Source organism: Mobula hypostoma, chromosome 20 (genome assembly GCF_963921235.1).
Source record: "Mobula hypostoma chromosome 20, sMobHyp1.1, whole genome shotgun sequence".
NCBI classification, from domain to species: Eukaryota; Metazoa; Chordata; class Chondrichthyes; order Myliobatiformes; family Myliobatidae; genus Mobula; species Mobula hypostoma.
Genome location: NC_086116.1, coordinates 58625805 through 58769983, shown reverse-complemented (window position 1 = coordinate 58769983; position 144179 = coordinate 58625805). Strand labels below are relative to the sequence as shown.

General features: G+C 40.8%; 1 protein-coding gene and 1 long non-coding RNA gene across 2 annotated transcripts; both read left to right on the top strand.

Annotated features, from left to right (window-relative positions):
- The first annotated feature begins 73698 nt into the window (after positions 1-73698).
- Positions 73699-124931, top strand: LOC134359238 (uncharacterized). Its single transcript, XR_010021070.1, has 3 exons — positions 73699-73919; positions 121210-121292; positions 124850-124931. It is a non-coding gene; the product is annotated as an uncharacterized LOC134359238 (long non-coding RNA).
- Positions 124932-130015: 5084 nt separating this feature from the next.
- ucn3l (urocortin 3, like) lies at positions 130016-130390 on the top strand. Its single transcript, XM_063072220.1, has one exon. The coding sequence runs from the start codon at positions 130016-130018 to the stop codon at positions 130388-130390; it is 375 nt and encodes a 124-aa protein (XP_062928290.1).
- The last annotated feature ends 13789 nt before the right edge of the window (positions 130391-144179 follow it).

Below are 144179 nucleotides of genomic sequence, written 5' to 3'. Positions count from 1 at the left end.
AAGGAAGTCAAAGCTAATGTAAAAGCAAAAGAGAGGGCAGAAAACCACGCAAAAATTAGTGGGGAATGAACGTAAGCTAACAAATAATATCAAAGTGGATAGTAAAAGCTTTTCAAGTATGTAAAAAATAAAAGAGAGATGAGAGTGGATATAGGATCACTAGAAAATGAGGCCAGAGAAATAGTAACGGGGACAAGCTGGTGGCAGATCAACTAAATGAGTATTTTACATCAGTCTTCACTGTGCAAGACACCAGCAGTATTCCAGATGTTAAAGGGTATGAGGGAAGGGAAGTGAGTGCAGTGACTATTACAAGGGAGAAGGTGCTCAAAGAGCTGAAAGACCTAAGGGTACATAAGTCATCCAGACCAGATGAACTGCACCTTAGATTTCTGAAAGAGGTAGTGGTAGAGATTGTGGAGGCATTAGAAATGATCTGTCGAAAATCTTTTGACCATGGCATAGTATAACCATATAACGATATAACAATTACAGCACGGAAACAGGCCATCTCGGCCCTTCTAATCCGTGCCGAACTCTTACTCTCACCTAGTCCCACAGACCTGCACTCAGACTATAACCCTCCATTCCTTTCCTGTCCATATAGCTGTCCAATTTAACTTTAAACAACAACATCAAACCAGCTTCAACCACTTCTGCTGGAAGCTCGTTTCACACAGCTACCACTCTCTAAGTAAAGAAGTTCCCCCTCATGTTACCTCTAAACTTTTGCCCTTTAACTCTCAACTCATGTCCTCTTGTTTGAATCTCCCCCACTCTCAATGGAAAAAGCTTATCCACGTCAACTCTATCTATCCCCTTCACAATTTTAAATACCTCTATCAAGTCCTCCCTCAACCTTCTATGTTCCAAAGAATAAAGACCCAACTTGTTCAAACTTTCTCTGTAACTTAGGTGATGAAACCCAGGTAACATTCTAGTAAATCTTCTCTGTACTCTCTCTATTTTGTTGATATCTTTCCTATAATTCGGTGACCAAAACTGTACACACTACTCCAAATTTGGCCTCACCAATGCCTTGTACAATTTCAACATTACATCCCAACTCCTATACCCAATGCTCTGATTTATAAAGGCCAGCATACCAAAAGCTTTCTTCACCACCCTTTACACATGAGATTCCACCTTCAGAGAACTATGCACCATTATTCCTAGATCTCTCTGTTCTCCTGCATTCTTCAATGCCCTACCAGTTACCATGTATGTCCTATTTTGATTAGTCCTACCAAGATGTAGCACCTCACACTTAACAGCATTAAACTCCATCTGCCATCTTTCAGCCCACTCTTCTAACTGGCCTAAATCTCTTTGCAAGCTTTGAAAACCTACTTCATTATCCACAACTCCACCTATCTTAGTATCATCTGCATACTTACTCATCCAATTTACCACCCCATCATCCAGATCATTAATGTATATGACAAACAACCTTGGACCCAGTACAGATCCCTGAGGCACACCACTAGTCACCGGCCTCCAATCCAACAAACAGTTATCCACCACCACTCTCTGGCGTCTCCCATCCAGCCACTGCTGAATCCATTTTACTACTTCGATACTAATACCCAACGATTGAACCTTCCGAACCAACCTTCCACATGGGACCTTGTCAAAGGCCTTACTGAAGTCCATATAGACAACACCCACTGCTTTGCCCTCGTCAACTTTCCTAGTAACCTCTTCAAAAAATTCAATAGGATTCATCAAACATGACCTTCCACGCACAGATCCATGTTGACTGTTCCTAATCAGACCCTGTCTATCCAGATAATTATATATACAATCTCTAAGAATACTTTACATCAACTTACCCACCACTGATGTCAAACTCACAGGCTGATAATTGCTAGGTTTACTCTTAGAACCCTTTTTAAACAATGGAACAACATGAGCAATACACCAATCTTCTGGCACCATCCCTGTTTCTAATGACATTTGAAATATTTCTGTCAGAGCCCCTGCTATTTCCACACTAACTTCCCTCAAGGTCCTAGGGAATATCCTGTCAGGACCTGGAGACTTATCCACTTTTATATTCCTTAACAGCTCCACTACCTCCTCTTCTTTAATCATCATAGTTTCCATAACTTCCCTACCTGTTTCCCTTATCTTACACAATTCAATATCCTTCTCCTTAGTGAATACTGAAGAAAAGAAATTGTTCAGAATCTCCCCCATCTCTTTTGGCTCTACACCTAGCTATCCACTCTGATTCTCTAAGGGACCAATTTTATCTCTCACTATCCTTTTGCTATTTATATAATGGTAGAAACCCTTGGGATTTATTTTCACCTTACTTGCCAAAGCCACCTCACATCTTTTAGCTTTTCTAATTCCTTTTTTAAGATTCTTTTTACATTCTTTATATTCCTTGAGCACCTCATTTACTCCATGCTGCCTATATTTATTGTAGATATCTCTCTTTTTTCGAACTAAGTTTCCAACACCCCTTGAAAACCATGGCTCTCTCAAATTTTTAACCTTTCCTTTCAACCTAACAGGAACATCAAGATTCTGTACTCTCAAAATTTCACCTTTAAATGACCTCCATCTCTCTGTTACATTCTTCCCATAAAACAAATTGTCCCAATCCATTCCTTCTAAATCCTTTCGCATCTCCTCAAAGTTAGCCTTTCTCCAATCAAAAATCTCAACTCTGGGTCCAGTCCTGTCCTTCTCCATAATTATATTGAAACTAATGCCATTGTGATCACTGGACTCGAAGTGCTCCCCAACACAAACCTCTGTCACCTGACCTATCTCATTCCCTAACAGGAGATCCAACACTGCCCCTTCTCTAGTTGGTACCTCTATGTATTGCTGCAAAAAACTATCCTGCACACATTTTACAAACTCCAAACCATCCAGCCTTTTTACAGTATGGTCTTCCCAGTCTATGTGTGGAAAATTAAATCTCCCACAATGACAACCTTGTGTTTACTACAAATATCTGCTATCTCCTTACAAATTTGCTCCTCCAACTCTTGCTCCCCATTTGGTGGTCTATAATACACCCCCATAAGTGTTACTACACCTTTTCCATTCCTCAGTTCCACCCAAATAGCCTCCCTAGACGAGCCCTCTAATCTATCCTGCCAGAGCACTGCTGTAATATTTTCTCTGACAAGCAATGCAACACCTCCCCCTCTTGTCCCTCTGATTCTATCACACCTGAAGCAATTAAATCCAGGAATATTTAGTTGCCAATCACACCCCTCCTGTAACCATGTTTCACTGATAGCTACCACATCATACTTCCAGGTATCAATCCATGCTTTAAGCTCATCCACCTTTCTTATAATGCTCCTAGCATTAAAATAAATGCATTTAAAACTTTTTCTTATGGTGTCAGAGGACTAGAAAATTGCAAATGTCACTCCACTCTTTAACAAAGGAGGAAGGTAGCAGAAGGAATTATAGACTAATTAGCCTGACCTTAGTAATTAGGAAGATGTTGGAGTCAATTATTAAGGGTGAGGGTATGGAGTACTTGATGACACAGGATAAGATACGACAAAGTCAGCATGGTTTCCTTAAGGGAAAATCTCGCCTGACGAACCTGTTGGAATTCTTTGAGAAGATTACAACTAGGATAGATAAAGGGGATGCAGTGGATGTTGTATATTTGGACTTTCAGAAGGCCTTTGACAAGGTACCACACATGAGGCTGCTTACCAAGTTAAGAGCCCATGGTATTACAGGAAAGTTACTGGCATGGTTAGAGCATTGGCTGACTGGTAGAAGGCAGCAAGTGGGAATAAAAGGATCCTTTTCTGGTTGGCTGTCAGTTACTAGTCATGTTCCGTATGGGTCTGTGTTGGGTCCACTTCTTTTTATACTCTATATCAACGATTTAGATGATGGAATAGATAGCTTTGTTGCCAAGTTTGCAGGATGATATGAAGATTAGTGGGGCAGGAGGGGAAGTGGTAGGTAGTGTTGAGGAAATAGGTAGGCTGCAAAAGGACAGACAGTTTAGGAGAATGGGCAAGAAAGTGGCAAATGAAATACAATTTTGGAAAATGCATGGTCATGCACTTTGGTAGAAGAAATAAATGTGCAGACTATTTTCTAAACGGGGAAAAAAATCCAAAAATCTGAGATGCAAAGGGACTTGGGAGTCCTTGTGCAGAACACCCTGAAAGTTAACTGTAGGTTGAGTCAGTGGTGAGGAAGGCAAATGCAATGTTAGCATTCACTTCAAGAGATCTAGAATGCAAGAGCAGGGATGTGATGCTGAGGCTTTATAAGGCACTGGGGAGGCCTCACATTGAGTATTGTGAACAGTTTTGGGCTCCTCATCTAAGAAAAGATGTGCGGGCATTGAAGAGGGTTCAGAGGTGGTTCACAAGGATGATTCCGAAATGAAAGGATTTGATAACTCTGGGTCTGTACTCGCTGGAATTTAGAAGGATGGGGGGGGGGGATCTCATCGAAACTTTTTGAATGTTGAAGGCTTAGACAGAGTAGATGAGAAAAGGATGTTTCCCATGATGGAGGAGACTAGGAATAGAGGGTGCAGATTCCAGATAGAGGAGTGTCCATTTAAAACAGAAATGTGGAGAAATTTCTTCAGCCAGAGGATGGTGAATTTGTGGAATTTTTTAGCACAGGCAGCTGTGGAGGCCAGGTTGATGGGTGTATTTAAGGTAGAGCTAGATAGGTTTGTGTTGAGTACGTGGCCAAGTGGTTAAGGCGTTTGTCTAGTTATTTGAAGGTCACTAGTTCGAGCCTCAGCTGTGGCAGTGTGTTTGTGCCCTTGAGCAAGGCACTTAACCACACATTGCTCTAGTCTGTGCGAGGAGTGGCGCCCCACACAGACTTCCAATCTGCGCCTTGTAAGGCATGAAAATGCCCGATGCAGGCCTCTCATGGTCTGAGTCGACGTTCCCTCCCTTGATAGGTTCTTGATTGGACACAGCATCAAACATTATGGGAGAAGGCCAGCGAGTGGCGCTGAGGAGAAAAAAAAGATCAGCCATGATTAAATGGCAGAGCAGACTTGACGGGATAAATGGCCTAATGCTACTCCCGCACCTTACAGTCTATGGTCTTATGGACTTTATAAAGCACTGGTGAGGCCTCACTTGGAATATCGTGAGCAGGTTTGGGCCCCTTATCTTAGGAAGTAGGTGCTGAAACTGGAGAAAGTTCAAAGGAGGTTCACGAAAATAATTCCAGGATTAAATGGCTTGTCATATGAAGAGTGTTCAATAGCTCTGCGCCTGTAATCACTAGAATTCAGAAGAATGAGGGGTAACCTCATTAAAAGCTATTGATCTTGATAGAGTGGATGTTTTCTATGGTGGGGGATTCTGAGAATGGAGGACACAGCCTCAGAATAGAAGGGCATTCTTTTAGTATGGAGATAAGGAGGGATTTCTTTAGCTAGGGTGTTGTGAATCTGTGGAATTCTTTGCCACAGACATCTGTGGTGGCCAAAGTCTGTTATGTATATTTAAGGAAGAGGTTGATAGATTCTTGTTTGGTCAGGACATGAAGGGATACGGGAAGAAGGCAGGAGATTGGGGCTGAGAGAAAAATTGGATCAGCCATGATAAAATGATGGAGCAGACTTGATGGGCCAAATGGACTGATTCTGCTCCTATACCTTATGGTGTGATGATGAGGTCTCCTTGGCAGAACATTAAAAAGAAAATAATTAAATGGTAATAGGAGTAATTGAGTAAGCCTTTGCCACCTGGAGAAATTAGCTAAATAACTCATCAAAAAATTTCATTGTTCCACCAGCTATTATTCTCAATTCAAGTTCTTTCAGTGGCCATAGTAGGTACTGATAATTAATTTGGTCCTTAGATCCAGTGTTGCATTTAGAATATGTAAAAAAAAATTCTGTACTTTGCAAAAAAGAAATGAGTTAACATCAAATCTGTAAAGTTAACAATAGCTAGTTGAACTGTCAAATTTTCAGATCCCCTTTGTTCCAGAAAACCACATTTAAACTCCAAAATGATGCATAAGCTATGAACTGATTTTTTGTTTTCTGATGAAAATGAGGATGCATGATGTCTGTTTCTTGGTTGTAAAATAAAAAACAAAAACATGCAAATTGGTTTCAGGTGTACCTGAAATGGTCTTAGTAGTTTTTCACCGCTTGAAGTGTGGGGTCTTACCAGGTCATCCTCAGAAAAAACTGCATGCTGCACTGGACACAAATTTTTTCAAAAATATTGCTTCCTCAGAATCTTTCCTTGTTTATGACAGACTGCTTGAAGATGAACAGAAATATAATTTCAGACTACTTGTATCACGCAGGAATTTGGAGAAACAACAAATTAACTTTTATTGAATATAATGTGTTTAATTGCATAATGGTGCTGATGCTTTGCAATAATTCAACTAAGTTAAAAATATTTTGTTAATGATTTTCATTTGTACTCAGTGTCTAAGGCTTCTTGCTTAAGTGTCCAGCAATAATTTGCCAGCATTGATGGATTGCAGTTGCCGTGGTATTTTTTCTCCATGACTGCAATGTCCTGGTGAAACCTTTCACCATGCTCATCACTAGCAGCACCAAGATTTGCAGGGAAGAAGTCTAAATGGGAATGCAGAAAATGAATCTTTAGTGACATGTTGCATTCCATGGTTTTATATGCTTGAAGCATGATTTCAACCAGCTGCATGTAGTTTGGTGCTCCATAGATGCCGAGAACAATTTCAACAACTTCCTTGAATGCCTTCCATGTGATTTTCTCCAGTCCTACTAGAAGTTCTTCAAATTGCCTGTCGTTGATGACCTGTTTGACTTGTAGACCAACAAAAATGCTTTCCTTAATCTTGGCATCAGTTATTCTGGGAAGCATCTGTCTCAAATATCAAAATCCTTCATAGAAATGTTTGTGCCTGGTGATAGCAAATTCCATCCTTACAGTCCTGAACCCAGTAATTATTACTAAAACCTGTCCTGCCATGCAGCAGCCATGCCACCTAAGCATGCCCAAGCATGCCTGGACAAGATAGGAAACTTTCCAGCTACATTGTAGGTAACATTTTAATTGAGTTGAATTATGAATTGAAATAATAAACAGAAATTTATTTTAAAAATGGTGCGTGATAGGGAAATTTCATGGTGATTTTCATGATCGGTAGCCCAAAATTCATAAGATACACCTAAAGGTATTCAGGAAGCAAAATCTTTGTTGTTCAGTGTTATATCGTACAGAAAATGCTGGAAGTACACAGTATATATGTTGTGAGAGTTTTCAGTTTTTTTTTTTAGCTTTTATCTTGAATTTCCAATAACTGCACTGGTTTTTTAAAATTTCCAACTGAGGAAACATCTTCCACAGTGTGTCAAAGTAATAGGATTAAAAAAAAACATTTAGCTATGGAGATGTCCATTTTAAGGAGTACGTGGTACATAATATGTAAGATACTTTTTAAAACTGGCATGAATAATATGGTATGACTAGTACATGTATTGTACCTTGACATGCAGTGTATTTGAGAGTAGCTGCCTTCAATAAGATATTCTATTCTGTTTGTTTATTTATGCAAGTAGCAATGCAAATGAACGTACAGACTCTACCAGTGGAACCCTCGGAGATCAGAATCAGGTTTATTAGTACTGTCTTAGATTATGTGAAGTATGTTGTTTTATAAAGTTATAAAGTACCACAGCATAAAAACAGGCTTGTTGGCCTATCTAGTCTATGACATCCTAATATTCTGCCAAGTCCAATCTACTGTACTTGCACCAGGACCAAAGCTCTCCTTGTCCCTTTCATCCATATACATATCCAAAATTTACTTAAATGTTACAATTTAAGCAAAGTTTGGATAGCATTTACCACTTTCACTGGTATCTAATTTCACAATCGCACTACTCTCTGAATGAAGAGGTTTCCCCTCTGATTCCCCTTAAATATTTCACCTTTCATTCAAACTCTATGACCTCCAACCTGGGGGGAAAAAAGCCTACATGCATTCACCCTATCTATATTCCTCAATAAGACATTCAGAGATACTTTCTGATACTCTCTGTTTTAAACCTGTATGATTCCTGTATGCCCTATTGTTCCCTTATAGATTCTGCAAAGAACCTGCTGTGGTTGTTTGCAATGACTGTGGCATAAAATTGAAACTGGCTGCAGAACAAACTTGAGCATCTTCAGGACGATGTTAAAAATAAAGCCTTTTCAAATGTATTTATAGAAATATTATAAAGGAGTGATGTTTGGGAGAGAATGGAAAGTAATAAACAAGTCCTCTGGATGGTGCTATTTGGAATTGATTGAAAGGCTATCTGCTTCGATATTACTGCTGTTAATACATTCTTGATGTTTTCTTTTCAATTGTGTAAAACCTCACCTGTATATTCCATGATCCTTTTAAAATGTACTCGACTTTTCCTGATAATAAGAAGTTGAACACGGCAATTAAGTTTTATGAAAAGATCTCATTTTAAGTAAAGCAGGGAACAAATAAGAGTATATTTGTTTAAATACTTTGAAAATTAAACCATTGCTTACAAAATAGATGTAAACAGCAATTAATCTATGCTACATGTATTGGAGTTATACAATATATTAGAAATTTAAATATGCTGGAATTAAGAAATGCTCATATCCTATACATAGTGGTAGCTATTCAGCCAACACGGTCAATGATCCAAACTGATTACAATACCCACACTAACACTCTTCCCTTTCTCTTACAAAGATATCAAAGGTGGTGGGTACTGCAGATGGCATAGGCTCAAATGTTCTTGAGATGGTACGTGGCCAGAGAATCTGTAACCAATGGCAGTACATAACTGAAGATAACTGTATCTTTGTAACCAATCTAGTGAAGAAGCTACACAACATGAGCACTCCTGCGAAAGTTCAGATTTTAGACATAGTTCCATGTAGCTCAAACTGCTGCCAGTGTGGCTAGATTTCATTGTTTAATGAGGCCTGTGAAGTGGCAAAGGCAGAAGGAAGAATAAATCTACTTTCTTTCACGATGGCATGATCTGTAATTGAAACACTGGCTCTCCACCAGGGATGCAGATATTGCAAGATGGAAAGAACAAAGCAAAGACATCCAAGACCAGATCTGTTTGAGTTTCTGTTTCTCAGTCTTCTGCAATCTCCTCCACTAAAACACTAGCCAGCTAAGAGCTTACTACAGAATTTACTACAGGAGCACTATGGAGAGGTAGTGGAACAGGCAGAAGATTGTGACATAAGATTGTGGGCATGAATGGTTTGCACAGCTGAAAGATTTATTATTACATGATTTGCCATGTTGATTTAGATGAATTGTAATCATGATCAAACCCAAATCTGATGATAAGGTGATAAGCAACAACATCATAATAAAATAGCAGTAACACAGAAACTGTTTCCGTAGCTGTTCAGCTTCCCATAGGTTCATTCACATTGGGAACATGAGCATCCTTGGCAAGACAGTGTTTGATCATCATTCCTTTTGACTACATAATGATGAATCACTTCCTTGAGAATGCTTTGAAACTCTGATTAGACCACATTTGGAGTATTCTGTTCAGTTCTGGTTGCCTCATTATAGGAATGATGTAGAAGCTTTAGAAAGAGTGCAGGGAAGATTTACCAGGATACTGCCTGGATTGGAGAGAATGTTTTATAAGGATAGATTGAGTGAGCTAGGGATTTTCTCTTTGGAGTGAAGGAGGATGAGAGGTGACTTGATTGAGCTGTACAAGATGATAAGGGGCAGCCTGATACATTCCACCACCCCCCCCCCCACCCCCGCAAGTCAGAAATGGCAAATATGAGAGGGCATAATTTTAAGGTGATTTTAGGAGGGGATATCAGGGTTTTTAAATACAAAGTGGTAGGTAAATGGAATACGCTACCAGGGTGGGTAATAGAGGCAGATACATTTTAAGAGACTTTTAGTTAGGCACATGGATGAAAGGAAAATGGAGGGCTATGTGGAAGGGTTAGATTGATATTAAAATAGGTTAAAAGGTCAACATCATGAGGCGAAGGCCTGTATTATGCTGTGCAGTTCTATGTAAGACAGACAGAAGCAATGTAGAGACCAAAGCAAAAGCTGGAAAAGGGAAAAGTCAGATGCAAAGGACACTAAGGTTATTAGATTTCTAGAAGGACAATGGGTGTAAGGACACTTTATCTGAATGCCCATAGCATTTGAAACAAGGTCGGTGAACTTGTGGCACAAATCAGTACAAAGATGATTTAGTAGCCATGACAGAAATGTGGTAGCAGGGTGGAGATGATGGGAATTAAATATCTAAGTATATCAAAGAATAAATAGGAAGGTAAGAGAGGTGGGGTAGCTCTTTTAGTTTTCCATCTGGGCAGAGGTTAGGGATAGTAAAGTGGAAAAAAAAACATTGGTGGGAATTGTTTATAGGCCACTGAATAATAACGTTACAGTGGTACAGGCAATAAACCAAGAAACATCTGATGCATGTAAAGATGGAACAACATTTGCCATGGGTGACTCTAACGCACATAGATTGGGCAAATCACAGTCTTGAAGAGAACTTCATAGAATGCATCCATGATAGCGTTCTTGAACAGCATGTTATTGAACCTACAAGGGAAAATGCTGTCTTAGATCTGGTGCTGTGCAATGACACAGCTAAAATTAACAACCTTATAGTTAGGGATCATCTTGGAAAGAATAATCACAGTATGATTGAATTTCTCAAACAAATGAAGGATGCATTAGTTCAATCTAAAACCAGTGTGTTATGCCTAAATAAGGGAAACTACAACAGGATGATAGAGGAGCTGGCTAGATTTTTCACAGCATTCCAGTTAAAAGTAAGAACACTAAGGATGGAGAGAGTCAGCCTTGGATAACTAAAGAAATATAAGAAAACATCAAACTGAAAGCTCATGCATACAAAGGTGTCAAGAATAGTGGAAAACTGGAAGATTAGGAAAAATTTAAAAAGCAATGAAGAACCACTAAGTAAGCAATAAGGAAAGAGAAGAAAAATGGAAGTAAAGCGCAAAATATAAAAACAGACAGTAAAAGTTTTTATAATTATGTAAAGTGGAAAATGGTGACTAAAGTGAACGTAGGTCCCTTGGAAGATTAGAAGGGGAATTAACATTGGGTAATGTGTAAATGGCCAAAGCCTCAAATGACTATTTTGTGTTAGTCTTCATGGTGGGGTACATGTCCAATGTGCCAAGGAGAAATGTTATGGATGTGATGGGAGGTGAGGACCTCAATACAATTGTTGTCACTAAAGAGATAGTGAATAGAAAATTAGTGGGCCTAAAGTTAATCAAGTCCCCTGGTCCTGATGGGATGTATCCCAGGGTACTGAAAGAAATGGCAGAAGTTATAGAAGTTGCATTTGTGATCATTTACCAAATTTTTCTGAACTTGCGGCAGGTCAAATCAGATTGGAAGACAATAAATGTCACACCACTGTTTAAAAAAGGATGTAGGCAAAAGGAAGGTAACTATCAGCCAGTTAGCTTAACATCTGTAGTCAGGAAAATGCTTGAAGTTATTAAGGAAGAAATAGAAAGACATCTGGATAATATGGTTCCATCAGGTAGACACAGCATGGATTCATGAAGGGCAGACCTGTTTGACAAACTTACTCAAATTCGTTGAGGATATATGTACTGGGCTGTGGAAAGAGAGAAATAGGTTGATGTTGTCTAGCTGGATTTCTAAAAAAGCCTAAGATAGGTGCTGTATAAAAGTCTCATCCGGTCTCATCCGTAAGATAGGGATGCATGGAGTTGGGTGGAATGTATCAGCACGGATAAAGGATTGGTTTACCAACAGAAGGCAGGGAGTTGGATAACTGGGTGCTTCTCTGATTGACAGTCAGTGCTGAGCTGAGTACTGCAGGGGTGAATAGAGCCCACCTCTATTCACAGGATACATTAATGATTCAGAAGAGGGGACTGAGCGTAGCATATCTGAATTTGCTGATAACACTATATTGCATGGAAAAGCAAATTGTGCAGAGGATGTGGAGTCTGCAGCGAGATATAGACAGGCTAACTGAATGGTCACTGTGTGGTAGGTGGAGTACAATACTGGTAAATGCAAGGTCATCAACTTTGGAAGTGAAAATAGAAGATTAGATTATTATTAAATGATGAAAGATTGCAGCATCTGTAGTGTAGAGGCACTTGGGAATGCCTGTACATGAATTGCAAAAGGTTGGTTTGCAGGTGCAACAGGTTATCAAGAAAACAAATGGAACGTTGGCCTTCGAGGGACTGAATGTACGAGCAGGGTGATTATACTGTAACTGTACAGGATACTAGTGAGGCCGCACTTGGAATACTGCATGCAGTTCTGACATAATGAACAGCTGTGTGAATATCGGAGCTCCTGGAATTATAGATAGATCTTGTCAAATATGCCTAAAATGTTGAAGTAGAATCTAATTCTCTGATAGACCTTTCCTAATGAGTTGCAGCTTTTACATGAAGTACTATTGTGTAAAATCATGGGCCTGACATTTCAAACATTTTCATAAACAGAGCACTAATCAGAATGTGATCTTTAACAATTATGCTCTGCAACCAGAAGGCTTCATCAATAACTATTACTGCGGTAGTTCTACCTCATCCTATCTGAAGTAGAGCCTCCTCCCTCTTCCTAGTTCCAAAGGTGACTTTAAACTGAAACGTTAACTGTTTATTCTGTCCACTGACACTGTTGAGTGTTTTTTTTATATTTCAGCATTTGCAATTTTTTGGTATTCATTCTCTGCCAAGAGACTAAGAAAACTGAAAGATTAGAGAAACAGTGCAGAATATGAAACTCCTCTAAGTTACTGATACTGCTCTGCCAGAGTTGAGGCAGAAATCAAAAAAGCAGATAACATGCTTCTTTTAGGGGAGTTTATTGGGGTTTATATCAACTACACAATTTCAAAGTTGCCAGTTTTGGTATTTCAGTACCATAGTCTATAAGATTATTAATAATATTTGTTTTACTTGTAGAAAACAAACATGAATGGGATTTTAAAAAGCCAACGAACTAATTTTGAAGTTGATAATATTTTATTTATCCCCTCTGCCTAGACCAGTAAAATCTACCATGGGCACTGATCTTACATACCCACTTTAAAATTCAATATGCTGAGAATGGACTTGGTGAATGAGGATGTGCAGATGAATGCCATTGGAAATAAAATTAAATGTGTACTTTCAATATATGGAAAGAAGAAAAATACAGAGTAAGAATAAAATTATCAGGTAGGGAGGAGCAGCAAAATTGACTACCTAAGAGCTTTGGAAGCCATGCATTAGGGAGAGGAGTCTAATTCAAGGCTGATAACATTCTGATTATAATGCACTGTTTATTTTCTGGCTGTATAGTAAGATAAATAAATAAACATGAAACACATCGCATGACTGGCAGGCTCCAAGGACCTCTGATTTTGATTGCTTACGCCTAAAGAAACTGTCTGATCACATATAGTAGTCAATCACTAACAAATTTCATAAAGTAAATTAAAATGGTCTCTACATCCCATTTTAATATGGCAAGTACTAAACGTCAGGCAGAGAAAACTGTACATATTTCATCTACCCTAGATATCCATTTTATTCTATAAAACAAGAATGACCAGATTTGACTTATAAGTTGCTAAATCTAATAAATAAAGGGTAAAAGAATTTGAAGAAAAGCGTTATAGGTATATTGCCTATGGCGGGCAGTAGAGAACACAGTCTTCATCCTTAGTGGCACAGATTGGTAAGGTAAGATCTTTGATCTTAATAGCAAAAAAGAAAATCTTTAATAAAATCACTAGGATAAATTATGCATAAATATCAGGCTTATCTATAAATTATGCATATATATTATAGGAAAATTATGCACCTACAGTATATAGTTAATAAATTAAACTCTGTTTGACATTTCTAATAAACTAAGTCAAAACTGTCTGACATTTAATTTCTTTTTATGAACCAGGGGACCCTTTAATGGAAATAAAGGAAGCAATTATATTTCTGATCGATGCAACAACCAATTGTACTGTGATATTTATCAAATTTAACTAAAATACTTATTACCTTTTGAAATATACCTGACATGGCAGTGCCAATTGTTGAAATAAAATCTAATTCAATATGTATCCATCATGATTTCCTTAAATATGTCTTCAACAATTTATGTTGAATGCTTAAGACTTAATAGGCACATCCTTTAAAAAGCAGCTGCTCTTAAAACCTATTACAGCAGAAATCCTTGGATTAAAGTCTTTAAAATCAGGTCGCATGCAAAGTAATCAGTACTTCTGTGTCAAATGAATGGTATGATTCCTTAAGCAGGAATCATTAAGGTCCCTTCAGACTATTGATTCAGCACTCTAAAGACTTGTCACTTATAAATATTTTGATCCATCTTAGGTTCTGAGGTTACACAACAAATATTCCCAGCAACTCAGTTCACACAGTTAACTCAGTTAACTGCCAGAGGTTGTGGTACATATTGGCACCAATGACATAGGTAGGACAAGGGAGGAGGTCCTAAAAACAGACTACAGGGAGTTAGGTAGGAAGTTGAGAACCAGGTCCTCAAAGGTAGTAATCTCAGGACAGGCGTGACCTGTACAAAAAGGACGGGTTACTCTTGAATCTGAGAAGGATCAATATCCTGGCAGGGAGGTTTGCTAAGGCTATTGGGGAGAGTTTAAACTTAGAGCGTGGATCAGTACTTGGAGCTATGATATTGTGGTCATTACAGAGACGGGCAGGAATGGCTATTAAGAGTGCCAGGCTTTAGATGTTTCAGAAAGGACAGGGAGGAGGGCAAAAGAGGTGGGGGCGTGGCACTGCTGATTAGACATAGTGTCATGGCTGCAGAAAAGGAGGAAGACATGGAAGGATTGTCTACTGAGTCTCTGTGGGTGGAACAGGAAAGGGTCAATAACTCTACTGACCACCTCGCAGGTCGGCAGTGGTTATTTACAAAGGGAGCTTGGAGAGCATTTCCATTGCACGTGGCCTATCAGCGGCTATAACCGGAGCACCATTCGTGAGTTAGATTGCGGAGAAGGTTTAGGCATAAAAGGGAGACATTGCCTAGCAGAGCAGTCATCAACCTAGTGATCTGAGGCAGAGTGGTAGGGCTTTGGCTCATTCAGGCTTCAACAATAACAGGTCAGGACGAGGCATGCTACCCGTGAGGAATAGAAACAGGAAGTATGTCTGTGAGGCCGGTGTTCTATACTGGGTGTCATATGTGGGAAGTCCGAGAGACTCCCAGCCTCCCTGTTGGCCACACTTGCACCAGGTGCGTCGAGCTGCAGCTCCTTAGGGACCGGGTTAGGGAACTGGAGATGCAGCTCCATGACCTTCGTCTGGTTGGGGAAAGAGAGGAGGTGATAGAGAGGAGCTATAGGCAGGTAGTCACACAGGGGCCTCGAGATACAGATAAGTGGGTAACAGTCAAGAGAGGGAAGGGCAAGAGTCAGACACTAGGGAGTACCCCTGTGGCTGTCCCCCTTCACAATAAGTACTCCTGTTTGAGCACTGTTGGGGGCGACGGCCTACTTGGGGGCAGCAACAGCAGCCGCACCTCTAGCACAGAGTCTGGCCCTGTGGCTCAGAAGGGTAGGGAAAAGAAGGCGGCAGCAGTGATAGGGGACTCTATAGTTAAGGGGTCAGAGAGGCGATTCTGTGGACGCAGGAAAGAAACACGGATGGTAGTTTGCCTCCCATGTGTCAGGGTCCGGGATGTTTCTGATCGCGTCCACGATATCCTGAAATGGGAAGGTGAACAGCCAGAGGTCGTGGTACATATTGGTACCAATGACATAGGTAGGAAAAGGGAGGAGGTCCTGAAAACAAACTACAGGGAGTTGGGAAGGAAGTTGAGAACCAGGACTACAAAGGTAGTAATCTCGGGATTACTGCCTGTACCACGCAACAGTGAGTATAGGAATAGAGTGAGGTGGAGGATAAATGCGTGGCTGAAGGATTGGAGCAGGGGGCAGGGATTCAGATTTCTGGATCATTGGGACCTCTTTTAGGGCAGGCGTGACCTGTACAAAAAGGACGGGTTGCACTTGAATCTGAGGGGAACCAATATCCTGGCAGAGAGGTTTGCTAAGTATTGGGGAGAGTTTAAATTAGAATTGCTGGGGGGCTGGGAACCAAACTGAAGAGATGGAGGAAGGGGCGGTTGGCTTACAAACAGAGGAAGCTTGGAGACATTGTGAGAGGGAGGATAGGCAGGTGATAGAGAAGGGATGCACTCCAATCGATGGTTTGAGATGTGTCTATTTTAATGCAAGAAGCATCATGAACAGAGTGGATGAGCTAAGAGCATGGATCAGTACTTGGAGCTGTGATGTTGTGGCCATTACAGAGACCTGGATGGCTCAGGGGCAGGAATGGCTACTTAGACTGCCAGGCTTTAGATGTTTCAGAAAGGACAGGGAGGGAAACAAAAGAGGTGAAGGTGTGGCACTGCTGATCAGAGATAGTGTCACAGCTGCAGAAAAGGAGGAAGACATGAAGGGATTGTCTGCTGAGTCTCTGTGGGTGGAACAGGAAGGGGTCAATAACTCTAGTGGGTGTTTTTTTATAGACCACCCAATAGTAACAGGAACATCGAGGAATAGATAAGGAGACAGTTTCTGGAACGATGCAGTAATGTGGTGGGAGATTTTAATTTCCCCAATATTGATTGGTATCTCCCTAGAGCAAGGGGTTTAAATGGGGTGGAGTTTGTTAGGTGTGTTCAGGAAGGTTTCCTGATACAATATGTAGATAAGCCTACAAAAGGAGAGCTGTACTTGATCTGGTTTTGGGAAATGAAGCTGGTCAGGTGTCAGGTTTCTCAGCGGGAGAGCATTTTGGAGAGAGTGATCACAATTCTATCTCCTTTACCATAGCATTGAACAGGGATAGGAACAGACAAGTTAGGAAAGCGTTTAATTGGAGAAAGAGGAAATATGAAGTTATCAGGCAGGAACTTGGAAGCATAAATTGGGAACAGATGTTCTCAGGTAAATGTAAGGCAGAAATGTGGCAAATGGTCAGGGGATATTTGTGTGGTGTTCTGCACAGGTACGTTCCAATGAGACAGGGAAAGGATGGTAGCGTTCAGGAACCATGGTGTACAAAGGCTGTTGAAAATCTAGTCAAGAAGAAAAGAAAAGCTTACAGAAGGTTCAAAAAACTAGGTAATGATAGAGATCTAGAAAATTATAAGGCTAGCAGGAAGGAGCTTACGAATGAAATTAGGAGAGCCCAAGGCATTCTACAAGTATGTGGAGAGCAAGGGGATAAGATGTGAGAGAATAGGACCAATCACGTGTGACAGTGAAAAAGTCTGTATGGAACCGGAGGAGACAGCAGAGATACTTAGTGAATACTTTGCTTCGGTATTCACTACGGAAAAGGACCTTGGCAATTGTAAGGATGACTTACAGCAGATTGAAAAGCTTGAGCATGTAGACATTAAGAAAGAGGATGTACTGGAGCTTTTGGGAAGCATCAAGATGTATAAGTTTCAGGACTGGATGAGATGTACCTCAGCTACTGTGGGAGGCAAAGGAGGAAATGGCTGAGCCTCTGGAAATGATCTTTGCATCATCAATAGGGACAGGAGAGGTTCCGAAGGATTAGAGGGTTGCAGATGTTGTTCCCTTATTCAAGAAAGGGAGTAGGGATAGGAAATTATAGACCAGTGAGTCTTACTTCAGTGGTTGGTAAGTTGATGGAGAAGATCCTGAGAGGCAGGATTTATGAATATTTGGAGAGGCATAATATGATTAGGAATAATCAGCATGGCTTTGTCAAAGGCAGGTCATGCCTTACTAGCCTGATTGAATTTTTTGAGGATGTGACTAAACACGTTGATGGAGGTAGAGCAATAGATATAGTGAATATGGATTTCAGCAAGGCATTTGATAAGGTACCCCATGCAAGGCTTATTGAGAAAGTAAGGAGGCATGGAATCCAAAGGGACCTTGCTTTGTGGATCCAGAATTGGCTTGCCAACAGAAGGCAAAGAATGGTTGTAGATGGGTCATATTCTGCATGGAGGTTGGTGAACAGTGGTGTGCCTCAGGGATCTGTTCTGGGACCTCTTCTTTTCGTGATTTTTATAAATGAATTGGATGAGGAAGTGGAGAGATGGGTTAGTAAATTTGCTGATGACACAAAGGTTGGCTTGGGGGTGTTGTAGATAGTGTGGATGGCTGTCAGAGGTTACAGCGGGACACTGATAGGATGCAAAACTGGGCTGAGAAGTGGCAGATGGAGTTCAACCCAGATAAGTGTGAGGTAGTTCATTTTGGCTGATAAAATATGATAGCAGAATATAATATTAATGGCAGTGTGGAGGATCAGAGGGATCTTGGGGTCTGAGTCCATAGGACACTCAAAGCTGCTGCGCAGGTTGACTGTGTGGTTAAGTAGGCATACGGTGCATTGGCCTTCATCAATCGTCGGATTGAGTTCAAGATCTGAGAGGTAATGTTACTGCTGTATAGAACCATGGTCAGACCCCACTTGGAGTACTGTGCTCAGTTCTGGTCACCTCACTACAGGAAGGATGTGGAAACTATAGAAAGGGTGCAGAGGAGATTTATAAGGATGTTGCCTGTATTGGGGAGCATGCATTATGAGAATAGGTTGCGTGAACTTGCCCTTTTCTCCCTAGAGTGGCAGAGGATGAGAGGTGACCTGATAGAGGTGTATAAGATGATGAGAGGCATTGATCGTGTGGATAGTCAGAGGCTTTTTCCCTAGAGCTGAAATGGCTAGCACGAAAGGGCACAGTTTTTAGGTGCTTGGACGTAGGTTCAGAGGAGATGTCAGGGGTACGCTTTTTATGCAGAGAGTGTTGAGCGCGTGGACCGGGCTGCCGGCAACTGTGATGGTGACGGATACAATAGAGTCTTTTAAGACTCCTCGATTAATACATGGAGCTTAGAAAAATAGAGGGCTATGGGTAACCCTAGGTAATTTCTAAAGTAAGTACATGTTCGGCACTGTGGGCCGAAGGGCCTGTATTGTGCTGTAGGTATTCTATGTTTCTACACCTTCATTGGTGCTACTCCATAGATGAGGTCTTTCTTTTGGCCATTTAGTAGGAGAAAGTTAGTATTTCAGGTTAAAGAAAGTGTCTCTATTTTCTGCCCTCCCTTACTTGATACATAAATACTGCAATGTTGAATCCCACATGAACCACTTAGCACAGCAAGGAGACAGAATTAATTCTTTAGTTAGACAGAGGATTTGAAATCTATCATCAGCAGTATCACAACTAAGTGAGCTGCTGAGTCAGGAAAGACTTAATCCCCAGGTTGGAGCTGCAGCAAGTAGTGAGAGAACGAGCAAAAGAGAAATATCCACCTGATCCTCATCAATGCAATCCCTGCCAATGTCCCAAATGGATTGGTAACAGCAATCACCATAAGGTTCACATTATGGCTCACTGTCTACCACAGGGCATCCAGTAGGCATTCCATTAACTAATACTGGAAACTTTAGAGTCCTTTCACATTTGGTTGTGAGTAGTAATTGATCATTACAGAACTCAATACCAATTATTGCTCTGCCAATGATGCCTTGACTAGTGTTGACTTGAAAATGCTGAGGGAATACAGCATTTGAGAATGCATTTATTTACTTGGTCACTAGTGATATTATCTAATTTCTTGTAGCACTGCATTGACAAAGCTGCTTTCTGTTAATTTTTTTGAAGTGTATATGTGAAGGTCTCCTAGGCTTCAACAGAGAGAGGATCTCTGCACTTCTTCCACTAGGACCCCAGTAAATGTTGGAAAACTGGAGAAACCGTCCTTTACAGAACAGTGATATTTCACGATGTCTCAAGTATCAAGATTAGCTTCATAATAAATGCCAACATCCAATGCTACTACAATGCTCCTCTTTTGTAAGAGATAGCAACTGGCCTGAAATGAAACAAACCATCTTTGCCATCGAGGAACTAATTGAGCACTGTGAAGCCAGTAACGATCCTATTTAACCAATTTTCTCTCTATGTAAAAACTAATGTACATGCTGCAGAGGGTACTCTTTTTAAAAAAAAATCCTGTCTATAAGTAACATATTGACTTATCTCACAAAAAAATGGCATGGAGAAGAGTGGAATTTCCCTACTAACGAAGTATATGAACTACTCTTAGAATGATACTATATAGATCTTCCAATAAACATTATGATACAAGTATTCATAAGAAAGCTGTTGGGGGAGGGGATATGTATCAGTATTGATCTAAATGTGTCAATTACTTAAGTAATCAAGTGGTATCAGTTTATAGTTCTAGTCCTGACAAAACACAAGGCATTTTGAAAATCATTCACAGACGACGGCTACCAAGTAACCAAACTTAAATTTTATTTTTGACATCTCATAAGAGCAAAGTGCTTTGCAGCGACCTGAGATGAGATCAACCTGATTCAAAGTTTGCCTTTCTGTCTTTATATGTAAATAGTTTCCTGTGACCAGCCAATGGATGAAGGCTCCTGCTCAGAGTATGAACTACTGTGGTATTATTCTCCTGAAGTTAATGAATGCAGACCGTTTGTGTATAGCGGTTGTGGTGGAAATAGCAATCGTTTTTCTTCAAAACAAGGATGCATACGTCGATGTATGGAAGGTAAAAATGCTGATTTTACTTTAGGACTTGCTGAAAGGATTTTATTGCAGAGACAGTTAACTGACTTTTTAAAAAAAATCATACTGTGCAACATTTAAGCTTATAGAAATTGATCAAGGAACTAATCTATAAAATCTGCAATTTCCCTTGCAATTTCTTTGCATTTTTGACGTACTAACATATGAGTCAAAGTCTGTCCCGAGCCTTTGTGGCCCATCAGGCCAGTGCTTAGGCCAGTTTCTGTGGTGTGAAGCGACTGAGAGTACGAGACTCCCCCTCCCCCGGATAGAACGCCAATCTATCGCAAGGTTAACCCCCAGCATTTGCCGGTACCCATTTTCAGCTGGGTGGACTGTGTGTGGTTAAGTGCCTTGCTCAAAGACACAACACACTGTCCTGTCTGAGACTCGAACCCACGACCTTCAGATCATGAGCCCAATGCCCTAACCACCTGGCCACACACCACACACTTACGTATGAAGGTGCCCAGATATGCCCAGTGGCATCCACCGGCAAGCCCAGGAAGCATTCGTGCACATGTGAGGCTAACTTCAGTGTCCTTTAAAGGGAACTTGCCCAATCTTGTCTCAAATCCTGTACCGGGTGTCAAATTCAGATTAATAACATAGCGCTCATAATAGCTTTTCCACAAGCCACCACTTCCTTCGCACCACTTCAAATGCATCATGAGCTCAACTTCTACTCCAAATGCAGCATCTCTTTTTCCTGCCAAATCAACAAACTTCTCCCAAACCATGTTTCTCCCCAGTCCTCAAAATCTTGATTGCACCTTTCTCCCAGTACTGGGACTTTAATCTTATCAATCTACACTTGTACAGTTCCAAATGGTTTTGTTTCAATTGGAGTTCATGTAAATGTCTTTCTGATCTAGTATAAAACACAAAGTTTTGTAACTTGGAGGCTTGAAGGGGATGGAGAGTTACATGGGAACCACAATAAATAACATTTGGCTTAGCAAAATTCAAGTTTTTAGTTTTTACTTATTTCAATGAATATAATGTTTATTTTAATTTTTGCAGATTACAAACAGGAGTTGTAACACTGTTCATTATGATAGAAGTAGCTGTCTTCTGTCACTAACCCAATTTTTGAATATATTGAATAAGTCAATTTTTTCCTAAAAACCATTGAATAACAAAATGTATTTCTGTTTTAATGTACAGGATTAAAATAGGAGGATGAATGATATCATATTATTTATATATCTTAAGCCAATAAAGAATTGACGAGTCATTCAATGTGCATCTTCACTCAAGAAAGAAAACAGGAAAGCTGACAGATCCCTGTTCATTAATGTCAAATGGAGGAAAACTAATTGCAGAGCTATTAATTTATAAGTGTTTCAGAGAAATGGCTTTGCAACTTTGATTGCTGTGAGTCAGTATGCCAATAACCTGTGTGTTTGAATGTTTTTATTTGGATTTCTCAAAACTCGATCGATATTTGACTTTCTATAAGTTAGAAAAAATAATGATTTTCATTTGCTATTTAATATGGTATGAGGGCATGCTTCATTTTCTTCCACTGTTTTATTTAGAGAAACAAAACAAGAGTTGAAATAAGATAAACCAGCAAATGCTTGATAACTAATGGTTGTACTGACATATACACTTTTTTATTGGAAGAAAAGTTTTGTTTAAAAAACACACAAAAAAATAAACATTTTTTCACATCTAATTGACATGACACCACTTTAAGAGCTGACTTAATTGTAAATTAAGTTAACCTGTTTTGGACAATGGATTAATTCAAGTTGGGGAACAATGCATTCAAAAAGGGGCATATATACAGAACAAATATTAGACGTGCAGTGCAACAGTGACATTGATCGTTGTTATAATTATTTTTGCAATGGGCACTCACTAAAAATGCAAAGCAACGGATGCAAGACAACATGTCCTAACTGAAGGATACAAGGTCATTTTTCTTTATCATACTAATATCTTTATGAGTAATCTGTTTTCTAAGTGACTATCAGCTTCAACAAAGGACTGCATTTCTGATTATTATTCAGGTGAAATCAGTTGCTTATTTCTTTTGGGAGAAGAAGGGAGTACACTTTGATGGCCCAATCTTCTCTTTGGGTATCTTGCTCTGTAACTATATTCTCCAAGTGAAGCATGATATCCACTCCTTTGTCTATGTTTGCACTCTTCACAGCAGATTACCAATACATCTCCAACCTCCTTCGATGGTTGCAGTTGTGAGCAAGCAACTTGAAAGCTCCAGCCGTAACAGTGCATAGTGAAAGTCAGGTCAAGTTTGTAGTCACAGAGTAGATAAATACAGCACAAAGCAGGGCATTCAGCCCAGAACCCTCCAAGCCCCACCCCTCTATGTACCTATCCAAATGTCTCTTAAATGTTATAATTGTACCTGTAAATCTCCAAGAGGTCATTCCTCATTCTCCTGCATTCCAGGGCATAAAGATCCAACATGGCCAGCCTTTTCCTATAACTCAAGCCATTTAGTCCACATCCTCATAAATCGCTTTACACCCTCTCCATCCTGACAATGTTTTTCTTGTGACATAGTAACCAAGACTATACAACAATACTCCAAGTGTGGCCTCACCAATAACTTGCAACATAATGTCTCTACACTTCGAGAATGTTAGGCCATTGTGTGTGGCCTATCAGCGGCTATAACCAGAGCACCAATCGTGAGTCAAATAGCAGGGAAGGTTCAGGCATAAAAGGGAGACACTGCCTAGCGGTGTGTTCATCAAAGGAGCTGTCATCGACGGAGTGATCTGAGGCAGAGTGGTAGGGCCTTGGCTCATTCAGGCTTCGACAATAACGGGCTCGAAGCGAAGTGAGTTACCTGTGAGGAATAGAAACAGGAAGTATGTCTGTGAGGTCAGTGTTATGTACTGGGCGTCAGATGTGGGAAGTCGGGGAGACTCCCAGCCTCCCGGACGACCACGTCTGCACCAGGTGCATCAAGCTGCAGCTCCTTAGGGACCGGGTTAGAGAACTGGAGATGCAGCTCGATGACCTTCGTCTGGTTGGGGAAAGTGAGGAGGTGATAGAGAGGAGCTATGGGCAAGTAGTCACACCGGGGTCTCGGGAGACAGATAAGTGGGTAACAGTCAGGAGAGGAAAGGGCAGGAGTCAGATACCAGAGAGTACCCCTGTGGCTGTCCCCCTTAACAATAAGTACTCCTGTTTGAGCACTGTTGTGGGGGACGGCCTACCTGGGGGAAGCAACAGTGGCCACGCTTCTGGCACAGAGTCTGGCCCTGTGGCTCAGAAGAGTAGGGAAAGGAAGAAGGCAGCAGTAATAGGGAACTCTATAGTTAGGGGGTCAGACAGGCGATTCTGTGGACTCAGGAAAGAAACGCGGATAGTAGTTTGCCTCCCAGGTTCCAGGGTCTGGGATGTTTCTGATCGCGTCCTCGATATCCTGAAGTGGGAAAGTGAACAGCCAGAGGTTGTGGTACATATTGATACCATTGACATAGGTAGGAAAAGGGAGGAGGTCCTGAAAACTCCTACAGGGAGTTAGGAAGGAAGTTGAGAAGCAGGACCTCAAAGGTAGTAATCTCGGGATTACCACCAGTCAGTATAGGAATAGAATAAGGTGGAGGATAAATGTGTGGCTGAGGCGGCAGGGATTCAGATTTCTGGATCATTGGGACCTCTTTTGGGATAGGCGTGACCTGTACAAAAAGGACGGGTTGCACCTGAATCCGAGGGGGACCAATATACTGGCAGGGTGGTTTGCTAAGGCTATTGGGGAGAGTTTAAACTAGAATTGCTGGGGCGATGGGAACCAAACTGAAGAGACGGGGGGGGGGGAAGGGGCGGTTGGCTCACAAATGGAGAAAACTTGGAGACAGTGAGAGAAGGAAAATAGGCAGGTGATAGAGAAGGGATACACTCAGACCGATGGTTTGAGATGTGCCTATTTTAATGCAAAAAGCATCATGAACAAAGCAGATGAGCTTAGAGCGTGGATCAGTACTTGGAGCTATGATGTTGTGGCTATTACAGAGACTTGGATGGCTCAGGGACAGGAATGACTACAAAGATGCCAGGCTTTAGATGTTTCAGAGAGGACAGGGTTGGTAAGAAGATGGAAAAGATCCTGAGAGGCAGGAGTTATGAACATTTAGAGAGGCATAATATGATTAGGAATAGTCAGCATGGCTTTGTCAAATGGAGATCGTGCCTTACGAGCCTGATTAAGTTTTTTGAGGATGTGACTAAACACATTGATGAAGGTAGAGCAGTAGATGTAGTGTATATGGAATTCAGCAAGGCATTTGATAAGGTACCCAATTTCAAGGCTTTTTGACAAAGTAAGGAGACATGGGATTTGAGGGGACCTTGCTTTGTGGGTCCAGAATTGGCTTGCTCACAGAAGGCAAAGAGTGGTTGTAGATAGGTCATATTCTGCATGGAGGTCGGTGACCAGTGGCGCACCTCAGGGATCTGTTCTGGGACTCCTACTCTTCGTGATTTTTATAAATGACCTGGATGAGGAAATGGAGGGATGGGTTAGTAAATTTGCTGATGATACAAAGGTTGGGGGTGTTGTGGACAGTGTGGAATGCTGTCAGAGGTTACAGCGGGTCATCGATAGGATGCAAAACTGGGCTGAGAAGTGGCAGATGGAGTTCAACCCAGGTAAGTGTGAGGTGGTTCATTTTGGTAGTTCAAATATGATGGCACAATATAGTATTAACGATAAGACTCTTGGCAGTGTAGAGAATCAGAGAGATCTTGGGGTCTGAGTCAACAGGACATTCAAAGCTGCTGTGCAGGTTGACTGTGTGGTTAAGAAGGTATATAGTGTATTGGTCTTAATCAACCGTGGGATTGAGTTCAAGAGCCGAGAGGCAATGTTACAGCTGTATACGATGCTGGTCAGACCCCACTTGGAGTACTGTGCTCAGTTCTGGTCACCTCACTACAGGAAGGATGTGGAAACTATAAAAAGGATACAGAGGAGATTTACAAGGATGTTGCCTGGATTGGGGAGCATGCCTTATGAGAATAGGTTGAGTGAACACGGCCTTTTCTCCTTGGAGTGGCAGAGGATGAGAGGTGACCTGATAGATGATGAGAGACATTGATCATGTGGATAGTCAGAGGCTTTTTCCCAGGGCTGAAATAGCTAGCACAAGAGTGTACAGTTTTAAGGTGTTTGGAAGCAGGTACAGAGATGTCAGGGTTAAGTTTTTTCACAGAGTGGTGAGTGCGTGGAATGGGCTGCCGGCAACGGTGGTTGAGGCGGATACAATAGGATCTTTTTAGAGACTTCTGGATAGGTACATGGAGCTTAGAAAAATAGAGGGCAATAAGTAATCCTAGGTAATTTCTAAAGTAAGTACATGTTCAGCACAGCATTGTGGGCCGAAGGGCCTGTATTGTGCTGTAGGTTTTCTATGTTTCTATGTATCAATTTGCCACTAAAATCTGTCCCTTGTGTCTAACTACCAACTGAAAGTACTAATTTCCTCTCTAACGTAGAGGTACAGAATTATTGTTAGCTCTCCATATGCAGAAGGAAATTAAATTAGTATTATTTGATGGTCTGCCACATTTGGTGTACGGCGTTCAGTTCTGTTTGCCTCATTATAGGTAGAATATTGGCCCCTTAAATAGCATTGTTTCAGTGGATGCAAAATTAATTAAATCATTATTTTACGAGTAGGCATGTGGGCTATTGTGTACAGTTCTGGTTATTATGTCATTAATCAACCTGACGAACATTTCCTGCACTCTCTATTCCTCCTAATGTAGAGAGATCAAAGCAGGACACCATAGCCCAGTTTACACATTATTACCAGGATCTATACAATTCCAGTCCAGTTATCTCTCTTCCCCCACTGTCTTTGATATTATTGGAGTGTTTCATAGTACACCTGACAAATAACGCTTTTTTAAAATTTTTTGCTGTGAAGACAGTTACAAAATATATATCCTATGATGGTACTACTCAGATAACCCACAGAAACTTTCCTTATGCACAGTGACAATGTTGCAGTCTCTCATGTCTTGCGGCACGGCTCCCTCTATCCAGCACTGGCACAGTAGTTCGTGCAGGTGGTTTAGCAGGACGCCTTTTGCGCATTTGATGGCCTCTGGTGGAATGCCATCCAGTCCTGGTGCCTTCCCAGAGGGCAGGCTGTCGATAGCTTTACTCAGCTCTTCGGCAGTCGGCAATGCATCAAGTTCCTCCATGACACATGCTGGTGATAATAAATCTGAAAAAGGTTGGGATCCTGTGATTTAGACCATAAGACATAGGAGCAGAACTCGGTCATTCAACCCTTCAAGTCTGTTCTGCCATTTGGTCTTGTCTAACCTATATCTCGTCTCAACCCCATTTTTCTGCTTTCTCTCCCAAACCTTTGATTAGTAAGTTTTCTCCCCCAAACTTACTAATCAAGAACCTAACGATCCAAAACAGTGCACGTTATTGTCACTGAGCACAAGGAAAGTTTCTGTGGGTTATCTGGGTGGCACCATCATAGGACCATTAGTTTCAACTAAGTGATTAAAAATTATACTTTCATCCACAAGACCATATGCAACAATTTCAATAAGACAGTGCCTATAAAAATATATATAGCCACCCTCAGACTAAACACAAAAGAGAACTGACCCCTAAGCCTTGTCTGTATCTTGTTTTACAGCGGTTGGCATCTAGCTTAATGGTGCATTACCGCCACCCTCTGCTCCAGAATGTGCACTAGACATACATTCTAAATCCCTTCACCCAATCACACACACACACACACACACATATATATATACAAACCTACACTTCACCCTCCCATCTTTGACCATCCTAGTATCCTATTCCTGTTTATTCGTCATATTCTATAAAAAAACCCTGTACCCCTTAAAAACGCTAAAAATACCCGGACTTGTGCTTTCTCACCCATGCCCAGCAACCCTTTTAATGTGAATTCCTGCATCTCTCTCTGTATCCCATACTTCCTGCAACTCAGAACTACATGTTCTACTGACTCCTCTTCCTGACATTCCTCACACAATCCTGTCTGGTGTTTCCCTACCATTTTCAATGTTTTGTTTAATGCACAATGCCCCGGCCTTAACCTAGTCCACACAATTTCCTCTCTTCTGTTTCCATTACCTACCCTAGTAACTGCAACACTCTTTTGTATTTGATATAAATGCCTCCCTTTCCCCTCCCTGTCCCATCTTTCTTGCCACATTCGGTTGACTTTTTCCCAGATTACACACTTAACCTCTGCTTTACTGATACTAATGTGCATTTCCACATTTTCTTTCTTTAACGCCCTCTTTGCCAACTCATCCACCCTCTCATTCCCCTTCACCCCTACATGTGCTGGAACCCATAGAAATTTTACCTGACCTCCCTGATTTGCAATTCTTATAACTAACTGAAGGACTTCATAAAGTACATCTTGCCGACTGTTTGTGTGAAAAGACCTTAAACTTGCTAGAACTGAGGATGAATCTGAACATATCAATGCTTTGGCTTGTCTGGCTTTCTGCACCCATTGCAACACAACCAACACTGCCAGCATCTCCACTGTAAACACACCTAACTTATTAGATGTTCTTCTGCTGATTCCAATTTCTTTTGCTGGTATTACCACCCCAAACCCTGTCACTCCTGTTTCAGGTTTCTTCGCACCATCCGTATAAATGTGAGTATAATCACTATACTTTTCCATCACATGACAGTTAAATGCATTTACCAAATCTGTTTTATATCTTTCTTTCCTTTTTACCTCTAACAAATGCCAGTCTATGTCAGGCCATACAAGCTTCCATGGAGCTACAACCGGATAAACTACTGAAGGACTTATCCTCAGATCAAACACTCCACATTCTTTCGCGATATCATTCCCTACCCGACTAAAGGTATCCCTCTGAAACCTCCCATTTTCCCAGCACTCCTGCAACACTCCTTTAGTAGGGTGAGAATCATTGTGCAGGTTGCTGCTGCCTCTATATGAGACAGTTCCATGCAGCAGCTCTGTTTCAGCCCCAGTCACTATTACTGCTGGGGATGAGTGTTTTACCGAGTGCGCCATGTGCCATCCGTAGTTAGTGACGGGCCTTCGTCACACAATGCATCCACCTTTCTTTTCCAGCTATTAATTTTTGGGTCATATCCTCTAAAAGACTAATGTTTACCTTGGCTATTCTCTTTTTATCCAAAAGATGCAACACTATCAGAAAAAAAAGAGGCTATAATGGAGAAAAAGGAGACAGGACTGTTTTCTCACTAAAGCACAGAGGTTTGTGCTTATCTAAAGACATTCTGTTTAGAGGGATTGCAAAGAGTAAATATAGCACATAGTTCCCTTGTTCAGGACAATATTGATGAAGGATCACAAATGTAATAATTATGAAAGGAAGGAAATGGAAAATAAAACAGAGATGACAAGCACCTGAGATCACGATCATATAGCTGTTAAGATAGAATCCTTCTTTATCATGCACTTTGTTTTGTCTACATTTCCAACTCAATATTTTGTTCAATTGTCACAATTTTGTTGCAACTTCTTGGCTCTCTGAGGTGTCTCACAGTGCATAACCATTTTGTGGTTATTTACACTATAAATTAAATATTAAATGCTGAGTTTCAGAGCTCTCTCAGCAAGATTATTTAATCATACTTGCTACAAAATGACTTCTAGAATATGAAACAAAACGGAATATCAGCAGGTCAGACAATATCATCAGAGAATATTTCAAGTGTGTTTCAAGTTGCAGAGGATGGAGCATGGGATCAAGAAAACAAAGGGAATATTTGATGATAGGGTTGACAAGCTTGTCCAGATAACATATTGTCTTTGGAACAATTGAGTTAACAGCTGAATTAATTCAGTTAGAAAGACAAAAAAGAAAAAATATCCGGTGACTTCTTAAGCATAAACCGCTGAAAGCAGCTCATCAGAAATGCTCTGGACCAGTATTTCAAGTCCAGATGTAGCCCATCTACATCTTCAAGGTGAAGATCCTTCCTCTCCCAGGGATGAGGTCTTTGGAGCTTCTGTCGACATTTCTTTAGGTGTATTTTTTTTTTACAGGATGGGGTTGGTGGTCCCATGCCCAACCCTCCTCCCTGCAGCCAGGCTTGAGACTGTCCATGGCAGAGTTATCCTCTGACTATGAGGTGTAGAAAAGACCAGTTGCTGGTTATCAGAAACTAAACTTGTATTTATTCAGCAAATCAGATCACTTCATAGAATGCATTAGTGTCAGTAAGAGGACCCAATAACATTCATATGCCATGGAGATGGCAGTCCTCAAATGACATCAACACGATGCTTCATTTTAGCTCTGCTAATGAGTAAGGATGTTATGGATCCGGCCTGAACACTGGGTCAAAGGGCCTTTGCTGGTAGCTCTGGATCACGACAGTCTTTAATTTCTGTTTTCTCTCACCTGGCCATGTGGGTCCTGGCCCAGCCCCTTTCCTTTTTGGACTTCCTCCAATTACCTGCTTGTCTCCTCATTTGCACCCACCTGTTTCTAATTTTCACTCATTACCCTGCCCATTTAAACCCTGCCTTGAGTAGTATTCTCTGCCAGTTCGTCCCAGTTCTGACCTGTGTCGTTCTAGCCCGTCATTGTGACTTCTGCCAACCAATTTTGCTTGATTCTGTGTTTTGGATTTTGCCTGTTCCTGGACCTGATTTTTGCCTGTGTGCTCTGGATTGTCTGCCCTCGCCTGACTGCCTTTCCTGGTTAAGACCTCTGCCTGCCATTTCAGATTCATGCCTGCCTTCTGTTTTTGAAAGACTGTTGCCTTTGTACTCCCTAATAAACACTGGTGAAAAAGTATTCGTTGGTCTGCACTTGAGTCCCAGTGAAACCTGACAAAGGATTGCAACCAAGATATGGAGCTTCCTTCATAAATATGGAAAAAAAGTGAATAGCAAGACAAGCTGGATTTTACACCAGCAGACAGTTGAAGGAAACTCAAAAAGAAGCCAAGGATAGTAGATACCAATGTGAAGGGGGAAATAATTATCCTTTAACTCTACAAAAATATATCCACAATATACAAGGCTACAGAGAATGGGGGGAAGAAAAACATACCCAATATGGCTCTCATTTGTGTGTGCCTGCACTAAGCTGTGCATAGAACCAAAGTATGCAAACACTAAGTGTTACTACATGCTGAGGTTACACCAGTCTCTGGTGTAGCAAAGGATGGACCAGAGAAGCCGGGGATTTTGAGGCCTTCCCTCCGGAAGATTTTCGATCGCGCAGTAACAACAGCAGCGAACCTGCGTTTCAGAAATTTCTCCAGATGTTCCTCTGTGCTTTCACGTCTGTCTCCATCAAATCAGAATTGTCCACGGCCCCTATTTAACGGATACGATATCACTTCACCAGAGAGCTGTGCACACGCTGCAATCTCCTCTTCCTCTGCTTTAAAGATTTGTTAGCACCCTTAACTTGTTTCTAGTCTAATAATGCATTGTGGAATGACAGAGTGCATCTTGGAACTTGTTATAACTATTAACTCCTGTAGCTTAATCAGCCTGGTGGAGTTGTATTTAACGGTTTGGAATTCAAAGAGCTGACACTTTAGCAATATCTCCTGATGTAACTAAAACAGAATTTGTTTTAAAAACTCCTAAAAACCAAGTTAAAAACTATACCGAATCTGGTTTGAACAAAACTGTATTTTTATCACTTCAAAGTTCTGCTTTGAGATGATAAAAACATTTTATAATGGGTGTTTCCTTATCATTTATGCACAACATTCCAAACAAAGAATATTTTTAACCATATAACAATTACAGCATGGAAACAGGCCATCTCGGCCCTTCTTGTCCGTGCCGAACTCTTACTCTCACCTAGTCCCACTGACCTGCACTCAGCTCATAACCCTCCATTCCTTTCCTGTCCACCTATCTATCCAATTTAACTTTAAACGACAACATCGTACCTGCCTCAACCACTTCTGCTGGAAGCTCATTCCACACAGCTACCACTCTGAGTAAAGAAGTTCCCCCTCATGTTACCCCTAAACTTTTATCCTTTAACTCTCAACTCATGTCCTCTTGTTTGAATCTTCCCCACTCTCAATGGAAAAAGCCTATCCACGTCAACTCCATCAATCCCCCTCAATTTTAAACATTTCTATCAAGTCCCCCCTCAACCTTCTACACTCCAAAGAATAAAGACCTAACTTGTTCAACCTTTCTCTGTGACTTAGGAGATGAAACCCAGGCAACATTTTAGTAAACCTCCTCTGTACTCTCTCAATTTTATTGACATCTTTCCTATAATTCGGTGACCAGAACTGTACACAATACTCCAAATTTGGCCTTACCAATGCCTTATACAATTTCAACATTACATCCCAACTCCTATATTCAATGCTCTGATTTATAAAGGCCAGCATACCAAAAGCTTTCTTCACCATCCTATCCACATGAGATCCCACCTTCAGGGAACTATGCACCAATATTCCTAGATCCCTCTGTTCTACAGCATTCTTCAATGCCCTACCATTTACCATGTATATCCTATTTTGATTAGTCCTACCAAAATGTAGCACCTCACATTTTTTAGCATTAAACTCCATCTGCCATCTTTCAGCCCACTCTTCTAACTGGCCTAAATCTCTCTGCAAGCTTTGAAAACCTACTTCATCATCCACAACGCCACCTATCTTAGTATCATCTGCATACTTACTGCAATTTACTCATCTGCAATTTACCACCCCATCATCCAGATCATTAATGTACATGACAAACAACCTTGGACCCAGTACAGATCCCTGAGGCACACCACTACATACTGTCCTCCAATCTGACAAACAGGTGGCCACCACTACTCTCTGGCGTCTCCCATCTAGACACTGCTGAATCCATTTTACTACTTCCATATTAATGCCTAATGATTGGACCTTCCTAACTAACCTTCCGTGTGGAACCTTGTCAAAGGCCTTACTGAAGTCCATATAGACAACATCCACCACTTTACCCTCGTCAACTTTCTTAGTAACCTCATCAAAAAATTCAATAAGATTTGTCAAACATGACCTTCCATGCACGAATCCATGTTGACTGTTCCTAATCAGACCCTGTCTATCCAGATACTTATATATACCATCTCTAAGAATACGTTCCATCAATTTACCCACCACTGACGTCAAACTCACAGGCCGATAATTGCCAGGTTTACTCTTAGAACCCTTTTTAAACAATGGAACCACATGAGCAATACACCAATCCTCTGGCACCATCCCCGTTTCTAATGACATTTGAAGTATTTCTGTCAGAGCCCCTGTTATTTCTACACTAACTTCTCTCAAGGTCCTAGGGAATATCTTGCTGGACCCGGAGACTTAACCACTTTTATATTCCTTAAAAGTGCCAGTACTTCCTCTTCTTTAATTGTCATACTTTCCATAACTACCCTTCTTGTTTCCTTTACCTTACACAATTCAATATCCTTCTCCTTAGTGAATACCAAAGAAATTGTTCAAAATCTCCCCCATCTCTTTTGGCTTTGCACATAGCTGTCCACTCTGATTCTCCAAGGGACCAATTTTATCCCTCACTATTCTTTTGCCACTAACATAACTGTAGAAACCCTTTGGATTTATTTTCACCTTACTTGCCAAAGCAGCCTCGTATTTTCTTTTAGCTTTTCTAATTTCTTTCTTAAGATTCCTTTTACATCCTTTATATTCCTTGAGTACCTCATTAACTCCAAGCTGCCTATAGTTATTGAAGATCCCTCTCTTTTTCCAAACCAAGTTTCCAATATCTCTTGAAAACCATGGCTCTCTCAAACTTTTAACCTTTCCTTTCAACCTAACAGGAACATAAAGATCCTGTACCCTCAAAATTTCACCTTTAAATGACCTCCATCTCTCTGTTACATCCTTCCCATAAAACAAATTGTCCCAAGCCACTCCTTCTAAATCCTTTCGCATCTCCTCAAAGTTAGCCTTTCTCCAATCAAAAATCTCAATCCTAGTCCTATCCTTCTCCATAATTACACTGAAACTAATGGTATTGTGATCACTGGCCCCGAAGTGCTCCCCAACACATACCTCCGTCACCTGACCTATCTCATTCCCTAACAGGAGGTCCAACACTGCCCCTTCTTTAGTTGGTACCTCTATGTATTGCAGCAAAAAACTATCTTGCACACATTTGACAAACTCCAAACCATCCAGCCCTTTTACAGAATGGGCTTCCCAGTCTATGTGTGGAAAATTAAAATCTCCCACAATCACAACCTTGTGCTTACTACAAATATCTGCTATCTCCTTACAAATTTGCTCCTCCAGTTCTCGGTCCCCATTAGGTGGTCTATAATACAGCCCTATAAGCGTCACAACACCTTTCCTATTCCTCAATTCCACCCAAATAGCCTCTAGACAAGTCCACTAATCTATCCTGCCAGAGCACTGCTGTTATATATTCTCTGATAAGCAATGCAACACCTCCCCCTCTTGCCCTTCCTATTCTATCACACCTGAAGCAACGAAATCCTGGAATGTTTAGTTGCCAGTCACACCCCTCCTGCAACCACGTTTTGCTAATAGCTACAACATCATATTTCCATTAATCAATCCATGCTCTAAGCTCATCCACCTTTCTTACAATGCCCCTAGCATTAAAATAGATGCATTTAAGAAACTTTCCTTCTCCCACTCTTTGTTTATCCTTAATGGAGCAAACAACTTTGTTATCTTTTTCTTCCTTTTCCCCTACATCAACCCCTCCTCTCCTAGTCTCCTTAATTTGATTCCCTCCCCCCAACCATTCTAGTTTAAAGTCACCTCAGTAGCCCTCGCAAATCTGCCTGCCAGGATATTGTTCCCCTTAGGATTCAAGTGCAACCCGTCCCATTTGTACAGGTCACGCCTGCGCCAATAGTGGTCCCAATGATCCAAAAACCCGAATCCCTGCCCCCTGCTCCAATCCCTCAGCCACGCATTTATCCTACATCTCATTGCATTCCTACTCTCACTGTCGCGTAACACAGGCATTAATCCCGAGATTACTACCTTTGCAGTCCTTTTTCTCAACTCCCTTCCTAACTCCCTATATCCTTCTTTCAGGACCTCTCCCTTTTTCCAACCTATGTCATTGGTACCTATATATACCATGACCTCTGGCTCCTCTCCCTCCCCCTTCAGGATCTCTTGGACGTGATCAGAAACATCCCAGACCCTGGCACCAAGAAGGCAAACTACCATCCGGGTCTCCCGACTTCATCCACAGAATTGTCTATCTGACCCCCTAACTATTTTTCTTCCCTTCTTAGGCTTTCTTGACTACATTCTTTTCATTTACAAACATCTACAGTTCTTCTTGGAGGATTAGCAATTAGATTTTAAAAATCCATCCATGAATGGATAGTTTTGCTTAGAGTGAACTTGTTAACCATGAAGAAGGACTAAAATAAATGGTGAAGAGCTAGAAGCAGTAGCATTCCAAAGAAACTTTGGTATCCATGTACACATGTCATTAAATGTCATAGTTAGCTACAGAAAATAGTTTAAAAGGTTAAAAAATACTTCATTTATATAAAGTGAACTGTAGAAAAATGAAGAGAATCAGTTATGCTACAGCTAGGTCAAATCTGGAGAACTGTGAACTGCTTTGGGTTCCATACTATATCCTGCGAAGCTGTATTGGCCTTGTAGAGAGTACAGTATATGATTGCTAAAATCTTAACTGAATACCAAGAGTTAAATTAAAAAGAGAATATATATAAATACATAAAGAAACAGAGTTTCGTGGAAGTTGGAACGTACTGAACACCTCCCCTCTACGCACTCAGTTTTGACAATGGATCTTGACCCGAAATGTCAACCATCTCTGACTCCACAGATGATACTTCACTCAGTGAATTCCTTTGGCTGTTTTTGTTTGCTCCAGATTACAGCATCTACAGTCGCTTCAGGAACTCAGCCTGATAGGTACAGGGGACAAGGTCCTCTCTGGCTAATGGTTGCTGAATGAAAGTAATGGATAAGTCCATTTAGATTTTCAGACAAATATGGTTAACCTTTAAAGTTTTCTGTCCCGGAGAGATAGAAACTCTGTCATTGACTGCATTAAAAGCTGAAGTTTGTCTGCAGATTTCTGGACATTAGAGTAATGAAAGGATACAGGAATACTGTACCCCAGGGAAATGTTGAAATAGATCAGCCATGGTTGGTGGAGAAGACCCAAAGCTCTGAATGACCTCCTCCTGTTGATATGTTCTTGTTTTTAAATATCCTTGTTCTCTGTTTCCTGCTTCTCACTCAATTTTCTATTCTAGCATGATTTGCCTTTAATACCATAAAAAAGTTTAAAGTAAACAAAATATATAAATGTCACCATATACAACCCTGAGATTCATTCTCTTGCAAGCATACACAATAAAGCCATAATAGATAATAACCGTAAAAGAATCAATGAAAGACAACACTATTTAATTTAAGCAAATAATCTCTTGTATTTAAGAGGGAGTTAGATATTGCCCTTGTGGCTAAAGGGACCAGGGGGTATGGAGAGAAGGCAGGTACAGGGTTCTGAGTTGGATGATCAGCCATGATCATACTGAATGGCGGTGCAGGCTCGAAGGGTCGAATGGCCTACTCCTGCACCTATCTTCTATGTTTTTTTTCCTTAGGAAGAGGTTTTATCAAACAACCTATATGCACTAACTCAATCAACTTTTCAAACATATTATTCAGATTTGTCAGACATGATCAATCTTTTATAAATCAATGCCTGTTCTGAACAATGAAAAAAAATTCCAATTTTACCGACACTTTTAAATAATGACTTCGTAATCACTTCAACAATAGAAAAGTGTAAAGTTCTATAGTTTCTATAACCTTGTTGCCCTGCTTATATTAATTTTACTCAGACTCTAGACCTAATTCAATGTTTTCCCTAGAATATCCATGATATCCTGTATTCTGTTGTAAATATTTCTGCAAAGTATTTCCTTAATATGCAATAACCAGCACCTTTGGTTTTCAAGGTGTCCAGCTCAACCAAATTCAGTCACTTTTTCAGAAAATATTAGTGATTTTTTTTCTGGGTTGAACTTGATATTCCTTTAAAACTTCTCATCATACTCTCATTTGGTAATGCTTACAATTTATTTATCTATTTGTTATCTTCTTTTTTTCCCTTTGGAGTTTTTCCCCAATTTGCAGGGTAATTAATGGTTTTGACCTTATGTATGCTTTTTTTCTTTTTTTTGTTACTTCTTACTTCCTGAGTTGATTTTTTTTTTGTTTATAGACTTGGAATATGGGATATGTAATTCAACTCTCTTGGTAAACTGTTTGCAAAGTTGCATTCTGGAACTAATCATGTTTGCACAGTCTGTGCTTTTCCTTCCAGGTCCTCCATCCTGGACATTTCATTTGATGTTCAACGGCACACAGTAAGCAAGCACGTGTCTGGATGTCAACTTTGCGATTGCCATTTACACGTGTGCAGCCTCCAGATGGCGCTGGCTACTTATCCAGAAACCCAGGTCAATCTAGCATACTTCAAAGTAACTTCGGCCATCTGTCTGTGCAAGTCTAGCACTGTGAAAATGGGCTTCATGTACTTCTGCTCATACTTAAGTACTCGCCATCTGCGGCAGCTCCTTCACCCTTTCAACATCGCTCAATATCCACTAATTCTTACACCCATTTCAAAATCTTTTCAAAATCTTGCCACCCTCCCATCCTCTCTAGCAGCCAATCATAATACTGAAACCTCCGTACCACCCTTACTGGGCCTCCATTGTTTGGGACACACCATGGATGTTGCATCCTAGCTATCTACATGATACACAAGCTAGCACACAAGCCAGGGCAGTATGATAAAGATAGCAAGCTGTTGCCCATGCAGCTGATAAATTCAAATATATGACAGAAACTAATACAGATTGGCACCAGAGGCATTGCAGGAGTTGCCAGTCAGCGTTGAACTCAACATCAGACACCAGCTCTGGATTTTTCCTCAGGGATTACTCCAAAGCCTTCCCCATGAGTGGACATAGCCACAAAGCGACAGAGGTTTTCCAAGCAGGGAGAAAATCAAAAAAATCTGATATGCAAAGAGACCTGGGAGTCCTTGTGCGGAATGCCTTAAAGGTTAACTTGCAGGTTAATCAGTGGTGAGGAAGGCAAATGCAATGTTATCATTCTTTTCAAGAGGTCTAGAATACAAGAGCAGTGATTTAATGCTGAGGCTTTATAAGGCACTGGTAAGGCCTCACCTTGAGTATTGTAAACAGTTTTGGGCTCCTCATCTAAGAAAAAATGGGTTGACAGTGGAGAGGGTTCAGAGGAGGTTCACAAGGATGATTCCGGGACTGAAAGGGTTATAAAATGAGGCATATTTGATGGCTCTGGGTCTGTACTTGCTGGAATTTAGAAGGATGGGGGGGGATCTCATTGAAACCTTTTGAATGTTGAAAGACCTAGACAGAGTAGATGAGTAAAGGATGTTTTCCATGGTGAGGGTGGTCTAGGACAAGAGGGAACAGCATTCGGATAGAGGGGCGTCTATTTAAAACAGAGATGCAGAGAACTTTCTTTGGCCAGATGGTGATGAATTTGTGGAATTTATTACCACAGGCAGCTGTGAAGGCCGGTTTGTTGGGTGTATTTAAGGCATAGTTTGATAGATTCTTGACTGGCCATGGCATCAAAGGTTATGAGGAGGAGGCCAGGAAGTGGGGCTGAGGGGGGAAAACAGGATCAGCCATGATTGAATAGCAAAGCAGATTCGATGGGCCAGATGGCTTAATTCTGCTCCTAAGTCTTATGGTCTCATAGCATAACGTGAGATCTAAGAGAGTCTTGAGAGGCAACTTCTTCACATTGAAAGTGATGCATATATGGGATGAGCTGCCAGACAATGTATTTGAGGCAGGTACAATGTCAATAGTTAAAAGACATTTGAATAAGTACATTGATAGGAGACATTTAGAGTGATATGGATCAGACATGGGCAAATGGGATTGACTCGCTGAACATCATGGTCAGCATGGAACAGCTGGGCTGAAGGGTTAGTTTCTATACCACATAATTAAATGGTCCTATGGTTTCTTTAATGACATGATAACCGAAAGTAGCCTGTTCAGCATAATTTCTCTATTTTTAATTTTATTCCTTCTGGAAGTAAATTATGTGCTTGGTTTGTTTTATTTAATGGCCTTATTAAACTTTTATAGCAATTGTATATTCTTAAACTCCAATCTCTGCACTTCAATCCCCTTTAGACATCTTTCCAAGTAATATGTGGCCTTCTTTCTACATTGATAATCCTCAATGTTTAATTCATTTGCAAACAATAAGCCCATCCTGCAAGCCTATAACTGTAATTCATTCCAGTATGGACTACTGCCATATCTACCCAACCAGAAAATTCTTTGTTGTCATGCTCAATTCTGAAATTTCTTTAGTCTATTCCAAAGTTTAAGTCATAATCCAACAGTAATCATTGTGAGACCCCACGTCCCATTTTCTGTCATTTAAATTAGCTCCCCTTTATCTCAATTCACTCTTTTACATTTGGAACCAGCCAGATATCATCTGATACTTTGTCTTTTTCAAAAGAATTAAATTAATGCAGTCATCTTCCTGCCTTTCCTTGCTTTGCGCCCTAAACTCCTAGTGGAGTCGTCGGGGTGCCATCATGGCAAGCTTTGCACCAGTCTGTTCCATCTGTTGCGGTCATGTGCCAGAGCCTGGGTCACCCGCAAGTGTTTTCCCTGTCCATTCTTTAATGTTGTCCATCCATCTTTTCCCCTCCACAGTTCCTTGTAGAATGGTCTTTGCAAGGCCACTGGATCTTGTTACATGGCTGTCCCATCTCAGCTTTCTTTTCTTCACTGTTGTGAGAAGGTCTTCATGGGGGCCATTGTGGTGCTGGATGGTCTTACGGAGCTGCTCATTTGTGATGTGGTCCAAGTATGAGATGCCCAAGGTGTTGCGATAGCATCTCATTTCCAATGCCTGTATCTTCCTCTGTAGCTTTGCTGTGAGGGTCCATGTCTCACATGTGTACAGGAAGATGGAGAATACCAGTGCACGCAGGAGTCTGATCTTGTACTTCATGGTGATGGTTGCTGTCCCTCCATATTGTCTTGAGTTTGGATAGTGCAGTCATTGTCTGTGCGGTTCTTGCCAGGACTTCTGGTCTTGATCCTTCATCACTGATGATTGCCCCCAGGTATTTGAACTGCTGCACTGTCTCAAGTTTCTGACCATGGACTGAGATGTCTGTTGTGATGGCACCAGTGGCACTTGCCATGAGCTTGGTTTTCTCGGCACTTATTTCCATTCCAAACTTTGTGGAGGCTCTGTCAAGATGGCTGACCAGTTTGGCCAGTCCGTCCTCTTTTCCTGCAAGTCCATCAATGTCGTCAGCAAATCTTAGGTTTGTGATGTTCCTCCCTCCGATGCTGACTGTGCCCACATGATCTTCAAGGGCAACACTCATGATTTGTTCCAGGAAGACGCCAAAGAGAGTGGGGGAGAGGAGGCAGCCCTGACGGACTCCTACAGAGGTATGGAACCATTCCCCGATGGTGCCCTGAGCGAGCACTGCACTGGTTGCCTTGGCGTAAAGCTGATGGATTGTATGTATCAGCTTCTGCCCCATGTTGAATTTCTTCATGGTGGCCCATAAGGGCATCATGCCAGACTCTGTCAAATGCCTTCTTTCAGTCTATGAAGACGTGGTAGAACTCTCTCTGGTGCTGAAGGTGTTCCTCACAGAGGGTGCAGATCTGCTCAGTGGTGCTTCTGCCCTTATGGAAGCCTGCTTATTCCTCAGCAATGTCTTCTGCCTGAGGTCTCAATCTGTTCAAGATGATTCTGAGCATTACCTTGCTGACATGGCTGATCAAACCGATGGTACGGTTATCTCCCTGCAATCTTTTAAAATGCAGCAATGGTTTTCTTCTCATCCCTTGAAGCAACCTGTCTACTCTATTGTCCCCTAATTAGAAACCCCTATATGTGACCATTTGATTTTTTGCCATCGTCCCCCACCATTACCTCTGTTGTGTATTTAATATTTCAGTAATATTTGAGTAATATTGTAAATATATTGCTTGATTAAACATTCTTGTTTGTTTACCTGATTCTTTATAGGTTATATGTAAAGGTATGTGAATGGCATACATCATTATGACACCACTTCAAAAGTACACACCTTGCTAAAGTAAAAACAAAGTAGACATGCTATTCACAGCTCCACGATTTTCTTTCAATTAGTTTTATGTTTTGGAGTTACAAACCAAAACAGTGTAGACAAGTAAGTATTAAAACGAACCCAAGATGACTACCTACGTGTTGAAGTGCAGCACGTTCATTCTTCACAAGAGGGAGAGAGAAACATTCGAGTGTTTAAAAAGCACAGCACTTTTTTTCAGAAATATAACAAGACATACAAGTTTTTTTTAGAAAGGAGAAAACAGACAAAATTCAAGGATTCATCAACATTGATATTAATAATATTTTTAAAAATCAGCAATGGCTGGCTACATTGGAAAGTTAGTGACTATAAAAAGTATTCACACCCCTTGGAAGTTCTCATGTTTTATTGTTTTACAACGTTGTAACCAGTGGGATTTAATTTGGCTTTTATGACACTGATCAACAGAAAAAGACTCTTTTGTGTCAAAGTGAAAACAGATCTCTACAAAATAATCTAAATTAATTACAACTATGAAACACAAAATAATTGATTGCATAAGTATTCACCCCCCCCTTTAATATGACACCCCAAATCATCAATGGTGCAACCAATTTGTTTTAGAAGTCACATACTTAATTAAATGGAGATCTGTTTTTAGAGACCTGTGTGCAGTCAAGGTGTTTCAAATGACATAATACCTAGGATACATTGATAGGGAGGGTTCAGCCTTTGAAACTTTCAAAAGATATGATAGAAATACAGAAAACCTAGAGCACAATACAGGCCTTTCGGCCCACAAAACTATGCCGAACATGTCCTTACCTTAGAACTACCTAGGCTGACCCATAGTCCTCTATTTTTCTAAGCTCCATGTATCCATCCAGGAGTCTGTTAAAAGATCCTGTCGTTTCCGCCTCCACCACCGTTACCGTCAGCCCATTCCACGCACTCACCACTCTCTGCGTAAAAAAACTTACCCCTGACATCTCCTCTGTACCTACTTCCAATCACCTTAAAACTATGCCCTCTCGTGCTTGCCATTTCAGCCCTGGGAAAAAGCCTCTGACTATCCACACGATCAATGCCTCTCATTATCTTGTACACCTCTATCAGGTCACCTCTCATCCTCCGTCACTCCAAGGAGAAACGGCCGAGTTCACTCAATTTATTCTGATTAGGCATGCTCCCCAATCCAGGCAACATCCTTGTCAATCTCCTCTGCACCCTTTCTATGGTTTCCACGTCCTTCCTGTAGTGAGGTGACCAGAACTGAGCACAGTACTCCAAGTGGGGTCTCACCAGGGTCCTATATAGCTGCAACATTACCTCTCGGCTCTTAAACTCAATATCTCACAAGAGTAACAAATATTCCACAGCGATTAAATCTTTAGACCTGAAAGTGGCAATTTAAAATTTACTATGCTATGGAGGTCAATTTAGTAGTTGTATTATGTAGTATACTGTACATATGATGATGAGAGAGCATTACATATTGAGTTGAGTTGCATTCTCTATTGAATTGGAGTTTATAGCTAAGCTGGGAGGAATGTTGTGTATTTAATATTTCAGTAAGATTTGAGTAATATTGTAAATACATTGTTTGATTAAGCATTGTTTGTTTACATAATTCATTACGTGTCATATGTAAAAGTATATGAACGGCATACATCATTGCACCATCTTGTCAAAGGTGTGCACCTTGCTAAAACAAGAATGAAGTAGACAGGATATTCTCAGCTCTGGTTGTTCTTTCAATTAGTTTATTTTTTTGGAGTTACAAAACATAACAACCACCATTGTGATCTTCACTGCCCACTTTGGAAGGAGATCATGGAAGAAAGGCTTCTGTGCCTTTCTGCAAATTTATTTCAATAAGGCCTACTCTGTCTTGAGCCTATTGCATAGCAGAATATCACAGCCTTTGGGCCTCACACAGAACTGGTACAGAGTTTCTGGGCAGTGCTACATTCACACGGTGTCTCAGGAAAGTTACAATTCCTTGGATGATAAATCTTAGCCTGAATACTGGTAAACAACTCATCTACAGGGAGGTTTAGAAGTGGAAAATGAACACCAGAACTGCTGCTATTCCAATACTGCTTTCACCCAGAGTTTAATCAATAACTGAATTCTCAAATAATACAGTTGAAGTCAGAAGTTTACATACACCTTAGTCAAATACATTTAAACTCAGTTTTTCACAATTCCTGACATTTAATCCTAGAAAATATTCCCTGTCTTAGGTCAGTTAGGATCACTACTTTATTTTAAGAATGCGAAATGTCAGAATAATAGTAGAGAGAATGATTTATTTCAGCTTTTATTTCTTTCATCACTTTCCCAGTGGGTCAGAAGTTTACATACACTTTGTTAGTATTTGGTAGCATTGCCTTTAAATTGTTTAACTTGGGTGAAACGTTTTGGGTAAGCTTCCTCAAGCTTCTCACAGAAAGTTGCTGGAATTTTGTTCCATTCCTCCAGACAGAACTGGTGTAACTGAGTCAGGTTTGTAGGCCTCCTTGCTCGCACACACTTTTTCAGTTCTGCCCACAAACTTTCTGTCGGATTGAGGTCAGGGCTTTGTGATGGCCACTCCAATACCTTGACTTTGTTGTCCTTAAGCAACTTTGCCACAACTTTAGAGGTATGCTTGGGGTCATTGTCCATTTGGAAGACCCATTTATGACTGAGCTTTAACTTCCTGGCTGATGTCTTGAGACGTTGCTTCAATATATCCACATAATTTTCCTTCCTCATGATGCTATCTATTTTGTGAAGTGCAGCAGTCCTTCCTGTAGCAGAGCACCACCCTGTAGCAAAGCATGATGCTGCCACCCCCATGCTTCACAGTTGGGATGGTGTTCTTCGGCTTGCAAGCCTCACCCTTTTTCCTCCAAACATAACGATGGTCATTATGGCCAAACAGCTCAATTTTTGTTTCATCAGACCAGAGGACATTTCTCCAAAAAGTAAGATCTTTGTCCCTGTGTACACTTGCAAACTGTAGTCTGGCTTTTTTATGGCGGTTTTGGAGCAGTGGCTTCTTCCTTGCTGAGCAGCCTTTCAGGTTATGTCGATATAGGACTCGTTTTACTGTGGATATAGATACTTGTCTACCTGTTTCCTCCAGCATCTTCACAAGGTCCTTTGCTGTTGTTCTGGGAATGATTTGCGCTTTTTGCGCCAAAGTACGTTCACCTCTAGGAGACAGAATGTGTCTCCTGCCTGAGTGGTATGACGGCTGCGTGGTCCCATGGTGTTTATACTTGCATACTATTGTTTGTACAGATGAACGTGGTACCTTCAGCCGTTTGGAAATTGTTCCCAAGGATGAACCAGACTTGACATCATTTTCTGACCTCAATCCGATAGAAAATTTGTGGGCAGAACTGAAAAAGTGTGTGCAAGCAAGGAGGCCTACAAACCTGACTCAGTTACACCAGTTCTGTCTGGAGGAATGGAACAAAATTCCAGCAACTTTCTGTGAGAAACTCATGGAAGCCTACCCAAGATGTTTGACCCAAGTTAAACAATTTAAAGGGAATGTTACCAAATACTAACAAAGTGTATGTAAACTTCTGACCCACTGGAAAAGTGATGAAAGAAATAAAAGCTGAAATAAATCATTTTCTCTACTGACATTTCACATTCTTAAAATAAAGTAGTGATCTTAACTGACCTAAGACAGGGAATGTTTTCTAGGATTAAATGTCAGGAATTGTGAAAAACTGAGTTTAAATGCATTTGGCTAAGGTGTATGTAAACTTCTGACTTCAACTGTAGATAGTTTACAAGTATACTTCACAGAACTTCTAAATGTACATTCCCCAGGGTTACTAGTTGTCACTGCAGTGAAAAGATGCAAGCAAGTGACAGGAACATACAAACTCTGCACTCTCAAAATTTCCCCTTTGAAGGCTTCCCACCTGTCAATCACATCTTTGCCAGAGAACAACCTGTCCCAATCCACGCTTTTTAGATCCTTTCTCATTTCTTCAAATTTGGCCTTTTTCCAGTTCAGAACCTCAACCCTAGGACCAGATCTATCCTCGTCCATGATCAAATTGAAACTAATGGCGTTATGATCACTGGAACCAAAGTGCTCCCCTACACAGACTTCCGTCACTTGCCCTAATTCGTTTCCTAACAGGAGATCCAATATTGCATCCCCTCTAGTTGGTCCCTCTATATACTGATTTAGAAAACTTTCCTGAACACATTTTACAAAATTAAACCATCTAATATACAGCTACTTTGATTTTCTCACTCTGCTCCCCCCGATGTAAAAAATTGAGATAGCTGCTACAATGACTTGAGATGCTAATTCTGCGGAAACATGGAACCAAAAAAGTGATAATCCTCTGAAATGTTACCTGAGCCACTTGCTAAAATGGCACAGTGTTAATAACATCAAAGAGCTAAATACTTGACTCAAAGTTTAGTGTGGGAGAAGTCGGTTTGAATTTGTGGGACATTGGCACCAGTATTAGGGAAGGGGAGAGCTGTTCTGATAGGACGGACTCCACCTGAACCATGCTGGAATAAGGGACATGGGTTCCGGTAAATCACATAACTAAGGCTGTGGGTATGGCTTTAAACTAAATAGCAGGGGACTGGATTCAACATCATGGAAAAGTATGGATAAACTAGAAGGGAAGGAAAGTGAAGGAGGTGTTACTGGTCTCCAGAATAAAGAATAAGACAGAAGCTTTAAGGAATAAGAATTTAAACATGGAGACAAAATTGAAAAGGGTGGTGAATGCAGGACTGAAGGCTTTATATATGAATGCACACAATATATGAAATAAGGCAGATTATCTTGAAACACAGTTAGAAGCCGGCAGGTATGACTTTGTGGGCATCACTGAGTCGTGACTGAATGAAGATCACAGCTGAGAGCTCAACATCCAAAGACACACATTGTATCAAAAAGACAGTGAGGTGGGAAGAGGAGCTGGAGTAGTTCTCTTGGTAAAAGCTGAAATCAAATCCTTATAAAGAAGTGACATAGAATCATGTGTAAAATCCTTGCGGGTAGAGTTAAGAAACTGCAACGATACAAAAACCCTGATGGGAATTATATACAGTAGCAGTAGTCGGGATGTAGGGATATAAATTACAACAGGAGATAGAAGAGGCATATAAAAAGGCAATGTGACAATGGTCAGTGGAGATTTCAAAATGCAGATATATTGAGAAAATCAGATTAGTGCTGGATCCCAAGAGAGGGATTTTGTAGAGTGCCTATGAGATGGCATTTTAAAGCAACTTCTGGTTGAGCCCAATTGGGAAAGACAATTCTGTATTGCATGTTGTGTAATGAACCAGATTTGGTTACAGAGCTTAATGTAAAGGAATCCTTAGAAGGAAGTGATCATAATATGATACAATTCACTCTGCAGTTTGAGAGAGAGAAGCTAAAATTGGATGCATCAGTATTATAGCGAAGTAAAGGAAACTACAGAAGTATAAGAGAGGAGTTGGCCAAAATTGATTGGAAGGGAAACTAGCAGGTATGACAGAGGAGCATTAATGACTGAAGTTTCTGGGAGTAATTCAAAAGACACAAGATGTGTTCATCCCAAAGAAAAGTAAACATTTAAGAGGGAGAGTGAGGGGAAGTTTGGAAAATCTATGGCTGTGTGCCCGGAGACCTGAGATCTTTGAGATCTTTGGGCACAGAGCTTGAAAAAAGTGATGTAATGGACTTTTAACATTGTAAACCAGCGAGTTGCTTGTATGTCTCCCCGATCGCTGGGAAAATGGAGACACCTCTTTCTCCCTTATTAGGGAGAGAGAGAGCCTTTGGTATATTGTATACTGGGTGAAACTCAAAGTCTTTGGGGTAACTGCAAGTCGGTGTCTTTGCTATTGCTTTGCTCACGCTTGAGTGCTCAGTTGCGGGTGCCAATGCTTTTGTTTTGCCAGTGGGGGATGGGAGGATTGTTGTTTGTTGCTGCTGCTTATGCGCGGGGGGGAGGGAAGCTGGAGGGAACTTCGGGGTTCTAACATTTAACTATCGTTCATTCTTTGGGGCACTCCTCTGTTTTCATGGATGGTTGCAAAGAAAAAGCATTTCAGGAAGTATATTGTAAACATTTCTCTGATGTTAAATTGGACCTTTGAAACTTCAAAAAAATTGCAGTAGGTTTGTCAGGCAGGATTTTCCTTTCAGGAAACTATGCTGGCTTTGGCCTATCTTCTCATGTGCCTCCAGGTACTCCGTAATCTTATCCCTAACCATCAATTCCAACAACTTTCCAACCACTGATGTCAGGCTAACAGGTCTATAGTTTCCTTTCTGCTGCCTCCCACCCTTCTTAAATAGCAGACTAACATTTACAATTTTCCAGTTATCCGATAAAATGCTAGAATCTATCAATTCTTGAAAGATCATCGTTAATGCCTCTGCAATCTCTCCAGCTACTTCCTTCAGAACCCAAGGGTGCACTCCATCAGGTCCAGGAGATTTATCCACCCCCAGAATATTAAGCTTCTAGAGCACCTTCTCAGTCGTAATTTTCACTGCACATACTTCACTTCCCTGACACTCTTTAATGTCCAGTATACTGCAGATGTCTTCCACTTTGGGGACTGATGCAAAATACGCATTCAGATCCTCTGCCATCTCTGCATCTCTCATTACAATATCTCCAGCGTCATTTTCTATTAGTCCTATATCTACCCTCAATGCTGTTTTCCTCTTTATATACTTAAAAAAGCTTTTTGTATCTTCTTTGATATGAGTCACTAGCTTCCTTTCATAAAGTTCCTCAACCTTCAGCTCTCTTACCACCTCCAGATCATTGAACAACACTCAATCCAGCACAGCCGATCCTCTAGTGGGCTCAACAACAAGCTGTTCTAAAAAGCCATCCCTTAGACATTCTACAAACTCTCTCTTAAAGTCCAGTACTGGCCTGGTTTTAAGCACACGAGGCTGCTTAACAAGATTTGAGGCCATGGTATTACAGTAAACATACTAGCATGGATAGATTGGCAGGAGGTAAAGAGTGGGAATAAAATAAGCCATTTTTAGCTGGCTTTCAGTAGCTAGTGGTGTTCCACAGAGGTTTCTGTTGGGACTGCTTCTTTTTATGCTAGATGTCAATGACTTGGATGACGGAATTGACAGCTTTGTGGCCAAGTTTGCAGACGATACAAGGATAGGTGAGGGGCCATAGGTTTATGGAAGCAGAGAGGCAATAGAAGGACTTGTATGGTAATGTTGAGGCTTTATAAAGCACTGGTGAGACCTCACAGAGTACTGTATTGTAAGCAGTTTTTGGCTCCTTATCTTGGAAAGAATGTGCTGACCTTGGAGAGGGTTCAAAGGAGGTTCACAAAAATGATGGAGCCAAGAGCTGGACAGGTGATAGGCAAAAGGGGATATGAGAGGATCATGGGACAGGAGGTCCGGGAAGAAAGACAAGGGGGGGGGACCCAGAGGATGGGCAAGAGGTATATTCAGAGGGACAGAGGGAGAAAAAAGAGAGTGAGAGAAAGAATGTGTGCATAAAAATAAGTAACAGATCGGGTACGAGGGGGAGGTGGGGCCTTAGCGGAAGTTAGAGAAGTCGATGTTCATGCCATCAGGTTGGAGGCTACCCAGACGGAATATAAGGTGTTGTTCCTCCAACCTGAGTGTGGCTTCATCTTTACAGTAGAGGAGGCCGTGGATAGACATGTCGGAATGGGATGTGGAATTAAAATGTGTGGCCACTGGGCGATCCTGCTTTCTCTGGTCTCGGCCTGAAACGTCGACTGCACCTCTTCCTACAGATGCTGCCTGACCTGCTGCGTTCACCAGCAACTTTGATGTGTGTTGTTTGAATTTCCAGCATCTGCAGAATTCCTGTTGTTCACAAAAATGATTTTGGAATTGAAAGGTGTATCATACAAGGAGCTTTTGAAGATTTTGAGCATGTACTTACTGGTATTGAGAATAATAGGGGGGGCTCTCTTCGAAACCCATCAAATGATGAAAGACTTTGATATATTGTACGTGGAGAGGATGCTTCCAATGTTGGGGATTCTAAAACCAGAGGACACCGCCTCAGAATAGAGGGATGTCCATTTAGAACAGAGATGAGGAGGAGTTTCTTTAGCCAGAGAGTGGTGAATCCATGGATTCATTTCCACAGATGACAATAGAGGTCAAGTCATTGGGTATATTCAAGGCAGAGGTTGATAGATTCTTGATTCGTCAGAACATGAAGGGATAAGGGCCTTAACTGTAATTCTGCTCCTATAACGTATGATCTTGATGATGACGTTCATAGTGACATGGCGGCCAAAAACGGGGAAAGTTCACAATGATAGATGGGGGTTGCAACCAAAATAGATTTTCTTTTTAACCTGGATGAGCATTTATTGTAAATCACAAGGTCAAGAATTGTGAAATGGAAAATGGGACTACGTCAGGGTAGACTTGATGTGCTGTACAAGTTGCTTTTGTGCCATAAATTTATGTGAGGCCACAATCTCATTGTTATTGGAGCATTACTCATAGAGGCTGGTGCAGAATATACCATGACACTCCTGGCTTGGGTATTGTAGAGAGTCTGTCACTATAGGAGATGCAGCTTCTAAATTCCTTTTATATCCACCAGCTATTATACTCCAACTCAGTGAGGAAATTGGTAAATGTAAATACCATTCAATGTGACAATAGTGGCATCTTCCCTGAAGATGGAAACAATCATTATTTGATAGCCAAGGGACAAGAATGTTACTTGCCATTTATTAATCCAAATAGCTGAGCCACTGATTAGGATACCCTGGTTTACATTATAATATTCTAGATAACAGAATGGCACTTGTTATTGCAGCATTCCTCCTCGGTGCACTGGATTGAATTGGTATGAGGAACTAAGGATATGGTACATGTCTCTTGCTTCCACAAGAACCACTGCAGCCTCACCATTGGCAAAAAATTACAGGACATGGTTGCAAAGTGAATGAAACAGCTCTCCATGTGTTTTCTATTTCCATTACTTCCTAAAACAGTTCTGTTAAAATTGAGAATAGCTACTGATTTTCGAGCACAAGCTTAGAAAAACTTGAAAACATTGAAGTCAATTGTCAACGTGATAGTCACTGCCTCTGGTGAAACATCTCTATAGCTAATGTTGTAGCAGCATCAAGTTACAGTTCTCTGCGAATTCCTTCTTTGCAAAGTTAATTCTTATTATATATTACATAGCAGATACACTGATGAACTGTTCCGGAAAGACCATTTTGCACAAGGTCTCTCGCCAAGATCTATGTTTCATTTCTCTTTTTCTTGGTTGATAATCCTGCTCTTGGGCCAGTTTGTCCTCCATCCAATCTCTGTGGACCAGTGGGAATAATCGTGAAAAAAAATTATTGTCAGACAGCCATAGGTGCTTGCCGAAATGTAAATCTGCCTTCAACGACAACGTTTTCTTCAGAACCCTAAAACTGCCCTCGAGTCTGAAGTAATGGATGACACTTTTAAGTAGCACTTCTGGGGTATTTTTCCTACTACTAAACACTGGATTTTTTTCTATGAGTTTGATAGATAGCTCACTGGACAACAAATTTTTTCAAATGTTTTGCTTCCTGAAAAAAATTAGAGATTATGATAGACAATGTTAAACTGAACACAAAAATAATTTCAGATTTGCTGTATCACGTAGGAATTTAGAAAAACATTAAAATAACTTTTATTGAATTTAACGTGTTCTGAGCTTAAAATGTTTTGCAGCTGATTTTCATTTGTACTCAGCAGCTGGTGCCTCTCGTGTCAGTGTCCAACAATTCTGCCAGCATTGACGGATTCCAGTTGCCCTGATACCACTTTTCCATGTTCGCAATGTCCTGGTGAAACCTTCCACCATGTTCGTCACTGACTGCACCAAGATCAGCAGGGAAGAAGTCCAAGTGTGAATGCAGAAAATGAGTTTTCAATGACATGTTGCACTTCATGGTTTTGTATGCTTTAAGCATGTTGTCAAGCAGCTCAATGTAGTTTGGTACCTGGTAACAGCAAACCCCATCCTTGCAATCTTGAACCAAGTAGATCTGCTTTAGCTTTTGACAAATCTAAGTCCCTAACCAGGTCATTTAATTCTGGCTGTGTTATCAGATGAGGATAACCAGGCATAAAGGGTTCAACATCTGGATCAGTGTCGTTTTCCACATCCGGTTCATGCGTAGTGGCATCTTCATCTGCCTCATCTAGGCTCCATGTCTCTGGTAGCTTCGGTACTGGCAGACTGTCATCATGTGGCAGCCATTCTCATGGCTGAAGGCAGATTGGGGTATTCAATAGATTCCTGATTTTTAGTAGAGAAGCCAGATACATTGGTCAGACAGAAGTAACAGTCCGTCACGAGGAGCTAGGGATTTACTCTTTGGAGAGAAGGAGGATGAGAGGAGACATGATACAGGTATACAAGATATTCAGAGGAATACAGAGTGGACAGCCAGTGCCTGTTCCCCACTGCTCAATACAAGAGGACATGGCTTTAAGGTAAAGGGTGGGAAGTTCAAGGGGGATATTAGAGGAAGGTTTTTTTTCACTCAGAAAGTGGTTGGTGCGTGGAATGCACTACCTGAGTCAGTGGTGGAGGCAGATACACTAGTGAAATTTGAGAGACTACTAGACAGGTATATGGAGGAATTTAAGTTGGGGGGGGTTATATGGGAGACAGGGTTTAAGGGTCGGCTGTGCTGTACTATTCTATGTTCTATGATAACCATATAACAATTACAGCATGGAAACAGGCCATCTGGGCCCTTCTAGTCTGTGCCAAGTGCTTACCACCACCTAGTCCCACCAACCTGCACTCAGCCCATAACCCTCCATTCCTTTCCTGTCTATATAGCTATCTAATTTTACTTTAAATGACAACATCAAAGTTTCCTCTACCACTTCTGCTGGAAGCTCGTTCCACACAGCTACCACTCTCTGAGTAAAGAAGTTCCCCCTCATAGAAACATAGAAAATAGGTGCAGGAGTAGGCCATTCGGCCCTTCGAGCCTGCACCGCCATTTATTATGATCATGGCTGATCATCCAACTCAGAACCCCGCCCCAGCCTTCCCTCCATACCCCCTGACCCCCGTAGCCACTCCTAAACTTTTGCCCCCCAACTCTCAACTCATGTGCTCTTGTTTGAATCTCCCTTACTCTCAGTGGAAAAAGCCTATCCACGTCAACTCTATCTATCCCCCTCATAATTTTAAATACTTCTGTTAAGTCCTCCCTCAACCTTCTACACTCCAAAGAATAAAGACCTAACTTGTTCAACCTTCTCTGTAACTTAGGTGATGAAATCCAGGTAACATTCTAGTAAATCTTCTCTGCACTCTCTCTATTTTGTTGACATCTTTCCTATAATTCGGTGACCAAAACTGTACACAATACTCCAAATTTTGCCTTACCAATGCCTTGTACAATTTTAACATTACATCCCAACTTCTATACTCAATGCTCTGATTTATAAAGGCCAGCAAACCAAAAGCTTTTTTCACCACCCTAGCCACATGAGATTCCACCTTCAGGGAACTATGCACCATTATTCCTAGATCCCTCTGTTCTACTGCATTCTTCAATACCCTACCATTTACCATGAATGTCCTATTTTGATTAGTCCTACCAAAATGTAGCACCTCACATTTATCAGCATTAAACTCCATCTGCCATCTTTCAGCCTACACAATCCGTCTGTTCTCGCCATATCACTGGGACTGCAAATGGCATTGACTTCCGAGTACCTCTGAGCCAAGCTCTCAGGTTGACTGCACATGTTGCACAACAAATGTGAGGAGCCCAGAGTTTGCCTTGGTCATCAATTTTACATCCGAAGTAGAGCTCAGAGGCTTTCTTAATAAGTGCAGTCATGGTGCGTCTTTGAGCCTTAAGCGTATATTCACCACAGATGTAACAGAATGTATCACAGCTGTTGCAACATTGATGAGACATTTCTGCTGTATTAAATCTTCCTGAGGACAATAAATCCTACTGTTAAGTATACTCACTATGCTATTGCCTGAAGAACATGTACATCAACATGCATCCAAACAGCATCTGTAAATGTGAGCAGCTTTTATAGCTTGACTGCCAGCATCTAACCTGACTAAACATGCCGGGCATGCCTAAGACAATATTTGCATAGCACCCACACTGAGTGCATGCCCAGGCATGCTTGGACTGACCAAAACAGCTTGCTTTGTGGGTAATATACTAGTAGACTTAAAATATGACGGGAAATCATAAAAATAGGTTATATCTACAAAACAGTATGTGATAGGAAAATTTTAAGGTGATTTTCGTGATCAGCAGCCCAAAATCCAAAAATTACTCCCAAAAGTGTTCAGGAAGCAAAATCTTCGTTGTCCAGTGTTTGAAGATCTGTTCAGGTGCAGTGCCATCCTATCAGTGTTTCATGTGAACTTACATCAATTATTGCCCTTTGTTGATCAATTATGCATTCTTAAAGCCAAATGTGATCGATGCATTCACAACTGCCCTTCTAAACCTGGTAGATGACATGAGTTGCTTTCAAGATGTGCATGAGTGAATCAGATACAAACCAAGTTAAAATGATAATCAGTGATCCATACAATGATAGTGCAATGTCAAAAATGCATTCTTAATGATCTAAGACTTCATTACATTCTGCTATTATTTCCAAGAGATTTTAATATATTTTGTTCAAGCTAAAGGCTAAGGAATTCTACTGTGAAACACTGCATGTTTATGTGCTAACTTTCGAATTCAACAAAACTTAATACTCTGCACAAGTAGCATATTTCTAGGTTTTTGATATAGCACCATGTAACTATGACATATACATTAATGTAGTAATGCTAAAGTTCATATAATGCTTGATTGACCCCAACATCTGCAGAGTATTTTGTGTTGGTTAGAATGGTTATCATTAGAATGACTAGTTTAGCATGCAAATAATTTTCATTAGATTTTACTTCTCTTGTAATTATTAATCAATACTGAAAGGTTATAATCTGTTGGAAACCCATTCAACATTCCTTGCCCTTAATCACTTTCTCCCTCAAGAAAAATGTCCAATGCAGTACAATCATGGAAGTTCCCAGTTTCTATAGTGAGCAAAACAAGATGAAGTTTAGTGGTCTGGCTGATATATCAAAGGTATGATAAAATTTCCATATTAATGAGTGAAACAAAGCTAACAAGTGTGATAAATGGGGAGAATGAAAATAATACGCTTCAAGATGCTGCAGACAGAGTGGCAGAATGAAGCACAGAGTATCACATGAGGGAAAATAGGCCAGACCCATTTAACATACCAGTTAGTCCACAATAGGAGGGTTGTGTCCAATTCTGATCACCTCCTTTAAGGAACAACAGGCCCTAGAGAAAGTGCAGAAAAGATTTCCTGAATGGATCAAGAATGAAAGATTTCAGATATAAAGTTACACTGTAGAACTGAAGTTTTGTTCACTTTTGTGTAAACAAACTTGAGAAAAGATTTGAAAGAGGTTTACTGGATATCTGGTTTAGAAAAGGGAAATAAGTTAAGCTTTCTCCATTAATGTATAGTTTAAGTACAGGAGACAAATTTAAAATTTGTGAAAAAAAGATGCACAGGTAGTGCAAATAAAGAAAGTTATGCAGGAGGTAGATTAAATCTGGAACATAGTGCTAGCAAGAATGGAAGAAACAGAATAAAAGCTTGCAATATCCATCATTGCACATCTGGAGAAGATGGCTGCTTATGAGCGAACGCTGTTCTTGGACAACAGTTCAGCATTCAACACCATAATTCCATCCAGGCTTAACAAGAAGCTCAGAGACCTCACCCTTGACCCTGCCTTATGCAGCTGGATCCTGGACTTCCTGTCAGATCGCCAGCAGGTTGTAAGAGTGGGCTCCCTCACCTCCAACCCTCTGACTCTCAATACAGGAGCCCCTCAGGGCTCTGTACTAAGTCCCCTCCTTTAGTCCCTGTATATCCATGACTGTATTGCCACCCACAGCTCTAAACTGCTAATTAAATTTGCCAATGACACTACATTGATTGGCCTTATCCCAAACAATAACGAGGTGGCCAACAGGGAAGAAGTCATCTCTCTGACACAGTGATGTCAAGAAAACAACCTCTCTCTCAATGTCGCAAAAACAAAGGAACTGGTTGTGAATTACAGGAGGAATGGAGACAGGCTCACCCCTATTGACATCAATGGATCTGGGGTTGAAAGTGTAAACAGCTTCAGGTTCCTCGGCATCTACATCACCGAGGACCTCACATGGTCTGTACACACCAGCTATGTGGTGAAAAAGGCACAACAGAGACTCTTTCACCTCAGACGGTTGAGGAAGTTTGGTATGGGCCCCCAAATCCTCAGAACTTTCTACAGGAGCACAATTTAGAGCATCCTGACTGGCTGCATTACTGCCTGGTACAGTAACTATACCTCCCTTAATCACAGGACTCTGCAGAGAGTGGTGCGGACAGCCCAGCGCATCTGCAGTTGTGAACTTCTCATGGTTCAGGACATTTACAAGGACAGGTGTGCAAAAAGGGCCTGTAGGATCATTGTGGACCCAAATCACACCAACCACAATCTTTTCAAGCTGCTACCATCCAGGAAATGGTACCGCAGCATAAAAGCCAGGACCAAAAGGCTCCAGGACAGCTTCTTCCACCAGGCCATCAGACTGATTAACTCACGCTGATTTGAGTGTACTCTACATTACATTGACTGTTCTATTTATTATAAATTATTACAAATTACTATGATTGCACATTGCACGTTTAGCCAGAGACGTAATGTAAAGATTTTTACTCCTCCTCCATGTGAAGGATGTAAGAAATAAAGTCAATTCATTCAATAGGGGGAATAATTTGTCAGCTATGGAGAAAGAAGAAAAATGGGACTGACTGGTTTATTCCACAAGAAGCTAGCATAGACTTAATGGGCTAAATGGCTTCCTTCTATGCTACAACAATTTATTGATTCACTTTTGTTGCCAGCATTAAAATGGCAGAATTGATTCCCAGACTTTGATGAAAACTTCCCATAAAAGTTTAATAATTAATATGACATACGACGAAGGGTCTCGGCCTGAAACGTCGACTGCGCCTCTTCCTATAGATGCTGCCTGGCCTGCTGCGTTCACCAGCAACTTTGATGTGTGTTGCTTGAATTTCCAGCATCTGCAGAATTCCTGTTGTTTAGGTTTTCCTTTCTTTCTTTCTCTGGAATAATTTGCTCAGCTGTAATTATGGTTCAGTACAGTACTAAAAGCTTGCATCACGTAACAAAAATTTCTAAATATGAGAATATTAATATTTTCATTAATTTCCCTCAATTGTAAAAGAGTGCAGATTCAGAATAATGCTGAACGGAGAGCAAAATAACATAGTCGGTGTTTCCACACTAAACTATGTACTTGTCTACAAATCAATGTAATAACATCATGATGTTGGTAGATTGCTGCCAAAAAACCAGGGTTCTATTATAAATTGCTGTCCATTTACCACCAAAACAGGTGCAGAAATGCAAAAGCTAGAGGAGAGTAATTTTGTATCTGAAAATAATATCCATTATTCACAGGTGAAACATTGGCATGTGGATTAGCAAATAACCACAACCATAAGTTAAATCCCAGGAATAAAATTATGCTTGAAGGAGGTAATAATTGAATGCAGAAAAAGGAAGGGGGGGGGGATGTAATAAGAACAGGAAATAGAAGAATAGTGATATGGCCTCTATTACATTATGGTTTAAGTTTGCATGTTCCTTATAATCCTCAATTTCTTTATACACCAAAGATCTATCCATCTTAGCCTTGAATATATGCAATAATTTGGTCTCCACAGTTCTTTGGGAAAGTGAGTCTATAGGTTGTGGAATCCGTTCAGTGTTGAGTTGAGTGAAGTTATCCACACTGGCTCAGAAGTCTGATGATTGAAGGGTAATTACTGTTTCTGACTTGATGGTATGAGACCCAAGGCTCCTGTACCTCTTTCCTCATGGCAGCAGCAAGAAAAATTGAGGAGAGGTTCTCTTTGCCTTAATTTGAAACTATGCCTTCATGTTTTAGAATCCCCAGGCATATTTGTGACTCAAAATTATTAACTTAGATGATTTTATAATGTATTTTTTATCGTATATAGTCAGTTTCTGCAATCAGCAAATTAGCCACCACATTTCTCTTTATAATACACATAAAACATAATGTATTAACTTTAAAGAACTTATAACCCTCTTGGAATTGGGAAGAAATATATATCAATGCATTCCATTCTATTTCATTTCCTAAATTCAGAAACTCAATAATTCCATTCCTTCTTTCATCCTAAGTACAATCTGTTCTAGCATGAATTCCTGTCCACAAGTTTAATCACTTAAAAAAAAAGAGATCTGTTTTAAACCTCTTGTTACCTACAACCAATTGTGCTAAATTGCTAAAATATTCATTCATTCTCATATTCATTCCATTCTACACTGGCCTATTGCCCATGCTCCAGTCCCAAACTTTTATATGCCAGCTTTTCTAGCTATCTTTGCCACCTGCTTGTTATCACTGGGCACCTTCCAAAACCACTATCAATGAAATGAGATACCATCTGCTACCTTCAATAAATGAGTGTATGGCACAGAAACAATACCGGTAAGCTGCTTTGTAATAAACCAATCAACAAACCTCTTCTCACCTTCACACTTATTTTTAAAGAAATGCTTAGCATGGTATGCATTCCATTCACTCCATAAGCTCAGAACAATTTCAGAGAAATAATAATGATATTTACAGAACAAAAACTTATTACAAACCCCAAACTGACTCATTCAATCTTGATACATGCAATGCATATTGCAGAATGAGTCATGGAACTGTAAAAATATCAGAATGAAATATAATCCACTTTGGCAATTCTTCTCATTATTTATTTGATTATATGCCAATTATAAAGCTTTAAAGTATTTTATTATTTTTTTATTTTTTCTAAAAGACATTTATTCATTTGCAATCATGACAACAGGCTAATAATGAACATATAATTGAAATCTATGTTCAACAGTTTTAATATAATTTCATTAATTCACTGACATTGTCCCCTTAGGTTTTACATTAGTATATTAATATATAAATAGCTCAACCTAAAGGGATGACGTCAAGGAATTAATACATAATTATATCAACTTAAAGAAACAATGTTAAAGAGTCAGGAGAGAAGTGGGATAATGGGGAAGAGCAATGTGATATTTATAAAATGCAGCAAACACATTAATTCCCTGCTTTCAATTACAGCAAACAGGAATACAAAGTAAGAATTGTGATCAGATTCATTTTATCCAGTTTGACTTTGTAAAATATAAAATAGTAAAACAATGATCTAGAAATTCATTAATATCCTTAGAGTTCAATAATCCATTGTCAAACATCCTTCCATCTTAATTGCTTGCTTAAAAAACCATGGGTCCCATCGAACAACAATTAAACATGACACCCTTCTATTATACCAGTACTGGGTATATAAAAGTAAGCAGTAGAGAAGTTTGGGCGAGCCAGGTATTTGTGGGGTGGGGGCTTCATTAGGAGCCATGTAGCCAAGTTTGTGGATAATACAATGATAGGTGAATGGTCAGGTAGAGCTGAGAAAGCAGGAAATCTGCAGAAGTACTTGGACAGATGAGAACAAGTGATCCCAACCTGCCGTCCATGGACTCCTCAGTTAATGGAAGGGTCCATGGTACTTATAAAAAAGGCTGGGAACCCCTGGATTAGGGGAATGGGCAAAGTAGTGGCAGATGGAATACAGTGAAGGGAACTGTATGGTTATACATTTTGGTAGAAGGAATAAAGTCATATACAATTTTCTAAAAGGCAAGAGAATTCAGAAATTGGAGATGTAAAGGGACTTGGAAATCGCACTACAAGATTCCCTAAAGGTTAATTTGCAGGTTGAATCAGTAGTAAAGAAGAGAAATGCAATGTTAGTATTCATTTCGCGAAGACTAGAATATAAAAGCAAGGATGTAATGCTGAGGCTTAATAAGGCATTGGTCAGACTACATTTAAAGTATTATGAGCAGTTTTGGATCTTATATCTAAGAAAGGATGTGCTGGCATTGGAGAGGGGCTCTTAGAGGAGGTTTACAAAAATAATCCTCCTAATGCAAGGTTTAATGTATGAAATGTTTGATGGCTCTGGAGTTTAGAAAAATTGCGGGGGGGGGGGGAGGAATCGTATCGAAACTTAGTAAATATTGAACGCCCTCAATAAGAGTGGGTATAGAAAGCCTAGGACCAGACAATACAGCCTCAGAAAACAAGGACAACTCTTTAGAACAGAGATGAGGAGGAATTTCTTTAGCTAGAGTGTAGTGAATCTGTGGAACTCATTGCCACAGATGGTTGTGAAAGCCAAGTCATTGGGTATATTTAAAGTGGTAGCTGATAATTCTTGATTAGCAAGGGCATCAAAAATTATGGGGAGAAGGCAGGAAAATGTGGTTGAGAGGTAAAATAAATCAGCCATGATTGAACGGCAAAGCAGACTCGATGGGCCGAATGTCCTGCTTCTTCACCTGGGTCTTATGTTTCAGGGGAGGGGGGCTTGGAAGCCACATCATCTAATCATAGTGTGTTGACATAATCGGGATCTTGTATTAAAATCAGAAAGGCAAGATTGGTTGTGGATTGAAGCCTGGATCAAAAGGTTTAAAGCATTGTTGATGGAGTGTTAAGAAGGCATACAGTGTGCTGGCCCTTAAGAGTTCAAAAGCTGCAAGGAAATTTTGCAGTTCTATAAAAGTCTGGTCAGACCACACTTGGGAGTGCTGTGCTCAGTTTTGGTTACCTGATTATCGGAATCATGTGGAAACTTTAGAGAAGGTGCAGAGGAGAATTACCAGGATGATGCCTGGATTGGAGAATCTGTATTATAAGGAAAGATTGAGTACGCTGAGGCATTTCTCTTTGGAGCGAAGGAGGATGCGAGGTGATTGATAGAGGTTTATCCATTAGGTGAGTGGAAAAAAGTTTAGGGGCTATTTCAAAAATAGATTTTTTTGTTTAAACATAGAGTGATAGGTGCCTGGACGGCACTGCCAGGAGTGGTAGTAGAGGCTGATACTCTGATTTAAGAGACTCTTAGATAGGAATATAGATGTAAGAAAAATAGAGTGTTATGGGCTGTGTAGGAGGGAAGGGCTAGACTGATCATAGATTAGATTTGTATAGGTCAACACAATACTGTGCCATACTGTTCAATGATCTACATTCACACCATCCTAAATATTCATGTACAGCTGCAGCAGTGTGCACTATAATTGTTTCCACTTGTTCATCCCAAATCATTGACTTCTCCTAAGGACAAGGACAGAAGGCACGTGGAAGCATACCATCAGGGCTTGAAAATATATCAGCAGGCCTTCGTAACTAAAACATTCATCAACAGTGCCTTTGATGAAAAATTATATATTCCCTTTACTTTATAGTGCAGAGGTGTCAATTGGATATATTAGCATCTGTGGGTAGATTTTCGTTATTTTTCTTTTCTAATGATCATGTGAGCCAATCTTAATAGTCAGCCCAGAGGATGTTTCTTCCATACTTTTGGAATGCAGTACACCTTCATTTGCCTCTGCCTACTAGCTTTTAATTATATGTTAGGTCTTTTATAGTATGTGGTATTCCTTCTTATACAGTGAGCCTCTGCAAGATTAGTGCAGAGACTAAATCCTTTATAGCATAAAAAGGATAGCATTCACCAAATAGCATTCTCTGCTGAAAATGTCATGAGTCCCATTCCTGGGTCTTGATCCAAAACTTCAACAATTCCTCTCCTCCTACAGATGTTGCTCATCCCTGCTGAGTTACTCCAACAGATTGTTTTGTTGTATTAAAGATTGGATATTTTTCTTATTTAAAATAGATTAGCTAGTGCTTAAGTACAACGCACACAGAAATATTTTGTGTGCTTAGTGATTATTCACTTTTCATTGACTGGATTTCTAATGAGCAGTTCAGTGCTATTTATCTCCTTTCCTTTTTGTATTAACTAACTTGGATGGCTTCCTAATGACATAAATTGCATGTAGTTAGTTATAAGGAAATTAATGCCCGTCTTATTGATATTGTTTGTCATGAATATATAAGATCATTTGTTTTGCAAAAATGAAATTACTAATGCTGATATTAACAGACTAAAGCTTAAGCCCTTGAACAGCAATTTTCATGAACAGAAAAATTTATCCATTTAATATAAACAGCTGGATGCCCCTGTTTAAAAAGCTGATAAAGTTCCAAGGGTGTTCAGAGAATTCATATCATTCATTCATTAACACTACAATATTTTTGTCTTATGTTTGCATCCCCCTCTCTGGGCTTGAATGGAAACTTGACTCATTGCCAGCCCTGCTAATGATCATGGGACTCAGGAGTGATAAGGTCACCTTTCATAAACAATAGGCACATGCGATATGATTTGGGGCTCAACCAAACGGGAATGTGGTGATGTTCCGATTAACGAAACCTCTATTTGAGCAAAGGCTGCATTAATACTGCCCATACACAATTGTTGGTCAGCAAGAAGTAACAGATCATACACCACATAACACCGTGGGAGAGGTTTCACTGCTAACGTAATGGTCTTTCTGTAGAAGTAGTGTTTGGGTTATGGTTAGAGATAACAGATATTGAATGTGAGCCATCCAATGAAGGGAGTGTGTCTTCGTGCCGTGTATCTGACACCAGGGTGATCTGGGTATTTGGCTCAGCGGGAGATGAAGAGAGAAGTTGCCGGAGTGGAGCCATGACCCGAAGAAAGCCGGTGTGATCGAAGGAGGATCGGCCAAGGGGAAACCATGAGCTACAACTTGTGCACAATAGACTGTTTCAATAAAATGGGCCCATTTCTTTTTTTGATTTTTCTTCACTGTAGTCAAATTAAGAATTACAAAGCTAAATTGTTTAATTGTATGTGGTGTACTGTGTGTTATTTTGTGATACTGATTGTAACGGGGTAACAAATCACACAGCATCCACACAAACAGGAGGTTTCGGGGTGGACTCGCATCGCCATCTCACCCGTTTGGCAGGGCCAGAGATTGTCTTCCCGCGATTTACACAGCCAACAGAACCTGGGGATTACATAAAATTATAAAAGTATACAGTATTCACAAATTTCAGCTTTATTGTAGTTAGTAGGAAAAAGAAAAAGTGAAAAATAAAAGCATGCACATGGGAGCCGGTTTTAACGGGTGTAATCTCATTGCAATGAGAGAGAGAACAATGCACAGGTCAATGGGCATGCACAGACAACAGATTAATATGTAGTGTTAAAGGGGGAGTCACTGCTCTAAAAGAAGTAAATCCATACATTACACTTCTTCTCCTGTTAGATTAATGCAACATCAAACAGTATACAAAACATTCAATTTCCCTTTTCACAACCTATATTCCAAATAAACATGCTTTCACAATCACAGCCTATCACTAACTTCACAGTTCTGAAGATTCAGTCTTTAGGGTGGCACTGTTTCTTTCAGGATACTGTTTCTGGACCTGCAGAGTGGCATCAGGTTTGGCAGGTGTCTTGTCTAAGACAATGTTCTTGGTTTCTGGTGTCACATTGTTGTCAGTGACATCATCACTGAGAGGCAAGTCTGGAGATTGCAATGTGTCCGTCTTTTTAGATACAATTGAATCAGGTGTGTTCTCAGGTTGAGCATCCACTATCTAGTCCACATGACATCTCCATGTCTGATCTCCAACATCCACTGTGCACATCAATGTTCCAGTCTTTGTAGCTACCCTACCGGGTGTCCACTTGTCTTCTCAGTAATCACTCTCTTGGACTTCCATTCCAATCTCGAAGCTCCTTGCTGCTTCACTTAGCAAGTGGCTGAACTGTTTATTCTGCGTTTCTCTCCATAGACCTGGTTTCAGGAGTCTATGGGAGATCTCAGATTTCTGTTCATGAACAGCTTTGCAGGTGTTTGATCGGTCATTACATGAACAGAGTTCCAATACACAAGGAAATTGTCCACCTTGTTCTGTAGGGAAATATCCTCCTTGTCCACCACTTTAATGCACTTCCTGAAGGGTTGGATAAACCTTTCAGCTAACCCATTCGCTGCTGGGTGGTGAGGTGCTGACTTGAAATGTCTGATGCCATTTTTCGTCATGAACAGTCTGAATTCTTCAGTCCATTATCACTTAGAATTTGTTCTGGTAAGCCGTTTCTTGCGAAGAGAATCCTCAGGGCGGAGACAGTCTTTGCTGAGGTGGTTAACTTCATTGGTATAACCTCCAGCCACCTCAAATGAACATCCACAGCAATCAGAAACATGGAGTTCATGAATAGAACAGCAAAATCAATATGTACTTTTTACTATGGTGAAACTGGCCACTCCCATGGGTGTAACAGTGGCTGCAGGGGTACATTTTGAACTTTTTGGTATCCTGAAACGCTTTTGGCCAAGTCTTCAATCTGTTTACCTATTCCTGGCCACCATACATAGCACTGAACAAGACTCTTTGGCTTGACTGTATCAAGATGTTCTTCATGCAGATTCTCTAACACTCTGGTGCACAGTTTAGTGGGGACCACAACACGAGATCCACACATTAGCATTCTTTGACATACCAACAATTGGTCTCGTCTCACTGAGAACTCTGGAAACATAGGGTCACCATGAGCTGGCCATAGCATTGGTGGACCAGTTGCCAGTAATAACTTGTGAAATACAAAAGGAAACCAGAAATGCAGACATCCCACCTCTCCCAGAAGTTCCAGGAGTTTCCTGCATATTGATAGTAGCTCCCTGATGCCCAGAAATTATATACAATATCCAGAAATCGATTTTTTTGAGATGGAGAGGGAGAGCGAGAGCGAGCATCCTGATTGGTCTCTCTTTGTGCTAAGTAGATCTATCAGTTTTCTCTGTCGGCGGGCTTTACAGTCAGAATCAAAAATAATGACAGTGTTGCTCACTGCACTGTTTGCAACAGTGACTTTTCTATTGCCCATGGTGGGTTAAGACTGTAAAAGACATGTCGAGGTGAGTTTAACAGGTGTCATTCATTCATTAGTGTAGCTAACATTATTTAAACTAGCTGGCTAGCTGCGAAGAAGCTACTCTATTGATGTCCTACGTGATGAGGCCAAAATCCCTGTAGACTTGCTTAAAGTTGTAATAGAATAAACATGATAATATAATAGAAAATACAAGTACATATTTTAATGTCATATTTTCTGCATATACCCAACTTGGTTTACAGATTAGACAAAATTACTAAGTATTACATACACCCTTGGAGGTCAACCTGGCAGTAGGGGGCGGGGGGTGGGGAGGAAGAGGGGATGCTACCTCCCTGAAATGAGTTTTTGCAGGGTGGGATGTCTGGAACTGACCTGACATTGTCAAAAGTCTATGAAATCACGATGCCCTACACCAGACACATCTATTGTGATCCATATGATTCTGTCATCTGATTCAGTAATACTATGCAGTTCTAGGCATGGAAGTTCACCTTTGTTAGACTCTGTTATTTGATTCTGTTTTACATTTGGTAACTTTATGCATTTACTTAGTTTTGCATTTGAGACTTTTCACTCGGGTGGGGAAGGGTGGGGAACACAATGTGCATGCATAAACAACAGGGCAATATGCACATGCAGACAATAAATTAATACGTAGTGCTAAGGGGGCATGTTATTGTTCAAAAAGAAATGGATTCATACATCACACCATTCATCTGCAAAAAACGTTGTGTAACAGATTCTCCTTCCGATGGCGTTCCCAGCCATCTTCCCTCCTGTCCTCTCTACAGATCCCGCCAAAAAAACCATGAACCCATTACAAATCTCTCTCTGCCCAGCCTTCTCTAGAACCTTCTCCCAATTCTATCATCCTGATTGGCTGACAAAACATTCTCAAGTCGAACATCATAGCCCCTTATCTTTCCTGAAACCCAAACAAGCTATCAGCAGGACAACGGCTTCTGTAGAAAGCTGCTAAATGAAATACCCTACAGCATGAGCGGTAAAAATATTAACTAGGGCATTACATGTTAAATATCCTCTAAACATTTTACAAAAGTTCTTTCAAAACAAATTCATGGTTTTTCAAGAAAATTAGAATCATGAAATCTCCAATTTCCTTTGCCATATGCTAGTTAAACTTGAGTACATTGATTAGCAAACTGAGAAAACGGTAGGAAAGTAATTTATTAAAGTATAGTCATAAGATAATTTCCACAAAAGCTCAATTGTTAAATTCACTCCGTTAGCAAGATTTAACTTTATAGACCAAATCTCCCATTAACCTCAATCTGTGTTCTCTAATCTCATCTACCTCTAAAATGAGAAAGGTTTCCTGCAATCGACTCTATCTGATCCTGACAAGGGAGTTGCATAGGGAGTGATCCCTGTGGAAAGCAGAAAGTGGGGTGGGGGTGGGGGGGGGAGGGAAAGATGTGCTTGGTGATAGGATCCCACTAGAGATGGCGGAAGTTACGGCGAATTATGTGCTAGACGCGGAGGCTGGTGGGGTGGTAATTGAGGACAAGAGAAAACGTATCCCTGGCGGGGTGGCGGGAGGATAGGGTGAGGGTAGATGTGTGCGAAATGGAAGAGATGTGGTTGAGGGCAGCATTGATGCAGAAGGAAGGGAAGCCCCTTTCTTTGAAGGAGGAGGATATCTACTTAGTTCTGGAATGAAAAGCCTTTTCCTGAGAGCAGATGTGGCAGACATAGGAATTGAGAGAAGGGGATGGCGTTTTTATAAGTAACTGGGTGAAAGAGGTATAGTTCAGGTAGCTGTGAGAGTCATTGGATTTATAATAGACATCAGCTGATAAACTGTCTCCAGAGACAGAGATAGACAGATGGAGAAAGGGGAGAGAGATGTTGGAAATGGACCCGGTAAATTTGAGGGCAGGGCCAAAGTGGAAGACAAAGTTGATGAAGACAATGAGCTTCGTGTGTGTGCAGGAAGAAGCATTAATACAGTCGTCAATGTAGCACAAGAAAGGTTGGGTAGTGATACCAGTGTAGGCTTAAAACATTGACTGTTCCACGTTGCCAACAAACAGACAGTTAAACTGGAACCCATGCAAGTGCCCATGGCTACACCTTTTGTCTGAAGGAAGAGGGACGAGCCAAAGAAGAAATTATTGAGAATGAGGACAAGTTCCACTAGATGGAGGAGAGTGGTAGTGGGGGGCGGGGTGGGGGGGGGAAAACCAGTTGGGCCTGGTGTCCAGAAAGAAACAGAGAACTGTGAGGCCTTCCTAGCGGGGGGTGGAGGTGTATAGGGACTGGACATCCATAGCAAAAGTAAGATGATCAGGGCCAGGGTACTTGAAATCAATGAAAAGATCACGAACTTAGGAAGTGTCACAGATGTAGGTAGGAAGAGATTGAACCAGGAGGGGATAAAACTGAGTTGAGGTATGCAGATACAAGTTCAGTGGGGCAGGAACAAGCAGAAACAATGGGTCTACCTGGACAGGCAGGTTTGTGGATCTTGGGTAGGAGGTAGAAATGGGAGGTGTGGGTGAGAGAACTATGAGGTTGGTGGCAGACGATGGGAGATCCCCAGAGTTAATAAAATTGGGGATAGTGTGGGAGACAATGGCCTGGTGCTTCTCAGTGGGGTCCTGTTTGAGGGATAAGTAAGAGGTGTCAGACAGTTATCGCCAGGCCTCAGCAAGGTAAAGGTCAGTCCACCAGACTACTACCGCAGCCCCCTTATCTGCGGGTTTGATGGTGAGGTTAGATTAGTACAGAGAGAGTGGAGAGCAATGCATTTGGGAGGAGTGAGGTTGGAAGTGGAGAAAGGAGTGGTGAAGTCAGGACGGTTGATGTCCTCGAAATGAAAAGATCCAGAGCAAGCAGATGACCAGAAAGAGGAGGAGGGTTGAATATGGGCGAAGTGGAGAGTACTTGCCAAAGATGTAGGCACAGGGAAGGAGGTGGTGGAAGAAGAGCTCAGCATCATGGCAGGTGTGGAACTCACTGAGGTGTGGGCACAGGGGAACAAAGGTGAGGTCCTTACTGAGGACATAGCGGTCTGCTTCAGAGAAGGGAAGGCTGGAGGAGATGGTGAAGACCTGGCACAGATGAGAGCTAGGATCAGAGGAGGGAGCGGTATTGGTAATGTCAGAGGAGAGGGGAGGGTGGTGGTGTTCAGAGAAGGTGAAGTGGGAGAAAGATGGAGTCTCTGAGGAGATGGAGCCTCCAAGGGACCCAAGAAACAAGGGATTGCAGAGTGGTGGTGGGGCAAGAGGGGACAGGGGTTCCAGTGGCAGCACAAAGTCCCAGCCCAGATGTGCTGTTGATCAAGGCTGGAGTCGGAGTTGGAGGTTGCGCTATCAGCACTTTGAAGGTGTCCAAGGTGATTGGAATCTGCATTGATGGCAGTGGAGTCTGGGTTCTGAATCTTCTTGGGATCGTTAGAACTGATGAGGTTAGCCGCAGGGATCGCTGTCAGGAGATATTCGTGTCTGCCAGTGTTGGAGACGGCAGGTTTTGTAGTCTGTAGGTGGGCAATCTTCTGATTCTTGCAGGACTGAGAAAGTCTAAGAACTAACAACTGAAAGCATGGATCCAGCTGAGGATAAAGTAGCAGACAAGCCCACTGCAGGCTGCAGAGAGAGGATCCTGGAGTTGTGGAAGTGACTCGGATAGGGACACCAGATACTTCCTCATGGTGGAAAGCGTGGTACATAGAACGCAGTGGGAGAAGCAGTCAATTGAATGTGAGTATCTGAGGTCTACAGAGGGTCCAAATCGAGAGGCTTGAAAACGGATCTAGAAGCTATGTGGATTAAGCTGGTGGCGAAGGCAAGTTCCCAGGAAGGACACGTGGTTGTGGCAGCGGGTCTGGGTGAGCACATTGTCAGAGTCGGAGGGCAGCAGACTGGAGTGGAGGTCATGTATCACTGGATAGTTTTTACAGAAGGGAAATAACCTACTTCCTGAGCTGTGCCTGTGTTGTACAAAGGCTTTTAGTACTTACATCTAACACTAACCATGAAACTTCTCTCACTGATTCTCGAGCTTGCTTCCCTTCCATCTATAGCTTCTCTATCTTATACATGACTGAAATGATTTAGCATCTTTGCCTTGGCACAGCTCAGGAATTAACACCACTGCCCCAGTTCAAAACTACCAAAGTATACTTAAGATAAACACATACTTTATTCGAGTAATTAATGAATTGTTGAAAATATTGTCAATCATGAACAATGTTAAAATCATTAAAAAGAGTTTTGAGTGGGCAAAAATATGAAGACGGAAAATGGAACAGAATGTGGAGAAAGATGCAATTACCCACTTTGATAGAAAATCTGTGAAGTCACAAGAGACAAGAAGATGCCTGTATCATTGAAATCTTACTGCCCTTGTTCATGGATCAGGGATCAATATGCAGTACAGTTAGATTAGATTAGATCCAACTTTATTGTCATTGTTCCCGAGTAGAGACACAAAGCCAATGAAATGCAGTTAGCAATCTGACTAGAAATGCAAAGAATACTGTTATTTACAAAATAACTGCAAATAAAAAGTAAGTGCAACAGCACACAAATATTAAAGTACTGAGACAGTACAATATGGGTGCAATACTGCTTAGCGCTGTGATGTGAGATTCAGCAGGGTCACAGCCTCAGGGAAGAAGCTTTTCCTGTGCCTGCTGGTGCGGGAGCGGAGGCTCCTGTAGCGCCTACTGGATGGGAGTAGAGCAAAAAGTCCATGGTTAGGGTGAGATGCATCCTTGATAATGCGTTTCGCCCTGCCCAGGCAGTGTTTATGGTAGATGTTCTCAATGGTGGGCAATTGGGTGCCGATAATCCACTGGGTAGTTTTCACCACACGGGAGTGCTTTGTGGTCCAATACTGGACAATTGCCATACCACACTGAGATGCAGTTGGTGAGTATGCTCTCAATGGTACAGCGGTAAAAGTCTGTCAGTATCCTGGGACAGAGGTGAGCTTTCTTGATGCTCCGCAGGAAATAAAGCCGCTGTTGCGCTTTTTTGATCAGGATGGAGGAGCTCAGGGACCAGGTGAGATCCTCGGAAATGTGGACACCAAGGAATTTGAAGCTTGATACACGCTCCACTTCAGCTCCGTTGATGTAGATGGGGACGTGAGTGTGGCTCCTAGCATGCCTGAAGTCCACAATGATCTCCTTGGTCTTCTGGGTGTTAAGGGCCAGGTTGTTGTCAGCACACCATGTGGCCAGGTGCTGGACTTTGTCCCTCAGCCATCAGGAAAGTAAAAGCAAATACTTTTGAAACCACATCAAACAAAGGTACCACATCCTATCATGAACAGTCATGGACAATTAAACAGCTAGCAGGAGGACAAGGTTCCAAGAATATTCTGGTCCTCGAGGATGGTAAGCCCAGAACATGAGTCTGAAAGATAAGGGTGAAGCATCTACAACCATATTCAGCCAATGATACTCACTGGCTAGAGGATAATTTGCAGATTCCTCTCAAAGTCCTCTCCATCATGTAAGCTATCATTCAGCATATTCTTTTCACTCTTCATCATGTTGAGAAGTGTCTCAGAGCACTGAATAGAGCATAGACAATAAGAACAGATAGCAGCCTAGCTGTAACACTGAAAACCTTTTTCACCTCTTGCCAAGCTGTTCCAGTCCAGTTACAACAAATAGCATTTACCTGATAATATGCCCAGTTAAGTGCTGTTTGAACATATGACAACTACTTAGTCTGATCAACTTCAAAGACCAAAACACATTGTGATCTTTAAACACCAAGGTTATACAACTATTAGTAAATTCAATATTCACAGAGATGTTTCTTGTTAGAAACAAACCCCACATCAAGCACTAAAATACCAAATTTAAGCAGACCATTCAGTTTATTAGGGAAAAACAGGTTAAATTTATATATTTATTCAGGTTAAACTATTGGAAAAGTTGAGAAAGTGTCCAAATTAAAATGTACAATCTTCATTGAAATAAACTGGACAATCAAACACTTTGGTCTGTCCACCAATCACTTCAGTCTCCTTTCTCACCACTCCCTTCTCCTCTTTATACTGGCCAACCTGCCTCCCCACTCTCAGTTTGTCACAAAGTTATTTTAATAAATGTTAAGTAACTTATGTTAACTAATATTTATCATATTTGTAACATACTATGCTGCTGCTGTAAAAAGTTCATTTTCATGGCATTTATACCCCTTATAGGTATGTCTTGACAATAAACTTGAACTTAAAAACTGGTTTAAAGGAAGGAGGCAGAGGGCAGCGTTGAGAGTTGTTTTGCTTACTGGAAGTCTTTGACCAGTTCTCAGACCTTTGTTGTGACTTGATGAGAATGTACTAACAAGAGAAAATCTGCAGGTGCTGGAAATCCAAGCAATACACACAAAATGCTGAAAGGACTCGGCAGGCCAGGCAGCATCTATGGAGAAGAGTAAACAGACGATATTTCGGCTGAAATCCTTCATCAGGATTGGAGAAAAAAAGATGAAGTTCAAGCAAGAAGGTGGAGAAGGGAAGGAAGAACTTTTGTCTTCCTCCCCTCCCTCCACCTTCTTGCTCTAACTTCTCATCTTTTTTTCCCCCTGAAGGGTCTTAGCCAAAACATCGACTGTTTACTCTTTTGTATAGATGCTGCCTGGCCTGCTGAGTTCCTCCAACATTTTTTGTGTGTTGATGAGAATGTAGTGGGTCTGATTATTCAGTTTGTTGATAACACACATGCTGGTTGAGTCATAGTTCGCAAAGAAGGATACGGAGGGGCACAGATCAGCTGGAAATGTCAATACACAGACACCTTGGGATGCAAATTCATAACTCCCTGAAATTTAGTACACAGATAGGCAAGATAATGAAAAAAACATTTGTCATATTTGCCTTTTATAGGTTGAGGCATTGAGTATAGGAGTTGCTGGAAATCTACAAAACATTGGTGGTGCCATATTGTACACAACTCTAGTCACCAAACTGTGGTATGAATGTGGCAGTATTAGTAAGAATGGAGAAGAGGTTCACTTAGATGGATTTCAATAATTTCAGGTGCCCTGGCCCCCACCATCTTATTTTTTTACTATGGATGTCCAGTCCCTATACACATCCAGCCCCCACCAGGAAGGCCACAAAACTCTGCGTTTCTTTCTGGACACCAGACCCAACCAGTTCGCCTCCACCACCACTCTCCTCCGCCTAGTGGAACTTGTTCTCACTCTAATTATTTCTCCTTTGGCTCCTCCCACTTCCTTCAAACAAATGATGTAGCCATGGGCATTTGCATGGGTCATAGTTATGCCTGTTTGTCAGCTACTTGGAACAGTCTATGTTCCAAGCCTACACAATGACCATCCCGTACTTATCCTACGCTACATCGACAACTGCATTGGTGCTGGTTCCTGGACCCAAGATAAATTCATTGACTTCCTCTGCTTTGCCTCCAACTTCCACCCTCCCCTCAAATTTACCTGGTCTATTTCAGACACCTCCCTCCCCTATCTCGATCTCTCTGTCTCTATCTCTGGAGACATCTTACCTACTGATGTATATTACAAAACCCATGGACTCTCACAGCTACATGGACTATATCTCCTCCCACCCTGTTACTTGTAAAAATGCCATCCCCTTCTCTCAATTCCTCCATTTCCACCACATCTGCTCTCAGGATGAGGCTTTTCATTCCAGAACAAAAGAGATGTCCTCCTTCTTCAAAGAAAGGGGCTTCCCTTCCTCCACCATAAACATTGCCCTCAACTGCATCTCTTCCATTTCATGCACCTCGGCTCTCACCCCATCCTCCCATCACCCTACCAGGGAGAGGGTTCCTCTTGCCTTCACCTACTATCCCACCAGCCTCCGTGTCTCCACAACTTCCACCACCTCCAATGGGATCCCACGACCAAGCACCTCCCCCCACTTTCTGCTTTCAGCAGGGATCGCTCCCTAGGCAACCCCCTTGTCCATTCGTCCATCCCGGCACTTATTCTTGCAAGCGGAACAAGTGCTACACCTGTTCCTACACCTCCCTCACTATCATACAGGGCCCCAAACAGTCCTTTCAGGTACGGCAACACGTCATCTGTGAGTCTTTGGTGGCCATATACTGTGTCTGGTGTTCCTGGTGTGGCCTCCTGTATTTCAGTGAGACTCGACTTAAATTAGGAGACTGCTTCAGCGAGCACCTACGCTCTGTCCGCCAGAAAAAGCAGCATCTCCCAGTGGCCGCCCATTTTAATTCCATTTCCTATTCCAATATGTCTGTCCATGGCTTTTTCCACCGTCGTGATGAGGCCACACTTGGGTCGGAAGAACAACACCTTATTTTACCTGTGTGTGGCCTCCATGATGGCATGAACATAGATTTCTCGAACCTCCGGTAATGGCCACCCCTCACCATTCCCTATCCCCTTTTCCCTCTCACCTTATCTCCTTGCCCACCCATCACCTCCCTCTGGTGTTCCTCCCCCCTTTTCTTTCTTCCATGGCCTTCTGTCCTCTTCTGTCACACTCTCCTTTCTCCAGCTCCGCATCTCTTTCACTAATCAACTTCCCAGCTCTTTATTTCATCCCTCCCCCTCAGATTTCACCTCGTTTCTCTCTTCCCTCCCCCACTTTTTAAACCTACTCCTCGGCTTTTTTTCTCCAGTCCTGCCAAAGGATCTCAATCTGAAACATCAACTGTACTCTTTTCCATAGATGCTGCCTGGCCTGCTGAGATCCCTAGGTATTTTGTATGTGTTGCTTGGATTTCTAGCATCTGCAGATGTTTTCTTGTTTGTGACTTGGATGGAGCCTGGAAAGGAAAGGAGTGGTAGAGTAGGATGCGTTTGTTCTTACTGGTGCATGGGAAGTTGAATGCTGACTTGGTAGAGATTTACCGGATTATGAGGGGCATGGTAAAGCAGACAATCAGTGTCTCTCCCAGGGTAGAGGAGCCTAAAACTGCAGGGTATGGGTTAAAGGCGAGAGGGGAGAAATTTAAAGGAGATCAGAAGAGAAAGTTTTTCCACAGAGAGGGTGCTGATTATATGGAACAAGTTGCCAGAACAGGTGGTGGAGACAATACAACATTTAAAAGGCATTTGAACAAGAAGGGTGAAGAGTTACCAGCCTACTGCCAGCAAATGTAATTAGTAACGATGGGTATCACAGATAGCGTGGATGAATTGGGTCAAAGAGCCCATGTCTGTGCTGTACAAGAATCTAAACACTGTAAATTACATGAGAATAATCCAATCCCTGAATAGCTGATGTACCCTGACATGAAGCAGCAAGCAGAGCAATGTGATGTAATCAGCTCAAAGTCCCTCTGGAAAAATAAGAATGTGCACATATTCATCTGCAAGAAAGAAACTGGCAAAGTGCATTTGATATTGTATAAAGGTAATGCTCCAGACGGTCAAGAATACAAACTTCTCTCCCCTCATCCATCCTACTTTGTGCTGCTACTTCTTGTCCAATCCGTATATTTAAAATGATACCCACTGCTCGAAGATTAGATATGTTTAAATATTACAAAAACGGTCTAAACGCTAATTTCATAAGCTAGAGAGATAAAGAATCTGAGAGACAGTACAAAATTTGTTGCATGATAATTCTAATTTATCTAAATATGCTGGTTATACATGTGCAGAGTCGCTTCAGCATGAGTAAATAAAAATTTACAACCTAACTGCATTTGACCTCTGCAAAAATAGAAACCTAAATAAATCAGATTGTTAAGCAATGATTACAACAGGGAAGAAATAAGAAAGACGACAGTAAACAACTCCGTGATTGAAATGAAGTATTAAACATCATGTCATATCACTAATTACAAATGAGTTTAGCGGAAGCAAGATTTCTTGTACGTTTCGGAAGATGCAGCAGACAAGCTCGAATGAACCTGCCGTCTCTGGTGGTGGTTATTTGCGCTCTTTTAATAGAATCATCTTCTGAACGAAGCACGACGTAAATATTACGATTCCTATCTCGTGATCTTAAAAGCTTGATTTAAGAGGCAGATAATACTGTTTTAAAAGGGGGAGGGGAAATCATTGCAACAAAAAAGTTGGGGGAAAGAGGCAAGAAGTAATCCAAGCGAACGGTGTGACTACTTTGTTTTAGAAATTAGCGTCAAGTTTGGCAAGAGCACACTATTCCCTCGGTGTCATCAATCGGTAAGTAAATATTAACGGACTGAGAATTTACTATTTAGAAAGATTTACAATCACTAGACTTTCCCGATTTAGAAGCTGTATTTCATTGCAAACGGGAACTGCTGCGTAAAAATAATTCGCATTTTCAAAATCAAGAAATTCCAAGTACTATGGGATAGGGACGTGTTTGAAAAAAAAACACACAAATGAGTGAACAATCACCGATGCTCTCTTCTCATTAAAGTACAAAGGAGACAGTTCTTTGACCACATTCCTCGTGGGTTAGCCAGGGGTGGCTGCGGACCGGGGAGTAGGAGATCGTGTGAACGATCGTCCCGTTCACACTCCTGAGGATATGGTAACCGACTACTTTTCTCGCCATCTCGTCCATGGGACTCACCTCAGTTCTTCTCGCGCCTCCACTTTGCTCGAATAGTCAGTTCTTGCCTTCCCGATTGCTAATGTTGGGCGATACTCTCACTGTCGAAATGGCTTCTTATTCGCGTAGTGGCATCAACCCGAAGAGTTTCTGTCCAGTTCTGATGCCTCTTCCCCATGGACCACGTCGCCGCTGTCACAAATGTTATTAATTTTCTCCCCTAACCTTTGCTCATTCCCCTGAGTCCTTCGCATCTCTTCGAAATTCCTAGCTGTTTGGTGTAATTTAATAAAGTGGGCATTTATATATGTTCACAGTCGTAATTCTTTTTAAATTCGCGGCTATGGCTTTTAGTAGACTAGAATATACTATAGCCACTGGTATTCTTCTGTAAACATTACCAATCTTAAACAAATTTTGTTTACAGATTGCAAATATGCTGTTTGCCCTTGATTCCCCCTTTCACCGCGCTTTTAGGCGCATTTGGTCTTGAAATGTTCTTTCTGCTCTTCTTTTTAACTTTTCGCTCATCTGTTGTCGCCATCCAGTATTCCTGTTTTGCGTTGCCTATCCATATCTCTGGGAACAATAAACATTATTCCTACAGAAACTGGATCTTCCACCCAATTCCTTATTTTTCCACTTCCTGAATAAAGCTTTCCTGATCTCTGGAATGATTTCCAATTACATTGTCTTCCATTTTCTGCTGCTTTAAATAGCTGAAGATCATCTACCCCACTTTTATTAAGTATTTCTCCTTGCGAAATTACCTGGATTATTCTCCCGATTCCCCCATTTCCCAGTTCTGCGTTTATTGGTTTGATTTGCATTTTTCCTCCTAAATTGTTCAACTTTCTCTGGTGATATTCTCGGAGTGTTAACTGCTTACCCACTCCTAGGCTCCGGTCCCCGATGCGCAGCGCAGCCACGACCCTCGAGTTTTCCCGCCCGGCTCGGCTCCCGCTTTCAACGGCCGGGCTCGCCTCACGCTGGTGCTCCATCGGGAGCACGTGATCCCGGCCGCTTCCCACACCTCGGCCGTGCCCTCCTCACTGACACTTAAATGCAAACAAAATCCGTGAAAAGTCTCAGTGCAACCGTGGCAGACATAGGATTAGATTCAATTTAGCCCCCATCAGTTCATCTCCGGGTCGGGTAGGTTGCAAATTAAGCTTTCTGGTTTATTTCAACGACTATACAGAATGGGAAATTATAAATTGTTTTACTTTTTAGTCTTGTGATAAGCTTGTTTAACCGTATGTGCCACTGCTGGATTCTTCACCTAGACAAGTTAACTTCGTGTAAACGTAACCATATGTTAACATATCAAAGATTATTATTAAGTACAATTAACATGCCGCAAAATAATACTTATAATTTACAATTTGTGCTATGTATACCATTAGAAACCAGGAAGAATTGTAAAATATATTGTGTATAAACACCAGTCTTGAAAACTTAGATCTCTAATAGACTGGAGATTCTACTGCGATTTTTGCGCACAAATTTTGTCTGGTTATTTCACAAAGGTAGATGCTTAACCAATACTTGGGCTGCAATCCACTGCATTATCAGAGCACAGTCACTTGGAAAATATATTAAACAAGGCCCATGTACTGTCTTCACTGGATGTACTGTGACTGGCCCAGCTCCCTTTTACTAGGTCATGATCGCAGTGGTGTTTGTACGAGCTTGTTTGCAAGTCGACTGTTATTTTCTACAAATCTACATTGCAGTAGTTATAAGCCACTTTGAAAGTTCCAAAACACACTATCCTGTATGGATTAACGTTTACCTGTGTTCACACTGAAGTTAGGTTTGAGAATAACAATTAGGATTTGACCTTAGCAGTTAGCTTTTAGGTTTATAATTTGACGTGTTTTTAAGATATGCCCTTCAAATTCGAGCACTAGTTGCATATTTTAAAACTTGTTCACATGGGCTTGCTGTTGAATAATTTATTCAAATATTTTTGACAAAAGGTGCTGTGAAATGCAAATGACCACAGATCAACATACGAATTATTTTAAAATGTATGCAGTTACAATCCTGAAGGGTTTTGACCCAAATATCAATTTCTTCCCTTACAGTTGCTGCTCAGACTACAGGATTCCTAATGCAGTCTCTTGTGTCAGCAGTTTCTTCATTTCTTATACCAAAAGAATATAATTTGGCTGCAGATTCTGACATTTTCTGTTAATTATTTTGGTGAAAGATATGCATTTGGTAATCTTTGTTGCCTACTTATTGGAGTAATACACTACGTAAAAAATTTATTTGGATGGAAAAAGCAAATCTTTATTTGCTCAGTAGAAAAAATATAGATCATATGAATCCTGTAGTTCTTTTCAACCATAAGTTTTAATTAAATATATTATCCACTCATTGTATTTCTGTCAGTAATGTAAACATAAAATGAATGTTGCTATTTTCATTGCTTTATCTCAAATTACTTTCAAGACAATAATTCCACTTAAAACTAATTCTTTGAGAACTAATGGTAGATACCCATTTGATAAGGATGAATACTATTTTGCACAGATCAGATATGTTACACCATCTGAGATCAACAAAGCACACATGAAATTTTAAAACTTCAAATTCCACACATACTAAATACATTTGTAAATCTGAATATGTAGTGCGACAGAGTTTCTGGTCGTGGGCATCTCAGCATGTCAAGTTGTTTTCTGGCCTTTCGAATTGCTACAAGCCAATTATGAGGGGTCCGGAGGCACTAAGCATCCAAGTTCTTGGTGAGGAATGGCTATGGTTTCCTACCCAAGATTTAAAGACTGAAAAAAAAAATGAGGACAAAGAATCCAAGTGAATTCAGTTATTATGTCAAATGCAGATTGAGAGAAGCAGAAAATAAATGGAAAGGAAAAAGAGCAAAACAATGAGATATTTTAAAAATTCCTAACAATTCACCATTTAAATTAATAGTAAATTGGTTCATTGTCACGTACTGAGGTACAGTGTTTTTTTTTTGTTTTGCATGTTACCTATACAGTTCACTTCCTTACATCACTGTATTGAGGTAGCATAAGGAAAAAACAGTAACAGAAAGCAAAATAAAGCGTTTATAGATATATTAAATACGCTGCCTAGAAGACTAGCATGCCTTCAGGGTTCCGGGATTTCGTGGCTCTCGAGTCAGGTGGACTCGAGGTCAGTGCCTCCGCCAGAAATCAGTGCATAGTGGGAGATGGAAGATCGAAAGCAGCAAGCTGGCTGCTGCAGTGTGCCCAGAGACCAGAGTTCTTTGGACACAGGGCTCGGAAAGAGTGACATAACGGACTTTTAACATCGTAAATCAGCAAGTTGTTTGTTATGTCTCCTCTCTTGCTGTGAAACAGAGACATCTCTTTTTCCCTAATTAGGGGGAGAGAGAGCCTGTGGTATGTTGAATTACTGGGTGAACTAGTAGTCTTTGGGGTACTGCAAGTCTATGTCTTTATTGATGCTTGCTGCAGGCTTGAGTGTGCCGATGCATTTGTTGTTGATGGGGAAGGGGGGATCATTGCTTTGCTGCTGGTTATGCATGGAAGTGGGGAGCTAGGGAGGGGCTTTGGCATTTTATCATTTATCATTCATTCTTTGGGACGCTCCTCTTTCTGTGGATGGTTGCAAAGAAAAAGAATTTCAGGATGTATATTCTATACATTTCTCTGGCATTAAATGTACCTTTGAGTTACAGAGAAAGTGCAGGCGGGCCAAAAAGGTGCAAGGCCATGTCAAAGTAGATTATTCAAAGTAAACTTACCAAAGAAAGGTGTTACTACATCCTTGAGATTAATATTTTTGTAGACATTTACAGGAGAAAAAAATACAATCAAGTTTTTATGAAACAAAGGCTAACAAACAACCCATGTGCAAAAGACAAACTGTTCAAATAATACTGAAAATATGACTTGTAAGGAGTCCTTGAAAGGTCAAGAGATCATTTTGTACAAGGGAATCATTGATGTTCATATAACAGGAGGATAGAAGCTATCTTTGAGCCTAATGCTATATGCTTCCAAGCTTTTGTATCTCCCCGCCACCCCCCCCCCAAGGGAAGAAGGAAAAGAGAGAATGTCCAAGGTGGATGAGAATCAGGTTTAATATTACTAATACCCATTGTGAGATTTGTTGCTTTGCTGTACATAAAAAACTACAATTACAGTACTTAGGCACATACAGTACATTAAAAGTATTTCAGCTCCTTTAGAAGCTTTTATGCTTTATTGTTTCACAACATTGAATCACAGCAAATTCAATTTGTTTTTTTTAAATACTCTGATCAACAAAAAAGGCAATTTTGTGTGAAAGTGAAAACAAATTTCCACCAATTGGTCTAAATTTATCACAATTATTAAACAAAATAATTGATTGCATAATTACTCACCCCCTTCAAGTCAGTATTTAGTAAATGCACCTTTGGTAGCATCCATGCGAATAGAGTCTATGCGCTTTACACATCTGGACACTGCAATTTTCCCCCCATTCTTTACAAAACTGCTCAAGCCCTGTCAGGTTGCATGAGGATCATGAATGAACAGCCCTTTTCAAGTCCAGCCACAAATTCTCAATTGGATTGAGGTCTAAACTCTGACTTGGCCACTCCAGGACATTAACTTTGTTTTTAAGCCAGTCCTGTGTAGCTTTGGCTTTATGCTAGGGTCATTATCTTGCTGGAAAAGAAATCTTCACCAAAGTCACAGTTCCCTTGCACACTGCATCAGGTTTTCCTCCAGTATTTCCCCCTATATTTTGCTGCATTCATATTACTCTCTACCTACATCAGCCTTCTAGGGCCTGCTGCAGTGAAACATCCCCACAACATAATGCAGCCACCACCATACTTCCCTGTAGGAACGGTGTGTTTTTGATTATGTGCAGTGTTTATTCTGCTGGCCAAAATGCAGAATTTTGCTTTCACCAGTCCATCAAACCACTTCCAGTTGACTTCAGTCTCCCACATGCCTTCTGGCAAACTCCAGCCGAGATTTCATGCAAGTTTTTTTCCAACAGTGGCTTTCTCTTTGCCACTCTCCCACAAAGTTGCAACTGGTGAAGCACCCAAGCAACAGTTGCTGTATGTGCAGTCTCTCCCATCTCAGCCACTGAAGCTTGTAACTCCCTCGCTAGTTCCCTTCTTCTATAGTCACTCAGTTTTTGAGGATGGCCTGCTCTAGACAGATTTGCAGCTGTACCATATTCTTTCTATTTCTTGATGATTGACTTAACTATACACCAAGGGATATTCAGTGACTCAGAAATTTTTCTTCTATCCATCTCCTGACTTGTGCTTTTGAATAAACTTTTTGCAGAGTTGCTTGGTAGAATATTTTGTCTTTATGATGTAGTTTTTGCCAATATACTGACTTACCAGCAGTTGGACCTTCTTCTGTTGGCAAACCAGCTTTAAGGTGCATTACCAGCACCTACTAGACTGGAGTGTGGATTGTTGGAGAAACAGGAGAAGGGCAAAGAATAGCATTCCCCAAATTCTATATAATAAACCTGAGTCTTTCAGATAATCCATGATAGCAGCTAGACCTTCCAGATACATGTCTATTTTAACCAGGATCAATTGAAACACCTTGACTACACACAGGTGATCTCCATTTAACTAATTATGTGACTTCTAAAACCAATTGGTTGCACCAGTGATGATTTGGTGTGTCATATTAAAGGGAGTGAATACTTATGCAATCAATTATTTTGTGTTTTATATTTGTAATTAATTCAGATCACTTTGTAGAGATCTGTTTTCACTTCGACACAAAAGAATCTTTTTCTGTTGATCAGTGTATTTTTTTAAAAAGCCAAATTAAATCCACTGTGATTCAAAGTTGTAAAACAATAAAACATGAAAACTTCCAAGGGGGGGTGAATACTTTTTTTAAACATTATATATAGCTAGGGTGCGTAAGACTTTTGCACTGTACTGTATTTGTCAAAGTGGAGCGGAGAGCGAGTTTGTAAGTCTGGCAGGTGCAAGGGATGTTGGGGATGGTAAGAGTGGAGCACTGTGGGAAGAATGTAGGACAGGTGGCAAGCAGAGAAACAGTGTGGAGGCGTGTGGATGGCACGGCTGCAGACAAAGCCATCCCTGAGACACCAGGCAAGTCATTCCATTCCAAACAATTGGTTTGGAATTGTGTCCACAGCAGGGAGGGAGAGCAGCCAGATGTCTTGGTACATATTAGTACCAATGACATAGGAAAGAACAGCAAAGAGGTCTTGAAAAGAGAATTTAAAGAGCTAGGCAGAAAGCTGAGATGCAGGACCTCCAGGGTAGTAATTTCTAGATTGCTGCCTGTGCCATGCACCAGTGAGGGTAGAAACAGGATAATTTGGCAGATAAATGTGTGGCTGAGAAGCTGGTGCAGGGTACAGGACTTCAGGTTCTTGGATCATTGGGATCTCTTCAGGGGTAGGTATCATCTGTACAAAAATGACAGGTTGCACCTAGACCCGAGGGGGACCAGTATTCTTGTGGGCAGCTTTATTAGAGCTGTTGAGGAGGGTTTAAAGTAATTTGGTAGGAGGATGGGAACCAGAGTGAAGGGACTCAGGATAAGACAGATGGTAAAAAAGCAACGATAGTGTGCAGTCAGATTGTTAGGAAGGGCAGACAGATAACAGGACAAAATTGTAGATGGCAAGGTGAGTACCAGTACATTAGGGAGACAGGAATAAAAAGGGTAGCAAATACAGTACTCAAAGTGTTATGCAGGGAATATAAGAAATAAGGTGGATGATCTTGTTGCACTTTTACAGATTGTCAGGTATGTTATTGTGGCTGAAGGATGATTATAGTTGAGATCTAAATGTTGAAGGTTACACGTATCGGAGGGATACGAAGGTGCGCAGAGGGGGTGGCGTGGCTCTGCTGGTAAAGAATGGCATTAAATCAGTAGGAAGATGTGACATAGGATCAGAAAATGTTGAATCCTTGTGGGTTGAGTTAAGAAACTGCAAGGGTAAAAGGACTCTGATGGCAGTCACTTACAGGTCTCCCAACAGTAGCTGGGATGTGGACCACAGATTACAACGGGAAATAGAAAAGGTTGTCAAAAAGGCAATGTTAGGATAGTCATGGGAGATTTCAACACGCAGATCGATTGGGGAAGATCAGGTTGGTAATGAATCTTAAGAGATTGAGTTTGTTGAATGCCTACCAGATTACTTTTTAGAGCAGTTTGTTGTTGAGCCTATGTTGAGGGAATCAGCTATACTGGATTGGGTGCTATGTAATGAACTGAGGGCAATTACGGAGCTTAAGGTAAAAGAACACTTAGGCAGTAGTCACAATATGACTGAATTCAACTTGAAATTTGATAGGGAGAATGTAAAGTCTGATGTAGCAGTTTTTCAGTGGAGTAAAGGAAATTGCAGTGGTATGGGAGTAGAGTTGGCCAATTTAAATTGGAAGAAGATGCTGGCAGGGATGACAGCAGAGCAGCAATGGCGTGAGTTTCTGGGAAAACTGAGGATGATGCAGGGTAGATGTATTCCAAAAATGAAGAAATACTCAAATGGAAAAATAGTACAACAGTGGCTGACAGGGGAGTCAAAGCTAATGTAAAAGCAAAACAAACGGCATACAACAAAGCAAAAATTGGCGGGAAGATAGAGGATTGGGAAGCTTTTAAAAACCTACAGAGAGTCATTAGTAGAGAAACGAAGAAATATTGCAGGCCAGCAAGCAATATCAAAATGGATAGTAAAAGCTTTTTTCAAGTATGTCACAAATAAATGAGAGAAGAGTATGGATATAGGACCGCTAGAAAATGAGGCCAGAGAAATAATACCAGGGGACAAGGAGATGGCAGATGAACTAAATGAGTGTTTTGCATCAGTCTTCACTGTGAAGACACTAGCAGTGTGCCAGATGTTGAAGGGTGTGAGGGAAGAGAAGTGACTGCAGTTACAATTACAAGGGAGAAGGTGTTCAAAAAGCTGAAAGACCTAAGACCAGATGAACTGCGCCCAGGGGTTCTGAAAGGGGTAGTGGTAGAGATTATGGAGGCATTAGTAATGATCTTTCAAAAATCTTTGGACTCCGGGATCGTACCAGAGGACTGGAAAATTGCAAATGTCACTCCACTCTTTAAGAAAGGAGGAAGGCAGCAGAAAGGAAATTTAGCCTGACCTCAGTGATTGAGAAGATTTTGGAATCAATTGTTAAGGATGAGATTATAGAATTCTTGGTCTCACAGGACAAGATAGGACAAAGTCAGCATGGTTTCCTGTAGGGAAAATCTTGCCTGATGAACCTGTTAGATAGAAAAAGGGTATGCAGTGGATATTGTATATTTGGACTTTTGGAAGGCCCTTGACCAGGTGCCACACATGAGGCTGCTTACCAAGTTAAGAGCCCATGGTATTACAGGAGAGTTTCTGGCATTGTTAGTGTATTGACTGATGAGTAGGAGGCAACGAGTGGGAATAAAACTATCCTTTTCTGGTTGGCTGCCAGTGACTAGTCATGTTCCACAGGAGTTGGTGTTGGGACTGCTTTTTATGCTGTATATCAATGATTTCAATGATGGAATAGATGGCTTTGTTGCTAAGTTTGCAGATGATGCAAAGATTGGTGGAGGGACAGGTAGTGTTGAGAAAATAGATAGGCTGCAGAAGGATTTAGTCAGACTGGGAGAATGGGCAAGAAAGTGGCAAATGTAATAAAATGTTGGTAAAAGAAATAAATGTGCAGACTATTTTCTAAACAGGGAGAAAATCCAAAATTCTGAGGTGCAAAAGAGATTTGGGAGTCCTTAACCCTAATGGTTAACTTGCAGGTTGAGTCAGTGGTGAGGAAGGCTAATGCAATGTTGGCATTCATTTCAAGAGGTGTGGAATACAGGAGCAGGGATATGATGCTGAGGCTTTATAAAGCACTGGTTTTGTGTATAGTTTTGAGCACCCCATCTAAGAAAAGATGTGTTGGCATTGGAAAGGGTTCGGGGAAGTTCACAAGAATAATTCCGGGAATGAAAGGGTTATCATAGTCGATAGCTCTGGGTCTGTGCTCACTGGAATTTAGAAAGATGAGGGAAGATCTCATGAAACATTTCGAATATTCAAAGGTCTAGACAGAGTAGATATGGAAAGGAGATTTTCCCATGGTGGGGGAGTCTAGGACAAGAGGGCACAACTTCAGGAAGAGGGGTGTCCATTTAAAACAGTGGTGCAGAGAAATTCCTTTAACCAAATGGTGGTGAAGTTCTGGAATTTGTTACCAGAGGCAGCTGTGGAACCCAGGTCATTGGGTGTATTTAAGGCAGAGCTTGATAGGTTCTTGATTGGACATGGCATCAAAGGTTATGGGGAAAAGGTTGGGAAGTGGGGCTGAGGAGGGGGAAGAAAGAATCACCCGTGATTGAATGGCAGAGCAGACTCGAAGGGCCAAATGGCCTAATTCTGTTCCTATGTCTTATGGTCTTGTAGTCTTTATTGTTCATTATTACAGAATGTTGTTCTGGTACTTCCCACTCCCTCCCCTCTCTCTTCCCTGTTTTCCAAACATGACTCCACTCTCCTGCCCCCTTCCCAATCTCTGTCAACAATAGAGACCCATATCAGAATCACGTTTATCATCAGTCACATACGTCATGAAATTTGTTTTTTTTCAGCAGTATATTACAATACATAAAATTACTACAGTACTATGCAAAAGCCTTAGGTGCCCCAGCTGTATATATATGCCTAAGACTTTTTTTACAGTACTGTGCAAAAAGAGAGCAAAAATACTGATGTAGTGTTCATGGGTTGGTTCATTGCCCATTCAAAAATATGATGTTGGAGGGTAAAATATTCAGTATGTACTGCATCTTCAAACTCCTGTATCTACTTGCTGATGGTAGCAATGAAAAGAAGGCATGTCCTGGGCAATGGGGGCCCTTAATGATTGATGGTGATTTTTAAGGCACTGCCTGTTGAAGATGTCCTTGAGGGAGGCTAGTGCTCATAATGGAGCTGGTGTAGTAGGCACTCTCTGCAGCTTTTTCAGACACTGCCATGGCCCCTCCATACCAGATGGTGATGCAACCACTTAGAGTGCTCTCTGCAGTCCATCAGTGGAAATTTGCTGGAGTCTTTGGTGACATGCCAAAGCTCCTAATGAAAAATTGCCTTTTACTTGCCTTCTTTGAAATTGTATCAATATGTCAGGCCAGGATAGAATGACACCCAGGAACTTGGAACTGCTCACCCTTTCAACTGCTGATCCTGTGATCAGGAGTGGTGTGAGTTCCCTTGAATTTCCCTTCCAAAAGTCAACAATCAGTTCCTTCACCTAACTGACATTAAGTTGTTGTTGCAAAACCACTCAACCAGCTGATCTTCTCCTCGCAGTCTGAGATTCTCAGGTGTGGTGTTTTTATTATGTTGCTTTACATAAGGCAGCAGAAAGTGTAGGCAGATGCTATGGAGGGGAGGCCATTTTCCATGATGTCATGACAATAACTTTTCTTTCAACTCGCCACAGTTTTGTTGCAGACTTGGGCAGAGTAATTGCCATGTCATGATATATCCAGTTAGGATGTTTTCTATCGCACATATATGAAACTTGGTGAAGGCCGCTGGGGACATGCAGAATTTCATTTGTCCCCTGATAAAGCAGAGGCTCTGGTACACTATGGCATCTATGTGGCTCTTCCTGATGTTCACTTCTAGAAACTTGAAGCTATCAACCCTCCTGACCTCAGCACTGTTGATGTAAACAGGAGCATGTGCACACATCCCCACCCCACCTTCCTGAAGTCAGTGACCAGCTCTTATTTTTCTGACTTAAGGTTATTGTCATCACAAAATGAAAAGAGGCTCTCTATCTCCTTCCTATATTCCTAATCATTGTTATTTGAGATTCAGCCCACCAAGATGGTGTCATCTACAAGCTTGTAAATGGAGTTAGAGCAAAATATGGTCACAGTTCTTAATGTTTAGGGTGTAGAGGGTTTGGAAGCAGCCATGTGGGGTAACAGGTGTCGAGGATGATTATGGTAAAAGTGTTGTGGGTGCATGTTATGCTACCACAAACAAGAGAAAATCTGTAGATGCTGGAAATACGAGCAACACACACAAAATGTTGGGGGAACTCAGCAGGCCAGGCAGCATCTATGGAAAAAAAGTACAGTCAATGTTTCAGACTGAAACCCTTCAGCAGGACTGGAGAAAAAAGCTGAGGAGTAGATGTAAAAGGTGGGGGAAAGGGGCGAGAGAACCACCATGTGATAGGTGAAACTTGGAGGGGGTGGGATGAAGTAAAGAGCTGGGAAGTTGATTGGTGAGATAAGTTAAGAGGAGGAAATGGAGAAGGGGTGGGGATTATCACCAGAACTTTGAGAAATTGATGTTCATGCCATCAGGTTGGAGGCTACCCAAATGGAATATAAGGTGTTGTTCCTCCAACTTCAGTGTGGCCTTGTCATGACACTGGGAGCACCAAACACAGTAAATGACTCCAGCAGACTCACAGGTGAAGTGTTGCCTCACCTGCAAGGACTGTTTAGGGCCCTGGATGGTGGTGAGAGAGGAGGTGTAGGGGCAGGTGAAGAACTTGTTCCACTTGCAAGATAAGTGCCAAGAGGGAGATCAGTGGGGAGAGACGAATGGACAAGGGAGTCTTGTGGAAAGCTAAAAGTAGTGGGGGGGGTGGGGAATGTGTTTGGTGGTGGGATCCAGTTGGAGGTGGCGGAAGTTTCGGAGAATTATGTACTGGGTGCGTAGGCTGGCGGGGAAGGCCACCAGGAAGGCCTCAAAGCTCTGCGTTTTATTCTGGACACCAGACCTAACCAGTTCCCCTCCACCACCACTCTCCTCTGCCTAGCAGAACTTGTCCTCACTCTAAATAATTTTTCATTTGGCTCCTTCCATTTCCTTCAAACAAAGGGGGTAGCCATGGGCACTCGTATGGGTCCCAGCTATGCCTGCCTGTTGGTCAGCTATCTGGAACAGTCTATGTTCCAAGCCTACAATGGTGACTGTCCCATACTTCTCCTACGCTACGTCGACGACTGCATTGGTGCTGCTTCCTGCACCCATGCTGAACTCATTGACTTCATCCACTTTGCCTCCATCTTCCACCTTGCCCTCAAATTCACCTGGTCCATATCTGACACCTCCCTTCCCTTTCTCAATCTCACTGTCTCTATCTTCAGAGACAGCATATCCACCGGAGTCTATTACAAACCCACAGACTCTCACAACTACCTAGACTACACCTCATCCCACCCTACTATTTGTAAAGACGCCATCCCCTTTTCTCAATTCTTCCATGTCTGCCGCATCTGCTCTCAGGATGAGGCTTTTCATTCTAGAATGAAGGAAATGTCCTCCTTTTTCAAAGAAAGGGTCTTCCCTTCCTCCACCATCAATGCTGCCCTCAACTGCATTCTTCCATTTCACGCACATCTGCTCTTACCCCGTCCTCTTGTCACCCTACCAGGGATAGGGTTCCTCTTGTCCTCACCTACCACCCCACCAGCCTTGGTGTCCAGCAGATATTTCTCCGAAACTTCCGCTATCTCCAACAAGATCCCACCACCAAGCACATCTTTCCCTCCCTCCCCCTCACACTTTCCTCAGAGATTGCTCCCTACGTGACTCACTTGTCCATTCACCCCTCCCCACTGATCTCCCTTGAGGCACTTATCCTCGCAAACAAAACAAGTGCAAACCTGCCCCTACACCTCCTCCCTCGCTACCATCCAGGGCCTAAACAGTCCTTACAAGTGAGGTGACACTTCACTTGTGAGTCTGTTGAGGTCATTTACTGTGTTCGATACTCCCAGTGTGGCCTCCTATACCTCAGTGAGACCCGACGTAAATTGAGAGACTGCTTCACCAAGCATCTACACTCCACCTACCAGAATAAGCAGGATCTCCCAGTGGCCACCTATTTTAATTCCACTTCCCATTTCCATTCCAATATGTCTATCCATGGCCTGCTCACTGTCGTGATAAGGCCATAGTTAGGTTGGAGGAACAACACCTTATATTCTGTTTGGGTAGCCTCCAACCTGATGAAATGAACATCGATTTCTCAAACTTCCAGTAATACCCACCCACCCCTTCTCCATTTCCCATTCCCTTTTCCTCTCTCACCTCATCTCACCAATCCACTTCCCAGCTCTTTATTTCATCCCTCCCCCTGCAGGTTTCACCTATCTCCTGGTGGTTCTCTCTCCCCTTTCTCCACCTTTTCAATATACTCCTCAGCTTTTTTTCTCCAGTGCTGCCAAAGGGTCTCGGCCTGAAACGTCGACTCTACTTTTTTCCATAGATGCTGCCTGGCCTGCTGAGTTCCTCAAGCATTTTGTGTGTGTTGCTTGGCTTGTTATCCTTGCTGATTGTGATCTATTGGTCAGGAAATCAAGGATCCATTTTCAAAGGGATGTTGAGTCACAGGTCTAGGAGTTTGGAGATGAGTTTCCTTGGAATTGTGGTATAGATGGTTGACCTGCAGTCAATATAATAGTTTAAGACCAGGATTATTGTGTCTGCCGTGGACATCTTTTGAAAGTAGGCAAATTGTAGTGGATAAAGTTTTAAATCAGGTATTTTAAATTATTCACTTTCTGGACAGAGATATCAATGAGCAATCTTCATTATTATCATATTAAGAATACTTGTTCTATTAATAACTAGACTTTGTTTTCTGTGTTATGTTATGGCACTCTTTGGGAAACTTGTTTTAATTTCCAGTATCTTTCTCAATGAACAATCAAAGTGCAAGTAAAGCCATACCTTAAAAATTACTGGGAGCTTGGAGATGAGATGCAACTTCCGTGCTGTAATTGTTATATGGTTTAAAGCCACTGACAATGCTGAAATTGGCAAAGAATTCTCAGATGTTTAGAATGCTCAAAGCATGATTCCATTGCCACAATGTTTCAGGAATATTTCTAAATTTACATAGACCATATAATTTCCTGTGACACTATACATGATAAAAACCAAGCATAGCCCTTTAGTGAAGTGAGAGGCTCAGAATATTTGGACTGGAGACAACATGCAGATGGACACACACACATGCATGCACTCTCTCTTCCTTACATGTTCTCTTATATATTATTGTTTTTATATATTTCATTATCAAATTCAATACCACTTGTGTAAGTAAAATATCTATTTAATTTACTCTGCATGCTGCATGCTGTAATTCCTTTGTATAGCAGGATCTCCCAGTGGCCACACATTTTAATTCCACATCCCATTCCCATTCTGATATGTCTATCCATGGCCTCCTCTATTGTCAAGATGAAGCCACACTCAGGTACCTTATATTCTGTCTGGGTAGCCTCCAACCTGATGGCATGAACATTGACTTCTCTAACTTCCATTAATGCCCGACCTCCCCCTTGTATCCCATCCGTTATTTATTTATTTATTTATTCTCTCTCTCTCTCTCTCTCTCTCTCTCTCTCTCTCTCTCTCTCTCTCTCTCTCCTTTTTCTCCCTCAGTCCCTCTGACTATACCCCTTGCCCATCCTCTGGGCTTCCCCCCTCCCCCTTTCTTTCTCCCTCGGCCTCCTGTCCTATGATCTTCTCATATCCCTTTTGCCAATCAACTGTCCAGCTCTTAGCTCCATCCCTCCCCCTCCTGTCTTCTCCTATCATTTCGGATCTCCTCCTCCCCCTCTCACTTTCAAATCTCTTACTAACTCTTCTTTCAGTTAGTCCTAACGAAGGGTCTTGGCCCGAAACGTCGACTATACCTCTTCCTATAGATGCTGCCTGACCTGCTGCGTTCACCAGCATTTTTTATGTGTGTTCCTTTGTATTTTGTTCACTAAGGAAAAGCATAATGTACTATGGTAACTGTCTTCATAAGATTTCTCAAGTTTTGTTTTGCTTAACTATTAGTTTATTTTGTAATAAAGGCCAACATTTATTTCCCTCCTGGTGGCAGTAAGTCACTTGAATTTCTGTAATTCCAATAATACTTTTGGAAAACAAGTCCAGGATTTGGATGAATTACTTTCATGAGAGCCAGCATTTCATGTACAGTAATATGTCCAAGTCTGGATGGTGTGTAGCCTGGAGGAGAATTTTTAATGCAAAAAGCTGAAAGTGTATGGTGTAAGAATGATCCTGGCTTTGACTAAGTGTGGTAGACCGGATCATTGAAAACCTATTTATCCAAAAATCCTTTTTATAAAAATTCTAAGCCCCTGTTAAGGGAAAGAAAGTGTGTTTTTCCTTTTTGGTTGGAGAAGCTTTACTGAATCATGCAGTCTGAACCAGGAACTGTAAATGTCATATTGTTGAGTAATTGCTAATGATATTAAAAGCTTGATAAACCCTAACTTAATCCTGACTTGTTTAGTCAGTAACATTGTATATCAACTTCACACTATTAGATTTATTTCAATACTGAGTCTCTTAGTAAAATATTCCAGAGCTGCTGGGTGTTATTGCCAGCAAGTGCTTGGTTTCTATGTTTGCAGAAGAAGTAATAGGAACAGGAGAAGGCTGTTTGACCCTTCAAACCTGCTTTGTCACTCCACAATATCATAGTTGATCTTGACCTCTGCATCACTTCCTTTTTTTCCCCATAATCCTTGACTCACCGATAGACATTACACCTATCTCAATCTTAAATATATTCAAAGGTACAGTGAGCTTTGTGCTATAGAATTCTAAAGATTCACACCATCTGAGAAAAGAAAGGTTTCTTCATTGTTTTTTTTTGTGTGGATGTCTCCTTATTCTGAAACTATCCCATCCTTTCTAAAATAGGAATATTGTATTTGCAGTTTTTAGTTTTCAAGGACCAAATTTTAGAAAATATTTAGAGATCAGAACCAATGCATCCATAATCTCTGTAACTTTCCTTTTGAAGGCCCTAGGATTTATGCCACCTTCTCCAGTATTAATGTCAGCTTTTGTTCTCTTACTTTTCCTAATTTTTTTACCATAAAGGTGGGCTTATTTTAAATCTCAGTCTCCATTTTATCCTCCCACCACTTAGGTTTTTCTTTTGCGGAGGAAGATGCTAAATATTTGTTTGAAGTCTCCACCAGTTCCCACTTATTAATTCCCCTGTCGCATCCTCTAGGAGCCAATACTTACCTGTCTCAGCTACTTTCATCCTTGTATATTATATGTAATATTTATAGAATATTTATTTCTTTATTGCATAGTTTCAATTTATTTTCTCCATCTTTTTACTTGGTTTTCCTTTACTGGTTTCTATAATGCTCCAGATCTTTTGACTTGCTCCCAATTTTCCGACACGCCAATAATTTCCTAACATTACCTGTCTTTCCTGTGAAATTTACAAAAAGAAAACCATGAGTCTTCAACTACTTACTAGACTTGTTATTTTTGTGCCAAAATGTATTTAATGTAGAAACAGGCAGTTCTCAATGTTTTTTATGTGATACCTCAATTCTGAATAGTTAACATGACATGGAAATGTGATAATTACATGAACCAGGTACATTTGCTCATCCTCCTCACATTTTCTTCTCAATTTCTATGTTTCTATGTTTCTAATTGAAATACGCCATTCATCCACTTACCTTACAATCTGTTTTCCCAGGCCATGTCAACCAGTGTTTTTATAATTTTGTAATTGTCTTATTTAAATTTGAGACACAACTTTCAGATCCGCATTTTCTCTCTCAAACTTAACATTTTTATCATGTACCACCATTCCCTAGAGGATCCTTTACTGTTTTTTTTTTAAATCTTATTATTCATGATCAGAATTTAATAAATTGTTTTCATGTTGTCCCAAATAACACTCTCAACTGGTCTTTAAGGTTTTTTTGGCTAAACTGATTTGTCCAACCTTTATGAAATTTGCATATGATTACTACAGTACTTTTTTTGTCTAGTCCCTTTATCTCTTATAATAAAACCAGAAAATACTGGTCATGTACTAATCTGGTAAATATTCACAGAATTTTCTGTTTTACCTCAGATTTCTCCCTTTGTAGTCGGCACGTGGCCAAGTGGTTAGGGCGTTCGTCTAGTGATCTCAAGTTCGCTAGCTCGAGCCTCAGCTGCGGCAGTGTGTTTGTGTCCTTGAGCAAGGCACTTAACCACACATTGCTCTAGTCTGTACGAGGAGTGGCGCCCCACACAGACTTCCAATCTGCACCTTGTAAGGCCTGAAAATGACGGATGCAGGCCTTAAGGTCTGAGTCGACCTTCCTCCCATCTCCCATTGTAGATTTTTTTAAACATTATGATACTTACTCTCTCTGCCAAAATTATTTTTTTAACTTTTGTATTGTTCTCATCCTTTGTTAATAGAGATACCCAGGCTCCTTTTTCTTTATGCCTATATTTCAGAAATGTCACCTCCAATATTTAGATCCTGGCTTTATTTACCTTGTAATCACTTCCCTATTATGGCCTTCAGGTGAAAGAGCTCCCCACCTTCCTCTCCTCCTGCCCTCACCTTCCTCTCCTCCTGCCCCCACCTTCCTCTCCTCCTGCCTCCACCTTCCTCTCCTCCTGCCCCCACCTTCCTCTCCTCCTGCCTCCACCTTCCTCTCCTCCTGCCTCCACCTTCCTCTCCTCCTGCCCCCACCTTCCTCTCCTCCTCCCCTCACCTTCCTCTCCTCCTGCCTCCACCTTCCTCTCCTCCTGCCCCCACCTCCCTCTCCTCCTGCCTCCACCTTCCTCTCCTCCTGCCTCCACCTTCCTCTCCTCCTGCCCCCACCTTCCTCTCCTCCTCCCCTCACCTTCCTCTCCTCCTGCCTCCACCTTCCTCTCCTCCTCCCCTCACCTTCCTCTCCTCCTGCCTCCACCTCCCTCTCCTCCTGCCTCCACCTTCCTCTCCTCCTGCCCCCACCTTCCTCTCCTCCTCCCCTCACCTTCCTCTCCTCCTGCCTCCACCTTCCTCTCCTCCTCCCCTCACCTTCCTCTCCTCCTGCCTCCACCTCCCTCTCCTCCTGCCCCCACCTCCCTCTCCTCCTGCCCCCACCTCCCTCTCCTCCTGCCCCCACCTCCCTCTCCTCCTGCCTCCACCTTCCTCTCCTCCTCCCCTCACCTTCCTCTCCTCCTGCCCCCACCTCCCTCTCCTCCTGCCTCCACCTCCCTCTCCTCCTGCCCCCACCTTCCTCTCCTCCTGCCCCCACCTTCCTCTCCTCCTGCCCCCACCTTCCTCTCCTCCTGCCCCCACCTCCCTCTCCTCCTGCCTCCACCTCCCTCTCCTCCTGCCTCCACCTTCCTCTCCTCCTGCCCCCACCTTCCTCTCCTCCTCCCCTCACCTTCCTCTCCTCCTGCCTCCACCTCCCTCTCCTCCTGCCTCCACCTCCCTCTCCTCCTGCCTCCACCTTCCTCTCCTCCTGCCCCCACCTTCCTCTCCTCCTGCCTCCACCTTCCTCTCCTCCTGCCCCCACCTTCCTCTCCTCCTGCCCCCACCTTCCTCTCCTCCTGCCCTCACCTTCCTCTCCTCCTGCCCCCACCTTCCTCTCCTCCTGCCTCCACCTTCCTCTCCTCCTGCCCCCACCTTCCTCTCCTCCTGCCTCCACCTTCCTCTCCTCCTGCCCCCACCTTCCTCTCCTCCTCCCCTCACCTTCCTCTCCTCCTGCCTCCACCTCCCTCTCCTCCTGCCTCCACCTCCCTCTCCTCCTGCCCCCACCTTCCTCTCCTCCTGCCTCCACCTTCCTCTCCTCCTGCCCCCACCTCCCTCTCCTCCTGCCCCCACCTCCCTCTCCTCCTGCCCCCACCTCCCTCTCCTCCTGCCTCCACCTTCCTCTCCTCCTCCCCTCACCTTCCTCTCCTCCTGCCCCCACCTCCCTCTCCTCCTGCCTCCACCTCCCTCTCCTCCTGCCCCCACCTTCCTCTCCTCCTGCCTCCACCTTCCTCTCCTCCTGCCCCCACCTCCCTCTCCTCCTGCCCCCACCTCCCTCTCCTCCTGCCCCCACCTCCCTCTCCTCCTGCCTCCACCTCTACTCCTTCCCCTTCAACTCCTCCCCACTTCTTCTCCCCCTCCTCCTTCTTTCCTTGAAACTTGTATAATCTCATGATATTTTCAGCTACTTATAGTAATTTATATTTTTAAACTGCCAACAGCAGCCATGATAATACTAAAAAAGGTCACTCAGGGCTGTTTTTGGAAAAATATACTAACAGTGATCCAAAAGCTGAATGATCTAGCCCCATATTTCAGGATGTGATTTTTCTGACCATTTACTTTTGTTAACTTAATTTAGTTCTGCATTGTTTGAGGTGCGATATATGAGAAATGTTAAATGTGCTGCTTGCTTATTAAAAGAGAAATAAGGGATACTGTAGTACTGTGCTTTTCTGGTGCTTATTAAAATAACCATATTTTATTCTTGTGCCTTGGTGGATGAGATTTCTTTTTTTTTCCTTATGCATATTAACAATATTTTATTCATGTATTCTTAAGGCTCTAGCAATCAAATGCAGACGTTTAAGAAGTGGTTTTAGTGGTTACATTAATGATTGTGTTAAACTGTCATCGAGTAATAATTAAATATTCCATTTTTTATTAACTATCCTAGATTCTTTTGCAGTGTTTTTCAATTTTTATGTGAACAGATTTCACTTAATTAACATCTACTATATTTATTAACTTTTGATCCCATTCCATGTGGCTATAATAATTGTTTAAGTAAGCCACAAGCACTAACACCCACATTCTCAAGTCTAATATAATTTTGAAAAATAAAAATAGACGATTACATAATGCTTCATTACACCTTGTGCAAATACTGTTCCACCTACTACTGGGAAGATCTGAATGTTATCTAGGCAAATGCAGCAGCTATTCATCAACCACAAAATCTCCAATTTAGGCAAGTCAAAGTAAATTTATTACCAAAGTACATGTTACTATATACTATCTTGAGATTCATTTTCTCGCAGGCGTTTACAAGAAAACAAAGAATAGCAGTTCGCTATATGAGGTTGATTCAAAGTGAAATATTGCAAGAATATCAGATATTTTTGTTAAATAAAACTGTTTGATATTATTTTATTTCAAATCATTTGTGCTTAAGAATAAATCTCATCATTGAAATTGTGCATTAATTATATAAAAGTAGGGAGGTGGCTACAAATCTACAAGGCATTAACGAGACCATGCCAAAAGTACAGCACACAATTTTGGAGTTCTTGTATAAACAGGGATTTACTTGCACTGAGTGCTGTTGAGAAAATGTCCACGAGGTTGATTCCTGGAATGAAAGGTTGAGCAGGTAGCATCTAACCTCTTGGGGTTTAGAAAAACTAAAGGTGATATTATTTAAATAAAATTCTGGCGGGGTTTTGTCAAAGTGGATATGGGGAGCAGTTTTTCCTTCTGGGAGATTCTAAAACATGGAGGCATAGTTTCAAATTAAGGCAAAGAGAACCTCTCCTCAATTTTTCTTACTGCTGCCATGAGGAAAGAGGTACAGGAGCCTTGGGTCTCATACCATCAAGTCAGAAACAGTAATTACCCTTCAATCATCAGACTTCTGAACCAGTGTGGATAACTTCACTCAACTCAACACTGAACGGATTCCACAACCTATGAACTCACTTTCCCAAAGAACTGTGGAGACCAAATTATTGAATATATTCAAAGTTAATATGGATAGATCTTTGGTGTATAAAGAAATTGAGGATTATAAGGAACATGCAAACTTAAACCATAATGTAATAGAGGCCATATCACTATTCTTCTATTTCCTGTTATCACACCTTCCCCCCCCCCCCTTCCTTTTTCTGTATTCAATTATTACCTCCTCCAAGTATAATGTTATTCCTGGGATTTAATTTATGGTTGTGGTTATTTGCTAATCCAGGTGCCAATGTTTCACCTGTGAATAATGGATATTATTTTCAGGTGCAAAATTACTCTCCTCTAGCTTTTCAATTTCTGCACCTGTTTTGGTGGTAAATGGACAGCAATTTATAATAGAACCCTGGTTTTTTGGCAGCAATCTACCAACATCATGATGTTATTACATTGATTTGTAGACAAGTACATAGTTTAGTGTGGAAACACCGACTGTTACTTTGCTCTCCGTTCAGCATTATTCTGAATCCGCACTCTTTTACAATAGAGAGAAATTAATGAAAGTATTATTATTCTCATCTTTAGAAAATTTTGTTACGTTTTGCAAGCTTTCAGTAGTGTACTGAACCATAATTACAGCTGAGCAAATTATACTAGAGAAGGAAAGAAAGGAAAACCTATGTCACATTAATCATTAAAACTTTATGGGAAGTTTTCATCAAAGTCTGGGAATCAATTCTGCCATTTTAATGCTGGCAACAAAAGTAAATCAATAAATTGTTGTAGCATAGAAGGAAGCCATTCAGCCCATTAAGTCTATGCTAGCTTCTTGTGGAATAAACCTGTCAGTCCCATTTTTCTTCTTTCTCCATAGCTGACAAATTATTCCCCTTCTTGCAAGCTTTTATTCTGTTTCTTCCATTGTTGCTAGCACTAGGTTGCAGATTTAAACTACCTCCTGCATAACTTTCTTTATTTGCACTGCCTGTGCATCTATTTTTCACAAATTTTAAATTTGTGTCTCCTGTACTTGAACTATATATTAATGGAGAAAGCTTAACCTATTTCCCTTTTCTAAATCAGATAGCCAGTAAACCTCTTTCAAATCTTTTCTCAAGTTTGTTTACACAAAGGTGAACCAACTTTGGTTTCTACAGTGTAACTTTACATCTGAAATCTTTCATTCTTGATCCATTCAGGAAACCTTTTCTGCACTTTCTCTAGGGCCTATTGTTCCTTAAAGGAGGTGATCAGAATTGGACACAACCCTCCTATTGTGGACTAACTGGTATGTTAAATGGGTCTGGCCTATTTTCCCTCATGTGATACTCTGTGCTTCATTCTGCCACTCTGTCTGCAGCATCTTGAAGCGTATTATTTTCATTCTCCCCATTTATCACACTTGTTAGCTTTGTTTCACTCATTAATATGGAAATTTTATCATACCTTTGATATATCAGCCAGACCACTAAACTTCATCTTGTTTTGCTCACTATAGAAACCGGGAACTTCCATGACTGTACTGCATTGGACATTCTTCTTGAGGGAGAAAGTGATTAAGGGAAAGGAATGTTGAATAGGTTTCCAACAGATTATAACCTTTCAGTATCGATTAATAATTACAAGAGAAGTAAAATCTAATGAAATTTATTTGCATACTAAACTAGTCATTCTAATGATAACCTTTCTAACCTTTTTCAATTTGTTCTATTTTCCAACAACTTTATATAGACACTCTTTTGGCCCACATGAATTCCTTCATCAAGGCCCCACAGATGGTGATGAAAGTTTAACCTTATTAGATTAGATTATGAGGACACGCAGTCCTCTTTTATTGTCATTTACTAATGCATGCATTAAGAAATGATACAATATTCCTCCGGTGTGATATCACAGAAACACAGGACAGACCAAGACTGAAAATACTAACAAAAACTACATAATTATAACATATAGTTACAACAATGCAACAATACCATAACTTGATGAAGAACAGGTCATGGTTACAGTAAAAAAGTTCAAAGTCTCTCGAAAGTCCCACATCTCACGCAGATGGGAGAAGGAAGAAAACTCTCCCTGCCATGCCCGACCACAGTCCGACTCTGAGTCATCCGAAAACTTCGAGCTCTGATCAGCCCTCCGACACTGAGTACCGAGCACCATCTCTATCCGAACGCTTCAACCTCAGCCTTGGTCGTCAGTAGCAGGCAAAGCCGGGGATTTTTGGGCCTTCCCTCCAGAGATTCTCGATCGCACAGTAGCAGCGGCAGCGAACCAGGCATTTCAGAAGTTTCTTCAGATGTTCCTCTGTGCTTCTCACGTCTGTCTTCATCAAATCAGAATTGTCCACGGCTCCTATTTAACAGATAAGATAATCATTTCACTGGAGAGCTGTGCGCGCTGCATCACACTGCCATCTTCTTAATCCTACTACACTTAAGATAATTTGGTATTTGGGATTCCAGTCACTAAGAATGCAGGTTATGAAGGAATTCCGGAATGGGAGAGGGGCGTTAGACCGGTAGAACCAAGTTAAGTAATGTGTGAATCATGTGCTGAGTAGGGAAGTCCACTGGAAAGTGAATGATGAATTCATCATCATAGGGGATTCTTGGCAATGAGTATGGCACTCTAGAACATAAACAGTGGGGGTTGTGGGTGTGATCACCATCAGTGAGAAGTTAAAGAAGGTACCTAATCAGAAAAAGATGGGTGACTTCAGACTCCCTGGCAACTGTCAGATAAAGTTGAATACTTGTAACTACCACTGAAGCATAAATCAGTTAAGATTTTAGTGGCACATGCATCTAGTGCACAGAAACTTGCCTTCAATCAAGCATTATATGAACTTTAGCATTACTACATTAATGTATATGTCATAGTTACATGGTGCTGGATCAAAAATCTAGAAATATGCTACTTGTGCAGAGTATAAGTTTTGTTGAATTCGAAAGGTAGAACATAAACATGCAATGTTTCACAATAGAATTCCTTAGCCTTTAGCTTGAACAAAATATATTAAAACCTCTTGGAAATAATAGGATTCAACAGAATGTAATGAAGTTTTAGATCCTTAAGAATACATTTTTGACATTGCACTATCATTGTATGGATCACTGATTATCATTTTAACTTGATTTGTATCTGATTCACTCATGCACATCTTGACAGCAACTCATGTCATCTGCCAGGTTTAGAAGGGCAGTCGGTAATGCATCAATTACATTTCGTTTTAAGAATGGATAATTGATCAACAAAGGGCAATAATTGATGTAAGTTCACATGCAACACTGATAGGATGGCACTGCACCTGAACAGATCTTCAACTATCTATCAAACTCATTTTAAAAAAATCCAGTGTCTAGTAGTAGGAAAAATACCCTGGAAGTACCCTGGAAGTACCCTGGAAGTGCCCTGGAAGTACCCTGGAAGAATCGTCAAGTACTTCAGACTCGAGGGCAGTTTTAGGGTTCTGAAGAAAATGTTGTAGTTGAAGGCAGATTTACATTTCAGTAAGCACCTATTGCCATCTGACAGTAATTTTTTCATGATTATTCCCATTGGTCCACAGAGATGGGGTGGAGGAGAAACTGGCCCAAGAGCAGAATTATCAACCAAGAAAAAGAGAAAGGAAACAAAGCTCTTAGCGAGAGACCTTGTGCAAAATGGTCTTTCAGGAACGGTTCATCTTTTATCTACATTAGTAAGGACTAGTGTATCTGCTATTTTATATGTAATGAGAATTAACTTTGCAAAGAAGGAATTCACAGAGAACTCTAACTTGATGCTGTTACAACATTAGCTATAGAGATGTTTCACCAGAGGCAGTGACTATCACGTTGACAATTGACTTCAATGTTTTCAAGTTTTTCTATGCTTGTGTTCGAAAATCAGTAGCTATTCTCAATTTTTACTGAGCTTTTTTAGGAAGTAATGGAAATATAAAATTTTAGCTCCTCCTTGGGCAAATTGCAGCAGACTAAGTGAGCGGGCATTCCTGAGGATTGAACCATCAGGTACACCTAAACTACCCTGAAGTCACAAAATAAGAACCTGAAGGTGTGGAAAAAATTGCATAACAAGGACATGTAGATGCATAAATCATAGTCAGTGTCCAATAACGGGAATAGTACTGTTTCATTCATTTTGCAACCATGTCTTGTAATTTTGTGCCAATGGTGAGACTGCAGTGGTTCTTGTGGGAGCAAGAGACATCAACTGTATCCTTAGTTCCTCATACCAATTGAATCCAGTGCACCAAAGAGGAATGCTTCAACAACTGCAATTCTGTTAGCTAGAATATTATAATGTAAATTATAATATTGGGGTATCCTAATCAGTGGCTCAGCTATTTGGATTAATAAATGGCAAGTAACATTCTTGTCCCTTGGCTACCAAATAATGATTGTTTCCATCCTTAGGGAAGATGCCCCTATTGTCATATTGAATGGTATTAACATTTACCAATTTCCTCACTGAGTTGGAGTATAATAGCTGGTGGATATAAAAGGAATTTAGAAGCTGCATCTCCTATAGTGACAGACTGTCTGCAATACCCAAGCCAGGAGTGTCATGGTATATTCTGCACCAGCCTCTATGAGTAATGCTCCAATAACAATGAGATTGTGGCCTCACATAAATTTATGGCACAAAAGCAACTTGTACAGCACATCAAGTCTACCCTGACGTAGTCCCATTTTCCATTTCACAATTCTTGACCTTGTGATTTACAATAAATGCTCATCCAGGTTAAAAAGAAAATCTATTTTGGTTGCAACCCCCATCTATCATTGTGAACTTTCCCCGTTTTTGGCCGCCATGTCTACAGAGTATGTCACATACAAAATGCATTATGGCAGTTCATCAAGGCTTCATCAACAAGACCATAAGTTATAGGAGCAGAATTAGGCCATTTAATTGTGGCTGATCCATTTCCCTCTCAGCCCCAATATCCTGCCTTCTGCCCTTATCTCTTCATGCCCTGACTGATCAAGAATCTATCAACCTCTGCCTTGAATATACCCAATGACTTGACCTCCATTGCCATCTGTGGCAATGAATCCCACAGATTAACCACTCTTTTGCTCAAGAAGTTCCTCCTCATCTCTGTTCTAAATGGACATCCCTCTATTCTGAAGCCGTATCCTCTGGTTTTGGAAATCCCCAACATAGGAAGACCGTGTAAGGAATCTGGAGCAGCAGCTGGATGACCTTCGACTCATAAGGGAGAATGAGGCAGTCATAGATGAGAGCTACGAGGAGGTAGTCACACCCAGGCTGTCGGAAGCAGGTCGTTCAGTGACAGTCAGAGGGGGGAAAGCGAAGGTGAGCAGACAGGTAGTCCAGAGCACCCCTGTAGCCATTCCCCTGAATAATAAGTTTACTGTCCTGGATACTGTTGCCGGGGACAATCAACCAGGTGTGAGCCATGGTGGCAGGGCCTCCAGCAATGAGTCTGACCCTGTGGTGCAGAAGGGTGGGACGGAGAAGAGGAGAGCTGTCGTCATTGGAGACTCTATAGTCAAGGGAGCAGTCAGGAGATTTTGTGGACGTGAGAAGGACACCCGCATGATTTGTTGCCTCCCAGGTGCCAGGGTCCGGGATGTCTCTGACCGGGTGCACGACATCCTGGTACGAGAGGGAAGGCAACCAGAAGTCGTGATACATGTTGGGACCAACGACATAGGCAGGAAGAGGGATGAGGTCCTGAAGTGTGAGATTCAGGAACTAGGCAGAAAGCTGAAGAACAGGACCCCAAGGGTGGCGTTCTCAGGATTGCTGCCAGTGCAATCGTGACAGTGATGGTAAGAATTGGAGGAGATGGCAGTTGAACGCGTGGCTGAGGAGTTGGTGCAGGGAGCAGGGTTTTAGGTTTTTAGATCATTGGGATCTCTTCCGGGGAAGGTGGGACCTGTACAGATTGGATGGGTTGCACCTGAACTCGAGGGGGAGCAATAACCTTGCAGGTAGGTTTGCTAGCATGGTTCGGGAGGGTTTAAACTAATTTGCGAGGGGGAATGGGACCCAGAGCGATAGAGCAGTGAAAGAAGTGCATGGAGTAAAGCCAGATCTAACATACAGAGAGGCTTTGAGGAAAGAGAAGCAGAATAAACGGTGTAAAGGTAGTAAGGTAGAAGGGCTGAAATGTGTGTACTCCAATGCAAGAAGCATCAGGAACAAAGGTGATGAACTGAGAGCTTGGATACGTACATGGAATTATGATGTAGTGGCCATTACAGAGACTTGGCTGGCACTAGGGCAGGAATGGATTCTCAATATTCCTGGATTTCAGTGCTTTAAAAGGGATAGAAAGGGCAGAAAAAGGGGAGGAGGGGTGGCATTACTGGTCAGGGATACTATTACAGCTACAGAAAGGGTGGGTAATGTAGCAGGATCCTCTCTTGAGTCAATATGGGTGGAAGTCAGAAACAAGAAGGGAGCAGTTACTCTACTGGGGGTATTCTATAAGCCCCCTGGTAGCAGCAGAGATACAGAAGAGCAGATTGGGAGGCAGATTTTGGAAAGGTGCAAAAATAACAGGGTTGTTATCATGGGTGACTTTAACTTCCCTAATATTGATTGGCACCTGATTAGTTCCAAGGGTTTAGATGGGGCGGAGTTTGTTAAGTGTGTCCAGGATGGATCCCTGTCACAGTATGTGGACAGGCCGACCAGGGGAAATGTCATACTAGATCTAGTACTAGGTAATGAACCGGCTCAGGTCACAGATCTCTCAGTGGGTGAGCATCTGGGGGACAGTGACCACCGTTCCCTGGCCTTTAGCATTATCATGGAAAAGGATAGAATCAGAGAGGACAGGAAAATTTTTAATTGGGGAAAGGCAAATTATGAGGCTATAAGGCTAGAACTTGCGGTTGTGAATTGGGATGATGTTTTTGCAGGGAAATGTACGATGGACATGTGGTCGATGTTTAGAGATCTCTTGTGGGATGTTAGGGATAAATTTGTCCCGGTGAGGAAGATAAAGAATGGTAGGGTGAAGGAACCATGGGTGACAAGTGAGGTGGAATATCTAGTCAGGCGGAAGAAGGCAGCATACATGAGGTTTAGGAAGCAAGTATCAGATGGGTCTATTGAGGAATATAGGGAAGCAAGAAAGGAGCTTAAGAAAGGGCTGAGAAGAGCAAGAAGGGGGCATGAGAAGGCCTTGGCGACTAGGGTAAAGGAAAACCCCAAGGCATTCTTCAATTATGTGAAGAGAAAAAGGATGACAGGAGTGAAGGTAGGACCGATTGGAGATGAAGGTGGGAAGATGTGCCTGGAGGCTGTGGAAGTGAGCGAGGTCCTCAATGAATATTTCTCTTCAGTATTCACCAATGAGAGGGAACTTGATGATGGTGAGGACAATGAGTGAGGTTGATGTTCTGGAGCATGTTGATATTAAGGGAGAGGAGGTGTTGGAGTTGTTAAAATACATTAGGACAGATAAGTCCCCGGGGCTTGACGGAATATTCCCCAGGCTGCTCCTAGAGGCGAGGGAAGAGATTGCTGAGCCTCTGGCTAGGATCTTTATATCCTCGTTGTCCATGGGAATGGTACCGAAGGATTGGAGGGAGGTGAATGTTGTCCTCTTGTCCAAAAAAGGTAGTAGGGATAGTCCGGGTAATCATAGACCAGTGAGCCTTACGTCTGTGGTGGGAAAGCTGTTGAAAAAGATTCTGAGAGATAGGATCTATAGGCAGTTAGAGAATCATGGTCTGATCAGGAACAGTCAGCATGGCTTTGTGAAGGACAGATCATGTCTAACAAGCCTGATAGAATTCATTGAGGAGGTGACCAGGCATATAGATGAGGGTAGTGCAGTGGATGTGATCTATATGGATTTTAGTAAGGCATTTGACAAAGTTCCACACGGTAGGTTTATTCAGAAAGTTAGAAGGCACGGGATCCAGGGAAGTTTGGCCAGGTGGATTCAGAATTGGCTTGCCTGCAGAAGGCAGAGGGTGGTGGTGGAGAGAGTACATTCAGATTGGAGGATTGTGACTAGTGGTGTCCCACAAGGATCTGTTGTGGGACCTCTACTTTTCGTGATTTTTATTAATGACCTGGATGTGGGAGTAGAAGGGTGGGTTGGCAAGTTTGCAGACGACACAAAGGTTGGTGGTGTTGTAGATAGTGTAGAGGATTGTCAAAGATTGCAGAGAGACATTGATAGGATGCAGGAGTGGGCTGAGAAGTGGCAGATGGAGTTCAACCTGGAGAAGTGTGAGGTGGTACACTTTGGAAGGACAAACTCCAAGGCAGAGTACAAAATAAATGGTAGGATACTTGGTAGTGTGGAGGAGCAGAGGGATCTCAGGGTACATGTCCACAGATCCCTGAAAGTTGCCTCACAGGTGGATAGGGTAGTTAAGAAAGCTTATGGGGTGTTAGCTTTCATAAGTCGAGGGATAGAGTTTAAGAGTCGCGATGTAATGATGCAGCTCTATAAAACTCTGGTTAGGCCACACTTGGAGTATTGTGTCCAGTTCTGGTCACCTCACTATAGGAAGCATGTGGAAGTATTGGAAAGGGTACAGAGGAAATTTACCAGGATGCTGCCTGGTTCAGAGAGTATGCATTATGATCAGAGATTAAAGGAGCTAGGGCTTTACTCTTTGGAGAGAAGGAGGATGAGAGGAGACATGATAGAGGTGTACAAGATAATAAGAGGAATAGATAGAGTGGATAGCCAGTGCCTCTTCCCCAGGGCACCACTGCTCAATACAAGAGGACATGGCTTTAAGGTAAGGGGTGGGAAGTTCAAGGGGGATATTAGAGGAAGGTTTTTTACTCAGAGAGTGGTTGGTGCGTGGAATGCACTGCCTGAGTCAGTGGTGGAGGCAGATACACTAGTGAAGTTTAAGAGACTACTAGACAGGTATATGGAGGAATTTAAGGTGGGGGCTTATATGGGAGGCAGGGTTTGAGGGTCGGCACAACATTGTGGGCCGAAGGGCCTGTACTATGCTGTACAGTACAAAAAAAAGAAAAAAAAAGTGTCCTTTCCACATATACTCTACCAAAGCCTTTCAACATTCGAAAGGTTTCAATGAGATCCCCCCCACATACTTCTCAATACCAGTCAGTACATGCTCAAAACCAACAAAAGCCCCTTGTATGATACAGCTTTTGATCCCAAAATCATTTTTGTGAACCTCCTTTGAACCCTCTCCAATGTCAGCACATACTTTCTAAGATAAGGAGCCCAAAGCTGCTTACAATACTCCGTGAGACCTCACCAGTGCTTTATAAAGCCTGAACATTACATCCTTGCTTTTGTATTCTTGTCCTCTTGGAATGAATGCTAACATTGCATTTGCCTTCCTCACCACTGGCTCAACCTGCAAATTAACCTTTAGAATTCTGCATGAGGACCCCCAAGACCCTTTACACCTCAGATTTTGAATTTTCTGTCCATTTAGAAAATGGTCTGTGCTTTTATTTCTCCTGCTAAAGTGTATTACCATACATTTTCCACACTGTATTCCACCTGCCACTTCTTTGCCATTCTCCTGATCTGTCTAAGTGTTTCTGTAGCCTCTCTGCTTCCATAAAACTATGCTCCCTCACCTATCTTAGTATCGTCCACAAACTTGGCCACAAAGCTGACAATTCCGTCATCCAAGTTATTGACATGTAGCATAAAAAGAAGCAGTCCCAACACAGACCCCGCAGAACAGCACTAGCCACCAACAGGCAGCAAAAAATGGCTCATTTTATTCCCACTCTTTACCTCTTGCCGATCTATCCATGCTAGTATCTTTCCTGTACAGTAATACCATTTCGTTAAGCAGCCTCGTGTGTGGCACTTTGTTAAAGAGTGTTCTGTAAACTCAAGTACACAACATCCGCCAATCTCCTTTGTCTATCCTGCTCGTTATTTCTTCAAACAATTCCAACAGATTTCTCTGGCAAGGTTTTCCCTTAAGGAATCCATGCTGACTAAGGCCTCCAAGTAACCTGAAACCACATCCTTAACAATGACTCCGATATCTTCCCAATCACTGAGGTCAGATTAACTGGCCTATGATTTCCTTTCCTCTGGCTCTCTCCCTTCATGAAGAGTAGAGTGACATTTGCAATTTTCCAGTCCTCTGGAATCATGCCATACTCCAGTGATTCTTGAAAGATCATTACTAATGCCTCCACAATCTCTTCAGCCACTTTCAGAACCCTGTGGTGTATAGACCATCTGGTCCAAGTGACTTACCTACCTTCAGACCGTTCAGTTTCCCAAGCACTTTCTCCCTAGTAAATGGGCCGCTACACTCACTTCCGCCCCCGACACATTTGAACTTCTGGCGTACTGCTAGTGTCTTCCACAGTGAAGACTGATACAAAATACTTATTCAGTTTGACTGCCGTTTCCTTCTCCCTGATTACTACTGCAGATGCAGTAGAAGTGTTCCCACACAATTCTGGCGATGAGCTTTATAAAACCCTGTCTCCATAAAAGAGGAGTATTGTCTAGCAGAGCAGTCTCCATGGAAGTGGTCATCGTTGGAGTGATCTGAGTCAACAGCCTTTGGTGAGAACAGGTGGAGGCAAGGTAAGTAGGTAAGTTCATTCCTTATTTATATTTTTCTTATTTAACTCTTGAGAGAATGGGGGTGTATATACAGGGCCACTGTCTATTCCAGGTACCAGATAAGAGATTTCTGGGAGACTACCAGACTCCCAGATGGCCACATCTACACCAGTTCGATGATCTTCGGCTTGTTAGGGAAAGTGAAGAGGTGATAGACAGGAAATACAGGGAGGTAGTCACCCCAAGGCTGCAGGAGACAGATAAATGGCTGACTGTCAGGAGAGGGAAGGGAGAATATCAAATAGTGGAGAGCACCTCTGTGGCCATCCCCCCTCAACAATAAGCACTCCATTTTGAGCACTGTTGGGGGAACAACCTACCTGGGGGGAAAGCAACAGTGGTCATGCCTCTGGCACTGAGCCTGGCCCTGTGGTTCAGAAGGATAGGGAACTGAAGAGAATGGCAGCAGTAATAAGGGACTCTATAGTTATGGGGACATCTTCTGGGGCAGGTGTGACTTGTACAAAAGCGACAGGTTGCACTTGAATCCGAGGGGAAGCAATATCCTTGTGGGCAGGTTTACCAGAGCTGTTGGGAGTGGTTTAAACTAACATGGCAGGGGGATGGGAACCAGGATGATAGAGTTGAGGATGAGCCAGCAGGTTTACAAGTAGGTAGTGGGTGTAACATAAATGAAAGGAAGGACATGCCAATAATTGGGTACAAACCCAGACAGAGCAAACAGTTAAATTGTACCACAGAGGCAAAATTCAAAAGGGCGAAGAATGCAGGACTGAAGGTTTTGTATTTAAATGCTGAATAAAGTGGACAAACTCATGGTGCAATTAGAGATTGGTTGGAATGATGTGGACATCACTAAGACATGGCTGAAAGAAGGCCATAGTTGGGAGCTTAACATCCATGGATACACTTTGTATCGAAAGGACAGGCAGGAAGGCATAGGCAGTGGTGTGGCTCTGTTGCTATTAGATGGAATTCCATCTTTAGAAAGAGATGGCTGAAGTTTCTGGGTTAGTTCACAAGGTGCAGGATAGGTATGCCCACAGAAGAAGTTGTTCTCAAATGGCAGGGCTAGGTAACCATGGCTGACAAGGGAAGTTAAGGACTGCATAAAAGCAAAGAAAAGGGCATATAAAGTAACAAAACTGAGTGGGAAGTTGGATGATTGGGAAGCTTTTAAAATCCGACAAAAGGCAACTAAAACAGCTATAAAGATGGAACAGATGAATTATGAGGGCAAACTAGCTAATAATATAAAGCAGCATACTAAACGGTTTTTCAGTTATATATAGACTAAATGGGAAGTGAGAGTTGATATTGGACCACTGGAAAGTGATGCTGGTGAGGTAATAATTGGGGACAAAGAAATGGCAGATGAACTTAATGAGTACTTTGCATCAGTCTTCACTGTGGAAGACACTAGCAGTGTACCAGTTGAATGTGAGTGTCAGGAAGCAGGAGAGAGTGCTATTGCTATTACAAAGGAAAAAGTGCAAGGCAAACTCAAAGGTCTTAAGGTGGATAAGTCACCTGGACCAGATGGACTACATCCCAGAGTCCTGAGAGAAGTTGCTGAAGAGCTAGCTAATGGATGCATTCGTCATGATCTTTCAAGAATCACTTGATTCTGTCATGATCCCAGAGGACAGGAAGATAGAAAATGTCGTTCCACTCTTTAAGAAAGGAGGAAAGGAAACAAAAGGAAATTATCGGCCAGTTAGCCTAACCTCAGTGGTTGTGAAAGTGTTGGAGTCTATTATCAAGGATGAGGTTTCGGGGTACTTGGAGACTAATGATAAAATAAGCCAAAGCACGTAAAGGGAAACCTTGCCTGATAAATGGGATAGAGTTTTTCAAAGAAGTAATAAGCAGGGTGGACAAAGGAGAGGCAGTGAATGTCATTTACTTGGATTTTCAGAAGGCATTTGATAAGGTGCCTACATGAGGCTGCTTAACAAGATAAAATCCTTTGGTGTTACAGGATAGATACTGGTATGGATAGAGGAATGGCTGACAGGCAGGAGGCAGCGAGTGGGAGTAAAGGAGGCCTTTTCTAGTTGGCTGCCAGTGACGAGTGGTGTTCCTCAGGGGTCAGTATTGGGACTGCTTTTCACGTTGTTTATCAATGATTTAAGTAATGAGATTGATGGCTTTGTGGCAAAGTTTGCAGATGATACGAAGGTGGGTGGAGGGCTAGGTGGTGCTGAGGAAGCAATGGAATTGCTGCAGGACTTGAACAAATTCGAAAAATGGGCAAAAAAGTGGCAGATGGAATACAGTGTTGGGAAATGTAGATAATGCTTTATGATAAAAGGAACAATCGTGCAGACTATAAACGAAATGGGGAGAAAATTCAAACATCAGGGATGCAGAGGGACTTGGGAGTTCTTGTGCAAAACCCCCGGAAGGTTAATTTACAGATTGAGTCTGTGGTAAAGAAGGCAAATGCAATGTTGGCATCTATTTCAAGGGTAATGGAATATAAAAGCAAGAAGGTAATGCTGAGCCTTTATAAGAAACTAGTCAGGCCACTCTTGGAATACTGTCAACAGTTTTGGGCCCAATATCTCAGAAAGGACGTGTTGTCATTGGAGAGTGTCCAGACCTTGTTCACAAGGATGATTCTAGGAATGAAGGGGTTAACATATTAGGAGTGTTTAGCAGCTAGAAGAATTTAGAAGAATTCGGAGGAGATCTCATTAAAACCTACCAAACGTTGAAAGGACTAGATAAGGTGAATGTGGAAAGGTTGTTTCCTGTGGTGGGGGTATCCAGAACTAGAGGGCACAGCCCCAAAATTGAGGGACGAACTTTTAGAACGGAAGTATTTATTTTAGCCAGAGAGTATTGGAGGCCAAGTGGGTATATTAAAGCAGAAGCTGATAGTTTCCTAATTGGTCAGGGTATCAAAGGATATGGCAAGAAGACAGGTGTATGTGGTTGAGTGGGATCTGGGACCAGCCATGATGGAATGGCGGAGCAGGTTCAATGGGCTGAATGGCCTATTTCTGCTCCTATGTCTTATGGTCTTATTACTACCTCTCCAGCCTCATTTTCCAGCAGTCCAATATCTACTCTCCCCTTTTTCACACTTTATATCTGAAGAAACTTTTTGTATCATCTTTACTATTATTAGCTAGCTTACCTTCGTATTCTGTCTTCTTTCTTTATGACACTTTAGTCACCTTCTGCTGGTTTTTAAAAGCAACCCAGAATTCCTACATTTCACACACAGAACAAAGTACAGCCCCTGGAGCCTACCTCCCTGCACGAACTGTGCCCTAACAAGACAAGGAATGAAAAATAAGGAGAAAGAAACTTACCTCATCCAAGTCTGACCTCACCACAGACTAGTGAACCAAAGCCACTCCACCACTGGCCTACTCAGACAATGGCTGCTTTGCATGTCCCTGCCTTTTATTTATTTCCGCTTTCTACTGCCATGAAGCACTGTCTTTTTTAAACTTCAGCCATGGATCTAAATGAAATCACTGTTCTTTCTCGTGCTCCTGCTCACTGATTGGGCATAATCCAACTCTGGAAAAAACCGTGAAGCAAAGACTGGTAGGAGACTACATATTAACATTCTTGTGTACTTTCACAACAAGATCTGCAGCAGTTCAGGAAGACAGGTCATCATCTTCTTAGTAGCAGTTAGGGACTGGACATTAAATACTGACCATGCCAGTGATAGCAGCATCTTGAGTGAAAATAGATTCATAAGGCTTTGGGACTTCCCTTGGAGGACAGTAGATATGTTAAACGAGTTGTGGTTAGGTAGTTTATCAGCAATGTGGTTAGGTGTCAGTGCAACATTGAGATTGTGTCATATTGATTATGATCTTATTAAATGCCAGAGCAGACTGAAGGGGCTGGCTGGTGTACTTTTGCTCTTAATTTACAGTATATGTTCATAAAAATATCACTCCTATCTATTTTCCATCCATTGATATCACCTTAACATCTGCTTTGATCATAATTATTAATTATAATACCAAGTCAGGTCGACATTCCAATTTCTATGCATACCTTTGTAGCAAAGACATTGGAAATATCTACTAATCGGTATTCCCTTGCACCTGTCGTCTGCATGTGTTTGCCTACACTATTGCTCTTACAGGGTTTGTTTCAACTGACTACCAAGTGTTTGCTGACTTCAAGTGGAGATGGATATATAGAAATTTGACTCCAAGTATCTCTGCGGGAATTTCATACTACTTGCTTGCCATAAGCAGCAGCTAGCAGTCTGGAAGTGCCAGGTGGCAGGAAGGAGTAAGTACATCACTAAATTAGCAGAAATGGGATTGTTAATGTAGTTTTCCTCCCAAGAAGAGGGGAAATTTTGTCCTCCATAATCACTACTGCTCACCTGAGGCAGTGCCTTACAAATCCTAGATTACTGGAGTGCCAGTTTCTGTGAACATACTTAAGAGCATATATTTAGAATTATAATGGCACATTTCTAGGCTTCCACTGCGGAACTCACGCATTGCTTTTATATGTTGCTGCCAAAGTTAAACAAGCTATCAGTTATTTTTGTAATGGTCAAAGTATTTGACAGAGCTGGATTTATATTTCCACACTGAAACGGATGAATCCCAGCCTCCACACAAAGATTTCTACAAAGTTAAATTTGGACCCTGACCCCATATTGTTAGTCATGCAGTCAGGAGGAGCCTAAAGCTACTGAATATTTCCTTGTGCATACCCAGCTTTCTACAGAATGTTTCATTAAAGTTCACATCTGATTTTCCAGGAACAAAATTCATTTGTAAGCTCTCTGGTCTGTCTTATCTGCAGGATATGCTTGCCTAGTGATTCACCTAATGCAAATCATCATTAACTAAAATGTACAATACTAATCAATATTTGAGATAATGGTAGCAAGTATAAGATAACTGACCAAGATGCCTTTTTATCTAGTGCACGTCACTCAGCCATGTTTTAGATCTCAGTTTACAAGAGAAAGGCAGAAATATAGGGTTTAAAATGAAATAACTAGACAGGGAAAGATGCATGCCTGCACTATCTGCAACTTTTAAACCAACAGATTGTAAAATAAAGAGAATTAGGGTGTGAAAATGATGATTAGGGAGGGCTAAGGACAAAGAAAACTATATTATACACCATCACTTAATAATAATTAATGATGTGGAAAATATAACCAAGTTCTAAGAATAATAAAATATATTAATAGAATATAGAAAAGTAAGCACAGGAACGGGCCCTTCAGCCCACAGTGTTACACTGAGCCAATTAAATTGGTAATCAAATGGCTAACAAATCTCTTCTGTCTACACGGTGTCCATATCTTTGCTTTTATCTCACATCTATGTGCCTATCTTAATGTCTCTTACTGTTTCTGCCATACCACCAGCCCAGATGGTGCATTCCAGTCATACACCACTCTTTTGTTAAACCTTGTCCCTCACATCTCCTTTGAAATTACCCCCTCTCACCTTAAATACCTACCCTCTGGTATTAGACATATCACCCCTCGAAGAAAGATATTGTCTGTCTGCTCTATCTATGCCTCTCATAAGCTTTTAAACCTCATTAGATCCTCTCTCAGCCTCTGTCACTCCAGAGAAAACAACCCAAGTTTGACAATCCAATAAGAGAAATGTTTAATATAGAAAACCTACAGCATAATAAAGGCCCTTCGGCCTACAATGCTGTGCAAAACATGTACTTAATGTAATTTTTCCCTAAATATTCTAAAACCTATTAAAGGTATAACTTCCAAAAGTATTTTTCAGCTTACAAAATTAGTACAGGGTATTTATAATAGTAACATTAAAAATACTTGCCTTTTAACAATTGCTGAAAATATTTTTCAACAAAACAAAGCAGAAAATAATCAATAATTACTTCGAGATGCAAGTTTAGACAATAAATCTACTAATTTTAAACTGCCAGCTTCAGTGGTGCTGTTCTAAAAAACTGAATTCTGAAACATGAAATATTGGGGTAGCAGAAAACTGAAGGGTGGCTAATGTTTTGCTTTTATTTATGAAAAGCTGCAAGAACAAGCTAGAAAACTACAGGCTGGTGAGTCGAACATCAATTGTGAGAAATTTACTGGAGGGGATTCTGACAAACATTATCTTCCCATTTTGAAACACAAGGGATGATTAGGGATAGTTAGCGTGGGAAACTGGGTCTTGTGAATTTGAATTGCGTTTTTGATGAGATGACCAAGAGGATTAATGAGGGATTTGTCCTCACGGACTTTAGCATGGCCTTTGACATGATCCCATAGGGTGGACTGGTCCAGAAGGTTAGGTCACATAGATACAGGGTGAACTAACAAATCTAATACAAAATTAGCTTGATGAAAGTTAGGGGTGATAGTGGAGGGTTGTTTCTCATTTTGGAGACCTGTGAGTAATGGGTCTGGCAAGATTCAGTGCTAAGTCCACTATGAAAGGTGGAAGAATTAAACAAGGCTGTAACATTTTTTTTCCACAAAGATTGGTGAGTATGTGGAACAAGCTACCAGAAAATGTAATAGACGCAAGTACAATAACAGTGTTTAAAAGACATTTGAACAAGTGAACAGATAGCACAGATTTAGAGGAACGCAGGCAAGTGAGATTCACTTGGGTAAGCAGCTTGATCAGCATGGACAAATTGGGCTAAAGAACCCGTTTCTGTTCGGAACTCTAATGTGCACTATATATTGGTACTGCTGGGGCTTTTTTAAACCTTCATGATCTCCTCCACGACTGAAGCTTTTAAAACACCAGATCTCAGTGGGAACCACTATTTCAAGCAATGGATCCAATCAAAATAATCATTTGAGGTGTTCTGCGATACATGGGAACAGAAACATTTGACAAGGAATTTGGTGTTGTGGAGCAAGGGTTAGCTGCTGGAGTATCTGAGCAGCATCTGTCACCTGGTTCAGACATGGCCCAAGTGTGGAGTGAGAGGCACTGAAGCAGGTCGATATTTCACAGACTTTAATGAGAACAATGTTAAAGGAAAAAAGAAAAAAATAAACGCTAGGCCAAACAGGGCCGTTAACTAAAACTGTCAAATGGAAAACGAAGCCTACACTATGGCTGAAAGGAACAACTAAGAATAAAACGAGTACCGCTAGTCTTCAGAGTCAGTTGACTCGACAGTCCAATTTTCTCAGGCAAGACCAAATGCAAACAGACAGTGAAACATTGGCTCTGTCCTGCGTTCAAGTCTGCACAAATACTACGACGGAATGAATATGGAGTTAAATACTATCACAATGAAATAATAATTAGCTGACACGCATAATCACGAGTGCAATTGCCGCATCTACTGCACTGCCAAATCTGTGGTTGTAACAGCATCTTCCTGCCCAATCTCACCTGGACCATCAGGGAAAATTCTACGGTCATTTTCTGTGCCAAGCTACCTAAAAGCAGCTCCACTTAAACTTTAACTTGCACTGAAGCACCCTTTCCCCTGCTGTAAGGCCTGGTTTTACAGGAGCACCATTGAGAGTGTCCTGACAAGTTGCATCTCCATCTTGTATGGGAGCAACCGAGCTCTGCACTAGAAGTCCCTACAAAGGGCTGTGAGAATGACTGAGAGGATCATAGAGGACACTATCCATCGGGGACTTTTATTAGGAGTACTGCATACGTAGGGCCCTTGGTATTGTCAAGGATCCCACCCATCCATCCAGCATCGTCTTTAACTTTCTACCATCAGCCAAGAGTCTGATGCATAAAAACTAAAAACTAGAAAAGTCAGGATTGGAAACAATTTCTTCCCTCAAGCCTTTGGGTTTCTGAACTCTATGTCACATCACATTCAACTGTCACCAATTCTGTATCTGAGAGTATTTAATTTATGCACTTTACATTGTTCATGTGTAACTCAACTGTAGATTTTTATCCTCGCTTTCCTAAGTTGTGTGTTATGTGTACTACTGTGCTTTACACCCTGGTCTAGAAAAACATTGTCTCGTTTGACAGTATACATGTACTGTATATACAAGTAGTTAAATGTCAATAAACTTGACTTGTTTCTCACATTCATCCCTCACTGTATGTGGGCACACCCAGTTTTGCAACTACAATACAAATGTGTGTTGCTTTCTTACTAATATTACTATAGAGTGCCTTGCAGCTTTGCTTTGCTGTGAAGGTCTTTCAAACCTGATAGAAACTAGAAGCTGAATTGTCCACAATGAACTTTGTGACCATGGAAATGCCAAACTTATTGATTCATTTTTGCACTTCCATTAAGTTGTGCAGTATTTTAAAGAAAATGTGGTAAGCATGATCATGCACACAATAAAACTACCTGATATATCTACACAGACACATCCCATTCACACTTAGTGCATCCTGGTTACATGAGCAACATATCAGGAAAACAGTCAACTATACTTCAAAGTTTGTATCTGTGCACTTTCCTGAAGCATTGTTCATTTTGCCATCTCAGTTTATTAATTGATTCCAAGTAAGGCAGTTGCAAACCAGAGCACATAATGTCAACAAAGGTCCTTCTTGGAAGGAGAAGAATTAAGAGCTTGTGACATAACCAATTTTGAAGATGAGGCAAGAGAATGTACTAATAAAATATTATTGAATCATTCATGAAACATGGTGAATTCCAGTTAATTTGCACACATCAGGACCAGTACATTTTTGCTCAATTAGCCAAAGTTTCATGGAAATAGTTTAAAAGGTATAAAAAAAGACAAGCTACCATGTAACTGAGCAACAAATTATGTATTTAAATGAAATGCAGAACAAAATAAAACCCTACCAATACTACTACAGTACTATAAACTGTATTAGTTCCTAATATTTATTAAAACAAAAAAAACCATAGAAAACCTGCAGCACAATACAGGCCCTTCGGCCCACAATGCTGTGTCAAACATGTATCTACTTTAGAAATTACCTAGGGTTACCCATAGCCCTCTTTTTTTTGTAGTAAGTAATGAAACTCAAATTAATTGATGGCATTATTTGATACCTCAAATTTCAACAGCTGTTATATGTGATATCATACATATAGAAACATATTCTCTAACAATATCAGAATCTCATAATAAGGAAATAAATAAATTTCAGACAGGAGACAATCATCAAAGGTGATTTTGAATGATGTACAGATATACCTACGGAGGATATTGACAGAGGATTTCATCCTACACTATGTTCTTTTGATTGTAAATGAACAAAATCAGCGCAGACACCTAGTGCAGATTATGCACTACCTTCATACAATGCTGTTGACGATTGCAACCTCCAAATCATTTTCATTGTAAGATTCAAGATAATTGTCGATGCCTTCAAATTCTTCATCGTTCCTAACTTGTTGAAGTAGTGAAAATGTTATTTTTACTGCCGGCCATTTCTGGCATCTCCAAACCTGAATACTAGAAACTGCAGAGAGCGAAACAATTCAGAATTGTCTTACTGGTTATTTGCCACTGACTATCAGTGATAAAAATCACTGCTTTTTGAAGACAAACACATATAACTAACAGTATTTTAAAACTTCTCTTGTAGTACAGTGTAATGTCTAATGGCCACGCAAGTGCACATGACTGACACTAGTTAGAAACTGTTTGTCAACAGTTTCCTGCCCAAATTAAGTGGCATAGTGTCCCAAATAAACGAAGGGAATCCTGGCTATTTCTCGATAGTTTTTGTTCTTTAAGAGTTGTCCCAAATAAGTGCCTGCCCCGATTAACCAATGGTCCAATTAAGTGGAATCCACTGTATTTCAGTTCATTGTTTTGTCACAGCAATTGACTTCTCTGAAGTCAAAATTAAGATTAAAGAAACTAAAACGAAGCATGAGTTTCACATAGCCTGTTTGTTTTCTTTGGTATATATACTATATAGCTATATAAATTTGATAAAGCTTTTTAAAATGGAGGTCTCAGCCTGTCTCGAGTGCAAAAGCTGCAAAAGGATCTTTCTTCCATAGGATTAAAAGAAATTAACACCATTAGAACATTCTGAACAATCCTGCATTTACTCGAAAGGCAAAAGATCTGAATTGCTGGCACCAATAGAAATTGGAATGGGCTTGTTGGACTACAAACACTCTGGAATGTTGTGAGGGAAAGATAAGCTGGTTTCAAGGATTTGGATCAATAATGAAGAAAAAACACTTCAAGGTTGTGGCAGGGTATTTTATCAGAGTATAATAAGTGATAAAGAAAACATAAAACACTAAGTTTAAAATAATGTGTAATATAATAATAGAATAATTTCTGTGCCCTTCTACTAAGTGATGCAAAGAATTAGCAAAAAAATTTTCAAATAAATTACAGAATAACTGATACAGTAGCAAGTTTTACACCCTTCGGATTATTGGACTCCGATTTATGATGGCTGGCTTGGAGGTCCTGGTACCAATTCCAATTCCATTCCGAGGACAGAATTATGCTCACACTTGCATAATTAAAAAAGCCTGCACTCCATTTCTAATCTACCTGTTAGCTAAAATTCTGAAACTATTTCTTAATTATGGTTGTATAGCGGGTATTTAACATTTCCACTGTACTAGACTTGCTTGCTTCCAAAAATCTTAGTAGTTAAGACTTTACTTTGCCGACCAAACCTGTTTCAATCATCCTTAGAGAAACAAGTTATCACGTTCCTTAATGGCTTACATCTGTGTACTTAAAGGCCTCATTAAATTCATGAATCAAGACCTTATGTGTTTCACTCATCATTCTAACTAACAGGCTTGCTCATTATGAATACTGTGAATCAACAATATTATTCCAAGTAAAAAGATCTGTTTTTAACCCTTACATTGCAGATATACTCTCAAAAGGCTTACTACTGAGAATTGCAGGTTTCCCACAGTTTAAAGCTCATCACCACCTTCAAAAGGGCAACTAGGGATGGGCAATAAATGCTGGATTAGCTGGTGGTGCCCACAACCTGTAAATGAATAAATTTTTTCAAAATGCAGTGGATTAAGAAACTTCTCAAAAGGCAACAAAAGAAGGTACATGTATATTTTCAGAAATTTCAATTGAGATTCCTTGGGGAAATTAGAGGAAAAGTAGTTGGTCTTTTGGAACGCAAGAACTCAGAAAAATTATTGTCCAAACAGTAACCACCACCTCAAGGCATCTTGTAAGTAGCCAAATTATATTGTAAATAGTATAATGATTTTCAGAATTTGAATGTGATATATGAAATCACACATTAAAAGACTGTTGGGAGCATGATTTATCCATTTCTAGAATACCTGTCAAAACTGTTGAGATTGTGTTTACAAAATACGTTTATTTTCTCAGACATTCCTTTCTCACTGTTCCCTTGTTCTTCGTTCTGATACCTGAGACAAATATTGGAAGTGTTTGAATAGAGAACTTTATGTCTGCACCAAAAAGCATTCAAACAGTGCAGTACTCCTGGTAAAATGGAATGCATTTCTGATTGTATTGTTTTATTTTAAGAAAGGGAACCTGCTTATTGGTGCACTTAATGATCATTTGTATATACTCTCAGTTTTGAAATATGAAAAAGATGAAAAAATTGGGATTCACCTAGCTGAATTTCTGATAAAAAGTAGAAATGTGTACAGTGCAGGAAGTTATTGTAATCTCCAGACGTCCATCTTAATTGTATCTCCTGCCCTTGTTCAGTTGGTAATCTAAAGTTGCATAGAACTAATTCTCATAAGTACTTTCCTTTTATTATACATATGGGTGACGATTAGCCTGGCATATTCACTTCAAGTACTCATACCTAAGGCTCATCTCCAGTTGGTAAATTATAGAGATTGAAAAATGATGTTCAGAGGAACCTGTGTTCTTACACATGAATTCCTCAGTAAACATGCAGTTACAATAAGCATTTGGAAGGTAACTGTGTATTGGCCATTACAAGAGGACTTTATACAAGACTAAAAACATTCCTGAAATTGTATAAGGACCTAGTGAGACTACAACAGGAATATTGTATACATGATTAGCTTCAAGCCAAGGAGGTTAGATGTATTTGTGCTAGAGGGAGTGTAAGAAAAGTACTCCAGAAGGAGGAGAATAGCTTCATACTCCACTGAATTTAGAAAAATGTGAGATGACCTCATTGAAGGGTACAGAATTTCACTGGGCTTGATAATGGACTCTCCTTTTTCTATACCTTCAGCATGGTGATTCTATGGATGTGTTTTATCTTAGACCTCCAGACAAAATGATCAATACCTTCATAACAATACTGTGGAGATTGAATGAGACTTAGGACCCATGGAGCAACAGCAAATGTATTTTGCAGTTTATCACCTGGTCTCCCACGGTAAAGGCAAGGCAGTATCACACATCCATCTAGTCTTGGCAAAATTATTCCTTCTGTCTCTTTATTTTAACAAAAAAACTGCCCAAGAACATGACTTGGCCCCTGTTCTGATTCACTTCAGGTCCAAGATCATCTTAAAGTAATTGTAGATGTCCACAAACGTGTAACCTGACTGTTGTCAGAACAAAAGACAAAGATGTAACCCATGTTTAGGTAAACTCTATTTCTACTTGCTGATGTACACATTAATGAAACCCTGTTCATCTTTGTGGCTACTGGAAATCATTTGCATAATGTGTGCTGTAGAGTTTTATCCAGTTTTATTATAGTTCATTCTTTTCACTAAACTTTAATGCTAGTGTGCATAATCATTAGTAGGGCTGATTTGTAAGAAAAAAAGGAATAGGATGGGTTTTCTGGAGGTGAGAAATCTTGTATATCATGATCAGTTGTTGATTCCCTGGCCTATCGTTTCACCCTGGATAATGCTGTCATCACTGTCATGTTCTAGGATTATTTTCAAATACTTCCTTCTCTAATGTTTACAGTGTTTAATAACTCACTGGAATATCATAAGCAATTTTAATGCTGAAACCACTGACCTCTCCCCGTACTAATAATGTAATCCCACACCTTTTGTAGAATGAGGGTAATACCAAAAGAAAATATCCAGGAGATCAGAGCCATACCTATCTATTTACAGGTGAGGCTCAACCGTTCAACTGCGGTGCCTGTCAGATGGAAAGACAAAAATTCTCAATTGTACTGAGGGAATTTAGTTAGAAAACTTCTTATATTTATGCTGTTCCTGTACATACTGAAGTTGTTATATTTCAGGGCAGAAATTTCAGTGCATGAAGCTTGCATAATTTTCTGACATAGATCAGTAGGTTTTCCTATTTTATATAAAAAAATTTTGCAGCTCTGCAAGATGCGGCAGTTAATACAACAGTTAGGAAGCATACAGAAGTTTGAACTGCCCATTGACACTAAATAAAGACGATCCAATCTATAAATACTTCAAGTTCTTCAACACAGAAAAAAGGTAACTCGTGCAGTTCTGGTCACCACATTATAGAAAGAATGTGGGGACTTCAGAGAGGATGAAGAAGAAATTCACCAGGATGTTGCCTGAATTGGAGAGTGTTACCTATAAAAAGAAGTTGGACAAACTTGGATTCTCTGAAACACTGAAGGCTAAGGGGCAGTCTGATAAAAGTAGATAGATTTATGAGAAGCATATATCGGGTAGATAGTCTTTTTTCCCAGATTGAAAATGTCAAATTCTTGGGGCATAGATTTAAGATGAGTGGGGTAAGTTTTTAAAGGACATTTTTCGAGGCAAATTCCTTTTGTTTTCCACGTGGTTGTAAATACTCAGAGCACTCTGCCAAGGAACTGGGGGAAATGGATCCAATGGCAAAATTCAAGAGACGTTTGGATATAAACATATTAGGCAGGGAATGGAGATAAAACGACCACATGTAAGCAGATCAGATTTGTTTAAATTGGCATTTTGGTCAGCGTAGATGGATATCAGAAGAAGAAGGATCTCTGGATGTGCTATGCTATTCCACATTAAGCTATTTTCCTTTGAGATTTTGCAGTTGGTTTTTATTTGGAGTTCGAGAAAAAGAATTAACGCTTAATGAAGGTTCCATGTTTGAGGAGTTAACCGATGTTAATTTTCTTTTCACAGTATTAACAGCTGATTAATGATCTACCTTCCATCAAATGGTCATTAATGGCGATGTTCCATGATGAAATCTATTCCCCAGCTCCTCAAAACAAAAGTGATTCATGCTTTTCTGCAACAAGATCTAGACAAGATTCAAGCATGAGTTGATAAATATCGAGTATTGTTGATGGTACCCTCCAACAATAAAGAATCTAGTGACCAACACTTGACATTCCTTTGCATTAAAAATGAATACAACATCTTAGCAGTCACTATTCACCTGAGTCAGCCAAATAAATGGTAACTACAGCAAGGGGTGAGAGGCTTGATATCGTGTAGCCTTTTCACCGTCAACAAAGTACTAGCTGTGAGCTTGATGGAATAAGCTCCAGATTGCCTGAATGAGTGGTGCTGCAGAAACACTCATGAAGCCTGGCACGATCCAAAACAAAACATCCCACTTGACTGGCATGCCAACCTCCTAGAACTGCAATCTCCATCACTAAGAAATCCAAGCAGCAGGTCCGTGAGAATACCACTACCTGCAGATTCCCTTCCGAGTCACTTTTCATCCTGACTTTGTTGTTTATCATCATTGGGTCTGAATCCTTGAACTCCTTACCCAACAATCCTACTGAGTATCTTCCACTACAAGGACACATTCTCAATGTTACCTAGAGATGGGTAAGAAATATGATGACAAGAAAATAAAAGTCTCATAAGAATGGATTGTTTTACTTTATAAATATCATCTTTAGACAACAAAATAATTTTGGTTTATCTTTGTTTGCTCCCCATCTCTAGTAGCACTCTTCCGATGGTCAGGGGCACTCCCAGTGATCTTGGAAATTACCTAGTTATTTAGAACTCCTCCATTGTAGTAATTCTTAATCTGGCCTACATTCCAGGATTTTCCTTCATTTTTTTTTCAGAAACATTGAGAAGGGTTATAAAATCATTGTTCAATTTTTGATTGTTGAAAGAACCTCCGACAGAGATATCAGTGATCCTGACATAGTTGAGTTAAAGTAAATTTTTTGATATCTAGGTGCATGTGGGCAATTGAAGAGATTTAAAAAAAAACAATTTTTCTTTAACAGACTCTCACAAAATAATGCTGTGTATAAGAACAGAGAAGCAGTTTCTTTTATTATTTTTGTGTATGTATGTTTAAAGCTCTGATTGAATTGAATAAACACACTGACCTAATGAAAAAGTTGCTCACCTTTAAAAATGTGCATTTTTAAAAATCAATTTTCAAATACTAAGTTAGCTTTCTTTAATGTAGCCTAAATATTTCAAATTGTCAATGATAACATCCACCCACACCGTGAAAGTGGAAATATTTTTACGGTATTTAATAAAAGTCCATGATAATATGATTAATGTCCCATGTTCAGGATCCTCCCACCCCAGTTCTCAATCTTCCTTTCAATGTTAGGAAACCCCAAAAATTTCAAAACTACTAACTGGCAGCCTGCCTGCATTTCAGATATCTTCAACCTGGTCTGTGCTGTTTTAAGATAATTATCATACCAGACTGAAAGCAGAAGCAATTTTGGACATAGATTTATGGTTTTTATTGAAGGTACTGACATGTTCGAGTAATTTGAACCTGAAAACAATAATACTTAAATAAAATCCATTTTGATAATAGTGAGATATTGTGGTTTTAAAATATAAATATATAGCCTGATAATTTTCAACATCTACAATATTGAATGGCATATCTTGTGAATTAGTGCAGGCAGTACCATGTAACATCCATTAACAAACTTGCATTTAATATGCATCTGTTATACATCAGATGATATACTTAAAATGGTAAATACAAATCAGGAATTGTTGATAAGAATAATGATAAAATTATTAGCACATACAGCCGAGACCCTTGACTTATGAAGGATCTTGGCCCAAAATATCAACTGTTCATTTCCCTCCATAGATGCTGCCTGACCTGCTGAGTTCCTCCAGCATTTTGTGTGCGTTGTTAATAACACTGAAAATGGTATTTCAGGTGTATTAAGGGTAAGCAAAAATTTTTATTATGGTAAGCTAAGCCATAATTACTACTTAAACTTACTGGTCCTAAAAACTAAATTGCATATTTGTGATTTGTCATTCCCTCAAATAATTATTTACATAAATATGGAAACAGCAATGTTTTGTGACTTTTGAGAATTTATGCAGCTTTTCAAAATATTTCAGTGATTTTGCTAAAAATTTCCAATAGGAGAATCCAATGGAAATTCACACAAATTGATTTTCATTGCACAAAATAAAACTCCTGCAGCCCAGCACACTTGAGACTTTAGTAACAGATTGCCAAATTTACTGGACCATTGGATGTCATATCTTTTTATAGACAAACACAATTTATATTGACTTTTTAGATTTTGCACAGTTTAATAACACTGTGTAAATTTAATGGTGTGCAGAAACCAGAGCCCTGGTAAGTGGAAAGCAAGCAAGATAAATATTACAGAGCCATATCCAAACCCATGGTATTTTGTAATCGTCAGATAGCAAATTATCAATTTTACAGTAGTCTTTAGATGAAGAAATGCTATTAAAGGGCAGATGAAGAATTATACCAGAGTGTGCAGACTTTACTCACTTCTCAATTTTATATTCTGTATTTCTATTTATAATTCTGTTATAAATTACAATTGTTTGTTTGGAATGGAAATTTCTTATGTGCATTTGTCACATTGTAATTAAAGCCTTCCACTAGTCATGGCATCTAAGTGCATCAATTGGAAAGAGGGTGCAATTAATGTGTAATACATGTACATAGGTAGTTGCCATTATGGAAGTCAAAATAGGAATTTGTATTAAATAGTTGAAATACGATGTAAATGGAAAATGGAAAAATAAGGAAGTGATAGATAGGAGTTAAGGGAGGCAGTCAGTCCGAATTTGCAAGAGGCAGGTGACTGGGTGTCTGTCAGGAGAGAGAAAGGGAATATGCAAGTATACATACTGCTTTGGATATTGTTGGGGGCTGGGGCTGGGGGCGGCGGGGGTGTGGAATGACCTGCCAAGGGGAAGCCGCGGTGACTTGATCTCTGGCTCTGTGGCTCAGAAGGGAAGAGGGAGAAGAGGAGTGCAGTAGTGATAGAGGACTCCACAATTAGTGCAGCAGACAGCAGATTCTGTGAACGTTAAAGAGACACCCGGGTGGTGTGTTGCCTCCCAAGTGCCAGAATCAGGGATGTCTCAGATCAGACCCACAGCATTCTAAAGGGGGACGGTGAACAGCCGGAAGTCATGGAACATATTTGTACCAACCGCATAGGTAGGAAAATGGAAGAGGTCCTGAAGAGAGAATGTAGGGAGTTGGGTAGAAAACCAAAAAGCAGGACCTCGGAGGTAGTAATCTCTGGTCTGCTGCCTGTGCCATGCCCCTACACAGGTAAAAATAGGATGATTTGGCAGATGAATGCGTGGCTGAACAACTTATGCAGTGGGTAGAGTTTCAGATTTCTGGATCATTGGAGGAGGTATGAACAGTACAAAAAAGACAGGTTAGACCTGAACCCGAAGGGGAATGGTATCCCTGCAGGCAGGTTTGCTGTCGCTATTGGGGAGGGTGGGAACCAGAGTGATTGGGCAGAGGATGGGGTAGTTGGTATTCAACTTGATGTAGTGAGAAAGGACAGGCTGATGACAGGACAAAATTGCAGTCAGTAGGATGAGTTAAAGTGTAACAGGGGCCAAAATCGAAAAGGGTGATGCTGTAGGACTGGAAGTGTTATATTTGAATGCACACAGTATACCAAATAAGGTAGATAATCTTGTAGCGTAGCTAGGAATTGGCAGGGTTAATGTGGTAGCTCAACATCCAAGGATGTACATTGTACCGAGCAGGGAGGCAGAGAGGTGAAGTAGCTCTGTTGTTAAAAAAAATAAAACAAATCCTTAGAAAGAGGTGACCTAGGATCGGAAGATCTGGAATCTTTATGGGTAGAGTTAAGAAACTACAAAGGTAAAAAAGACCCTGATAAGATATATATTCTGTACAGGCCTCTGAATAGTAGCCAGGATGTGGTTTACAAATCACAACAAGAAGTAGAAAAGGCATGTGAAAAGGCAATGGTGCAATAGTCATAGGGGATTTCAATATGCAGATATGTTTGGAAAATCAGGTTGGTGCTGGAACCCAAGAGGTAGAATACCTATATTATGGCTTTTTAGAGCGGCTTGTGATTGAGCCCACTAGGGTAATGACAATTCTGGATGGGGTGTTATGTTATCATCCATATTTTGTTAGGGAGCTTAAGGAACCCTTAGGAGAGGTGATCATAACAGGATATAATTCACCCTGCAGTTTGAGAAGGAGAAGCTAAAATTGAATGTATCCGTTTTAGAGTGGAATAAAGGGAATTACAAAGGCATGAGAGAGGAGCTGGCCAAAGTTGATTGGAAGGGGACACTTTGAGGGATGATGGCAGTACAGCAATGGCTGGAGTGTCTGGGAGCAATTTGGAAGGCATCCCAAAGATGAAAAAGTATTCTAAAGGCAGGATGATGCAACTGTGGCTGACAAGGGAAGTCAAAGATAGCATAAAAGCAAAAGAAAGGGAATATCATACAGCAAAAATTAGTGGGATGGTAGAGGACTTTTAAAACCAACAGAAGGTAACTAAAAAGCCATAAAAAGAAAAAAGATGAAATATGAAGGTAAGCTAGTCAGCAATATAAAAGAGAATACAAACAGTTTTTTCAAATATATAAAGAGTAAAAGAAAAACGTGAGTGGATGTCAGACTGCTGGAAAATGACACTGGAGAAGTAGTAATGAAGGACAAAGAAAAGGCGGACAAGTTAAGTATTTTGCACCAGTCGTCACTGTGAAAGACACCAGCAGAATACCAGAAATGCGAGGATGTCAGGGAGCAGAAATGAGAATCGTTCCTATTTGATGACTCTTCGCCTGTACTTTCTGGAGTTTAGAAGAATAAGGGGGATCTCATTGAAACCTATCCAATATTGAAAAGCTTAGAAAGAGTGGATGTGGAGGGGATGTTTTCTATAGTGGGGGAGTCCAGGACTAGAGAACACAGCCTCTGAATAGAGGAACATCCATTTAGAACAAAGATGAGGGAAGTTTCTTTAGCCAGAGGGTCTTGAATCTGTAAATTTACTGCCAGCTGTGCAGGCCAAGTCATTGAGTATATTTAAGGCAGAGGTTGATGGGTTCTTGATTAATCAGGACATCAAAGGTTACAGAGAGAATAAATCAGCCATGAAAGAGAGATCAGTTATGGACACTTGCAACAGAATTATAGATTTTGCATTGCCATGAATAATATTCCCTTCATTAAAACAAATCAGTAATTTAGCACTGAAAATCTAAGTGTTCTCGTAAAAATACAGAAGACCATGAGAGGAGGGGAAAAATTAACACCTGAGGCACAGACTCTGCATTATGCACTAGCTGCCTTTGTAACTTGGGCATTTTAACCCTTTGTGTCAGGATTGCACCCCCTTGATTTTAACAGCAACAAATCATCATATTTCACATTATTCTTTCTGTTCATGCAACATTAAAATCTTCAATTTCCTTCACATTTCTACCTTTAGCGATCAAATTACAGGTGCTTTATTGAAAAGCAAATCAATGCAATAGCTGGAGATATAACATAAAACTCTTCGGAAATACTCAAGAAATGGTAAGGACTATAAATATTCTGTAGATCAGGCATCATCAACTTTGAACTGAAATGTGAACCACTTTGTCTGACCTGCTGAGTGTGTCCAGCATTGTTTAGTTTTTGTTAAATATTTCCAGCCTCTAGTTTTATTGATTTAAATTTACTGATAATATTCAACAAGTCTGGCAGCACTTGTGGAGAAAAAAACAGTTAACATTTGAAATGGATGACTCTCCAGCAGAATGTGTCAGTTCAATTCAGTTGAGCAGGCAATGGAAATTTGATTTTTAGTTTTTAAATCTTCTTCATAATCATGATACTGAACGTTTGCACTGATTTTGAGTATCAGCTATGATAGTTTGTTCTTTTTAATTGCATCTTAAATAACTAACAAACCAGATTAGCTTGTGCCAGTAAAAGGACATTTGACTCTGACATTGAAGAAACCAGCTCACTTAATCTAGGAGCTCTTTCACGTCAACTTCTCCATTCATGTGTGTCTTTTAATCTGGCATTATTTGTACATAGGTTTTGACATCCAAGATCAGCAAAGTTGTCAAACAAACTAAACAGCCAACCAGATTAAAGAATACTTGCAAACTGCAAAGCAAATCATAAAATGATTAACAAGTTACTTTATAAAAACCAAATCAAAATTTGTATCTTAAAAGGGAAACTAAGTCAGAAGTTGAAACATCATCAATTTAAATCCCTAAATTTTTTAAATAATTATTTTAAAACTTGGTTGGAGAAAACTTATTTATGTTCAGTGGTAATAGGGACTTAGTATGTCATTTTAAAAACTCAGAACTCATCCAGAAAATTTAATATTTTCATTAATTGTACTGTAAAAAGTTTTAAAAGAAGCAACACACACAAAATGCTGGAGGAACTCAGCAGGCCAGGCAATATCTAGGAAAAGAGTACAGTCAACGTTTCTGGCTGAAACCCTTCAGCAGGAACTGGAGAAAAAAAGTGAGGAGTAGATTTAAAAGATAGAGGGAGGTGGGAGAGAAACACAAGGTGACAGGTGAAACCCGGAAGGGGACGGATGAAGTAAAGAGCTAGGAAGTTGATTGGTGAAAGGGATGGACAGCCATGGAAGAAAGAAAAGGGGGAAGGAACAACAGAGGGAGGCGATGGGCGGGCAAGGAGATAAGGTGAGAGGGAAAAGGGGATGGGGAATGGTGAAGGAGGAGAGGTAGGGGCATTACCAGAAGTTAGAGAAATTGATGTTCATGCCATCAGGTTGGAGGCTTCCCAAACTGAATAGAAGGTGTTGTTCCTCCAACCTATATGTGGCCACATCATGACAGTGAAGGAAGCCATGGATCAACATATCGGAATGAGAATGGAAAATGGAATTAAAACAGGTGGCCACTGGGAGGTCCCACTCTTTCTGGTGGACAGAGCATAGGTGCTTGGCGAAGCGGTCTCCCAATTTACATCGGGTCTCACCAATATACAAGATGCCAAACCAGGAGCACCGAACAGAGTATATGACCCCAAAAGACTCATGGGTGAAGTGTCGCCTCACCTAGAAGAACTGTTTAGGGCTCTGGATGGTAGTGAAGGTGGAGGTGTAGGGGCAGGTTTGCACTTGTTCTGCTTGCAAGGATAAGTGCTAGGAGGGAGATCAGTGGGGAGGGATGAATAGACAAGAAAGTTGCGTAGGTAGCAGTCCCTCTGGAAAGTTGGGGGGGGAGTGAAAGATGTGCTTGGTAGTGGGATCCTTTTGGAGGTGGTGGAAGTTTCAGGGAATTATGTGCTGGATGCTGAGGCTGGTGGGTGGTAGGTGAGGATGAGAGGAACCCTATCCCTGATAGGGTGGCAGGAGGATGGAGTAAGAGCAAATGTGCGTGAAATTGAAAAGATGTGGTTGAGGGCGGTGTTGATGGTGGAGGAAGGGAAGCCCCTTTCTTTGAAAAATTAGGATATCTCATTCATTCTAGAATGAAAAGCCTCATCCTGAGAGCAGATGCAGCGGAGACGGAGGAATTGAGAGAAGGGGATGGCATTTTTTACAAATGACAGGAAGATTGTTTCTGTGAATACTGCAACACCACACCTGAAGAGAATATCATTCAGCAACATCTGGAATACCACATTAAGTTATACATGTGCAAACACCAGCAATTTATGCCAACTTCAATGGCCCTTTGTACTTGCTTTGCTATTCAATAGGATTATGGTTGAACTTTTACCTAGTACCACTTTTCTCCGCTAATCTTCTATTCCGTGATTGCTTCATTATCAAAATATTTACAACTCAATCCTGAATTCTTGGTAACTCGGCCACCACAGCCACTTTATGTATTCAGTTGCAAAGATTCACTACCCTCTGGGGAAGAAATTTGTTAACACCACAATCCTGAAGGGCCAATCCTATTAAGACAAAAAATTGCAAAGGAATAGGACTAGTACAAAGTAAATTCAGAAAACTTCTATTTATCTCTTCTATATTGAAGTTATTTTCATTGTCCTTACAATCTTTTTCTTACTCTTAACCAGGGTCAACTGTATTAATATATTTTCATATAGACACAGTACATAGAATATAGAAATCCACAGCACATTACAGGCCCTTCGGCCCACAATGTTGTGCCAACCATATAACCTACTCTAGAAACTGCTCAGAATTTCCCTACACATAGCCTTCTATTTTCCTAAGCTCCATGTACCTACCTAAGAGTCTCTTAAAAGACCCTATTGTATCTGCCTCTACCACCTTCGCTGGCAGTGCATTCCACACACCCACCACTCTCTGTGTGAAAAAATTACCTCTTACATTTCCTTTGTACCTTCTTCCAAGTACCTTAAATCTATCTTGTGTTAGCCATTTCAACCCAGTGAAAAAGCCTCTGGTTATCCACGTGATCAATGCCTCTCATCATCTTATACACCTCTATCAGGTCACCTCTCATCCTCCGTTGCTCCAAGGAGAAAAGGCCAGGTTCACTCAACCTATTCTCATAAGGCATGCTCTCCAATCCAAGCAACATCCTTGTAAATCTCCTCTGCACTCTCTATAGTATCCACATCCTTCCAGTAGTGAGGTGACCAGAACTGAACACAGTACTCTAAGTGGGGTCTAACCGAGGTCCTATATAGCTGTAACATTACCTCACGGCTCTTGAACTTAATCCCACAGCTGATGAAGGCCAACACACCATACACCTTCTTAACAAGACTGTCAACCTGCATAGCAGCTTTGAGTGTCCTATGGACATGGACCCCAAGATCTCGCTGATCCTCCACAGTGCCATGAGCCTTACCATTAATATTCTGTCTTCAAATTTGACCTCCCAAAATGAACCACTTCACACTTAGCTGATTGAACTCCATCTGCCACTTCTCAGCCCAGTTCTGCATCTTATCAATGCCGCACTGTAACCTCTGACAGCCCTCCAGACTTTCCACAACACCCCCAACCATTGTGTCATCAGCAAACATACTAACCCACCCTCTACTTCCTCATCCAGGTCATTTATAAAAGTCACAAAGAGGAGGGTCCCAGAACAGATTCCTGTGGAACACCACTGGTCTCCAGCCTCCATGCAGAATACAAACCATCGACCACCACCCTTTGCCTTCTGTGGGCAAACCAATTATGGATCCACAAAGCAAGGTCTCCTTGGATCCCATGCCTCATTACTTTCTGAATGAGCCTCGCATGAGGAACTTAACAAATGCCTTACTGAAATCCATATACACTACATCCACAGCTCTACCTTCATCAATGTGTTTTGTTATATCCTCAAAAAATTTAATCAGATTCATAAGGCATGACCTTCCCTTGACAAGGCAAGCTGATTATTCCTAATTGATTATGTCTCTCCAAATGCTCATAAATCCTGCCTCTCAAGATCTTCTCCAACAACTTGCCCACCACTGAAATAAGACTCACTGGTCTATAATTTCCTGGGTTATCTGTACTCCCTTTCATGAACAAGGGAACAACGTTTGCAACCTTCTAATCCTCTGGTACTTCTCCCGTCCCTATTGATTTTCCACCGTAACCACTGGTATCAAATGCTTTGTCAGAAAAGCCCAACCAGAGCTGTGCATCCTCTTTTGCAGCATGGTAATTTTGTCTGTGACATTAACCTTAGTGAAATATTTACCCTTAATATAGTAATTTGCCTCTTGTCATATCACCATGACTTTTTTAAGGATTTCCACATCCTAGCATATTTAATTCCTACCCATGCTTCAGTTGTTACTTGAACTTAGTGATGACTGCTGAAATGTATCATTCTTACGCTGACTTTGCTCGTGTAATACATTTTTATTTCTCATTTTACGTATACATGTACAGAACAGATTTCGGCAATTGTTTCCAGCCAGCTTAGATATTGTACAAGTTCTATTCTTACAGATTTTGACAATGCTCGTTTTATTCCTTCCATCTCAACCTCCTCTCCTATCCCACTCCTACAGCCTAACTAATCTGAAATTATGACCAAGAACACGTTACTATAGCCACAAGCCCAACAATGGGCCATCTCAAGTGTTATCCAAAACATACAATATTAAATATTCCAAAACTATTTTGAGCAGTATTATCATTGACATCTTCACAATGCTTGTCCTGTGGGCTGTACAGTACTCTCATGCCTAGTGGTGTGTAATCCCTCTCGTTATCCACTATTCAGTACTTTTACTCTTCAAAGGATTTCCAATGGTAAAGCAAGCTTCATGCTTTTAATAAAAGTTTCAAGTGGGCTACGCCTACCAAAAACAGGTAGCAGATAGCTTGCACTTTATCTATAGAGTAAGTGGGAAACTCGTATTTCTAATCAACTTAAGTTATTTACAACTTATTTTTCTAACCGTAAATTAAAATATTTACTGTTGTTCCTGAGTTGCAATTTATCTCAGATTTTTTTTTAACAAAGAAAATGCCAGAAATACTCAGCAGGTTAGGCAGCATTTGTGGAGAGAGAAACAAAAGTAATGTTTCCTGATAACTTCTCATTAGAACTGATCTAATTGACTTGATTTTGTTTTTGAACAGGATAAAATGATGTCTTTCACCAAACTTGTGTTGCTGCTAATTGTATGTTGCACTGCAAGAACAGGCTTTGGCTACGACATGTACAAATTAAACAAAAGCTATTTGTGCAACAACGAGCTGCTTTCTGAAGCAATGAAGGAAGAATCTTCTGAAGACTCCTCAATGAAGGACAGAGACATGATCTACCTACCAAATGACAGGTCTCCATTGGTTGAAGAAAAAGAGAAAAGGACATTGCCATTTTCTCGATATAAATATCTCACCCGAACACAATTAAAAAGGAAAATGTATCAGAATATGGCAAGGAGCAATCGTCGAACCAAATTCACCTTGTCTCTTGATGTACCGACGAACATTCTCAATATTCTTTTAAACATTGCGAAAGCTAAAAACATGAGGGCAAAGGCAGCAGCTAATGCTCGTTTGATGGCAAAAATTGGTCGGAGAAAGTAGATTTGTACTTATTTAAGTATTAAGATATTTCCTTGTCTGCATGAAACTGCAGCTGCATGCTTATGGCTAAAATCTGTTAGCACTAAAAATAATCTAATTGAAAGATGAGATGAAATTGTGTAAATCAACAGAAAGTGGGAAATCGTCAAGTCATTAAAGAGGTTGAGTGAGGGATGTTGACAATATTTGGACCCAATAAGTCCTTGGTTATGGACATTGTTAGTAATCCTTTGATAAATTGCATTAGAAACTTAGATGATTTCTAAGGAGATTATTGATTTTATAGGGACAAGTATTAATTTATAAAATTACAATATCTAAAAAGACATTTATTTGGCAGTAATGAGTGGTAAAATGGTGTAGTTCATGACGTTCTAGCATGGTACAACTTTGAGACATACAATGAATTCCTACGCAAAAGAGCAAAGGTCCACCCAGTCATTTGCTACACCCCTTGGAAGCACATGGTTCAAAGATGGGAAGTTTTTAAAATCGTAGTAATCAATCTCAATTAATCTACAACAGACTCAGCGGTAACACGAGGAAAAGATCAGTGGTGGAGGTCATTAGGAAGTAAGATTTCTGAATTAGCATTGTCTTCACAAGCATTTAATATTATACATTCCAGTCAGTCAGCTACATTTCATAAGGATCTGTCTAGGGAGAAAGTGTATGGAAGTAAATCTGCCAGCAGAATATTGGAGTTTCTTGCTAATTGACATCCTAAATTTATTGATTTATCCAGATTGTATGTGCTTGTGGCATGCATTTCATCTGCTATTTAGAAGCATGCAAAATGTAAAAAGGGTTAAATGCAACATTTATTGGTGGCAAATCCTGTGCAATATTCCTATCAAATATTTTAAAGGAAAGCAAAAATATTTAACTATAGTGAGACTGCCATTCCTACATGCATGTCAAACCATTATTCGCCCTTAAGAAGGAAAACGGTATAACGTTATCAAGAATATTTCAGACCTGATTTCTCTTCTCTATCTCAGCTCGATCTTAGTATATTTTACCTCTCCTTTCCATATGTCTCCCAGGAAAACCAGTGGCAAGATCTGTGAAAATAGATTGATGGTTTTTTGATGAGCATTCAGAATAATGAGTCACAATGGTTTCTATAAGTAAGAATACTTAGAACATAATGTCACCAGTGCAGTAGTGTATTTTTAAACTTTTATTTCTAGATTGAGAATTTGGTAATGGATTTTAGTATATTGCATACTGCTGCTGCTGTTGTTTAATATTAAGTATTGTTTCATGTGTTTGAAGATGAAGACAAGACAGTTAAGAGATCTGTACCTGCTGATTGTAGACTACATTTCTGAAATCTGTCTGATAGCCATTTCACCTGTTTCTTCTAAGCTGTGAATAAGCGAGTTTATTGTATGTATTCAGCAGACTTTGCCTATGTAAAATGTTGATCATCTGTTTACCTGCAGTAATAGAAAGTGATTTGCTTTTGACATTCCAGCTTCTTTATAGATGTCATAATAAAAGAATAGTTGTAGATTTAAAATCAAATAAATGTGGAATTAGGCATAGCAATAACTATGTTGCAAACAAAAATGGTCTAATTTCAAGTTCTTTTTTACACACGGAATGCATTGTTATTCCCTAGTACTGTATGTAATAAAATTCCAGACAATATATGGGATGTTGTATTCATAGCTTAAGAGAATTCATTGGCAAATATTGTAAGTAATACATAAAAAATACCCACTTGGATATTCTCCAACAGAACAAGGATGCAATCACTGCCTAAAAGTTGTTTGGAAATAGAGTAAAACGAAGGATAAAGTTGACGGGATTTAGTTTACTTCAACTTATTCAGTGATTTATAAAGTGTTACTAGTTTGTGAAAGCAAATTAGCAAGATCATATGATTTTAAAGGCAAGCCACGCCTCTTAAAATGACAGTGATTTTTAGCAATGGAAATTTTCCAGTTAATAAGGAAAATGCCTTTTTCTTTGGATAACTTTGAAGATACTTGTTGAATGCATAACCAAAAAGCAGGAAGGTGCTCCACACAACCAAAGAATGTCTCAATATAAAGCTGAGAGACCGGGAGCAAAAATATTAGAGAAAGAAAAGGAAGAAACTTAGTAACTAACCAGAATTACCAAAGTGGAATTTTTATTCAACTACACTTGCTCCCCTCATCCAATGACAGTAACACTACTGTAAATATCCCATACTGGGTTGCCCATGGAAAACAGAGGATCGTGGTCAATGGGACTTATTCAGGCTGGAGGTCTGTGTCTAGTCAGTAGGAATATCAAAGTAGTTAGGGATGAATATGTAGCTTGAGAAGTGATGCAGGAAGGAGGGTTTCAGAATCTGGGGGCATTGGGACAGGTTCTGGGGGAAACTCGACAGCCTACGAGTGGGCAGGACTGGGATCAATCTCCTCGGGGGATTGTATGCTGGTGCTGTTGAGGGTTTAAGTTAATGTGGCCGGGAGATGGGAATCCATGCAAAAAGACAGAGGGAAACAATGTTGAAACTAAGGGAAACCTCAGAAAAGAGTGAAGGATAGAAAAGTCAAATGTAAAGGCGACAAAGATTACCAGATTCTAAAATGATGATGTATCTAAAGGTACTTTATGTAAATGTCCATTGTATCTAAAACAAGGTCAGTGAATTTGTGGCACAAATCAGTACAAAGTGGTATGATTTAGTGACCATTACAGAAATATGGGTTCAGGGTGGTGAGGAATTTTTAAAAATCACTGGAGGGAATTTTCTATAGACCACCAAATAATAATGTTACAGTAACACAGGCAATAAACCAAGAAATAGCTGACGCATATAAGGATGCAGCAACATTTGTCATGTAGGATTTGAACTTGCACATAGATTGGGCTAATCAATTGGTAAAGGAAGTCTTATGCAGCATTTCATAGATGCATTTGTGATAACTTTCCTGAACAGCATGTTACTGAACCTACTAGGGAAAATATTACCTTAGATCTGACCCTGTGTAATAAATCAGGTAAAATAATGATCTTGTAGTTAAGGAAAGAGTAATGACAATATGATTGGAATTCTCATAATAATGGAGGGAGCAATAATTCATTTTAAATTTAATGTATTATGCTGAAACAAGGGAGACTCCAATGGGATGAGGGAGGAGTTGACTAGTGTAGACGAGGAATACAGGCTATGTGGTGGGACAGGTGAGGAAGAATGGAAAACCTTAAAAAAGATTTTTCATAGTGCTCAACAAAAGTATATTCCAGTTAAAAGGAAGGGTAGGGACAGCTAGCCTTGGATAACTAGAGGAAATAAAGGAAGGCATCAAACTAAAAGCTCATGTATATAATGCCTCTGTGACTCAGAAGGGAAGGGGGAAAGAGGCATACTGTGATATAGGAATTCATTAGTTAGGGGAATGGGCAGCAGGTACTGTGGGTGAGAACAAGATTCCCAGATGGTATGTTGCCTTCCGGGTGCCAGGGTCCAGAATATCTCAGATCGAGTCCGTGGTATTCTTAAATGGGAGGGTGAACAGCCAGAAGTCGTGGTCCATGTAAGTATCAATGTCATGGGTAGGATTAGTGACAAGGTTCTGCGTAGGGAGTTCAGGGAGTTAGGAGCTAAGATAAAGGGCATGACCTCCAAGGTTGTGATCCCATGCCACGTTCTAGTGAGGCCAGAACTCGGAAGATTATACAGTTTAAAAATATGGCTAAGGAGGGAGGGCATAAGATTTTTGGATCATTGGGTTCTTTTTCTGGAAAAGTGGACCTGAACAGAAGGGACGGTTTGCATCTGAACTGGAGGGGGACTAATATCCTAGCAGGAAGATTTGTTAATGCTGCACGGTGGGGTTTAAACTAGAGTTACAAGTGGATGGGAACCAGAGGGCCAGAATAGTTAGTGGAAAGGTTGAGGAGTCAAATGTTGGTGTCCTGAGCTGCATATGTTTCAATGCAAGAAGTAAGGTAGGGAAGATGGATGATAGAGCTGAAGATGAGGTAGCTGATCTACAAATAAAGGCAATGTGTAGTGAGAAGAGGCTGTTGATAGGGCAAAATTGCAGTCAACAGGTTGAGCTGCAATGTAAAAGGTGAACTGAAGATGTTGTGGTTGAATGTGTGCAGTATACGGAATAAGGTAGATGAATTTGCAGCACAATTGCAGATTGGCAAGTATGATGTTGTAAGCATTGCTGGATCATGGCTGAAAGTAGATTATAGCTGGGAGCTTAATGTCCGAGGGTACATATTGTATCAAAAGGTCAGGGGGTTAGTATAGCTCTGTTAGTAAAAAAAATGGAATCATTAGAAAAGGGTGGCATAGGGTCCAATGGTGTTAAATCATTGTGGATAGAGCTAAGGAACTGCAAAAGTAAAAAGACCCTGATAAGAGTTTAAAAGGATTTTAAAAGAGTTTAAAACCTGCTCGTGGATGTCAGAGAATTAGTCATAGTCATAGTCATACTTTATTGATCCCAGGGGGAAATTGGTGTTTTGTTACAGTTGCACCATAAACAATAAATAGTTAAATAGTTTAAAAAGTTTAAAAGTAAGAAATTACGGAGCAACTGTAACAGGCTGCATGCACAACCGGCACATGCGCACACATACCAGCGGGAATTAGACCAGTGGGAAGAGTTTAGGCAAGTAGTCACACCAGGGCTTCGGGAGACAGATAAGTGTGTAACAGTCAGGAGAGGGAAGGGCAGGAGTCAGATACTAGAGCGTACCCCTGTGGCTGTTCCCCTTAACAATAAGTACTCCTGTTTGAGTACTGTTGGGGGAGATGGCCTACCTGGAGGAAGCAGGTAGGAAGAGTCTGGCCTTGTGGCTCAGAATGGTAGGGAAAGGAAGAAGGCAACAGTAATAGGGTACTCTACAGTTAGGGAGTCAGACAGGTGATTAGTTTGCCTCCCAGGTGCCAGGGTCCGGGATGTTTCTGATCGCGTCCACGATATCCTGAAGTAGGAAGGTAAACAGCCAGAGGTCGTGGTACATATTGGTACCAACGACATAAGCAGGAAAAGGGAGGAGGTCCTGAAAACAGACTACAGGGAGTTAGGAAGGAAGTTGAGAAGCAGGACCTCAAAGGTAGTAATCTCGGGATCACTGCCTGTGCCATGTGACAGTGAGAGTAGGAATGCAATGAGGTGGAGGATAAATGTGTGGCTGAGGGATTGGAGCAGAGGGCAGGATTCAGATTTTTGGATCATTAGGACCTTTTTTGGGGCAGGCATGATCTGTACAAAAAGGACGGGTTGCACTTGAATCCGAGGGGGACCAATATCCTGGCAGGGAGGTTTGCTAAGGCTATTGGGGAAAGTTTAAACTAGAATTGCAGCGGGGGTGGGAACTGAACTGAAGGGACAGAGAAAGGGGCGGTTGGCTCACAAATAGAGAAAGCTTGGAGACAGTGTGAGAGAGTGGATAGGCAGGTGATAGAGAAGGGATACGCCCAGACTGATGGTTTGAGATGTGTCTATTTTAATGCAAGAAGCATCATGAGCAAAGTGGATGAGCTAAGAGCCTGGATCAGTACTTGGAGCTATGATGTTGTGGCCATTACAGAGACTTGGATGGCTCAGGGGCAGGAATGGTTACTTAGACTGCCAGGCTTTAGATGTTTCAGAAAGGACAGGGAGGGAAACAAAAGAGGTGGGGGCGTGGCACTGCTGATCAGAGATAGTATCATGGCTGCAGAAAAGGAGGAAGTCGTGGAGTCTCTGTGGGTGGAAGTTAGAAAGAGGAAGGGGTCAATAACTTTACTGGGTGTTTTTTATAGACTACCCAATAGTAACAGGGACATTGAGGAGCCAGGAAAGGTGTAATAATAACAGGGCTGTCGTGGTGAGAGATTTTAATTTCCCAAATATTGATTGGCATCTCCCTAGAACAAGGGGTTTAGATGGGGTGGAGTTTGTTAGATGTATTCAGGAAGGTTTCCTGACACAGTATGCAGATAAGCCTACAAGAGGAGAGGTTATACTTGATCTGGTATTGGGAAATGAACCTGGTCATGTGTCAGGTCTCTCAGTCAGAGAGCATTTTGGAGATAGTGATCACGTCTATCTCCTTTACCATAGCATTGGAGAGGGATAGGAACAGACAAGTTAGGAAAGCATTTAATTGGAGTAAGGGGAAATAGGAAGCTATCAGGCAGGAACTTGGAAGCATAAGTTGGGAACAGATGTTCTCAGGGAAATGTAAGGCAGAAATGTGGCAAATGTTTAGGGGATATTTGTGAGGTGTTCTGCATAGGTATGTCCCAATGAGACAGGGAAAAGATGGTAGGGTACAGGAACTATGGTGTACAAAGGCTGTTGAAAATCTAGTCAAGAAGAAAAGCTACGAAAGGTTCAAAAAACTAGCTAATGATAGAGATCTAGAAAATTATAAGGCTAGCAGGAAGGAGCTTAAGAATGAAATTAGGGGAGCCAGAAGGGGCCATGAGAAGGCCTTGGCGGACAGGATTAAGGAAAACCCCAAGGCATTCTACAAGTATGTGAAGAGCAAGAGGATAAGACATGAGAGAATAGGACCAATCAAGTGTGACAGTGGAAAAGTGTGTATGGATCCGGAGGAAATAGCAGAGGTACTTAATAAATACTTTGCTTCAGTGTTCACTATGGAAAAGGATCCTGGCGATTGTAGTGATGACTTGCAGCAGACTGAAAAGTTTGAGCATATAGACATTAAAAAAGAGGATGTGTTGGTGCTTTTGGAAAACATCAAGTTGGATAAGTCTCCAGGACCGGCCTCTGGCAATGATCTTTGCATCATCAATGGGGATGGGAGAGGTCCCAGAGGATTGGAGAGTTGCAGATGAATTTCCCTTATTCAAGAAAGGGAGTAGAGATAGCCCAGGAAACTATAGACCTGTGAGTCTTAGTTCAGTGGTTGGTAAGTTGATGGAAAAGATCCTGAGAGGCAGGAGTTATGAACATTTGGAGAGGCATAATATGATTAGGAGTAGTCAGCATGGTTTTGTTAAAGGCAGGTCATGGCTTACGAGCCTGATTGGATTTTTTGAGGATGTGACTAAACACATTGATGAAGGTAGAGCAGTAAGATGTAGCATATATGGATTTCAGCAAGGCATTTGATAAGGTACCCCATGCAAGGCTTATTGAGAAAGTAAGGAGACATGGAATCCAAGGGGACCTTGCTTTGTGGATCCAGAATTGGCTTGCCCACAGAAGGCAAAGAGTGGTTGTAGATGGGTCATATTCTGCATGGAGGTCGGTGACCAGTGATGTGCCTCAGGGATCTGTTCTGGGACCCCTTCTCTTCATGATTTTTATAAATGACCTGGATGAGGAAGTGGAGGGATGAGTTAGTAAATTTGTTTATGACACAAAGGTTGGGGTTGTTGTGGATAGTATTTTGCATGGGTCTTCACTGTGGAAGACACTAGCAGTATGGTGGATGTTCCAGGCATCAGGGGTCATTAGCTGCTGTTTTTAAAGCCATATTTAACCTTGATGACTTTTCACCATAATACAGATATTGCCTTTGTTGTCTCCAACCCTCCCTCTCTCTGTAACTTAAAACACAATTTTCTTACTTTTCCAACGATGACTCTCTTACCCCACAGATTTTACTTATAGATAGAATGTTTCTAACATTTATTATTTTTGTATCCAGTATCTTTTTTTTTGCTCCAATACATAAATAAAACCTTGAAGAGTTTTCCGGTGAAAAGAATATAATGAACAGTGGATAATGGTTTAAAGTAAGCTACTGGATGTGGATGATTTCCTGAGGCAAAAAAAAAAGCTGCTGGAACCACTCAGTGGATTGGGCAGCAATCCACTATCTGTAGAGGTAAGAGGGAACGTTTCAGGCTGCGACCCTGCATTGGAGTTGAGAGTGTAAAGGGAAAATTGCTGGAGTATGGCCTGGCTGATTACCTACTGTTTCACCCTCTCTAGTCGTTCTCTGCTGCCCCCTAGTGTACAACTGAATCACTGAGCTCTGCCTTGCTTTTTCCACACCAAGAGATACCCAATTTTGATACGACTGCCCAAGGTAAATCCATGGGAATCGATACCTTCCTTGAATTGAAGAAAAAATATTTAGCAGGACTTGAAATAGTCAAGAGAAAACATGCTGTAAAGTTTGCATAGAACACAGAACAGTACTGCACAGCAACAGCCCCTTCGGCCCACAATGTTGTGCCAAACCAGCCCAAAAGTAAATCAAAAAAACCCAAAAACTAATCCCTCCTACCTAGAATATGTCCATATCCCTCCATCTTCCTCACATTCATGTACCTATCTAAATATCTCTTAAAAGCCACTAATGTATTTGTCTCTGCCACCATGCCAGGCAGTGCATTCCAGGCATCCACTCTCTCTGAGTAAAAACTTAGCCCTCATATCCCCCCTCTCCCCTTCAGTGCATGCCCTCTGGTATCGAGATTTCAACCCTGGGAAGAAGATAATCCCTGTCTACACTATCTATGCTTCTCATGATCTTATAAAGCTATTCCAGATCGCCCCTCAGCACTCTAAGCCAGGCAACATCCTGGTAAACCTCTTCTGCATCTTCTCAAATCTTCAACATCCTGCCTATAGTGGGGAAACCAGACCTGTGTGTAATACTGCAGATGTGGCTTAACCTGGGTTCTGTAAGATTGCACCATAATCTCTTGACTTTTGAACTCAATGCTTTGACAAATAAAAACAAGCACTCCATAAGCCTTCTTATCCACCCTATCTACCTGTGGTAGCCACTTTCAAGGAGCTGTGTACTTGGACTCCAAGTTCTCTCTGTTCCCTTAACAGTGTACTGTCTCCTTGCAATTGCGCTACCAAGATGTAACACATTTATCTGTGTTGAACTCCACCTACCATTTCTCAATCCATATCTATATTATGCTGTATTCTTTGCCGGTCTTCAACACTATCCACAACTCCACCAATCATGGTATCATCCACAAACTCACTAAACCACCTACCTACATTTTCATTCAGCAGCAAATTTCAGTAGCGGAGACATGGAGTCTGAGAAAAACAGTACAATACATCCTCTGTTCATGTACAGCTCCGACTCCTAATGATATGAGATGGCCCTTTAAATTTCACTTCGCATAGGTCTCTTGAGTAGTGTTTTCCAACCTTTTTTAGCCTAACACCCCACCTAAAGCACCTTCATACTTGCCAACGTCCCTCTTAGGCACAATATACTTTCCAGAACCCCCCAATAGTGTAAGAATATGTCCATCATATGCTGACATGAGAAAAATGATTCTGCTTTATATCTTTAAGTATCTTTAAACCTGGCTTACACAGTACCTGTGTGCTGTAGAGCAGCTTTAATATCAATGTGATCCTTGAGCTTAATGGTTTTTAGCAAGAGTTCAAATATCTGAGTCAAGTTGTGACAGCAAAAGTCTTAAGTCCTCATGCGTAACAATGTTGAAGAGGTTTCTGGTTTTTTTTTTGCGAGCATGTGGTCCACTGCAGTGAAGTGCTTTCAACAAGGTAGGAAGCACTTCAGTCTTCAACAAGAAGACTGTTGTTGAAGCCTTTCAACAAGGTAGGAGGATGGAAATGCAATCAACAGCAGTTTGGCTCTTCTCCAAAGGCCAGGAAACTTTGTATGACAGAATAGCCACATACCATAAAAGCCAATATTTTTAAAAAGCATTATTACTTTTTCAGAATTCTGAATTTTGATAATTTCTTCTTGTAAGCTCTCTTTCTGTTGTTCCACCTTGTAAAGAAATGGGTCAATTACCCAGTCCAGAATTTCAAGATTGTTCAAATCCTTGAATTGATTCTGAAAACCCTTCTTCAATGACTGCAGGTGTAAGCAGTACTCTTGTAAATCACTATCTGTGAAAGAGAGTGCCATACTTTTCATGTGGGAAAACCGAGAACATTCTTCGCCCAATGTTTTGCTTTTATATTTCCAATTTTCCAATAAAAGTGAACACTGCACTTTTTGCCTGGATTAAATTGAAACTTTCACCCTGCAGTTTCATATTTAAAATTTTCATTTTGTCATACAGATTGGCTAGATATGCCATATGTCCAAGTAGAAGTGGATCTTGTCGACCTTGAGCAAAAGCTCAACTACAGAGTCGAAAAGATCAAAGAAATGTTTTAAGCAGCAGTCTTTTGACAGCCAATGCACTTCAGCATGAAGAAGCAAGCATTCAAACTCTTCATCATCATCTTGGCATAACTAATGAAATATTCTGCTATTTAACAGATCAGCCTTAATTTTGTTGATAATAGATATTCCAAGGGTCATGCTTGAAAAATGCTGCTAGCTGAGGTCTTTGGCTGCAAAATGTTGACAATGAATTACACAATGGATTGCAAACAGACTTGGAATTTCTTTTTCCATAAATGCTACTAAACCAGCGTGGCAACCTGTCATACATGGTTCTCCATCTGTTGCACAAGGAAGCATGTTCCAAATAGGAATACAGTACTTTTACCCTCAATATACATCTTGAGCTTGTTGTAGATTGAATCCGCATTGGTATTTGTTTTTAACATTTTACAAAAGAGAATTTCTTTATAAACTCTTCCATTTTTGATAAACAGTACATATTCCATAAGCAACACCTTGTTTTCCTGCACAGTTGACTCATCCAGTTGTATCCCAAATTCTGATCTTTGTAGCTGTGTGCATAGTTGATACTCAATGTCTTCACCGATTTTGTCAATATGATGAGCTACAGAATTATTGCTCAGGGGAATTGGTATCCATTTTGAGAACAGTGGTGAGTGTTTCTGATACACCAGGCATTATTAGTCTTTCACCAATTGTAGGAGATTTTCTATACTTTCTATCATTTTGGAAAAGTTATAAGAAGCAATGAGACCACCAGTACAGTACTACAAATAAGACACAGGGGGCATTGCTGATCTGATGGGAACACAATAAAACCATACTCCAGCTGTGTAACGTTGTATTGACGCATCTTCTATAGTTTCTGTTTCTTAGTAGGATTAGGATTTACCACTTTCAGACTCATAGAGATTGTGTTGTATGTATTTATCCTTCATTATCAGGGATGAATTAAAATTTAAAATTAACACAAACTGGGCATGCCTATCGGATGTTGACGACTGCAGCAAGTTGACATAGTGGGTCAGTTCTCGTGCCTCAAGTTAGGGTGCTGGTTACTGTCCCCCCCCCCCACCCCACCCCACAAGAATCTTGAATGCCCCATGACAACTTCTATTTGCCCTAACTTCCCCTTAGGGACCATGGGGAGCGGTACTGCCCGCATTGGGAATCACTGCTCTAGAGTAACCATTTGCAATCCATTAATGATTTGGTGATCATTCAATAGAGATTAGCCAAAATACTCTCTTTATAAGTTGGAAGAGCAAAACAACAGGCCAGTAAGCATACTGTTCACAATCTGCGGTTATTTGGATCGAAAGTGATATTGTAATCAATTATCTCACATTGTGGCTGTCGAACAGTTGAATTTGGCAAAAATAACAATTCATCTGTCAGCTACGTTTGCTTGAATAATTGCAAAGTATATTATTAGCTCAAATTTATCCAGTAATATTCTGGAATTGGACAACAGGAAGGTGGTAAGGATATTCATATACAAAACCCCTCCCATCCCATGTGAAATAAAATCACACAAACGGCAATAAGAACATCAAGCCCCCTTCCAACACAGAAAGACTGAGAGTCCAGTCCAATCTATAAATCACACAGCTTCAGTAACTTCCTCCTACAGCATCAAGAGAGAGAGAGAGAGACCACTTGAACACAGTGGCAGAGCAACAAAGCGATAGGACTAAGTTGAAAGTTTTGTATTCAACTTGAGTCAACCTGATACATTTTCTTCATTCCATTGAACCAAAAGGTTTACATAACAGCATCATATAATCTTCTGGTTTAAGTTGGTGTTGGCGAGGCCCAGCGGGTATCTATCAGGACCTACTCCGCACTGCATGCCAATAAATAAATAAACAGATAGAGAGATGGATAAATAACTAATGGAGAAGTGAGCGGTGGCAGTGGTGGAGGCACAGGGAAGGCGGAGGTGGGTTCAAGCATCGTCAAGGCAGAGTCATGGCGTCCCTGTGAGTGAGGGAAATCCCAATGTCTGATTGACTTAAGTGCGGGCCAAATTGGAAAGATGGGTACAGGCCAAATTGTGGCAGCAGGTTTCAGGCCCCATAGCTGCCCGAGATGATAAATAATCTGCTGCTTGGACAATTTCAGTGCCAAGCCAAATTGAAAAGGTCAGGGTGTTGGGACCAGAGGCAAGGGAAGGGCTGGTTCTACCTGGTTCTACTTGTTTCTGGTCTCTGCTCCACAACATTTACTCAGTTCCACACTGAACTGAGGCAGTGGTCTGCTCCAGCTGCAGTGATGCCTGGCTTCATGCATTTCATAAAACTTCAGATCTGAAGCTATTTGCTACCTTACAGATTTGTTTTACTTCTCTCTCTGCTCATTGGGTGTTAGACAGCCTTTCTTTAATGGGTTCTTTTGAGGTCTCTTTGTGTTGTGAATGCCTGTAGGCAGGAGAATCACAAGGTTGCATAATGTGTACATACTTTGATAATAAATATACTTTGAACTTTGAATTTTAATCTTTCTTTTCTTCTGTACATGAAGATGCCCATTTGGAACTAAGGTAGCACAGCACAATACAGTAAATAGTGTATTATTGACCGTGAATGGCCTAGTGAGCTACATTCTGTGTACCTTTCACTATTCCATCATTTATTCCTCTTCGTTACTTTCTATTAATAATATTTATCCTATCCCAATTGCCAAATGAGGCACCAGGTTTGCACTGCAGTGCGTTAGTGGGAGTGATCACAGATTTAGAAGAAGCTGTCAAATTTCTGACGCAGGACCTGTGTCTGACCTCAGCACATAACATAACCTTCTTATTGTAGTTTTATTATACCTCATCATGTAGGGACTCTGGATTCGGCAGTGCACCCTTTTGCTTTGTGGGAACGTAGTTTTATTTATTTCTTTAGAGATACAACACATTTGCCCCAACTACATTTTTTTTTGGTTCTCTTAAATGATACTGTGTCTAAATTTGGAAAAAATCAGAAGTAATCTTTATGATACTTCAGTTAAATTTGAACAAACCTGGAGATCTTTAATTCAATATTTTCATTTAATGTAACTATTTTTTTCTCTCTGATCACATATACACTCCCTTCGTGGATTGTATCTGCTATTAGTGGAGGTCGGGTTTGAGGACATGATTGTTTAAGCTGTTTAAGTCTACTATGTACCTAGTTAGCCCATTGCTTTGCTTTGTAGGTTAGTTGCACGATAGGTTTTTTTTTGGGTTTTTTTTCTCCTTTATCGATATATTTGGAAAATTAGTATACAACATTCTTACCTTGTTATTTTATAACTAACCTACGTTGTTTGCATTGGTTTTTTTGTATTAATATTACTTGTATATTTATATCGTAACAATGTATTGGTTGCTATATGTTTTACCTTTTATGTACTAATTCAATAAAAAGATTTAAAAAGAAAAGAGATACAACACATTAACAGTCTCTTCCAGCCCAATGGGCCCATACTGCCCTCAAACATCGATATGACCAATTAACCTACTAACCTATACGCCTTTGAAATGTGCCTCAAACCCCATAAATCTCCTTTTCCATGCTTCCATTTCTTTTGAAGATTAATTTACCTTCAACTAGTTATTTCCAATCCACCATTTTGAAATCACTTCTCAAACTATTGAAGGTACCTTACCCCAAAACAGAACACTCATTCTATTTCAAAGATAAAGATTAACTTTATTTGTCAAATGTACATCGAAACA

What these genes read in the sequence shown, in the direction of transcription:
- ucn3l (XM_063072220.1), top strand. Translation starts at nt 130,016, where the DNA reads ATGTACAAATTAAACAAAAGCTATTTGTGCAACAACGAGCTGCTTTCT.